This window comes from Vulpes vulpes, chromosome 5, assembly GCF_048418805.1.
Source record: "Vulpes vulpes isolate BD-2025 chromosome 5, VulVul3, whole genome shotgun sequence".
Lineage (NCBI taxonomy): Eukaryota > Metazoa > Chordata > Mammalia > Carnivora > Canidae > Vulpes > Vulpes vulpes.
In genome coordinates this window covers 77,700,948-77,838,024 of record NC_132784.1, presented here as the reverse complement: position 1 = coordinate 77,838,024, position 137,077 = coordinate 77,700,948, and the positions used below count along the sequence as shown (strand labels likewise).

Here is a 137,077-nt window from a genome sequence, read left to right as displayed (position 1 = left end):
CTGGCTTCATCTTTGACAGATTCAAGACCACCGTGGCCCGTCTCCTAGCCATGTAAGTCTTCCAAAGGCTCCACCTGGGTAGAGATAGGCAAGAGGAATTCCCCTGGCAGTGGCGGTGCATTGAGGGAGGGGCAGCTGTCAGAAGCAGCCCAGATGTGGACTCTGTCTAGATCCACCCTCTTCTCTGCACTCTCGCTCCCCTTTCCTTTTCCTCTGTTCCATATGGATGCGTATTCAAACTGAGCTGGAGCCCACAGGCCTACTTCCCGTGAGGGCTGGCTGGATGCTTGGGTTGAAATAGTGGAAGTGAAAATTGTCACTCTGCTTTCATACCAGGGATCCTACCAGGCCTTACATCAGGCTTAATTGTCATGCCCTCCCTCCATGTCATTTCCCAGAGACAGACTAAGGTCTCCTGGGTATCCCTGATGGTGGGCTTTCCCCACCCCCTGACTAGAGCAGAGATGGTGGGGACTTCACCGAGGGTCAAGGAACTCATCTCATTCATAAAGGGTACCGCTGCAGCTGGCAGCTTCCGCAATAAGCAGAGACCTGCCAAGGCCTTAATAGGACCCAGAGCAGGTGCCTCCTGGCAGATGTATGGGAAATGAGTCCTCAGAGGGAGGGCTGGCTGATAAAGCAAGTTCCTGCTCTCGAAGCCATTGGGTGTTTATGAGTTTCAGTCTCTCTTGGTCTTTGAACTCCCTGTCCCCTCTTCTTCTCACCCCTTCTTTTGTCTCCTTCCTCCTCTCCAGCCTTAGTATGTTAAGAAAAACGTGGTCTTTACTGGGTTTCTCTTTAACTTTCACATAGAACACCTCACTTCTGACACATCTGGTTACCCAATATGTGGGTGTTTCCCCTGCACCAAGTAGTTCCATGACATCTGCTGGGTGTCTTACAATTTAACTCCATTCTGGCACCATCTCCCTGGAGAGAGTGAGTCAGATCCTGCAGGTTAAGGGCTGGGTCCTACAAGGCTGCCCCCCACTTCAGATGCAGATTGCGAGTTGGTAGGTCCCCAGGTGACCCACAACTTCTGTCTGACTTGGCTATAGATCAGAGGTTCCCATGAGCTCGTCCCTCTTGGACTGGGTTATTGGTAGAACAGCTCACGTAACTCAGGGAAACACTTGTGTTTACCGGTTTATTAGAGGATATGATGAAGGATAGAGATGAAAGCATATAGATTTGGAAGCTCTCTGAGCCCCATCCTATGGGGATTTTATGGAGGCTTCTTCATGTAAGCTCTATCAATTATTAACCATTTCCAGCCCTTCTCCCCTCTCTAGGGGAGTGGGAAAAGTCCCAAACTTCCAGTTATGACTTGGTCTTTCTGGTGACCAATCCCCATCAGGGAGCCACCTGGGAACCTACTAGAATCACCCCACTGGAACAAAAAATGCACCCAGTGCTCTTACCATGGAGTTTACAAGGGTTTTAGGAGCCCTGTATCAGGGACCCAGGATAAAGACCAAATATGTATTTTTTAGTATGAAGATTTTTAAAAAAATTATTTACAAGAGACAGACAGAGAGAGAGAGAGAGAGAGAGAGAGAGAGGCAGAGACATAGGCAGAGGGAGAAACAGGTTCCTTACAGGGGGCCGGATGTGGGACTCAATCCTGGACTCTGGGATCAGGACCTGAGCCCAAGCAGACGCCCAACCACTGGGCCACCCAGGCGTCCTGTATTTTTTAGTATAAACCACAATATCACATCGCAGCCTCTGGTCTTTGAACATGGATTCCTTCCCTAGAAGAAGCAGTTAAAGGTCAAATGTACCGGTGCCTTAACAGAAACACATTGAGTCATTAATAACTATCCAGTCCATCAACATACCATCTGAAAGTGTCTCCCAGGGCCATTTATGCTTAGAGGCTTCTGTTCAACCTTGTCAGGTTCCAAAAGCAGGAGTGATCTCAGCGATATATATCCCTGTACCCTTCAGACATCTGGTATAATCGAGCAAAGAGACAATATCTTCTCTTTTGCTGAGCCTTTCGAAGTGCTCATGTGATACTGAATTTCCCTCATTATAGAATGCGCTTATTCATTCACTTATTCTCGAATTTTCTTTCTCTCCGTCCATACTGTAACTCTTCCACCTTTGGAGGGGACTTTAGGTTCGGGCACTGTGCTGGTCTGGAATACACGTCCAGCAGGTTCCCCTTCAATCCACTCCCTTTCAGGTGGGACAAGCCCTAGCAGAGCTAGCAGCTGTCTTTCCCACCAGGCAAGATAGCTGCATTCCTTGCTTGTCCCAATTTTGGCAGATAGAGGGAAGGTGCATCCTGCCCCACCAGGCACTTAGGAACCTTAACATAATGGTTCAAAACATAGTTAGTTTCTTGCTTATGAATCACCCCTGCTTCCAGCCCTTATAGTGGCTGTTGTGGTCCTGTGACCCCTGCACAAAGTCCCCTAACCACAGTTCTAAGAGGGGAAACATTCCTCACTCAGACACAAGGTTAATCCCCCATAATACAGTCAGATAAAAGAGAGGCAACCACTTCACATAAAGCCTATTTGAATGTACTAGTTCTCCCATTTGAGTGGACCCCTCAAATGTCACAGTGATTTCCATAGGCTGTGCCTCGTATGGCCAGGTTTCTATCGCCCTCCTTTGTGATCCAATGGCCAGACCACTGTGGCCATTGGCCACTGTGTGGGGTCCGTGAGAACCCGAATGTAGGGGCCTTTTCCATGGTAGATTTCTTTCCGCTCTCCAAGGACGGCGGCATTCAGTCCATTCAGCCCACTGAGCTGATCTGTTTTTAACTTTTTGGATCAGCGTGGTGGCCTTCCAAACAGGGTGGTGGTGTGCTCGCTTCGGCAGCACATATACAAACAGGGTGGTGGTGTCCACTCGCCTTGGAGGATGGCCAAGGAGCTCTGTATTGGCCAATCGAGGATTCCTTATAGGGACGCTGTCCAACTGACAGTAGAATTCCAGAGTCAGTCCTAGGGGACGAAAGCCTCCCCATTCATGGTGTCTCCTCCTTGCAACCCTCACTCCTCCCTGCAACATGATCCTGTCTAACCATTGCTATTTTTAGCATGGAATTCTTCTGGGGATTGCCATCGCCGTTAGAGCATTTCTCCGATATCATCCTAGACATTGTGAGTCTTTCATGTTTGAAGATCATTTTATGTACTTCAGTTATCTGTGTGGATTCAATTAATGTCCAATAGCAAGATAGTAAATGCCCCGGAAATGGGAATGGTCTTGTCCAGGCTACCTGCAGTTGCTGGGAGGTGACTGCAGACTTTTGCCATAAGGCCCAGTTTGGGCTCCCCAGAGGGTTACTGTGCCGAGAGTTCGTCCCTTACCAGCATTCTGGCTTCTTTTCCACTCTGCCTGGGCTCACTGGTCTCCCTGGTCTCACTGGCTCCCATTTCACAAGTCCAGTTGACACGCAGGGCAGATTTACCCGCCTCCTGTCCCACAGTGCTAGCTGGGAGGTGTCCATCCCCATATAGAGTTGTGCAGCCAAGAGGCAGCCCCCTCCCACAGCCTCTTCAATTGTACCAGTTCTCCTATAAACGTTTCCCTTTCTTCCAGTAACCCTGACCTTCCTTTTTTTTTTTTTTTTTTTTTACGATTTTATTTATTAGAGAGAGAGAGTAAGGGGCAGGGGGATGGGCAGAGGGAGAGGGACGAGCAGACTCCCCACTGAGCAGGGAGCCAGAGGACATGGGGCTTGATCCTGGGACCCTGAGATCATGATCTGAGCTGAAGGCAGAGGCCTAACTGGCTGAGCCCCCTGGGCGCCCCCACCCTGACCCTCGTACCAGCAGCCTCTTCAGGAGTGGGCAGCAAGGGGTTTCTACCGTTAGGTAGGGGAAGTGTTCTGGACCAGACGGGGTGTCTAGTTTCGTGAAACATCAGGGGAAGGAGACAACTTCTTTCTGGGGAGCTTGTCTCAACCTTCCGGCTTCCAAAAACCAGGAAGATTCATACTTCCTGAAGCCAGCGTCTGGGCTATTCCAGGGAGTTTGGTCCCCTGGTCAAGGAGCCCTGGAAACTTCGCCACCCCCTGCCCGTTTTGCCCACTCTGGTGCAGAAAGCTCTGGGCCAAGGTGAGGGGTAGTGTCAAGGGAGCCCAGCCTCCTGGCAGCCTCAAAGCTGATGAATCTGCCCAACCGCTGGCCCCAGCCATTGCTGGTTGGGTTTCTCATTGTGATCTCTCTGTCTTCTGGCTTTTAATTTTCTTTTTCTTTTTTTTTTTTTTAATTTTATTTATTTATGATAGGCACACAGTGAGAGAGAGAAGCAGAGACACAGGCAGAGGGAGAAGCAGGCTCCATGCACCGGAAGCCCGACGTGGGATTCGATCCCGGGTCTCCAGGATCGCGCCCTGGGCCAAAGGCAGGCGCCAAACCGCTGCGCCACCCAGGGATCCCTCTTTTTTCTTTTTTTTGAAATGGGGACAAACAGACTGGGTTTGGTTGCTAGCACTTTAATGCTGTGGGCGGGCAGGCGTCCCCTTGGCCCACCCAGCCTTCGGCAGTGCTGTATTTATTAACACTTTTTTTTTATTTTTTTTAAATTTTTATTTATTTATGATAGTCACACAGAGAGAGAGAGAGGCAGAGACACAGGCAGAGGGAGAAGCAGGCTCCATGCGCTGGGAGCCCGATGTGGGATTCGATCCCGGGTCTCCAGGATCGCGCCCTGGGCCAAAGGCAGGCGCCAAACCGCTGCGCCACCCAGGGATCCCAACACTTTTTTTTTTTTTAAATAAACCCGATAGCTGTCCATTTCATTTATCCCACATCTCTATAACCTGGAGATTTCCACCCAGTGGAGGTGAACCCTCCACTCTCCTCTGTTTCCTCTCTCTTCCACTCCCATCAATAGTTACTTTATTCACCTTGTTCTTTAATAACCGTTGAAAAGTTTCTACCCTCCTGAGACCAGTCTCTTGCCTGTCCCCATTCTTTTGTTAATTAACATAATATAATTATTAGCATCTCTAAGACCCAGGAGGGGAAACTGAGCCGGCAAATTCAGTAAGCCTTCCCAAACTGTTTTTTTCCCTTTTGCGGCAGTGGGTTTTAATGGGGTGCCTGCATGTAAGGGCCCCCCTTCGCCACAGCATCTCCTGTGACCTGGGCGCAGGTCGCCGTCAAGCCATGCGCACAGGGCTGGCGTGGAAAGCGTCTAGGCTGCTCCATCTGGGATGTTCCCTTTGGAGGGGGACATGGACCTTACAGTGGCTGCAGTCCAGGCCAAGCGTAACCTCCTGTGTGTGTGTGGATCACGCGCGGCCATGTGTGACTGTTGCATAGTGAGCTCCAGGTCCTGCATCAACCCAGATGAGCTTGACACTCTGCAGCGTTCAGAACCCGAGACACAGCCCACAAAGTGGCCACTGTCCCCCTTTGTTGCAGGAAGGGTTCTCTGGGAAGCTGAGGATATCCATTCACAAAACCAAAATGTAGCAACACCTCACCATCCCCCCCCCCCGCCCACCCCGGGTTCAGTTTCGTCCTCCTCCCACACTGACTACCTCCTTGGGGACCAGAAGTCTTAGAGACACTCTCTGTTGCTCCTGCCTATTTTCCCCTTGGGGGTGACTTCGAGGGTAATGGCCAAAGCCCAGACTAACCCAGGTCTGACCTTGGTCTAGCATGCATGTCTGACCTGGCGCTCTCTTTTAATTTTGTTTTAGCTATTATGGATCGCGGTGACCTTGAGCTTGTATCTTTTGGCATTTGCTTATTAGTTTGCACTTCTGTGGATCCCCTGGACCTGCTTCCCGGGAGGTGGATCCATTTCTGATTTCCAAACTGGTGACTTTTCCCTCTAGTCGATGGTGGCCATGCACCTGCTGCCCCACCCGATGGGTCACCACATGGCCACCCAGGAGCCAGGGGCTCTTCATCCCCTTTCTTTTCTCGAAGCACATGCCTCTTTGAGCCTGAGCCATTCTAGCAAATCCCACTTTACTGACCCCAACAATATTGGGAAATCCTACATATCTCCTCTCGCAGTTCTCCTTGACTTTCTTTTAAAAATTTTTTTATTCCTTTTTTAAAAAAAGGTTTTTAATTTATTTATTCATGAGAGATAGAGAGAGACAGAGACAGAGACACAGGCAGAAGGAGAAGCAGGCTCCATGCAGGGAGCCCAACATGGGACTCGATCCCAGGTCTCCAGGATCAGGCCCTGGGTTGAAGGCGGCGCTAAACCGCTGAGCCACCTGGGCTGCCCTCTCCTTGACTTTCAACAGAAGACTCTACTTCTGATATATCCACTCACCACATGTGCGTGGAGTCTCCCCACCCCACACGGTTCTGTGACACCAGCTGGGTGTCCTACAGTGCAACTCAGTTCTGATGCCTTCTACCAGGAGAGAGCCTTAGATCCTACAGGTTGAGGGCTGGGTCCCATGAGACGGCCCCCACTTCAGATGCCAGTCACAGGTGGTAGGTCCTCAGGTTACCCACAACTTTGGTCTGGCTTGGCTACAAACCTGAAGTTCCCATGACTTCCTTTCCCTTGGATTGGATTATTTTCTAGAACAACTCACAGAACTCAAGGAAACATTTGCTTGTGTTTACCAGTCTGTTAAAGGATATGATAAAGGATACAGATAAATAGCCAGATGAGGAGATATGTAGAGTGAAGTCTGGGAAGGTTCAGTGCATAGGACTAAACCTTTTGTCCTGGTGGCGTCTGGGGTATATCATCCTCCTGGCATGTGGTTGTATACACCAGCCTGGAAGCTGTCCTCAGGTAGGCTTGTTATTAACCATTTCCAGCCTCTTTCCCTTTTGCAAAAGTGGGGGTGGGTGGGCTGGAAATTCCAAGTTTCTAATTGTGGCTAGGTCTTTCTGGTGATGGGCCTAATCAGGAGCCATCCAGGAGCCCAGAGTCACCTGATCAGAACAAAGATGCTCTTAGTGCTCTTATCACTGAAGACTTTACAGGGATTTCAGGAGCCTTCTGTCAGGCACTGGGGACAAGGGGCAAACAGATATTTCCTATTATAAATCAGAATATCACACTTGGGCACTGCTTCTATTACCCCATGCCTTGTGAGATTCCCAAACTGTTAAGAGGTCCCCATAACCTTGGGATTGCAGTCCTGACATCATAGCACCCTGGGATTTCTACATCTGTCCAATCATTTCCTTTTCTAGAAAAGGCTGCTGAGGCCCAGAGAAGGGCAGTGCCTTACCCGAGGCCACACAGCGAGGAGGAATTAGAACTCAAAGCTTTGCTTTGTAGACCAGGCACTAATCCTTTTCTCCAAGGAATTGGCTGTTGGGACCCCAAGTGGGAGCGCCTTGGCTCTATCTGCTCTGCCCTTTTGACAACATTTTCCATCTCTCGTTGTATGTTTCAGATTTCTGTACACCACCGCCACACTCACCATAGCCTTCACCTCTGCAGGTGAGTGCTGTCAGGTGGGTGGGAGGGACACAAGGCAGGGGCACCTGGTAGTGAGGCAGGTGCAGAGGTGATGGGCAGGACACCCTGACCCCCACCATTGTTCAGAGATCCCCCAGGCTTTGAGCTTGAGAGAATCTTTGGGGGAGTTGTTGCTAGTCGGTGAAACCAGTGTAGTTACTGAGAAATGCAAAAAATGACAGTGAAGGGGTTGCTTCAGAGAGAATTTATTCGAAAGCTTACATCCTTCCTTTTGTATGTGTTAATGTGTTCTCTTTTTAAAAAAAATTTTTTATGTGTTCTCTTTTTAAACTTTTTTTTTTTTAAATCTTTATTTATTTATGATAGTCACAGAGAGAGAGAGAGAGGCAGAGACACAGGCAGAGGGAGAAGCAGGCTCCATGCACCGGGAGCCCGATGTGGGATTCGATCCCGGGTCTCCAGGATCGCGCCCTGGGCCAAAGGCAGGCGCCAAACCGCTGCGCCACCCAGGGATCCCCTGTGTTCTCTTTTTAAAAGCAGAATGAGAGTATGAAGGATGGTTGTTTTTGAAAGTATCCTCAATTAGTGGGGCAAAAGTCGACAGTCCTATTGCAGTCAAAAGTTTTTGTTTCAAATATTACTGGTTCATGAACGTGGAAATCTCTCAAAGTCTGGGAATTTCAGCCCGGTTCATTCTCCTCCTTCCATTGTGTAGAGAAGACAGGCGGGAGAGAGATGCCTTGCCAAGACCCACAGTGGGGAGCGTTCTTTCCTGGTGTCTTGGTTCCGCTGGCCAAGCATGGTGCCTGGCACAGAGGAGGTGCTCTGAGTTTAATGGACCAGGGAAACACAATCCATGGCTGTTTCTTGCTCGGATCTCACAGCACCCCATGAGATAGGAAGAGCAAGGACTGTTATTCCCATTTAACAGACCAGGTGACCGAGTCACAGACTCAGAATCCAGCTCAAAGTCCTGCAGTGAATTAGAGGCTGCGCTTGGGGCCGGAGCCAGGCTTCCCTCCCAAACAGTGTCAAGCGTGAACGGAGGGGCTGCTTGTGGTTTAGTGAGGAGAGGCAGCAGTGGCTTCACTTTGAGTCTTGCCTCTCCCTGTGGACATGCAGGCCTGCTGCGGACCGAGGAGCGCCTATGGGGGGGAGGAAGGTGGTTCAGGAGACTTCTGTAGGGTCCCCCTGCAGGGACATTTGGCGTAGCCCTGACTACTCTCTTAAGGTCCTCAAAGGATGCTAGAAGGCTGGCGAGAACTGGGGCCAGATAGAAGTGCAGGATTGTTGGAATTTGGGAGCCGGTGGGAGCCAGAGTGTGGGGCTCCGTGTTTGGGTTCCACTAGGACTCCACCCCTCCTCTGTCTCTGATTGTCCCAGACTCGGCTCTGCTGCTCTTCCTGGCCATGCCCATGCTCACTGTCGGAGGCATCCTGTTTCTCATCACTAATCTGCAGGTAGGAGCCCACCCTGACCCCAGGCCCCAGGCCGGAGGTAGGGGCGGGTGGAGGGAGAGAGAAGCACTGCTCTGCATCGGCTACCTCCAGGGGGGGCTGGCTCGAGCCAGGGCCGCAGCTCCTCGGATGAGGTGGGTCTGAGTACAACGAGGGCCTGGCCCGTGCCCCGTGGACAGGAAGTACCGTCTCAGGAAGAAGTGAGTGACTCCTATGTTCTCCAGGTTGGGAACCTCTTTGGCAAACACCGCTCGACCATCATCACCCTCTACAACGGGGCGTTTGACTCCTCCTCGGCGGTCTTCCTTGTCATCAAGGTAAGAAACACCAGCGAGCAGCATTTATCACCCGCTTCTGTGTGGCAGGCACTTGTCTTGTGAACTTCGCCTGATTTCTTTCCTTTAGCCCTCCTGCAGCTTGTAAACATGACACTTGAACTTGAGCCCAGGCCTGTCTGGCTCTGGAGCCTCACCTGGTAGTGATGAAGCTCTTTACATCTACGTAGGATTTTTGGGGAGAGGTTGTGATGCCCTCAGGCCAGTGTTGGGCGGAGGCTGGGAGCCCTGTGGGGTGGAGTGTTTTTGCCTGTGAGCTTCTGGTCTGGACAGGAAGGTGAGAGGTGGCCAGTGGGAGCAACAGAAGCAGACACAGAGGCCTATCCAGCTCTCCTCAAGGCTGATGTGGGGGGTGAGGGGGAGAAGCTGTCCCAGTGCTATTAGTGGCCACCTGACAGCCATTCCACCTGGAGGTGGAATTGCTCATCATTCCATCTGGAGGTGCTCAGCCCAGAGGATGAATCTTGAATGATCTAAGCCAACTGGGGCAATCCCTGCCCCCTTTGTTAGTGATGGGTAAAGGTGGTCATATTATCCAGTCCTTGTTAATGAGATGAAAGGTGTGTATCCTAGAAGAGTGCAGGGAACATTTTCCCCTCCCTGATAGAAGGTGAGAAGAGCAGAAAGAAAGCCTTTCTCCTTGGTCCCCCTTCCCATTTTTTTCTTTTTGAATGTTGTGGTGGGAAGATGTGATAGTTGGAGTCATGGTAGCCATGCTGTGATTATGAGGCCACCAGCTGCAGGACACTAAGGATGACTGTGGAAGGAATGAAGAGAGTGTGGGTCCTTGACACCCGAAGGTGCCCAACTTGGGACTTCCCTCCAGGCTTTGTTAGGTCAGAGGAGGCTGGCACAGCCCATGAGCTATGGGGGTGGGGAGAAGAGGATCTCTGGGAGTCACTACCAGACCTGAGACTAGCTAGCTTAGTCCCATAAACACCTTGGCTTAAAGGGCCATCCCGAGACTGAGCCCCAGGGGTGCTTACTAAGCCTCTCTACCACTGATACCAGAGCCCCTTTCCTGGTTCCCTCTCCTTCCCCTGGATATGCCTCCCTTTCTCTCTTGTCTCCTTAGTGTTGGAAAGAGTGACAGTGTCAGAGCAGGATCTTAGTTCTTAGTTTATTCCGACCTTTCTGCTGCTGACCCTGACCTTGAGCAGTTGGTTGCATGTCTCTGGACCTCACTTTGATCCTCTGTAAAAAGGAGGAGGTAGGCTAGATCAATGGTTTTCAAACTGGGTGTCAAGGAACCTTGAAGGGTTCTCTGGGGGTATTATGTTGGTCCCCAAAGAGAATGAGAGGGAAGATGACTGGGTCGCTCCCTGCTGATGTGTTTCATAGGCTGAATTTCTGTGTGAAGTTTTGTTTGAGAAGAAGGCCTTGGCTGCTGTTAAAAAAATAATAAGATGAAAAAGCAGTGGGCTGGCAGGTCTTGGAGAAGCCACATGAGGAGAGTCTATAAGGCTGGGGGGATGGGTGACACAATGCTCCCCCCCCCCCGCACCCCCCTGCCCATTGCTGACTGAGCTGTGGGGTGAGGGTGAGCGTGTGTGTCAGGAATCCTTGATCAGCGTTCAGGATGGAGGGCGGGAGCCTGTTACAGGCTGGGGGTTCCAGTCCCTGCTTCTTTTTTTTTTTTTTTTAAATAATTTTTATTGGTGTTCAATTTACCAACATACAGAATAACACCCAGTGCTCCTCCCGTCAAGTGTCCCCCTCAGTGCCCATCACCCATTCACCCCCACCCCCCGCCCTCCTCCCCTTCCACCACCCCTAGTTCGTTTCCCAGAGTTAGGAGTCTTTATGTTCTGTCTCCCTTCCTGATATTTCCTACCCATTTCTTCTCCCTTCCTTTATATTCCCTTTCACTATTATTATATTCCCCAAATGAATGAGAACATATACTGTTTGTCCTTCTCTGACTGACTTACTTCACTCAGCATAATACCCTCCAGTTCCATCCACATTGAAGCAAATGGTGGGTATGTGTCGTTTCTAATGGCTGAGGAATATTCCATTGTATACATAAACCACATCTTCTTTATCCATTCATCTTTCGATGGACACCGAGGCTCCTTCCACAGTTTGGCTATTGTCCAGGCCCTGCTTCTTACACAGACTTTTCTGTTGGGTAAAATACAGAGAACATAAAATTTACCATCTGAACTACTTTTAAGGGTACAGTTTAGTGGATTAAGGTCCTTCACATTGTTGTGCAACCATGACCACTATCCATCTCCAGGAGTGTTTACAACCTCCAAAACAGAAACTCAGTGCCCATTAAACAGTGACTTCCTGTCCCCCCACCCCAGCCCCCCGCAAGCACGGTTCTGTTTTCTGTTTCTATGACTTGGACTGCTCGGCGGAAGCGTGCAGTGTTGATCCCTTCGTGCCTGGCTGATGTCCTCAAATTTATCCCTGTCATAACCTGTGCAGGACCCCCCTCCTCTCTCAGGAATGGCATCCCGTTGCCCCAGTTTGTTTCCCCATTTATCTGCAAATGGACCTTTGGTTTGCTTCTACCTTTTGGATGTTGGGAATCATGTTGCCACAAACAGGGCTGTTGTGCTGAGGTTTTTGTTTTTGTTTTTGTTTTTCCCTCCTCCTCCCACAGCTACTTTATGAACAGGGTGTCAGCCTCCGGGCTTCTTTCATCTTCATTTCGGTCTGCAGTGCCTGGCATGTTGGGCGCACTTTCCTCCTGATGCCCCGAGGCCACATCCCCTATCCGTTGCCCCCCAACTACAGTTATGGGTAAGGACTGGGATCTGGTGACCGTGAACCAGAGCCCTCCACCTGACCTGTGGTGGGAAGCCAGGGGTGGGACATATGCGGTGCTAGCAGAGCAGAGGAAACCCATCACAGGGCGGGAGGACCAGGCTGTGGGTGTATCGGCTAGCTGATGCTGCGTAACAAACAACTCCAAAAGTCAGTGGTCAGAAACATGAACCATTTATTGTTTTTCATGAGTCTGTGGGTAGCTGGCTGGTTCTGCTGATCAGAGATGGATTTGGAGGGTGTGGCCAGGGCTCTCCTGCCTCTGGTCGTCTGCTGAGCTGGTGTGGGCTGGCTACGGCAGGGGCTGGCTGGTGAGGATGGCATCCCTCACATGGGGTGTGTCTGGCAGTCACTCAGGGTGACAAAGATATCTGGGTCACAGGGCTCTTGTCCTCCAGTAGGCTAGCACCGGGGCTCTAAGAAACGGTGCAGATGTGCACAGAGTTTCTCAGAATTGGCCCAGTTCTGCTGCGTTGTCTTGGCGGAAACAGCTCACAAGCTAGCCCAGATGCAGGGGTGGGAGGACCGGTCAGAGCTGCAGGATCCCATTGCAGAGGTCGGAGAACAGGGGAGGTGAAGCAATGTGACTGGTTTTGCAGTCAGCACCATGGGGGGTGGGGAGGCATTGATGTGTTGCTCGCTTACTGTTTGGCCATGTGCCCTCTGATTTCATTGCGCAATTATCCTCTCAGATGAATATCCTTGTCTCTGTTTTCCAAATGAGAAAAAGAGGCTCAGCAGGGCTCAGTCTGAGCCATGTCTCCATAGCTAGGGGGAGGCAGAGCTAGGATGCGAACCTGGGCCTGGCCAACTCTTCCCACGCTTCTGGTGGTTCCCAAACTTTGCTGCATAAGAGAATCACTGGAGAGCTTTAAAGAATATGGAAGCTAGGTGGGGGGGGGGGGGGTGGAGGCACCTGGGTGTGTCAGATGGTTGGGCGTCTGACTCTTGATTTCGGCTCAGGTCATGAGATGAAGCTCTGTGTCGGGCTCCCTGCTCAGCGAGGAGTCTCCTTCTCCCTCTGCCCCTCCCCCTGCTCGTGTTCTCTCTCTAAAATAAATAAATCTTAATATATATATATATATATATAGAAGCCTGGCTCCTGTGCCCAGACATTCTGATTTCACTGGTCTGGGCTGTGGCCTGGGCATGAGGGCTGTTGAAAGGTGTCTCCAGGTGAACTCTGGGAGCCCCTGTGCTGTCCCCTGTGGACTGCATCTCCGCCTCAGCTCACAGTGCTCGGCTTGGGCTGGGGGCTTCTGTGTCCATAGCCTGTGCTCCGGGAAGGACACCATGGCGAGAGAGAACAGCACAGCCGAGTCCGAGAAGCTGGAGATGGGGTCCAAGGAGGTGCCACCAGCAAAGGAAGGTGAGCCCCGCTAGCTTCCCCATCCGCCCTTCAGCGTCTGACTTCTCCCCGAACCCCCCCCTAGAGTCCAGGTTCTCTGCCACCGCAGCAGCCCTGGAGATGCAGAGTCAGGCAAAGGCCATCGGAGGACCCACAGGGTCTTCTCGACCCCCTACCCGCCCTTTTCTGGAGGGTCCACAGAGGGTCGGGACTTCTGTATCTTCACTCTCCATCCCTCCTTTTTCTCTCCTTGGCCTGTCATACCCGCTCCCCATGCCCTGCCTCCTTTCCCTCCTCTGTCTGTTCTGGGTCTGTGGTTACACATGTCACAAACCCACTGCTGGCAAGGTCCAAGCAAGAACAGGGTTTTGGGAAGCTCACAAAAATCAAAGGAAACATGCACTTGCCGGGCTCCAGGGAAGAGAAGGACCTGGATGCCTCAGGGGGCCCCAGACTAGACATAACAGCCGGTCTGTGTCCCAGGGAATGTGATCAAACTGGTCAGCCCTGGATGAGGAACAGGACACGTCATTCACGTCCCACCTAGACTCTGAGCAAGGAGTTAGGCTGCGGTTTCTAGAACCGACTCAGGATCCTGGTGTGGACGGCAAGGGACGGGGCATGGAGTAGCTGAGACAGTGAGTGGGCTGCACTAACCCTCCCCTCACCTCCAACGTCCACACTCTCTTCTCCTTGTCCTTCTCTCCACTGTCCTGGTTGAGAAAGTGCTGCTACAAGCAGTGTCACTGAGTCCAAGCTGTGGAAGACAGATGGGGTGTCAGCAGACAGGAGGACCTGGGTCCTTCAGGCTGGTGAGGCCGCGTAACCAAGCTGTAGAGGTGGGACAAGCTGGGTACAGGCAGCTCTGAGAACACACCATATGCGGTCTGGGAGGCAAGAGGAGGTGAGCTCGCTCCATAGAGGACGGTCCTGTGAGCCTTCTACATTCCCCTACTTCTTGGAACTCACGCCCAGATCCTTCCTCCCCATCAGAGACCCCAGGACCAGAGCAGCAGCAGGAGCCCCGCTCTTTCTGGAGCTACGCGCTTTCACAGCGCTTTGCCTGGCATCTGGTGTGGCTGTCCGTGATACAGTTGTGGCACTACCTCTTCATCGGCACCCTCAACTCTCTGCTCACCAACCTGGCCGGGGGTGACAGAGCACTAGGTATGTGGTGGGGCAGCCTACCTTTGCATCCCAGCTGGGCACTCGGAACCATGAGGCCGGGGTTCTGAGCGCAGCAGGGCTTTGTGGTCCGGAGCAAGGTCTGAGCAGAGGTTCAGGGAGGAGAGACAGGCAGGGCAAGGGCGGGCTGGGAGAGTCCTCCCCTGGAAGGCAGTGCTGAAATTTCTTACCACCTAGCCCCCCTTTGCCCTCTGCAGTGAGCACCTACACAAATGCCTTCGCCATCACTCAGTTCTTTGGGGTGCTCTGTGCGCCCTGGAATGGCCTGCTCATGGACCGGCTCAAGCAGAAGTACCAGAAGGAAGCGAAAAGCACAGGTGAGGCCTGGGGCACAGAGGGTTGGGGGACCAGGAGGGGAGGAACCTTCATTCACAGCCAGAGCCACTTTCTCTTTTGTTCTTGATCCTTTCTATGTGCATCCATCCACCCATCCACCCACCCAACCATCCACCCACCTGTCTACCCGTTCATCCACCTGTCCACCCACCCGGTCACCCGTCCACCCATCTACCCATCCATCCATCCATCTATCCACCCATCCATCCACTCACCTGTCCACCGTCCACCCACCTGTCCATCCACCTGTCCACCCATTCACCCATCTACCCACCCACCTAGCCGTCCACCCATTCATCCTTCCACCTATCCACCAATCCATCCACCCATCTATCCACCCATTCATTCATCCATCCACCCACCTGTCCACCCATCCACCCACCCACTCATCGATCCACCTATCCACCCACCCACCCACCCGTCCACTCACCTGTCCATCTACCATCCACCTACCTGTCCACCCACCTGTCCCTGTCCACCTGTCCATCCATCCATCCACCATCCACCCACCCATCCCTTCATCCACCCATCCATCCATCCATCCGTTCATCCACCCACCTGTCTATCTGTCCATCCACTGTCCACCCACCCGTCCACCCGTCTGTCCACATGTCCATCCATCCATCTGTCCATCAATCTGTCCACCCATCCATCCATCCATCCATCCATCCACTAGTCACTGAGTGTCAGTTACGTGCCAGCCATAGTTCCAGACTCCACCATGGACCGGACGGCTAGGTCCTTGCTCTCACACCTTTCTCAGTCTAGAGAACAGAGAAGGGCAAGTCATCAGGCATCACCATCTGCGAAGTCAGCTCACAGGGGGTGATGGAGACACAAAAAAGGGGCATTTCACCTTTTTTGGGTGAGGATGGCCTTGATGTTCTGGAAGGCTTCCTGGAGGAAGTGGCTTCAAAGTGGAGGCCTGAAGGATGAGCAAGAAGTGGGGAGATGAAGAGGAGGGCCCAAGAATATAGTGGGGTCAGGGTGGTGAGGAGCGAGCTAGAGTGAGGAATCTGAGGAATCCCAGACAGGAATTTGGGCTGGGCTGGGGTGCAGAGGAGACAGTGCTGAAGTGGGGAGAGGAGGGAAGGGGCAGAGGCAGCCGTGCCTGTGCCTCGGAGAGTGGACGTGACCCTCGGACCTACCTGGTTGAACAGAGGGGCGCTGAGGTCGCCCCTTCCCCGGCGCTGCTGCTCCTACCCCTACTGGGGTATTTTAAGACAGATTGCAGGCATCAGACAATTTCATCTGTAAATACTTCAGTCTGTGTCTCTCACAAATAAGGCCCTTCTAATTTAAATATCACCATCATATCATTATCACCCCCAAAGCCAGTAATTTCTTTTTTTAAAGAGATTTTATTTATTTATTCATGAGAGACACACAGAGAGAGGCAGAGACACAGGCAGAAGGAGGAGCAGGCTCCCTGTGGGGAGCCCGGTGGGGGACTCCATCCCAGCACCCCAGGATCACGCTCTGAGCCAAAGGCAGAAGCTCAAACACTAAGCCACCTAGGTGTCCTCAAAACCAGTAATTTCCTAATACCATCTAACCTGCCGTTCAGATTTCCCCAGTTGTCTCAGAAACTCCTTTTCACGGTGAGTCTGTTCCCACGAGGATGCACACAGGGTCTACACTGTGGATTTGACTGCGGGCCTTCCTAGATCTTCAATCTCTGCGTCCCTTCGCCTCCCCCCTACCTTTTGTTTTTCTGGTGGTTTATTTGTTGAAGAAACTGGGTCATTTGTTCTGTCAGATTTCTCCCAGATTGGGTTTGACATCCTTTGGTGTCACTTAAAAATGTTTCTGATTGGGTATTTTCCGTAAACAGGCAGATTGGAGGCTTGAGGAGAGGCAGTTGAGTATTTTTTGGCGAGCGCGCCTTAGAGGTGGAGCGGCGGGCGTCCTCTGGCTCTGGGCGGCGGGGCCCCCGGCACCAGCTGTCCCTGTGCTTACGATGTTAGGATTGATTAGTGGGTCCAGACGCTGTCATTCTGATCCACTCGGTACAGAGTTTCCCATCAGCTGCACGGGTAATGATTTTAGTAGCTCTGGGTGATCACTGCTGGGATCCATTATTTCATTAGGGTTGCAAAATGGACATTTGTCTCTTTCTGTCTTTCCTTCTGCTTTTAATTGCTAGAGTTCCTCTAGAAAGAAAAGCTTTCCCTCATTGACTACCTTATGCCCTGAAATAAGTGCTTGGTTTTTTTCTTCCATGTGCCAGTTTCAGAATGACTTGGTGCCTTAGCAACCTCCAGGGGGGATGACTTGTCGTTTCTCTTTTACTTAATTTAATTGATTTACTTTTTCATGTCGTTTCTCTTTATTGTTATTCTTTTTGCTGTTTTAAGATTTATTTATTTTAGAGAGGGAGGCAGCATGGGAGTGTGGGGAGGGGAGGGTGGAGAGAGGGAGGGAGAGAGAGAGAATCTCAAGCAGACTCCATGCTGAGTGTGGAGTCCCTCGGCCTGGATCTCATGACCCCAAGATCATCATGATCTGAGCAGAAACCCAAGAGTTAGACGATTAACAGACTGAACCACCCCGGTGTCCCCTCATGTTGTTTCTCTTTTAAAGTCTCATTATATATATATTTTTGATGGCTTCCAATCCATTTCCATCTTGAATCTTCTATGTGCTCAAATCAATCCATCTTTGGTTATTGGGAACTTTACTGATGGAGAATCGGCGTGCTTTAACACAACACCATCAAGTTTAGAGAATGTCTTATTTGTCTCATTTTCCAGCACAGTGAGATGTTTGGGGCTGTTTCAAGGGGTATATTTCCTGCCCTGGAACAGCTGTTTCTCCAAGTAATCCTGGGTCCCTTTAAGTCAGAAATGGTATTTAAAGACTGCAATCTTGGGACGCCTGGGTGGCTCAGTGGTTGAACGTCTGCCTTTCACTCAAGGCATGATCCCGTGGTCCCAGGATCGAGTCCTGCATCAGGCTCCCTGCATGAAGCCTGCTTCTCCCTCTGCCTGTGTCTCTGTGTCTCTCATGAATAAATAAATAAAATCTTAAAAAAAAAATAAAGACTGCAATCTGGATGCCAGGGTGTCTAATTCTCTTGGGTCATCTCTGCTTTTAGGCCTTGGATATAGGTAAGATTACTGATATTTTATTTTATTAAGATTTTTATGTATTTGAGAGAGAGAGCACAAGCCAGGGGAGTAGCATAGGGAGAGGGAGAAGCAGACCCCAAGGAGCAGGGAGCCTGATGTGGGGCTTCATCCCAAGACCTGGGATCATGACCTGAGCTGAAGGCAGACCTAAGCAACTGAGCCCAAGATGGACTGATTTTTCTTTTTCTTTCTTTATTTTATTTTTTAAATATTTAATTTATTTATTCATGAGAGATACACACACACACACACACACACACACACACACAGAAAGAGAGAGAGAGAGAGAGAGGCAGAGACACAGGCAGAGTGAGAAGCAGGCTCCATGCCGGGAGCCCAACATGGGACTCGATCCCGGGTCTCCAGGATCACGCCCTCAGCTGAAGGCGATGCTAAGCCCGGGCTACCCTGTACTGGTATTTTATTTTATTTTATTTTATTTTTATTTTTTGAATGTACTGGTATTTTAAATCCGAGTTTATTTCCTTGGCTTTATATCTGTGTCTCCTTTCCTCTGAAGATAGTAGTCCCTAACAGTGCTGTATACAGACGCTGTGTGTAGGTATGCTATATGCCGCACAGGATGTACACATGTACACGTACATGTATCTAGTATTTTAAAAATGTGTTTACTGCACGATGTCTGGCTTCCAGTATTGATACTATTAGTAACAATGTTATTGCTGCAGGCGATAGTGAAGGCTGGCTGTCCTTCCCTCCCTTCCTCTTTGGTGTGGCTGCAGATGGATGTTGGTGCAGCCTGGCCTGAGTGGCGGCTGGTGGGGGGCTGTTTGTGGTCTCCTGCCCCCCCCCCCCACCTCCAGCGCTCTGCAGCATACCTGGCTGTGGGCTGGAGGGGCCGGAGCATGTGGCCGGTGGTAGGAGGCCATTGTCACACATTGTCACAACCCAGGCGTGCACTGGTGGAGGCCTGCAGCTGGCTGAGTGGGGAGGGTGGAGAGCGGTGGATGCATTTGAATGGCATTTAGGGGGTGGATGATCCACCGTTTGGCACGGATAGGAGATGAGCGTGTGGGAGGCTGGGATTTGGCTGGGGGGGGTCGGTGGACGGTGGCTCAGCCCCTTCTCTCTGCCCTCCACCGTGCTCGCCTCCACGCAGCCCCTTCCTCCCTTTGGACCAGGGTCCTCGGCCATGACGGTGGCCCTCCGCTCGGCGGTGCCTTCTCTGGCCCTGACGTCCCTGCTATGCCTGGGCTTCGCCCTCTGTGCCTCGGTGCCCGTGCTGCCCCTCCAGTATGTCACGTTCATCCTGCAAGTGATCAGCCGCTCCTTCCTGTATGGGGGCAATGCCGCCTTCCTCACCCTGGCGTAAGTGGGCCTGGGCTGCCTGACCCCACCGGGGACACGCAGGCGCAAAGGGACGTGCACGGGAGGTAAAGAAGTCAGGAGGTGAGGATGGGCCTGCGGTGCTCCAGTGAGGGAGGCAGGGTCCTGGAGCAGGTGTAGACAGTGAGGTAGAGGCAGAGGCTGGCGGGAGGGATAGAACATTCACCAACTTGAGGCTTTGTAGGGGCCCTCCTCTCGGCCTCTCCTATCTCCCTGGTGAACTCCTATTCAGCCTCCAAGGCCCACTTCTGGTTCAGCTGTCCCGGGGAGACCAGAAAGAGTCTTCCTTCTTTTCTTCTTTCCTTCCTTTCTCGGCACTCTGTTCTTGCTTCTGTTTGCTGTGTCCTCATGGTCCAGCACAGCACAGATTGGCTCATTGTCCGTCTTTTCTTTGAGACCTCTCCAGGCCCACCTGTGTCGGGGTCCCCGCACAGTGCCTTCTCTGTGCTTTGTGGCTCGAGCAAAGGTGGAGGGGGAAGGGCTGTGTGGGAGGGTGAAGCCAGGCCTAGGATGGGGGACCTGGGAGCAAGGGGCTGACACAGGCCCACCATGGCCGGGCCCCTCCTGGAGGGAGCTCACTGGAACCCGGTTTGCCTCTCTCCCCAGTTTCCCTTCGGAGCACTTTGGGAAGCTCTTTGGGCTGGTGATGGCCTTATCAGCTATTGTCTCTCTGCTCCAGTTCCCTATCTTCACCTTCATCAAGGGTCCCCTGCAGAATGACCCGCTCTACGTGAGTACTTGGGTGCTGGGGGTGTGGCCCTGGCCTTGGACCAGAGAGGACATCTGGATTGGGGTGGCCTAGTGGGGCCCCAGCAGGGGGCGCCCCAAATCTGGCTGAGATGGTTCCTGCAGGACTATTTCTGCATCTGGGTACATCCTTGGTCTGATTTCTCAAACTGGGGTAAGCAGAGTACCCTGCGTAATGGCCAGGGTACTCGAAACTGCAGGACTAGCATGGCATGGCTTCCAAGAGAGTCCACAGCATTAGAGGTTCAGGGAGAAAATATTTATATATAAATATATATATTTTTGTTGTTAAGGATTTTATTTATTCACGAGAGACAGAGAGAGAGATAGAGACATAGGCAGAGGGAGAAGCAGGTCCTCAATCCCAGGACCCCAGGGTCACACCCTGAGCCAAAGGCAGACACTCAACCACTGAGCCACCCAGGCGCCCCGGGGAGAAAATATTTGTTATGTGTGTGGAAACAAATGGACATATTATGGAGGAGGATGTAAAATTCTCAAAAATTCCAAAGGAGAATCTAAGACTTTAAAGATGTTTCCTGCCTGCAGTAAGTGCTCTCAAGACCTCTGTTTCTTCATCTAGGAAATGGGCACAGTATTCCTCTCCTGCCCTGCTCTGCAGGGCAGAGTGAACAATAACTGAGGTCTTGCCCCCGGGGCACTCTGAGTGTCTGAGGAGAAAGTAGAGGCCACTCCTGGTGGAATTCTGGCTGCCTTGTGGGTGGTGGCTGCGGTTCAGAGTTCTGGACCTCACCTCCCCCCTCCCACCCTCAGGTGAACGTGACGCTGGTGCTTGCCACCGTCTTGACCTTCGTCCATCCCTTTATGGTGTACTGGGAGTGCCGGCGGGAAAGGAGCCCTGGTGCAACTGCCTAGCTCAGAAGCTCTGCTTTCCAGCCGAGAGGACGCTGTCTTTGCTCATCTTTCCCCACCTGTGAGGACCCCACATCTAGGAGCACTTGGCCTGCCTGGGCTTCTTGTATTAATTAGCCATTACTTTTTCTTTTCTTTAAAAAAAAAAAAAAGAACTAGTTAACAGCTAGGTGATACTTGGGTTAGCAAGAAAAGATGCTCAGGTGCCATGCTGATTGCTGTCCTATAGACCCGGAGCAAAGGCCCATGGAGGGTCTTAGTTTCGGAGCAGGAAACACGTGACATTGGTAGACACTTGGTTCAGGGGAGGTGATGTGATGAGGGGGGAAGTATGTCACCTACTTCTTTGGACCTCTTTGGCTGTGATGCCTGTGTGTGCCGAGCCCCTCGTGCCAGGTGAGCTTCCAGGTGAAGAGTGGGGTTGTCATGACCTTGGCTATAACGCCCAGCATTTTGAGGTGGCTCCCTCTATTCAAAGTGGCTCCCTCTATTCTTTACTTTGGGCATCATAGAAAACGTGTCTCTGGGGGATTAATCTTAGAGAAAAATAAAGCCTTTCTGCTGAAGGTGTGGCTCTCTAGGCTTTGGGCTGTGTGTATGAGTGTGCCTGTGCGCGTGCCTGAGTGTGTGCGTGCACACGCCTGAGTGTGTATGTGCGCGTGTGTGCAAGTACGTGTGTGCCTGTGCACGCGCCTAAGTGTGTGTGTGCATGCACACGCACCTGAACATGTGTGTGCATGCTTTGAGTGTGTGTGTGTGTGCATGTGCCTGAGTGTGTACATGCACACGCCTGAGTGTGTCTGTGCACGTAGGTATGTGTGTGCCTGTACACGCATCTGAGTGTGTGTGTGTGTGTGTGTGTGTGCATGCTTGTACATCCCTGAGGGTGCTCCAGCCTGGGAGTGGATGTGGGAGCGGAGCGGAGAAATCTGGCTGCAGCACCCTGGGTGTGGCTGCTGGACCCAGAGAGGGAGCAGGAGCCCTCAGACCTGTATCTGCTCACCTGGTCCCAGGCCAGGGGCTCGAGACCACCCCCCTCCCTCCATTCCTGTGCCACCTCTTACTCCCTGCACCCCCCCACTGCAACCCCCATCTGAGAGCCCTGCACGGAATCAGAAGGCCCCTGTGAGTCTCAGGTCTGCCTCTCAGCAGCTGGGCAGGTCCTGTAACCCCCATGAATCACAATTTCCTCACCTGCAAAGTGCAGTTCATCATTTCTATCCCTGAGAGCGGTTGTGAGAATTTAAAGTAATTGCTGCTAAAAATAAAAAAATAAAGTAATTGCTGCTGCCTAGCACCTGGTGGGAATGCATGAGCATTTGTTCCGTTATTTACTCATGACCAGAAAGGAGAGGGGTAGCAAGGGTGGAGAAGGTGATGGGCTGGGAGGGAGGCAGGGTAGGTGGGTGAGACGGGAGAGTTTGGAACACACTAGCTGTATTGTTCCACTGAGCCAGGAGAGGCCAGGGAGGGGGACGGCTGGCCGGCAGATGGATTGCTTGGTTCATTCATTCATTCATTCATTCATTCAACAAATGTTTCTTGAACGGCTGCCGTGTATCAGGCTGTGTCCTAGGTGCTGGGGATACAAAGATCCATAAGAGTCTAAAGCCAACTCTGCTGTAAACAGCAGAAGGATAATTTCCAGGGGCCTGGGAACCTGGGTCTGAAGACAGACACCACAGTGCTACTGGATGGCTTTTACCTTGTTATCTTGCTCAGAACTTTCCATGGCTTCTGCTGCCCACAGGACACAGCTCAGACTCCAGCCCGGTGTGCAGGCTCTCGCTGTGTGATTCTACTGTCTCCCCCTGTTCTTTCCCTGCCACGTTTAGGAGGACAGGACTCATCTCCATGACCCAGGTGCCTGGTCTCTGGGTCTGTGAGCACACCAGTTCCTCTGCGTAGGCTTGCCTCGTCTCTGCCAGGGCCATCTGCCTGGTCCCCTGGGGTCCTGCTCAAAATATCGTCTCTTTTGAAGATCTTGTCTTGGGACACCTGGGTGACTCAGTAGCTGAGCGTCTGCCTTTGGGCCAGGGCATGATTCAGGGGACCCAGGATAGAGTCCCACATTGGGCTCCCTGCATGGAGCCTCTGCTTCTCTCTCTCTCTCTTTCTCTCTCTCTCTCTCTCTCTCTCTTTGTGTCTCTCATGAATAAATAAATGAAATCTTATAAAAATTAAAAAAATAAAAATCTTTCCTTGGGCTTTCCGGCAGCCCTGTGTTCCCAGCACTGGATTGTACCCTTCCTGGTGACCAGCACCTGTCTCCTTGCATGATGACCTCTCATCACCTGGGCAACGAGCCCCACACGGTGGCCACCCAGCTCGTTGACTAATGCGTGGCCCAAGCCAGCTATGGCTTGTTCAGTGAACCGTCACTGAAGGAGAGGATTCTTTCTTTTCCTGGCCTCAGAGCCAACTGGAAGGAGAGAGCAGAGCACATGGGTTTAGGGAGAAACTGTGGTGTGGTGGGAAGATCACGGATGGGTGGGTGGGGGGGCTAGGCCAACACATTTTTGATTCCTGCTCTGTCACCAGTGGGACTTTGGATGAGCCACTTCACCTCTACATCTTGGTGTGTTTATCAGTGTGATGGGAGAAACAGCTCTGCCTCCTTGCGCTGTCGTAAGGGTTAGAAATTAGGTCAAGTGCCTAGCATGTGGCAGGTGCTCAACGATCACTGCTATTGTTACTGGACTATATTAAATTCAGGAAGGATGCCTGGTGTCCATCACCGGTGAATGGAAAAATAAAATGTGGTATATGCATATAATGGAATATTGCTCATCATTAAAGAGGAATGAAACAGATACACACTTCAACCATGAAAACAAAAGAACCGGTCTCAAGAGACCCGCAGAGCATGACCCCCATTCGTATGTGAAATGTCCCAATAGGCGAGTCTATAGAGGCAGAAAGTGGATTGGTGAGTGCCTAGGGCTGGGCGAAGAGTAGTGACTGCCAGTGGCTGAGGGGGTTCTTCTAAGGGAGGTGACAGTTTTTTAAAATTGATAGTGGTGATGGTTGTACAGCTCTGAATATACTGAAAACAGTTGAGTTGTACACTTTAAATAGGTGATTTATGCGGTATGTGCGTTTTATCTCAAGCTGTTATTAAAAAAAAAAAGGTGTCTGGATTCCCAGGACATGCAGAGAACATTTCTATCCAGAGAGAGTCAGAGACGATTTCTGGGGAAAATGAGTAAGTGGGAGAAGCGGCCTAAGGGCACAGCCTCATAGTTCTGTCGCTGGTGCCCTCTTCCCGCAACTTCTTCCTCAAATGGGACCAACCGCTCTTTCAAAGGAAGAAGTGAGCAACCCAGGGGTTTCACAAGTTTTGATTTCACTCAGCCACAGGCTCTTGGGGCTACTCGGCTTCAGGGGAGGGGGCTGAGGCACACGTGCCCTCACCTCGGGCTGTGGCGCTGAGCCTGGGGCGGGGGGCACCTCCGTTAGGAGAGCACCTGCCGTGTACAGAACAGCCGACGGCGTGGGTTAGGAACCTTCTCCTTTCACTGGCCCCATTTGACAAACAAGGAACGTCAGGCTCTACCAAGCGGCCAGTCGTGTCCAAGGTCATTCAAACGAGCACATCGTGGAGCGGGTATTTAAATCCAGATCTGACCCCTAAGGTCACGTTCACTTTAGATGTTGCCTTTTCTTTACATCCCTTCTTACGTAGGAAACGTCCAGCGGGTGTAAGACAGATCAGAACAGGGGATCCCTGGGTGGCTCAGCGGTTTAGCGCCTGCCTTTGGCCCAGGGCGTGATCCTGGAGTCCCGGGACGGAGTCCCGCATCAGGCTCCCTGCAAGGAGCCTGCTTCTCCCCATGCCTGTGTCTCTGCCCCCCGCCCCCTCTCTGTATGTGTCTCTCACTGATAAATAAAATCTTAAAAAAAAAAAAAAGATTGGAATATAAAGCGCCTGAGAAAGGTATTGTGAACTGCACGACTCAAGAATGGCACGGCTAGCGTCCCCAGCATGGGACTATGTACGTGCGTGCCCCTTTTGTGGCTGTGTTGCATCTTAGTTATCGCCCGCCCACCCGGTCCTGGACGGTTGTGCCTCACTCTGTCCCCCTCTGCTGCCTGAGCCGGGGTCTCAATGGCAGTGAACCACGACAGCAGCCCAGGTCAGCAGACAGAGGTTGGAAGTAATAGTAGAGCTCAGGGCCAGATGTCACCTTGGGAGTTTCTATTTTTTTTTAAAAGATTTTTATTTGTTTATTCACGAGACACACACACACACACACACACACACACACACACACACACACAGAGAGAGAGAGAGAGAGAGAGAGAGAGAGGCAGAGACACAGGTAGAGGGAGAAGCAGGCTCCATGCAGGGAGCCTGACGTGGGACTTGATCCTGGGTCTCCAGGATCACGCCCTGGGCTGCAGGCGGCGCTAAACCGCTGAGCCACTGGGGCTGCCCCTTGGGAGTTTCTAAAGAGTGACACTGCCTCCGTTACTCGTTGTCCATCAACCTGGTGCCAACTGTTCTTTAGCTAAAGGCGTTGGCTGCCAGCTTCTCTGGATGTGAAGCTCGGAGCCATGACCCCTCTTCCTGCCAGCCCCCAGGGGGAGGATGCTTCCCAAACGCATTGGGCGAGACTCCAGGAGACAGTGTCTTTCCTCTAACGTCTCTGGGATGACACTTCCATCTGGGTTTCAAGGCACACAGTCCTTGTTTGACGACGACAAGGAGTCCGGAGGTGGGACGCGCCTGATGGCTCATGCACCCGCCACAGGCTGCGTCCTACTGGCCACCATTAGTCACCGCAGGGCCAGCTGCCGCCTGGCTAAACCCAGGACCACAGCTTTTGGTCATGCTGGCTGCTTTCCACAGCTTTTGATTTTTTTTTTTTTCTAACCCCAAGCATATGCTCATGGGTCCCTCATCATTCTGTTTCCTGGGCCCAGTGTTCCCTCCCAGGCCCCAGGTGGACTTGTGTGGTGGGCACATGGGAAAGGCTCTGGGCCTCCCAGGCACTGGCTAGCCGTGAGACCTTGAAGATCCTAAATCCTGCAGACCCTCAGTTCCTCACCTGCAGTGGAGACGGGAAGCACCGGGGCGCCTGTGGGAGGCCTGGAGGGAACGTGGGGGATAGTTGAAGGCATAGGCTTGGCCTCTGCTGTTTGGACTCTCCACAACCAGCTTCCAGCCCCTCCTCACACGAGCTCTGGGACTTAGATTCATGATGCCTCAATTTCTTCATCTGTAAAATGAGGTAACAATGGGACTATATCACCGAGTTGTAAGGATTATGTGGGTTCATGAATGCAAACCGTCTAGCATGCAGCAGGGCTGCCTGGCTGGCTGCAGGTGCCACTGGTAATGACCGTGAGTGCCGGTGGGGGACAGGGGGGTTGGGGAGGGCAGAGCAAGGAGGATCCGGGGTTCATTCCTGCTGGGGTCAGCCTGTCACCAGCCGTGGTTCAGGACAGGAAACGCCCTGCCAGGCCAGTGTCTGCCTTACAAAACAATACAGATTTCCTTGTATTGTGTAGAATGAGATTTCAGAGACAAAAAAAAAAAAAAAAGACTATCCCATTACCCAAAATCTTAAGCCAAAGTCAATGAAAAATATTAATCTTTATGTTCAATGTTTGCAATAGACGTTATTTCTCCAGCAGTGAGGGCAGAAATGCCAGCTGCCAGGGGCGGAGCTGTGTATTTCTTCCTGAGCCCGGGGACTCGGGGCCAGAGACGGTGGGGGCCAGGGGAGAGTGTGGACAGACAGCGTGCACCCTTCCCGCAGTGCCAGGCAGGGTGCCTGAGCCGGGCCCAGCCTCTCGTGCCTGTTTCCTCACTGCATCGGGGCTCTAGTGCCCACCCCAGGGAGTGGTGAGGACCCACGAGGTTCCATGAGAGAAGTCCTTGGCCCCGGCACACAGTAGGTCTTCATAAACAGCTGCTGTTAATTCCTATTGTAAGTGCAAAGTCATGTTAAAAGCTGAGGGTACTGTTTATTTAGTTATTTATTTATTTTTTAGAGAGGGAGAGAGCAGGGGAGGTGGGGGTAGAGGGAGAGGGAGAGACAGAATCTGAAGCAGGCTCCACGCCCAGGGCAGAGCCTGATGCAGGGCTCCATCCCACGGCCCTAAGATCATGACCTGAGCTGAAATCAAGACTGGGATGCTTAACCGATGGAGCCCCCAGGTGCCCCCCCGACATGCACTATTTTAAAACCGAAATGGTGGGGTGTCTGGGAGCTCCATCAGTTAAAGCATCTGCCCTCGGCTTAGGTCAGGATCCCAGAATCAAGCCCCACATTGGGCTCTCTGTTCAGCACCGAGTCTCTTTCTCCCTCTGCTGCTCCCCCTGCTTATGCTCTCTCTTTCTCTGTTGAATAAATAAATCAAGTCTTAAAAAACAAAACAAAACGATTTAATTCTCCTTGCTTGGAGTGAGCGCCACCCAACCACAGTTAGCTCCACAGTTTACTGCTCTGCTGGCTCAGCTCCACCTGCCTTCCTCTCCAGCCGGTGACCTCGACAGGGCTGCACGGTACCAGGCGCCTGGCCCGCCCAGAGCTCCCCACGGCTGCAATGCAACACGTGGACTAAAAAGAGAATTAACTGGGAACTCCGTGCGGGCAGAAAGTGTACCTTGTAACGTCCACTGTAACCCCGGGGCTTTGCACCCTACCCTGCTGTAGGATGGGAACTCAAGAAATACCAGATATATATGAAAGAGTGAGAGAGACACGCAGACAGGGGAGAGACACACCGACAGGGACAGAGAAAGACACACGTGCACATATGCACGCACAGACCGGGAGGGAGAGCAAGAAGGAAGGACGGAAGGAGCTGCCTCCACCTCCCAGACTCAGACTCTGTCCCCACTCACGGGGACTTGCTTGCAGAAGCTGTATGATAACTTGAACCAGGAGGCCTCGGAGAGGTGTGGGGTGATTTCTGGGGCTGTTGTATTGGGGGAGTGAAGGAGAGGCGGACAGGTGGAGTCAGAATGTGGTCCCCTTTCTGCTGGCCGGGAGAGGATGGCCTATCTTGGAGGAAAGCCTGAGGCCCGCTGCTCCCTTCCCCTTCTGTTGCCTCGTTTGTCTCCAGGAGTTGACGGCAGGAGCTGCTGCTGAGATACTGGGTGTGTGGCCAGCCTGGTGCAAGACCAGTAAACCTGAAAGCTGCGGGCAGCCGGCCTCTCCCATTCGTGGCCTCCAGCCAGGTGAGCACTCTGGACAGACCCGCCTCCCTCTTTGTGTCTGGGAAGGCACCCCGTCTTCCACCCCCAGGCCCTTCCCACCCAATGAACTTCAATCACAATCACCATCTCTATCTTAGGTCTGAGCTCCCAGCTGGAGAGAGCGAAGCTGCTGTTTGGGGTTCCAGGTGCTCTTGGCTTGGGTCCTCTTGGTGAGCTGTGTGTCTGTCCCACACAGTGAGGAGCACACGAAAGATGCTCCGAAAGCTCTCCTTGAGGATGGCGGGAGACTTAGACTTCCTTTTCAAGCTGCCATCATTTGCTACCACGTGAAATTTGGGCCATCCTTTCACCTTTCCAAGACTGTCTTTCTCGGTCCCTAAAATGAGGATACTGTTTAGGGTTGCTGTTCATTGAGGACCTAGCAGGTGCCAGGCACCTCCTGGACTCTTGCATGACCACCTTCCTGGCTAGGCTTCTCCAGACTCCGTAAGGTTGTCATCCCTAACTTAGCTCATGGATGAGCAAATGGAGACGGGGGAGATAAGGAGTCTGCTTGTCCAGGGAGCACACCCCCATCCTTCCCGTCTCCTCACCTGCCCCCCACACAACCTTACAGGGCCGCCTTGAGCACCGTGCACACTGGGGAATGAGTGGGCGTGCTTTGAGGTAGTTGCTCACTGCCACAGAGGCTGAGTATGGATGGGAGGAGTGCAGGCTCTCTGCTCAAATCCTGTTTTTTTTTTTTTTTAAGATTTTATTTATTTATTCATGAGAGACACACACAGAGAGAGAGAGGCAGAGACACAGGCAGAGGGAGAAGCAGGCTCCATGCAGGGAGCCCCATGAGGGACTGGATCCTGGGTCTCCAGGATCAGGCCCTGGGCCGAAGGCGGCACCAAATCGCTGAGCCACCCAGGCGTCCCTCAAACCCTGGTTTTGATGCTTACCTGACAAGTACCCACTCTGAGCCTCAGTCTTTTTGTCTGTGATTTACGGATGACAGTGGTGTCTGCCTCACAGGATCGTAGATGAGATTAAATGACAGCGAGCGCATAGCACCTGTAGCCCATGGGAAGTGCCTCCTGACTTAGCTGGTGCTGTTGTAATGGTTATTAGAATTCCTGCCTAGGGTCTCGTTTCAGATAGTCTGTGCCCTGCTCAGTCTGTGGAGATCTTTTTTTTTTTTTTTTTTTTTAGAAGAGAGTTTTATTTTATTTATTAATGATAGTCACACAGAGAGAGAGAGAGAGAGAGAGAGAGGCAGAGACACAGGCAGAGGGAGAAGCAGGCTCCATGTGCTGGGAGCCTGATGTGGGATTCGATCCGGGGTCTCCAGGATCGCGCCCTGGGCCAAAGGCAGGCGCCAAACCGCTGCGCCACCCAGGGATCCCAGTCTGTGGAGATCTTAAACAAGAATTGCTTTCCTTCACTCATTCACCTCACTGGCAAATACGAATTGAGCCCCCAGCGCGTGTCCATATAACTGCACGGTACCAGAGATATGCAGGTGAGTGTGCCTTGGTCTGCTGAGGAAACAAAGCAAGATGGGAGCTGCAGTGAGATGGGATGGGGCTGGGATAGAAAGAGATTGAGCCCCATTAGGCTCCCTTCTACCTCTTCCTGGGAGAATCAGGGCAGGCTTCATAGGGGAGGCAATCCTTGGTCGAAAGGTAGACAACAAGTAGGGGTGGCACAGTGGTTAGGGAGGAACGGGCATTCTTGGATGCAAAAGTCTGACGCCAGAGAGATCACATGTGACAGGGAAACACCAGGGAGCCTCCGGACAGTGTATCAGGGGCAGGGAGAGGTGGTAAGGCTGGGGGCAGGGAAAGTAATTTGGAGCCATTGAAACGATCCAGGTGAAAAATGGTTAGTAGGTGATTGGGAGAGTGGCAGATGGAGCAGACGGGTGGTGCTGGGGTTTGATGAGACGCTGAAGAAAGAGATGGCCCCAGGGTCCTAGCGTGGGGGTCTGGATGCAAGGGGGTGGTTTCTCCCGCGAAAGTGACCATGGGGGAGGGGCAGGGTTGTGTGTGTATGTGTGTGTGTGTGTGTGTGTGTGTGTGTGTGTGTGTGTAGGGGTGAATTCATTCTGACATGTGTGGAATTTGTGATGCTTATGAGACATTCCGGTCAGGAACTCGTTGGGTGGCCATATATGTGAATCTGTGGCAGTGGCCAGACCTGGTGAGGAGTAGGACTGGAGCTGGAGTGCTCGGTGCATATTCAATAGCTTGAGACAGGGGCATAGATGAGATAGCCCATGGAAAGTGTGTAGAGTTAGAAAAGAAGGCAAACATTGCCAATATTTAACTTTCTGGGAGAGGGAGAGGAGCCCACCAGCAGAAACTGGGAAGGAAAGTTGCTAGGACAGTTTTTGAGAAGGAGGAAGTGGAGCGGTGTCATGTACCATAGAGGCCAAGTGGGATAAGAACCTCTTCCAGGATGCCCTCTCTGCCCACCCTCCGGTAGCACTGAACATGTGTAACTCCCAGTTTGTGTAAATTCTGTGCTTCTAAGTGTCTTGTTTTATTGACTAATAGGCTCAACACAGTGTTTTGTTTTATTGACTAATAGGCTCATTCTGTTTGTCTTGCTGTCTTAGCTACATTAAGCCAGAGATGATCTCTGAGTATTTGGTGAATAAATGAGTGTGAGTGAACGAATGAATACATACACGAATGTCACAGAACACAGAGCCTGGCTCAGGGTTGTGCCCATGGCAGGTAGAGGTCAGAATGTTAGGTATACACGGAGCAGAACCCAACTGGACTTTCTCCATGTGTAAAGTTCAAGTTGATGGATTAATGGGACGTGTAATTAGAAAACTCCTTCCATGATCTGAGTAGAGTTCTTGGCAGTAAATGAGAGAGACAAAGTCCCTGTTCTTGTGGAACTTACCTCCTACTGGAGGAGACAGACCATAGACAAGAAACCAAGAGAGAAGCAAGATCGTGTGATTTTGGTAAATGCTTAGATGGCAATAATGGAACAATGTGGAACAAAATAACTTGAGGTGAAAGTAGGATGGGGGAGAGTGTTTCTTTAGAAAGCATTCTGGAGGAGGCTTCTCTGGGGAGGTGGCCCTTGAGCTGAGACCTGATAGACAGAAGGAGCCAGCATGAGGCCTCAAACTTGGCCGATGGAGCAGAAACCAGCATGACAAGGGTCTCTCACACCAGTGAGTTCGGGCAGGTAGACAAGAGCCAGACCACCACTTGCAGGCAGTGGGAATGAGTTTGGATTCATTGTTAGTGCAGAAGGAGGACACTGAACGGGGAACATGGGAATGCTGGGCTCTCGTGGATGTCATCCAACATGGTGGCATGGGCTAGGGTGGTGGCAGTAGACATGGAGGGATGTGGGTGGACTAGTGAGATCCTGAAGAGTGGCAAGTGGAGTGGAGGAGCCATGCAGCCTACCCTGCAGCAAGTGTCTAGAAGGGGAGGTGCCTGGAGGGGATGGAGGGGAGTCTCTTGAGGGAGCAGGAAGAGCAATGAATCTGGGAATGGGGACATCTGAGCCCAACCTGGGGCACTCCCCGTGGCTGAGACGTGGACACTGGACTGGGTCATTGCCAAGGGCCCTTTCGGCTCTAGCATTCTTGGTCCATGTCAATCACTGGGACATCCAAACAGGGAAGTGTCAGAGCAGCTACTGTTGAGGCTGATTTCACAGAGCAACGGCCTGGGTCCCTATCTCCCGGGTGCTTAGCCCTGGGATGATGTTATAGACCTTTCTCCATCTCTTATCTGCCCCACAGGGATGTTGGCCAAGCCCAGTTATCAGGCAGTTGGTTAGCCCAAGAGGTCTAGCTCCTGGAGGACATCACTCCTGTGGGGGCAGAGCTTCGAACTAACTAGAAGGGACTTCCCAGCCTGTTATGGTCTAAGGGGAGAAGTGGGGGGGACCTCTGGCCTGGACTGAACCTCTCTTTCTGTGTCCATATTTCCTGACCTGCTGACCCTGGATTCTTTTCTAGGAGGTCCTCAAGCCCATTCCTTTAGGACACCCCCCTTGTGCCAACCCCCGACCACCAATGGCAGTAACTGTAAATTTCATCTTGGGAAGGAATGGGTCTTGATGCTCCACAACATCTTCTTATTACTCTTCTATGCTGTATGACAAATTGACACAAATTTAGCAACATTTGTAGCTTGCGAGGCAGGGAGAGAATGCACCGGTCAGAAGGCCCTAAGTGGGCCTCATGTGGGTTCAGGTCAACCTAAATTATGTCATTGGCACCAAATATGGACATTGGTCTCTTGAGAGTTTGATTAATGTGGGTCAGTCCCAAAGACCTCCATCACTTCTAGACCTAGTAACGCGAGTAGTTGTCATTTATTGAGCAGTGACTAAATGCCAGTTCCTGTGCTAAATGCTGCATTAGTCAGGGCTCTTCATGGCAGGCAGACATACCTCTCCCTGGCTGATCTGAGCAGAAAAATGAGTTTATTAAAAGGGAACGAGTTAGCTCATACAATTAAAGGAAAGGCTAGAGAACCAGAGCCAAAACCAGGCCACAAGATGGGTGTGGAGAGGCCCCGGCTGCTGCTGCTGCTGCTGCTGCTGCTGCTGCTGCTGCTGCTGCTGTGATTCAGGCTCTGTGGCTGGCAGTGTAGTGCCTGGACCCTGGATCCCTCTTCCAGTGCTGCCACCCCAGGAACTGGGTCTCACCATTGCACCACCAGGGAGAGGCCTTCTTGGTCATGAGCTTCAGATTCGAAGTCGTGGCTGGGTGGTCCCATTTGATAGAGCCTAGTCATTTGCCTGAGCTGCAAAGGAGGCTGGGAATCTATCTGGCACTTTCTTTTCAAGAATGAGAGGCTTGCCCCCTCCCCCAAGATTCACAGGAAGTGGAATTCTAGAAACCAGGAGGCAGTGAGGGGGCTGGGTAGCTCGCAGCATGTCTGCGACACATACACACTATCTCATTTGTTCCTTCTGACTACCCTGTAAGGCAGACATAGTTACTCTCACTTTATAAACAATGATCATGAGGTATACAGAGAAGTTAAGGAACGTGTCCAGGGTCACACAGCTGTGGAACGGCAGACCCTAGATTCGTACTTGGACTGACTCCAGCACCCACAACCTCATCCACTGTTCTAACCCCTCACTGGATGTTGATGAAATGGAATTTCTAGGGTCACTAAGCTGTGGGTTTCAGGCCCCGGATTGTGTGACCCAAAGGAGAGACTTCCCTCGCAGTTGAGGTACCTGAGCAGCAACTGGCCTCCAAGAATCGGCTCGATCCTGTCATCGTCTCACTCTAATAGCCTTGTCCAACATGTGAAGTGGCCCTGCAGGGAGGGCCTGGGGCTGGGGGTGAGCAGAATGCAGCTCAAAGCTCCTTGATAGGCTGTTTTTGAGTTATTTCCTGACTCCTGCATTCTATTCCCTTAAGTCAGTGGACATGGTGGGAAGGATATCTCCATTCTTTGGCTCAAGGTGGGATGTACTCAGGGCACCTGGGTGGCCCAGTCGGTCAAATGACTTGATTTGGGCTCTAGTTGTGATCTTGGGGTCCTGGGATCGAGCCTCGTGTTGGGCTCCGTGCTCAGTGGGGAGTCTGCTTCTCTCCCTCTGCCCGTTCCTCTGCTCTTACGTACACACACATTCTCTCTAAAATAAATAAAATAATCTTAAAAAAAAAAAGATAGGTTGTGCTCCTCCATGTTTTCCTCACCCCTTTCCAATGTGTACTCTGTTAACTTTAGTTGTGCAAGAGAGGACACTGTCCCCAGCTTAGGCCAAGGTCATTCTATCGCCACACCTTTGCTCATGCCCAGAACACTCTGTGTCCTTCCCTTTTGTTCACCATCCATCTATCCGGAGGAGAGTCAGCTCCTTGTTTTCATGGAGATTTTTGTTTCTAAAAATGGCAAAGTGGGACGCCTGGGTGGCTTAGCGGTTGAACATCTGCCTTCGGCCCAGGGCATGATCCTGGAGACCCCGGAGTCGAGTCCCACGTCGGGCTCCCTGCATGGAGCCTGCTTCTTCCTCTGCCTGTGTCTCTGCCTGCCTCTCTCTGTGTCTCTCATGAATAAATAAATAAAATATTTAAAAAATGGCAAAGTGATACACAATCTTGTAAAAATATTCTTACTTATAGGTGCTTTTATTTCCAAAGGAGAGTCTCCAAAGAGTGAAATTGAGCAAGTGATATATGCACCTTTAATCTTAATAGATATTGACAGATTTATTTCCCAAATGTCTGCAGCAGTTCACATTCCCATGGGTGAAGCAGGAGAGCTGTGCATTTTGGAAAAGCTTCCTGGGAGATTCTGAAGTGCAGCCCAGGATAAGAACCCCCAGTTCAGAGCAGTCCCACAGTGGCCCCCAGGCTCCTGAAAGAGGTGTCAGAAGAGAATCTGGAAGTGAATGAGTGGGCTCTCTAGGGAAGTGAGGAAACACTTCTTATCAGCCCTCTCATATCCCTCAGGCTGGGGCAAACCCTCCTGTCTCTGGGGAACTTCCTCCAAGACTCTTCTATAAAACGTAACTATGATATGGAGCAAAGGAGAGTCTGAGCTTTGTGAATTTCTCAGGACCCAGGAGGACCTCTGAGCAGGTAAGTGCTTTCCCTGTTGCAGTGGAGCTGACTTTGGGTAAGTGTTCACTCTCTGGGGAGGCAACTGGTCCAGGCTGAGAAGTTAGGGAGGGCTAGCTGGGACTGTGTGTGGCTTCCAGGGGTCAGCAGGGATGAGACTTCCCATCCCTGCCTTTCATACTCCTTCTGAGGCATGTGAAAGCTCTCCCTGGCTGGGGAAGGCATGGCAGTGTGTGTGGCTTTCAGAGCTTTGAGCAAGGGACATGCTCCCTAAGCACTACGTGCTCCTGGAAAGGCCAACCAACACTGATTCTCGGTTCTCTCTTGTTTCACAGACTCTGAAGGGCCTGTTAAGTACAAACATATGAAGGTAGTACTCCCTTCTTCATGTGAGGCCCATAGGAAAGCCAGCCTTGGCTACGTGTCCATTCAGAAAGGGTCCCAGCATCCTGGGGCTTCAGGGGCTTCTTGTCATGCCTTCTCTTTCTCTACCTCACTCCCAAGGTGTGTGACTATGTGTGTGACACACTGTATTCTTCATTGCAGGACAAAGCCAAGATGAAAGTCCCCCTACTTCTGGCTCTTCTATTTGGGGCAGTTTCAACTCTTCATCTGAGTAAGTCTCTTTGGCCTTCAGTCTTTGTCTGCTTTGCTCTTTCCTAGGGTAGATGGGGCTAGAGACATAGGGCCACTTCCTTCTGTGGCCTTCCTCTACATCAAGATCTTTGCACACCTAGAGAAGAGAAGCAGAGGCTCTAGAGCCAGGAGCTGAAGGGACTCTTCAGGACATCTGTGTCTATGGTCTCGATTCCATCATGACATTCTCATTGTTGTCCTTTCTGTGTAACACCAATGATGAATATAATCATAGCTTCCTTCTACTTTGAGCTCACTGAGTGTATCATGCTGAGTATTTTCTATACATTATCGCCTTTAAACATCGTAGCATCCCCATGAGGTATATGGTATCATGTACCCATATCAGACACGAAAATATAAAGCTCGTAGGTGATGGGCCCAGTACCCAAACCCACAGCTGCCTGAATCCTTGCTCTTAACACCGTGACCTCTTGTGGGTGTTTTGGGTGGGGGGAGGTGTCTCCTGATGGATGGGTTCCAGGTTCCTCTCTTTCCAGGAGTGAATGCTCTGCCGCCTGGGGCCAGGCGGACGCTGTCCGTGGTGCTGGGGAGGAACAGGGGTAGATGTGAAGAGGGCACTTTAGGCCTTTCTCCCTGCTAGGGACTGTGAAATCTAACTCTGAGAGCTTCTTGGGAGATGAGATCACGCTTCAGGATGGGGAGATGCCAGAAAATGAGCCAAAGGAGGCCCCTACGGGGGAGCTGACACCGCTGGAGAAAGAAGAGGAGTGGTACTCTGGAATGGAAGATGACCCTGAGGAGGAGGGAGCTGTAGAGTGTGACTCAGCCCTGGATAAGGAGGAGGAGGACTTTCAGTGCCCTAAAGAAGAGGACATAGTGAGACTGGAGGGCAGTCCTGGGTGCAAAAACTGTCCACGTTTCCTCCTGGTGGGGCATTTCAGGACATTTAATCACGCTCAGGTGAGTGGTCTGAGGCTGAAGCTGGGGGTGGGGGTGGGGATGATGTCTCCAGCCTCTGCATCACTATTTGCCTCACTGAAGAGCCCCGGCAGTGGCGGGGGGGGGGGGGGGGGGGGGCGGGGAGGGGGCTGGGGCCCGCACAGGTGTCAAGGTAAGAGGGGAGAGGCATGTAGAAACAGAAGTGGCATTTTGACCTCCAGCCTTGAAATGGCCGTGGAGGCGGGCATGGGGGTGGAGAAGATGAATTTTGGAGGTTTAGAGACCCGAGACTAAGGTCACATGAATTCCTTTGAGGGGGCACTCCATTCTTTCTCTTTTATCCTGCCCTGCAGTATGTTTGCCAGAGGTGCTACAGAGGCAACCTCGCCTCCATCCACAGTGCCAGCTCAAATGGCCAGATTCAGAACACAGTCAGAGGTCTCAACCAGGGCCAAGTCTGGATTGGAGGCAGAGTCACAGGCTGGGTAAGAGGCGTTCTAGCTCTAAGTGGGGAGCACTCAACCCCAGCCAGTGCTCACCTTGCTGCAGATCTGTCTGTGCTTCCCTTCCGATCCTCCAAAGAACTGGGGACAGACAGACAGCTCGGGCAAGACACCCAGGAGGCTGCCTAGGCCCTGGAAGGAGCCAAGGATTTGGGGCCAAGTTCTGCTCAGCCTCTGACTCACACCCTATATGACTTGGGTGAGACCATGAGCCTGGCTCTGCATCTCTAGGCTGGGCCTGGAGGTCCTGCTTGCTTTTTGTTAAAGCCAGAAGGATGCACGTGTCCCTGCCATGCATAGAATGTGATGATGAAGATCACTGTGGATCAGCACTGCAGTTGACCAGGACAGTGTCCATCATGGCCCAATAGTCAAGGGCATATGCCTGGTGGGATAGTTTTAGCTCCACCTATCTACTTTCCCTTTGCCACCAGCACCCCTCTCCTGCCCCCACCACCTCTTCTGCTCCTGCTTCCTCTAGGGTCTCTGCAGACGATTCTTCTGGGTTGATGGCAGTCGCTGGAACTATGCAAACTGGGCTGCTGGCCAGCCTTCATTCTATGGTGGCAGATGTGTGTCCTTCTATACCCAAGGTGAGGTGGGAGTGGGGATGAGGGATGGGAAGGCTGGGTGGGAGGGGGCCCTAGGAGAGCTTCATGGAAGGGGTGCCAGGAGGGGCCTGCACCCTCATGGGAAGGGCCTGCTGAGTCTTGAGACTCCTCGCTGGAGGCAGGAGTGGGTTGGGGTGGGGTAGCGGTTGGGGGAGGCCTTTCTGTGGCTGAGTCAAGGGGAACCAGAGGCTTAAGTCCCCTTCTTGTTTTCTTCACAGGAGGCCGCTGGCTTCTAGATAGTTGTGAAAGGCAGCTCCGCTTCGTCTGTGCCTACTAAACTGGACCCAGCCAGGAGTCCAGAGCACCGGCTCCTGGGTAGCTGGCTCCTCTCCCCACGTGCTGTCCCTGCTTCTAGCCCCCAGCAATAAAACTGCTTTCCTGAAACTGACTTCTTTTTTCCTCTGGTCATCATTTTCTCTGCTTAGCCCCACCCATGAACTTTCTGCCCTACGATGACTGCCCCTCCCCACTCTACTGTCTCTCAGAACAAGGAGGCTGGAACATGGGGTGGGATCCATGGGGCCTTCCTGAGGATGGAAGAATGGGCTCACTTAGCTCTTTTTACACAACATCCAATTACTGGTGCCTGCATAGCAGGTGCTATCAGGACCCCACCAGTTCCTTCATTGCAGGTGGACTCTCTATGTCCCCCATGCTTGCACTGCCACACCTAAGGGCCTTTTTTCCTTCCCACAGACTGTGGCTGCCTGAATGAGCCAGAGAAGTAACATGTCCTTGGAACAGCCCACAACTCACAGGAGTGGGAGTAAGAGTGCCTCAGTCCCCTGCCCTCACAATGAACTAATCCTAAGGCATGTATTGGGCACTGTTTCCAAGGGTTTCCCAGTGGGATTAACTTCTAGTTGTCCGCTGAGGCAGCTGGCTTTGTAGCACCCATATTTTTGGCTGTTTTTCTTATCCATCTGAATTCTCCTCTTCCTTACAAATGTCCTTGCACCTCCCAAATAAGTTACTTGCACTCAAATCTTTGTCTCAGGGCCTATATCTGGGGAAACTCAGTATAAGACAACATGCTATTTGTCCAACTCTATATAAAGATGTGGACACATAAGACACAGGTTCCTGCCATTCAGGAACATATGGTTGTTTATTTTTTTTAATTTTTATTTATTTATGATAGTCACACACACACACACAGAGAGAGAGAGAGAGAGAGAGAGAGAGAGGCAGAGACACAGGCAGAAGGAGAAGCAGGCTCCATGCACTGGGAACCTGATGTGGGATTCGATCCTGGGTCTCCAGGATCGCGCCCTGGGCCAAAGGCAGGCGCCAAACCGCTGCGCCACCCAGGGATCCCTATGGTTGTTTATAATTGAAGCACAACAGCAGCTACTAATTTTTACTGCTTATTGCACACTCACCCTGCTGTGGCAGGCACTTTAGAAAGATGACCTGTGTGATCAAGAATTATTACCCCAGGGCAGCCCGGGTGGCTCAGTGGTTTAGTGCCGCCGTCAGTCCAGGGCCTGATCCTGGAGACCCATGTCGGGCTCCCTGTGTGTGTGTGTGTGTCTCTCTCTCTCTCTCTCTCTCTCTCTGTGTGTGTGTGTGTGTGTCTCTCTCTCTCTCTCTGTGTGTGTGTGTGTGTCTCTCTCATGAATAAATAAATAAAATCTTTAAAATCTTTAAAAAAAAAAAAAGAATTATTGCCCCACTTTACAAAACCAGGCTCAGAGAAATTATGGCTGATGCAAATATATGCCCAAACATCCAAATGTGGCTGATGTTGCGACTTGGCTATCTGTTCCAGAGCGTGCTCTTTCAATCATTAGGATCCTGTGGCTGGTAGCACTGGCTGCTTCCAGGACATGGTGGTCTAGGGATGGAGCATAGTGGAGAGGCAAGACACACTCCCTTACCCCTGGGTTCATCTTGAAGCATAGGACTCCAACCCAGCTGGACATGAGGGAGTCCCAATCAGAAGTGGGGAGGGAAAGCATTCCGAATCCTTGCTCCACCAAGGAGGTGGGCAGAAAGTAAGGCGTCAATGCCCTAAAGCCCCCATTCCTCCTGGATTCCTCATATACAGAGAATTACAGGTGGCTCTAGAGTCCTAGAGGAAAATCAAGAACCTTAAAATGTTTTGAGAGTGGCCCAGATTGGAGAAGCCATTTGCTCAAGGTTACACAGCTAATGGAGAAAGACAAATCCAGCTGAAGCCCACTGTAACTGCTGTTCTATGACAGTCTGCTGACTTCAAAGATGGTGGAATTCTGGAAACAGTCTTCCCGGTTTAGCCTTGGGCTGGGTGCTCCGGCTGATGCCACTGAAGTAGAACTTTCACTTCTTGTCCTCATCAACTATATTCTGCTGTGGGAAGGCATGGCTTCCCCTTATTCCAAAATGTGTAATAAAGAGTAACAGTCTTTCCCATTTATTAAGCATTTACTAAGAGTCAGGCTTTATGCTAAGTGGTAAGTGGACTTTGTCTTGTTCTTCGTCTCTTCTGTTGGGGCTGTGTGTTGTGACACAAGCGGGTCTTCTAGTCCATGGAGATCCTCTGTGGGGGGATTAATGTCAAGAAGGAGCCATGAAAGAAACTTTGGGTGCCTGGAAACATTCTGTGTCTTGACCTGGGCATGATCCCACAGGTATATTCACTCTGTAAAAGTCCCCTAAGCAGTCCACTCTCTAGTACACTTTATTGGATGCATGGTATATGTCCACAAGGAGAGTTTTTAAAAAGTAAAAATAAAATAAGAGGACTGGCCTTACATCCCCAAGTATGGGTTTGTGTGTCATTTTCCATCTTCAGCAAGATGCTAACTCAGCTCTGTAAAGCTAACTTTCATCATTTAAGAATCCCTGGAGTTCCTTACACTGTGCCAAGCACAGAGCAGGAGCTCAATCAACATTCAGTGCTTATTTGTTGGTTGGGGTCACATTTCCAGTCCCGGTTTCCTGATAAGCACCACCTCCCAACTCCATATGCCAGGCCCTGTTCTGGGAGTTTTATTCATTAGATACAGGTGCTGTCATGAGCCTTCGCTTTCAGATGAGAAAACAGAGCCACAGAAGGGCTGGCTTTGGGCTCATGATTCCATGACACACCACACTAAACTGCCCTTCAAGAGAGAGAGACCCACCCTCTGCACAATGTGGAACTGGGCTGAATCTTGAGATGAGACGCAGTGTCTGAAACCCCTGTGAATATAAATGTAAACAGTAAGGCAGAGGATTAGAGTCTCAAGGATGCTGAACACGTTGGCACCACTGGCTAGAATGTCTGAGGCTAATCCAGTTAGGCATATCAAAGAAAGCAAGGATGTGGGAGTCAGACAAGGGTCACACATGCCAATCCTTACCAGTTGCGTCTACTTGGGCAAGTCATTCAACCTCTCTGAGCTCATGCAGTAGATATATAGACTAGAGATGACAATACCTAATTTGCAGGATGATTTTAAGACTTAAGTAAGTAGAATCGCGGATATAAAAGCCTTGAGGAAACAGTGTTTTGTTCATGGTGGACTTTCAAAATATTATTTTTTAACAAGGCAAACCTCACTGTGGTCACTGAAGAGGTAATTGAAGTCAATGGACTGTCTGCCCAGGGTTTGTATGTAAAGAAAATGGGGGAGAACACAGAGAGGGGTGAGTTGTAGAGAAGGGAGGTCCAAGAGAGGAAGCAGAGGGAAGACAGCTATGGGACACAGCTAAGAAGCTGGAAGACCTTGGGTTTAGGCTTGTCTCTGACTTGCTATATCTCAAGCCCTCTGAGCTGTCATTCCTTCAGCTATGTTGGTTAAAGGTGCTAGCTGACTTTACTGGTCACCCCAAAGGGTGCAATGATATCTCTGGCTGGGCCCTGGGATGGGCAAGAAAAATGGGGACGTGGTCCAGCCCTCCCACTGAGGAGATTACCAGTTCAAAATCTGGAGATGGGGTTTTGGGAGCTTGGAACTGGCCCAGCCCCCAGGCCCTGAATTAGGAAGAGAAGCTAAGAGTCAAGTCTGTTGGGCCAGGGAGATAATGGGCAAGGCCGTTACTCTGCAATCGGGTGCAGAAATGAACCCTCAGGCACTTCTCCATTTGCAGGTACTCTTGAGACAGCAGAGGAGGGGAGGGCCCAGGCCTTTTCACCTTCTGGGCTACCTGTTCCTGGTGCTCTGTGTACTGGAGGGCTGGACTGGAATCTGAGAATCAAATATGCACACCCATGAGGATGTGGCTAGGATGGCACAGAGTTGAGACACCCACCCCGACAAGTCCTCTAGCCCTTGGTGGTGATATCCAGCAAAATCAGGGCTCAGCACTTGCTGGTCTCTCCTTGGATTGCAGTGAATTTGGCCAGAGCTTGATTGATTAAAATTTTATTATTTTGTTCATCATGAGGTTTGTGCATTTATTTTGATTTTTAAGAAAGATTACATTAAAATACTGTTTCTCTTGACTATTGTTTCTCTTGACTACTCTTGCCCTCTTAAATTTTACAACTGAGACAAATGCCTTGCTCATATCCCCCCAGTCCCGACCCTGGTGGTGGTAGAGAGCTGGTGGGAGATGGGGAGTAAGGATGGGTTGAAGGGTGGCCCAGAGTGTCTGAATGACTCTGCATGAAGTTTCCCATTCCAGCTGCTGCCTCCTGGCCAGAAGATATGCCTTGAGATTGGAAACAAATGGCATGTTCTAGATCAGTGATCCTCAGCTGGGGCAATTTAGCTCCCCAGAAGACATGTGGGAATGTGGGAAGACGTTTTTGATCATCATGACTGGGGGAGGTGCTACTGACATCTGGTGGGTAGAGGCCAGGGAGGCTGCTAAACTTATTACAATGCACAGGACAGCCTCCCCCACAGCAAAGATTATTTCACTCCAAATAGCAACAGCGCAAAAGTTGAGAACCTTGATCTAGATCCACAGCCTAAAAGAATGAGCATAATTTTTTACATATTATAGATGAGAAAGAGAGGGAGAGAAAGGAAGAAAGTGAAGGAGAGAGAGAGAGAGACAGAGATGGAGAGTCAGAGAGAGAGAAGAGTTTTGAGCCAAAAAGACTTAGAAATACCCGTTCTCCTAATTCCTGTGCAACTTTGGCAAGCTGTTTTCCCTCTCTAAATCTCATTTTTTCCCATCTGTGAAGTAAGGATAACCATACCTTCTCATGATATGAAGGTGAGGAATGGAATCAGGGATGTGATGCATGTAAGTACCTGGTCTAGATAAGCACTCAGGAGGGCTGAGGCTCCCCTGGCCTCCTATCTACTCCCCACATGGTCTCCCAACGACCTGGGATTCCCCCTCCCTCATTAGCTGGGGTATTGACCAGAAGGCTGCTCCTGGCATTAAGGAGTATTGTTCAGACTGGGGCACTTTAGAGACAGTAATAATGCCTGTACTGGGGTCTTTCTGAGCACACCAGCGTGTCTGGGTGCCCACATATGAAGTGGGCCCCAGGAGGCAAGTCTCTGCAATCCCAGCAGACAGCAGAGCTCAAGGGTGGGGGACTGAGCAAGACTTTTATTGGCTCCTCTGCTCCTCACCCCAGCCTGGGGCAATCATCCTGGTCACTTCCCACTTCCCCAGAAGCCCAGTATAAGAGCTGCCTCTGGGGCACAGTAGTCAGACACACTGACAGAGGAGGCCTCAGACTCCTGAAGGTGAGTTCTTGGCCCAGTATGGCACGGACCTTGGAAGCCTGTCCTCAGGACTATATTGACCACCATCCTTTCCCCTCATCCCCCACTGTGAATGAAAGTGCTCTGACCCTGAGCAGGCCTGTTCCTGCAGGGGCAAGGGTCTGAGCTAAGGGCTATCCCAGGGAACTGTGATGGGGCTTTCAGGAAAAAGGGACTTTTGTACCTAAGCTGCTATCCCATGTCCTTTTCCTAATTCTCTAGCTTGGGGTCTGTTCACTGGGGAGGAAGGAGTGCTCTAATCAATACTTTGCCCCTTAATTAAGCAGTTAAACAGCATTTCATACACTGTGTGCCAGGGGCTGCACAGACACACAGGACACCCACGAGGAGGGAAGGTGGAGCTGTGTCCCTGTCCGAAGCCTGAGTGGAAATGAAAGGTCCCTTCCTTCTGCCCCTTCTCCTGCTGGGGACAGTTGCTGCTTTCCATCCGGGTAAGCCTCCTCTTCCCATCTCCCCTACCTTCCTATTTTCTCCTCTTTCCTGCACTTTTTTTTTGCCTTATGGGGCCAGAGCCACAGTTGTCCCCCTACAGTTGACCCAGCTCATCTCTGATTAGATTTCTCAAGGACTTGGAACTGTGACCCAAACTTTCTGTCAGGGCTAGTCCACAGGAAAACCCACCCACCTGTGAAGATGAAACGCTTTTCTCACAGGTGCCTCCTCCTATCTCCACAGTACACACCCACGGGGTCAGCCAGAAGTCAGGATCTCATCCATTTGTGCCTATAATCCAAGTGCTATCACCTCACCCAATGCCAAGGAGATCCTTCCAGGATTGGCTCCAGATGGCAGCTCTAGGAAGGTCACGAGAGCTGTCCATGGTCCTGGAAGAAGGGAGGCCCCTGACCTGATGATAGCAGGTTATTTCTTCTTCCCAGGGAATGATGCCCCCAGTCTGGAAAGCCAAGAGACACAGGCAGAGCTGAGTCAGAATCTGGAATGTTCAGGGGAGCAGGAGGGAGACTTGGCCCTGACCCCGGAGGTGATTCAGTCAGAGGAAGAGGAGGCCAAGCCTTCCAGCTATTGGGACACATTTGAGGATGAGGAGGCCATGGATTCTGACCCAGCTGCTCTAGACAAGGACTTGCAGTGCCCCAAAGAAGAGGACACAGTTCAAATTCCAGGCAGTCCTGGGTGCAAGACTTGCCGCTTCCTATTGGTGCGGAACCCCGAGAGATTTAAGAACGCTCAGGTAAGTGGCAGGGGGCTACCGTGGAGGACTGGGGGTGGGGAGGAGAAGACACTGGATTCAACCTTCTCCTCCCTTTTAGATTAGTGGTTCTCAAAGCCTAGTGTGCATCGGGATTTCCTGTAGGTCTTGTTAAAATACATTTCTGGCTTTACAAACCTGGAGTGGGACCTGAGAGTTGGCATTTATAACGATTCCCAGCTAACATTGGTATTGTTGGTCGGGGGACTGCACTATGAGATGCTGGATGAAAGGCTTTGGTATTGGATATACCAGTGTTCAATCCTGGATCTGCCTTTCACTGGCTGTGTTATTGGGAAAGTCACTTCACTTTTGGGTGCTTCTGAGTCTTCATTTGTAAATGGAGATATACAGTACCAACCTGTTAGGGTTGTTAGGGTTGAGGATTAAATGAGATAATACACAGAAGTATTTGGAATAGCCCCTGGGTCACTAAAACTCTCAGCAAATGATTGCTATGATTATTCCAAGTATTATTGGCTTTTGCAGAAAGTTCCTGACCACAGAGAAGGGAGTGCAAGATGGGATTGAGAGGGTCTCTGATTTCTGAGCAAAGGGATAAGAGGCTCTCTCTTGGAGACTCAGAGACTTGAGAGAAACCAGCAAATTCTCTACCCTACTTTTTCTTCTTTCTGCAGAATGTCTGCAGAAGGTGCTACAGAGGCAGCCTCATCTCCATACACAACTACAATTTAGATTATCGCATCCTATGCACAGCCAGAGGAGTCAACCAAGGGCAGGTCTGGATCGGAGGCAGACTCTCGGGCTGGGTAAGTAAGGCAGCAACCACCCTGGGGACAGGAAGCTCTCTTTGACTGCCTCCAGGGAGCCCCTGCTGGCAGCTCAGCAGCCCAGGCCAGCTTCAAGCAGCGAGCAGTGCTGTACTGGAGCTGGCTTGACCTGGTTGGGAGGACTGTCGATTGCGGGCATCTCATCCTAACCTCATGTTCAGTGACTTAATGCCTGTGACTTGAAATCTGCCCCAGTGGATGTATGCACACCAAGGAAATGGGCGACTGTTGTAAACCAGCGTTCCTCCCTCCCTCTGTATTCTCATCTTCTCCCAGAGCTGGCTGTCGAACATTTCCCAGCACATCACTGGAGTCAGGAGATAGGCTCCATGCCCAGCTTAGTTACCTACTAGCTGAATGATTTCTTTGGGGTCTCAGTTTCTTCATCTCTAAAATGGAGCCCTTCCCTCAAGGTAGCCCTGGGATTATGATGAATAAGTGCCATTACATTTGCTGCTCGAGGGTGGTCCATGGGCCAGTAGTATCAGCACACCGGCACACCGGGTGGCTTGTTAGAAAGGCCCAATCTTGGGCCCCACCCCAGAGCTCCTGAATTAGAATCTGCATTTTTAAAAAGTCCCCAGGAGATCCATGTGCACAGTAACGTTTGGGAAGCCCGCTATGTGTGATGGCTGGGAGTGTTGGCTGCTCTCGCATTGTCATTGTGTACAAACTTTCAGGGATGGGTCTTGGGCATATGTGGCTCCTAGCTGGGTGGGCAGTGAGAATTTTTTAACATTATTTTGTTAAAAAATCACATATTCAGTAAGCATTTTCTGGGGCCCCTGGAGCTGTCTCCCTGGACCTCTGCCCTCTGACCCAGCCTGTCACTTCTTCAGTTCCTGCACCGGAGATTTCGGTGGGTTGATGGGAGCAAATGGAATTTTGGATTCTGGGCCCCAGGGCAGCGTGTGAATGGGCGAGGCAACTGTGTGGCCCTGCGCACCAGAGGTGAGAGAGACTGGGACCGGGGCAGGGGGCAGGGGTGGCAGGGAGACTCTTACATACTGTCCCCTTGAGTTACTTGAACACACCTCTCCAAACTGACACCTTCCCCCTACGGGAGAAGCCATGTCCTCTGTGAGGAGGGCTGAAATGTAGAGATTCCTCCAAGAAATCCAGGTGCTGGGGTGCCTGTATAGGAGCTAGGCCGGGGGCCTGAGGGCCTGGGGGCCTGGGGGCTGCTTTCCTTCCTATGATATGAGGGCCATAGAGTGACTGATGTGATAGGTGAGAGTAGCAGATATGAATGTACGGTATGGGTGAGGGATGAAGGAAAGACGTGGGAATTAAGCGGGCTGATAGGTAATTCACCAGCTTTGAACAGCATGGATGCCAGATGTGAGGGAGCTAGCACCATGGCTAAGACCATCTGTGCTGGAGTAAGACTGCTGCCAACCACACCCAGCTCTGCCTCTTGCAGGCTGAGACCCAGGCAAGTTATTACCCCCACTATGCCTCAGTTTCCCCATCTGTGAAATGGGGATGATGATAACACCTACTTGTTGGGGTCATTGTGAAGATCAAGTGCAATAGCCCATGTGAAACTTAGCAAGCACACTGCCTCCTTGGGGAAGAGCCGGGGAACACATGGGAAGCACGGCTGGCAGTCCCGACCACTGCCAGCCCGAGGAAGACAGGAGGGCCACACGCCACACAGGCTGCAGCTGACAACACTGTGCTCTCCACTACTAGGGGGACACTGGAAGCGGACCCCATGCAAAAGGCGTCTGCCCTTCGTCTGCTCCTTCTAAGCCCATGGCGCAGAGTCCCTGCCTCGGAGCCCCCTCCCTTTGCACACCCCTTGGCTGCCCCCAGACTCCAGGTTTGGTCCCCCTGCTTCATCTGGCCATAAACCCAGACTTCCCATAGCATTTCCTGACTTGGTCTCCTTATTGCGCCCTTCACAGTCTTGGGAGGACTGCCAGTGGGGGGTGGGGAGCTGCAGGGCAGGCCCAGGAACTGCAGCTGGAGCAGCGGGGTGCCAGATGGGCTCCCCCTCGCCCTCCTCTGCCCCGGGCAGAGGCACCTGGGGAACGCCTCATTGGTGGGTGGTGCCCTCCTGCTTTGGCTCCTGTATAGGGGGCAGGGTGGGGTGGGAGTGGGGCAGCTTTCCAACGTGGAGGCGACATTGCCCGTGGAGGCGACATTGCCTGTTCAAGACTTGCAGTGTGTATGGGGGTGTAGTGAGATCCCGTGTGGGCGGGGCAAGTCTAGGGCACATGCGCCTCCAGCCCTGGGTTTTCCTGGCCTCTCAGATACTGGTCCCCGTTTTCTATTCTCCCAGCCACCAGTGGGTGAGTTCAAAGTCCCCAGCTTCTGAACTGTGTTCCCCACTCCATTCTGAGGTGTGGTCCCCACCCCAATTCCTTCTCTCCCCGCCCCCATCCCCAGGTTATCTCCCCAGAGGGATCACATTCCCAGGATGGAGCTACCTCTCACCAGGATGGCCTTGGGGCAAAAGTTACCGCATTTGGTAGCAGTGTGGCTCCAGTCCTGATCCTACAGCCCCAGGCCCCAGGCCCCTGCTGTGTTCCCTCACCCCACTTTGCCAGGCCCTGGGGCCACTGACAGAGAACGCTACTGTGGCCCTCTGTTCCAGGCAGGATGCTGGGCTCCAGGAAGGATCTGGGGTTGATGAATAGGAAGCTTGGACCTAAGACTGGATATTAAGAGGGCAGAGAGCCCTGGGTTGTTGGGAGTGGGGTGGGGATGCAGAGAGAGAGAGAGAGAGAGAGAGAGAGAGATGGAGGCACAGAAGTAGATAGATGATATATACTTCTTGAGAGTGGGTCTTACATGGGGTACAGGGAGAAGGTACAAGTATTTTTGCGAGTGCACACGTACACGTGTGTATATGGATCTTGGTGTGTGTGCCGGAGTGAATCTTTGTATACCTGTGCATATCTGTGTATCTGTGAATCCATATTAGTAAATATGCATAAATCTGTATGAGTCAGTATGTATCTGTGTGTTGCGTGTGTGCACATCTTAAACATCTTTGTGTATTTACGGATATGCCTGGATGTCGGTGTATGTCTGTATAGCGCTGCCCCCTCACGTGCCTGAATCTGTGGGCACGTGAATATGTGTGTACCTGTGTGTCTTTGGCCAGCACGTTTGTGAGTTGCATATACGTGTGTGTCTGGCATACATGTGTACAGATCTACGTCTAGTGTATGTACATGCGTGTATCTGTTCAGGCATGTGGTGAGATGCAGGGTTTCAGGAACAAAAAGAACAGTATTCTCAGAGGGGCCTTGCTGCTAAAGATGCCGGAGTTAATGAAACAGGATGGGAATGGAGACCCTGGGGTGGGGCAAGTAGGTGGTAAAAAAGCAGGAGACAAATCCCTTGACCGTGAGCAGACCCCTGGCAACAGGATGAGGGGCCTCGGCGTAGCAATGAACATGACCAATGCTGGGCCCAGGGACTGCCTCTAGGCATCTCTCCATCTGTCTTGGATGGACACTGGGCTGGGAAGCTAATCACAGCATGTTGGTCTTCCCAGGAGCAAAAAAAAGGGACTGTCTGGGGGGTCAGACCCCCCAACACCCCTCCCCCACTGCCTGTTCCTTCCCTGCAGACTTTAATGAGCTAATTCTTAATGCTCTGCTTCTAAAAGAACAGTGGAATCCGGCTGTGGTGGTGGGAGGATGGTCCGTGAGGGAAGATCTGCATAGGGAACTCTGGGGCTGGAATTTGGGCTGAATGGCAAGCTCCTTTTTATCAGCCTCCACTTATCTCCTGGATGGGGAATGAGCTGTGGCCAACACCAGTGGCCCGCTATCTGGCCAGCCAATGCAAGAGATAGAGGGAGGGGAATGGAGCGGGGCTCAGACCCCTCCAGGCTGCCGCTTGCTTGAGGCAGAACAGGGTAGATAAGATATCCCTTAAGTGTTCAGCACTGTCAGTTATTGGGCCTCCACTTCAGCCATTATACTTTCACATCTTTGGCTGTTTAATTAAGGCCTTTCAGTCTTGAATAGCCCTTGATTAGAAAGCTAATACTCTTGGGAGAAGGAACTCCTGAGGATGTTATCTATTAAAACCCCTGGGAGGTTGATGGGTAACTTGTCAAGAACAAGGTTTTTTGAGAAAGAACACAGATGGGAAGGGTGTGTGTACCTGTGCGTGGCCGTGGGCTGGGGGGATTGTGGAGAAGAGGGGACTAACCCGGCAGAGAGTGTTGTGTGCACCTCTTCCCAAGGACCCAGGATGACTGTCCCCTTCACTGTTGCCATGAAGTTGGGCTCTGCTGTGCGCTGTGGTTGCAAGTGCTGTAAGCCTCTTGGGGGTGGGGGGGCGCGCTCCACCCATTGCTCAGCAGGGCTAAGTCATCACTAAACGTTAGCTTTTATGCTGAGTGATTAAAGACAACAGCCCACTTAGCGAGTATGGGCTCCAGCTCAAACTGCCCCGGATTCCAGATCTCTTTTTCCATCCAATAGGATTAGTGACAAGCCTCGGCAACCGTACCAGGGTTGGCGCCTGGTGGCGTTGGTGACTGTGCCGATCCGCCACCAGGCAGCAGGGCCCGGCCAGCTGCTGTTACTACTGCAGACGACACCTGTCAATCTAGCACACAGAAGCTGCGGCTGGGTTCCTGGTGGCTCGCATGGCGGGCTCACTGTCTCCAGTTTGCACACTTGCTGGCAGGCCCAAGAGGAGAGGCTGCTGCACCTGCGGGAGGACCACCCCAGTCTGCAGGAATGGGGGGGCGGGGAGGAGGGGCGGGCGGCGGTGTCCTGTGCAGGGGGCATCCCTGTGATTCCTGCCGGGGATGCCTGTGGGTCTCCCCCGGTACAGAACGTGGCCTCCAGTCATGTCTCTGCTGCTCAGATCTTTGGACACTGCCCGATGCCCGAGGCCACCCCTGGGGAGCGGTGATCCCACCAGCCTGAGGATGGGGGTGGGTGGAAGCCGAGTGGGGGAAGGGGTGACGGGCCACATGTGAGGGAATCCGACGCCTTCTCCCTGGGCGTCAGACCTTTGCAAGTGCCCACTGTTCCCAAACAAGTCCCTTCCAAGTGGGTCCCAAAGCTGCCCTCGCCCCCTGCCATCTCCCTGCCCCTTTATGGGCCCCTCCTAATACCTAATTTTGTATTATTTTAAAAAGAAGCCCCAAATTGTGTAACCTTCAGGCTTCCAGGGAACTGGATCCACTCCTGAGCTCTGCCCTGGGGAGGTTCTGGGGCCTCTCACCAGAGGAGAGCCCAGAAAGGGGAGGGGACGCCAGGCTGACAGAGGTGCAGAGGGACTTGATGCTCCCCTGCCTCCTCCTCTCAGTGTCAGGACACCAGGGTCCTCTTGGCCACTAACTGTGGGACACCAGACATTTCCCTTCCCTCGCCTCAGACTGCTCATCTGTAAACAGGAGAGTGCGATGAGAGGGTTTCTAGCATTGGAAGACACCCATGAGGACCCCGTGGGGGTGGCCTGGCTGGCCAGCTGCTCAAGAGGCAATGGGCCTCATTAGAGCCTGTTCACCAGTGTCGCAAGGGGTCACTGCCCACTGAGAAAAGGGCCCTGAGCCTGGGAATCACACTGCATCCTAGGGGGGCCTAATTCCACTCCTGGGGTAGGGGTGCCCAGACATGTGTGAGTATGTGGGGGTCCCAGAGGGAGAACAGAATGGCCCTCCCCTGGTTGAGGACTGAACTAAGTCATGTCTCCTGGGTCCTTCTGAACTGGGGATCCACCCAAGTTAAAGAAAGGGACCCTGCACCACTGTCTAGCTGGTTTCCCCCAGACTGGGGCCTGGGTTCCTGTGGAAAGCATGGGGCTTACTCTTTATTAGCTGCACCTAATCCTGGTCACTGTGGGGAAGGCTGAAGCAGCAGGGGCAGATGCCCCCTGGGAGTTCACTCTTCTTTTGTGGGGTGTGGGTGACATCGTCAGATCTGAGTTCAAATCCCAGCTCTCTTGCGGCCTGGCTGTGTGGCCTTGGGCAAATGACTCAACCTCTCTGGAACTCAGTTTATCTTCAAAACAGGGAAACTAATATCTACCTCATTATTCTAAGGTTTAAATGAGCTAAGGTGTGTGACACTGCCTGGCACGGGGTAGTACCTGGCAGCCACTCGTCATGACTATTATGCTCTCTACTCTTTAGCAGGGGGACAGTACATGTGCTGCTGCTCTGGGGGTTCCAGGAAGCAGACAGGGGCAAGGCAAAGGGCGAGGGAGAGATGGGGGTCTTAGCAGGTACCCCTGTCTGCTAGACACTGGGAGGCCCAGACACCTGGGTCCAGGGTGGCTTCATGGGGTGAGCAGCAGAAATGAAAGCCCCTTCCCTTGCCCAGGTGGGGTGCCCTACGGGGAGGCCCGGAGCCCAAGGGTGAGAATGGGGCCCCGGAAGAGGCCTTAGTGGCCGATGGAGTAGGCCCCCGAGTCCGTGGACTGCTTCTCCTCAGTGGTCTGGTCACTGGGGTACACGGGGTTGGCCGAGGCAGTGACCTTCAGTGTTGTCTCGTCCACCTGCAGGTGGAAGGGGTGGCATGATCATGCTCTAACTGCAGGCATGACCCCCACCCCCATCCCAACAGGGGTCTCTGCTTGGGCTCAGGGCCTCCTTGTCAGGGAGACACAGCCAGTCTGTGAGATCCCAGCAGTCTTTCCATGCACCTCAAGGGCAAACAGAAATTTGAGCTAACCCAATAGCAGGACTTGTCCCACCTCAGAAATGGAGAGGGGACATGAGTGGGTGGGGTGTGGACAGTGATGACCCACAGAGTCCCCACAGAGCCCATTCTTGGCCAACTACCTCTCTCTGGGCTCCCACTTTGCATGGAGGCCCTATGAACTCCCCTTATGAAGCCCCCAAAGGGGAAGCCTCTGGGAGTCCCCAGGGTCTAGCGCCCCTCTCTGCCCTGTCGGCTACCTCTCATGCCCCTCTGCCTGTAGCTCCCTCCCCTCCAGCTTACCTCCTCAAACTTCTTGGCTTTGTACTGGTCAGCCCCCTTGAGGAAGTTGAGGAGGATGATGTCGCAGAGGACAGTCCCCTGGAGGAGGAGAGGCAGGGCGGGCTCAGTGTGGCAGGAAGTGAGGGGCTCAGGTGGCTGCTGAGCCACCTGGGCAGTGGGCAGGACTGTCCTCAGGCAGACAGCAGGCCAGGGCTTGGGGTGAGTCCTCCAAAGACACCTGATGTTTCCACTTGGAAAAATGTCCAAGGACTTTGGAGAATGTCTTCGTCACCCACCTCTCTGGCTCTTGGCAGTGACCGCAGACCAAAGTACAGAGAGAGGACTTGGTGGGAGAAGAGGTGGGTGAGAGGGTAGATGTCCCTGGGAGCAGGGCTCTGGTCTTTAGGTCGTTGGAACCCTGGAGTCTCCTCCCTCCCCTTCATGCTGGGGAGCAGGAATTTGTACAAACTCAGGTGGAGCCTCCTGCAAATGGGGAGTCTGCTTTGGGAGGTAATGAGCTCTCCGCGACTGGAGATGCTCACTCAAGGACCGACCTGGCAGGCAGGGAGCTGGTGAGAGAGACTGAGGCACCTGGCAAGAAGTCAGGCTTTACATTCTAGGCAGAAACAGGACTTCCCTGGGCCACTTCCCAGCCACCCACCCCCAGCTGGGGCCCCACCTTGACTGGCCTCCTGTCTGAGCCTGGGGAGGGGGGCTGAACTCACCACTCCCACGGAGGTGAAGGCTGCCACGGAGCTGATGATGGTGGGGATGATGTTGAACTTGCCAGCCTGCAAGCACAAAGACCGAGGCTGAACGTGGACTCCCAGCCAGAGGTGGTGGAGCAGGAGGCCCCAGCCCTTCACTGTACCAGTGAAGAGATGAGGCATGTGACCAGCTGAGGCCCTCAGAGCTGCTCAGTGGCAGGACCCCACCCCCTGACTGGAGGCTCTTGAGGACCCAAAACTGGCCTGGGTTCCGCACTCACCCCCCGCCGCCCCATCTCCCCATCCACCCCACCCAAGGACTCACGTTCCCATACACCAGCACATCAAAGCGGATGCCAAAAGCCTTCAGGAGGGTGCGGTACTCACTGCCATTCTCCATCTTGTAGTACTTGGCAAACCTGGAAGCCAGAAGCAGAACGTGGGTCCCACTGAGGGCTCCTACCTGAAGTTTCAGGGTCCTTCAGAGCCCATAACCCCCACTTATTAAGCAACTCTGACCGATGGTTTGCTGGACACCTGCCACAGGCCTCCCCATGTGGTTAGCTGATGCTCTGCGCAGACATCACCTTGAGGGCTCGTTACACAGGCAGATCCCCAGGCCCAGCCTGAACCTGTACAGTCCACATCTCTATGGGTGGGGCTCTGAACTCTGCCTTTTAAATAATTTCCCTAGATGATTCTGATGCATGCAAAAGTCTGAGTCCCGCTGGACTCCAAGTCTCTTCGGTTTTATTTGTTTGGGTATCCCAGGCCCCAGCTCGCTGCAGATGTGTCCCTCCCCAAAGGCTTCTCAGCCTACTTGGGTTCAAAGCCTGGATCGCCACTTACCAGTGGTGCAGACTTGGGCCAGTTACTCAGCCTCCCTGAGATAAATAACATTTTTTCTTTTATTACTGAGAATGATATGGAAGTCCTGCTTCACAGGGCTGCTGAGAATTGAGGGAAAGCTCACACACCAGGGATCTAGAACAGTGCCTGGAACACGGTAAGCACCCAGGGAGTGCTCGCTGGTGTTGGCCGTTATTATTGCTGAAGAAAGACATTTGCATTTGTAGAGCAGTTTCAAAAAGCCCTTCCAGACACCTCATGTCATTTCACCCTCATCACAGACCTGCGGGATAGGGATGTGACGGGCCTATTTTTCAAGTGAGGGTCTGGGGGGTTAAGTGACTTGTCCAGGGTCACCCAGCTGGCTGAGACTGAATGCTAGATTTCCCTAAAACTATATTCTCTCCCCCTTCTCCGCTGGGGCTGCTGGGGGCAGATTAGAACAATCACCTTCAAAATGGGGTCACGAGTGCCTCACTGTGGAGATACCCAGGGAGGGGAAGGGACCGCCAGTGGCTTTGTGGTCATTAAGCATGCAAATTGCATGTGTCTACAGCCAGTACGTGCCCTCTCCAGCTCGGCCAAGTGTAGGCAAAACCCTAGTATCAGCAAAGTGTAATTTCTCAGGGCTACCATGGACCCACGGCGGTAAAACGGGCTCCTGGGTCCCAGAAGCACGGGGAAGGTTAAGTGAGATGATGGGGTGATGGGGCTCAGAAAACCCCCTAACAGTGTAGGGTTGATGTGGGTCTTATTTGGTGCCGGCCGGCTCCCCACCAGTGTTTCTGACCCCCAGATTCCCAGGCCTCTCCCAGAGAGAGGAGTCTGAGAAACTCCTTCCCCCGTTCCATGGCTGCGTGACATCGCTCCCAGGGAAAGTGCATATGGGAAAAGGGGCCCAGAGACAGAAATGCTCAACCCAAGTACACAGATAGCAGAGGGAGCACAGGCATGGGAGCAAGATCATTTTGGGGAAGAGTCATCTAAGTGCATAAAATGTCAGCCAGTGTCCGCTCTGGTTGTGTGGAGCTCTGGAGTTGGGCAGAAACGAGTCCAGATTCTTGCTCCAACCCTTGCTGGTAGTGCGGCCTTTCTTTGTGACTCAGCCCTCAGGGTTTCTCTGTCCATGTCTATGAAACGGGGGTGCTCATGCCTCTCCCCATCCCCGCCATGCACAGATCTGTTAGCGAGACAGGTAAGCATCGAGACCCATCCTTCAAGACGGGCACTGTCACCAGCCCCATACTGGACATTTTGCCTGTTGCTCCACACCTGTTCTCTGCCCACGCTCCTCTGCAGGGCCTGGGAGCCAGGTCTGCAGGCACTGCCTCCGCCAAGCTCCCTGCCTCTGGCTCCCGGGGGGTTATGCAGTGGGAGGCATCCACGGGCGATCAGAGGGCAGCGTCAGGAAGGTGTCCAGGCTGCATGTTTTTGGGTGCGCCTCTGCCTGGGCAGGGCTGAGCATGTGTGCCCCGGTGGTGCACCTGTTGCCTCAGGCCTGAAAGTAAGGCTGAAAACTGCTCAGTGAGGGAGAGCTTCCCTGGGGATCCCGACCTGGGAAGGTGTGTCCCGTGGACTTGGCAGCTGAGGGCTGAGGCAGGGGGTGCAGAGGAGACAGGATGATCTTCTCAAGACTGAGACCCACAGGAAGAATAGGAGTGGCCCCAGGAAGGAGGCTGAGAGAAGCCCAGCTACCTAAGTCTGAGAAGCAGAGACTTGGAGGACCCACTGCAACGAGGTGGCGAGTTATGGTCTGGGCAGTGGTGGCAGAGGGCTTCCCAGACCAAGGCACAACGGAGTGGGTCGGGCTGTACCAGCAGGAGATTGAAAAGCTCGACACCAGAAAGGAAGTCACTCATATGATGACGAGGACACCCAAGAACACGGCTCTCCAAGGAGGCCTCTCAGGGGACTGTAAAGAAGTTTCGAAAAGGAGCATCCAGACTGGACAGAAGGAAGTCCTCAGGGTGGCGTGTTCAGGTTGGCCTGAGGCTACATACAGACTGCCACGGTTTCCACACCCACGATTACAGAGCACCGGGAAAAGAAGCAAATCTCTCAATATGAGCATCTCGCGCCGTTAATCTCACAAAGGTGGCACGCGGACCCATTTTATAGATGGGGAGATGGAGGAGAAGGTGACTTGCCTGAGCTGGGATCCTAGTCTCTGCCCTTAACCCTGAACGTGCTGCTGCCTCTGGGCTCCGGGTGGCCCGTAAGGACACTGGCAGCCCTGGAGCCAGACCTCAGAGCCCTTCCTTGTTCTGTTCACATCACTGAGAACTCAGCTTCCCTGTCTGCGAGATGTGGCACCTGATGTCTACGGGGGCAGGGGTGGGAGGGTGGGTCACAGATGCTTGGGGCCAGGCAGAGGCTGGGACCATGCTCCCGAAGTCTGCGTTCCGGCCTGAGGCTGCAGCCAAGAAAAATGCTCTCGCCTCGACTTGGAGAACAAAAAGTCAGCATCCTGGGCACTGTGTTCAAAGCGAAGCCTGGCTAAATTTATCTTGGGAAGGAATGTGAAGGAACAGGGAGAAAAACCAAAGCGGACTTGGTTTTTCTCCAGCACCTGCCTTCCAAGAGGCAATAAGTATGATAAAATCATTATCTCACCAACCACCCACCCTCGGAGGAGGGTTGGCAGGGACTGGTTCTCTTCCTGGGTGGGAGGGAGGAGGAGGAGGAGGGCTCAGGGAGGGGGGGCCTGGAGTCCTGACTGCTGCACTCGTGTGCGGCTGGTGAGGGCCACAGAATCTGGCCCAACCCCATGGCGACGGGGCCTGGGTTGTCTCTTCTGTGGGCCCATACAGACTGTCACTAGACTATACTGCTTACCCCCTTGCAGTGAGCGAAGTGGGCCCTTGACTAGTTCTGGCCAGTGCGATGTGAAGGGAAGTGAGGTCCGCCTGTCGCCTGTGGGCCGAGGTGTCAGAGCTGGGTGTCTTGTACAACCTCCCTGTCCTCATGGCCACTTCCTCAGGAGTCTGGATGAACTCGGGCCCTAGAGGAGACTGATTCAATAGGCAACGGGAACCCAGCACCTCAGTGCCCCACCTCCAGCAACTACACGAACATTTGTGTGAAGCCTCTGAGCTGAAGGGGTTGTTTGTTACAGCAGCTAGCAATGCTTACCCTGACTGTTACAAACAGTCCTAATTGTCTAGCCAAGAAGCCTGAGATTCAGGGAGGAGACATTCTCGATCAAAGGACAAAGAATGAGCTAAAATTGGGGAGTTTTTCAAGATGAGCCAGAGAGAGGGCAAGTTCCCATGAGTCCACAATTTTAGGATGATTCTCTAGAAGAGTCGTGGAGGCCTGGGTGTGGTTCTGTTATCTTCAATTAGTTTTTCCACCCTGGACAAGCAACGCCTCTCTGAGTTTTCTACCTCAACTGGGTGGTGAGATTAGAAAGAGCCGCAGGGAGGATGGATGAGATAATGTTGATATATAGAAAGTCCCTAAAACTTGTCTCTTTCTTTTCCCAGGATCGCAATAAATTAAATTCTGCCTACAGTCCCCTCAGCCGCTGCAGTGTCCTGCCTCCTGGAGAGAATCACATCCACCATGAGAACAGCCAGTGGATACTGAGCACTTACTACATGGTGGCCCTGTGCCAAGGGCTTTATTTATACCTACTACCTCTTTGCAAACCCAGCCCCATGGAATCTTTTGTTGCTCTTCCCATTTTACAGATGAGGAACCAGGATCATACAAATTAAGCAATTTGTCTGAGGTCCCCAAACCAACAGTCAGTGACCAAACCTGGGATTTGAACTCAGGCAGTCCAGGGCCAGAGCTTACCCTCTGAGCCAGCATTCTAGATTGTTCTTTTTGATGCCCGATTTCTGGGAGGTCCTGGCTAATTTCTTTCAGTTCTCCAGCCGGGGGCCCTTTTGCCTTGGCCAGATGAGTCCTGACACCCAGCGTCGCTGGCTGGGAGTAGAATGGGAAGGGCCGTGGAGTGTGGGAAGAAGGATCCCCAGCCTCCTCATCTGAAAAGGGGATGATGAGCTGAGCTACACCATGGCCAGCCCTGGTTTCTCCCAAGTCCTCCAATTCCTACCTTTCCAGATTTGGTTTCCTTGGCTGGGAATGCGGTCGATGAGAACAATGCCACCAGCACCCAGCCCGGCCCAGTCCACCTTCCTCACCTCAAGTGCCAGCCACGCCCCATGGCCCACTTTCTTGTGTTTCCTGAATACATGTCACAGACACCGACCTCTTGCTTGTCTGTGCTTGTCCCCCCTCCTCCCTTGCCCCCCTTGCAGGCTCCTATGCACCTACCTGGCCCAGCAGATGTCTAGAGCACAACAGCCTTAGCTATGCCAGGCACTGTGCTTGGCACTGCTGACTCCTTGGCAAGCTCTGCTCTCATCAGAGGGGGAGAAATATTAATAACCACCCCTCTCATCAATAGCTAAGATCTGACCTAAGGACTAAAGAGGAGAGAGCAGCATTCGACGAGCACACTTAGTGAAGACAATCTGACCTGGGCTGGCGGGTCAAGGAAGGCCTCATGTAAAGTGTGGTTACAGTCTCGGCCCAAGGATGGAGAGTTGAAAGGTGAGATGGCTAGAGGTGGGGGCGGCCGTCCAGGCTGAGGGAGCTGCAAGCCCTCTCACAGGCAAGGAGCTGGGTGGGCTGCAGGACAGGGGCGGGTGGAAATGGATCCATGGCATCCCGGCTGACAGAGCCAGTGCCCGCATCTCTTTCCATGTCCACTTCGGGGCATATCATGCCTGTAGCTTGACCAGGGAGGTGTGTTTCCACCACAGAAATTGGCAAACACCATGACCCGGGTGTCTCCTTTGTCTGTCTGATTCCTTTTTTTCCAGAGCTGGTTTCTCAGTGTGGGGCAGAGGCCACCTGTCCTGCCTCCACTTGGCCCAAGCCTCCACCTCAGCACCTGTGCACCAGACAGCACTTAACAGTTTGGACTGTGCGCTGGTTCTCGATGTTGGCCTTTGCCTGCCTCCCTAGGGAAGGAATGAGGCCTGCTTGCTGAAAGCATCAATGAGATCCTGAGATTCCTGACATCTCCCAGGTTGAGTTTAGCACTGTTGGCCTCTGGGTTTCCTCCTCCTGACTTGGCTTCTCTAAATCCTCGCATTCTTTGGATGGAGCCAGTATAAGGCAGTCACATCAGGCTGTTTCTCTCCCAAACAGAAAGCATTTAGATCTGGCAGGTGGGAGAATAGGTGCTATTGGTGGGAACTGGCCCCTGTGGAGGGGAAACAGGGTACGGGGGGCGTGGGGACAGTCGAGACATGATATGTGTGCAGCACTTAATCCTGCTGAGCACTGGGCTGGAGGCTTGCACCTGTTACCTCATTCAGGCCTCACAGTGACGGCCAGGTGGTACAGCTGTTGGCCGAAGGGCTTTGAAATGAGACAGTCCTGGGTTTGAATGGTGGCTCCAAATTAGCTGACATCAGCCGAGGTAAAGCCCTGAGCCTCAGTCTCTCCAGATGTGAAATGGGGGTACTAGTGATGTCCACGGGCTGTGACAGAGGATTCTGTGAGCTGCAGAGCTTTCAGTGCACAGCACCTAGTGCTGCCCTGGCAGGTGGCTGTTGAAGCTCCTGGGCCTGCCAGGGGCACAGCTAGGAACTGTACTCTCATGCCAACCCCTGCTGCTCCCCTGACAGACGAGCCAGAAAGGACACTTCACGGCAGCCACAGTGGGCAGGGACGTGTGGCGCTGGGACCACGGGTACGCACAGTGGGTGAGAGAACCGCGCCTGCCACCTGCAGCCACTGGGCCCCAGGAGGGGTGGGCACAGGGCAGGGCTGCAGCTTCTCCGGTGGGCCCAGCTGCGAAGAGCATTGGAAAGGGGTGGATAGGTCCTGGTGTGCTCACCATCCTCCACTTTGACCCCCACAGGCCCCTTCCAGCCTTTCTTTCTTCTTGACGCAGGGCTTTGGTAAATGGGGGCACTAGGGGGTGCAGAGAGGGTGAGAAGGTGGCAGGTATTTGCCCACTACTTCCCTGTGTGGCTGTGCTTCTGTCCGTGGCTGTGCTGCTCCCATCAGGGACCCCAGCTCTCAGCCGGGCTCCTGCTCCTCCCACTGGGGCTGTGGGGCTTGGGGTGGGAATGGCTTCCCACTCTGTTAGGCCCTAAGCGTCTCAGGGCAGGTCTCAGCTCCCTTGTTGTATGTGTTTCTTCACAGTCCCCCACCGGGGATGCATTCCCACCCGGACCCTCCTGGAGACACCCGTCCTGTGACCAGACAGGACGACCTCAGCAGAGCACCGAATCCAACAAGCTGAGGCCTGACGGGGCTGAGACACGTGTGTGTGTGTGTGTACACGTGATCCCTCATGCCACGAGCAGCGATAGATAAAGGATGCGTAAGTACAAACACCAATTACCATAATAAATCATTTGTCAGATGCGTGTCTGCCGGGCAGTGTGGAAGCTACGCTCCAATGTGACAGGCCTATAAATAATAGTGCACGCATCAGCGGCCCGTTTCCCAAGCCTTCCCCCAGACACCCACATGCACTCATTCAGACTGTTAGAGCTTGAAGGGACCTCATCACCTTGAAGCAGCCCGTTTCACCGAAGAGGAAACTGAGGCCCACGGAGGGGCCGGGACTTGCTGAAAACCACACTGAGCATTTATCCACAGCGAGGCCTGAACCACAGCCTCCTGACCTGAAGCCAGGGCCCTGTCTGCTTCAGCTTTGCTTCATCTTCATTCTGGTTGGCTTGCTCCAGCACAAATTATTTTCCGCATAAATATTTTGTTGCTTGGGTTCAGGGCTATCCATCCCACGTGATCACAGGAACTGGCCTCGCTCACGTTTGTATCAGCCACAAAGCCTGATGTAATCTGGAACTGGAAGAGATCTCCGGGGCCCTCCCTTCGTTAGCCCTGAGAGGTTTGCTGCCGGGGCCTGGATCTCCCCAGAGAGGGGCAAGGCGCCGCCCCTGCCTGGGGGAGCAACTGGATGTGAGCCTCGGGAGGGAGGCCCGGGGCCTCAGGAGCATCCCCCGAGCAGGGCTGACGTTTGCAGGCAGTCCACACGCATCTGCTGAATGGAGAAGGCTTTTCTCACAAAGTACGAATCCCTTGGAAGCTCTCAGACATCTGTTTAGAAACGATCCCGTAGAGTGACGGAAATCCCTTCGTACAGCAGGGACACTAACTGTTAGAGCCGCAGGGAAAACAGCAACAAAGTTTGCCGGGATCCCGGTTGGACTCGCTGAGGGAAAACTTGGGCTGGGGATCTGAGTGTCTGAGTGAAGGAACTGGTGTTCTCGGCGAAGCTTTTGCCTGGCGAGAAGTGATTTTGCCAGCTGAGAAATACTTTTACAGTTGACTTTCTACTGATAGGAAAATATCTGCTGGCAGGCTCATTGCGTGGGGGTGGGGCGACATCCTTGGAGCAGGCTGGGGCGTCTTCCCTTAGAGGGGACCCCAAGCCATAGCGACTTACTCAGATCCCAGGACCTAGTCAGCCTCAGGGGCGGATGTTTTAAATGGTGGTTGGTTATTGACCTTTTTAAACATATTACTTTTAATACATCTTGAAAGAGGCGGGGAAAGATCAATGGACGTGGAGCTGGAAGGTGTAGCTGACAGCCAGGTGGCTATCGCTGCTTGTTCCTGGGAGTGACGTTTTTGGCCTCAGTTTCCTTGGCTGTGATGGGGTGTCACCGGGCTTACAGGGGCCTTGCGGTTACCAGCATAGGCTGTTGGAATTTGAAATCCCAGCCAGCACCGTTTGCTGTGTGCCTTCAGCAGGTCACCAAACCTCTGAGTGTCAGTTGCCGCAGCAGCAGCTGGAAGATTCTTTCCCTTCCTTTCCCTTCCGAGGTGATGAGATAATCTGCAAAGAGCACATGCGGAGTCCCTGGCTCCCCGGTAAGCGCTCGACGAGGGTTAGCTGCTGTTTTCCACCAAAAACACTGGTTTGTCGTGAGGACAGGCTAGACATGAAAATTATAAAAGGCTGAATAAATTCAGGATCGCTCTGATGGCCTCTCCTCCCACCTCAACCTCAAGAAAGAGGAAGACGGATCTTAGCGACTGCAAAGCAACATACACCCCTGTCGGAGGGGCCTTCAAGCCTCTCTGTGGAGATGAGGGAGGATGGCTGCTTTTTAACACATATTCTATGGCTTTTGGAAGGAGAGAGATCCAGATTGCAGAAAGAATGATCAAAGCCAAGGGCGCGCTTTCGATTCCGTCTCTGTCAATTGGCCTAAGATCTTGCTGAACTGCACGTTTCTGCGTGGAAGCGGAGCAGGCGCCAAATTTCAGAGCTCCAGGAAAGCTGCTGTGGGTACATTTCCAACATGAAACCATCACTAGAAACACCTACAGCACGAGGAACATCTAGCAGCTGAACAAGTGTTTTTCGTCCCAGACACCAAGATAGGAAATCCAAAACTGCCTGGCCTTTTAGTAGCAAAGCTGCCTTAGCAGGGCTCAGGGTGGGAAATAAGAATCAGTCATCGCTGGACCCACTGTTCTGCTCCTGTGCCATCACCCCAGCCATCACTGCTGGGTCTGTCTCTTCCCCTTGCTCCTTTGTTGCAAACGATGTGGCGGTGGAAGGTGTGCTAGAAGCAGGGCTATGCAGCGGGTCCCTGGGTTTGAGTCCTGATGTCCCTCTGAATTAAGCCGCATAATCTTGGGCAAGGCTCCATCTTTAGGAGCCTACTATGGGGATGTGGGCGTGGGAGCTGTGAACCTGTCCAAATAGGCGTGAAAAGGCTTTGCAAACTGACCTCTCCATCTGAGGTCTGGGGATGGGCTTTTAGAGATCTTCAAAGTCTTCTGCTTCCTAAATGCAGAGAAAAAACACTGGAGGGAAAGCCCACTAAACGGTCCAAGATGTTAACTTCCATGGAGGGGAGGAAGACTGGAGCAGGGAAAGGGAGTCTCCACATCATTACTCGTATGCATCCGTATTGCTGGGATTTATTACTCTGACGATGTATTTATATCTTATTTGTAGAAATAAGTTTTTTTTTTGAATGAAGATGTCTGCCAAAGTGCTCATGTCTATGATTATGTGCATCTTACTGGGCATTTATTTGGTCCATGAGTTCATCGGGGGCATAGAAAGGGTTAGAGACCTCCAAGTGCTCACGAAGGACACCCTCCTCCCCGCCGGTCCATGCTCCTGCCTTCCCCACCCTGCCCAGGGCTGCCTCCATTGGCGGTCTGTCCAGGTCACAGTGCCTGTCACCACAGCGGTGTCTCCAGGTTCCAGTAACTGCATCCTGCCCTCACCCCTTCAGACCTGGTCCGTCACCAATGTCCTGTTACTGGTCCCAGGCCCTGCGCTACCCTTCGCGGTTTCCCTGCCCACACCTTTGAAACAGTCCCTTTATTAAACTCTCCTCAAATTACCCAGTCTGTGTGTGCCATCTGTTTCCTGCTGGGACCCTGACTGCTACAGTATTTTTAATCTGTCTTTGTACCATCTCTGCCCGTACACTCACACGTCCTCGCATACATTCCCTGACACCCTCACGCACGCTCCACACGCAGGCACACACCACACTTACACACTCACCCACAGACTTGCACTCATCCCCTCACAAACACACTCACTCGCTCAAAGACTTGCACAACATTCACATTCACAGGCACCACCGGCCGCTCCCAGCACCCCAGGGAGATGTAGCCCTCTGGTTAAAATCCTGCTCCCGTGAATGGAAGGTCCACCTGTGATGGGAGAACTGGCCCTTGTCTGCACACCACCCCCTGCCTCCCGGGTGCCCATCACCGATGTGCCACTGAATTGTGACTCTTGCCAGTTCTTCTTTTTTTTCTTTAGAAATGCTGTACTTGGCCTACTACTAATCCGGATGGACCCACCAATGCCAGACTCTCAATGTACTTGGAAAGAGGCTTCGTAAAAGTACCAACTGAAAGTGGCTTCTGGAGAGGTTAGCCATACAGAATAGATACAGGATTAATAACAAAATCTCTCCACCAAGTTTCAGGTAGGGACAGAGGGCAACTTGAGGAGATCATACCCAAAAAAGATTAATTTCGATGGACAGCACCAGGTAATATGGGTGGAAGTTGAAGGGAGACACATCCTGGCTCAATACAAGGTCATCTTTCCAATAATGGGAGCTGTCAAGGAGAGACGAGCCATCTTGTGTAGAAGGGCCATGTCACAGCGAGACTGATGCAGAAAGAGCTGGCACGAAGGACCTCAAAGTCTCCCTAGATGCCCCTGTAACCTTGGGCAAGTCACTTCCCCTCTGAAATTTCCACTTCCTCACTTGTAAAATGGCCACCTCAGTCTAGGGGTACCCAAGGAGTCCTCGACCACTACGAATCCTCTACATCTCTGATCCTACAGGCAAAGAGCTGCAAGAAGTGGGAAGGGGGGCGCATTTGGAAAGGAGCTGCAGAAGTAATTAGTGATGGAAATGCGAATCTCTAGCTGCCTCCCGTCTGAGTGTGCAGATTAAAAAACAAGGCTGACTCTTGGCTGAATGACTGCGTTCCCTCCAGAGCAAATGGCAGCAGTAGGATGTTGAAAAAAATCTGGCCTCTGTTAGAGAGGGAGCAGCAGACCAATTTGGGAGACAAAGGGCCAGACCCTGAATTGTGCCTCGGGCAGCCAGCTTGTCCTTTAAGGGTCTATGGGCCTCAGCTTGTTGATTTTTTAAGTAAGGATGAAAGTTATCAGCCACATGGGCATGTGGGCATGCCTTTTTTTTTTTTTTTTTTCCGGATTAAGACATACGAAAGTCCCTAGCCTTCCTGGCTGCATGGAAATCATCCAAGAAAATGTGTTTGGGTCCCAGTTCCCATGTCTACTGGCCATGTGACCTTGGGAAGCTGGTTTCAAGCCTTTTGTTTTCTCATCTGCGGAGGGGATTGCGGCATGTACTCCACAGAATGGGAGTAAGGGACAAGGCGCCGAAGCACACGAAACACCTGGCACACAGAGTGGCGAGGATTGTGCCCACAAATAAGGAGATTTGTGGGATATTAAGTCTGACTATCATCAGAAACTGCAGTGTGGCCTGTGCTGAACCTGGCTGTGACCTTTATTCTCTGCAGCCTCTGCAACATGAGGGTGGTGGGTGGGCACCCAAGGGAGGGATCTGAGGGAGCTTGGGCAGAGTCCTCAACTTTATCAGGACTCCCAGATATTCCCCCATCCCAGGGCTATTCTTTGGGCCCTCTGGAAATTCTTTTAAACTACGGGGTGATGGGGGGCAGTGTCAAAATAAGCCACTTTGCCCATTCTTACTCTGGCCTAGTGGTCTTGGTGAGGGGGTTAGTTATCTGGGGTCCACACCTCTCAGCTCCCCATAGGCCCCTGGGGGTTAGGCTCACAGGGTTCTTAGACATCCTTGGAACTATCTGCCCAAATACAATCTAAGCTGATTTAGGACCGGGTTCCCCTCAGATCCTGCTGTGTAGGGGTGGCGGTGGGGGGGCCCAGTAAGGCGAATTGGGGTGGAGAGGCAGCCAAAGCACAGGACCCCAAACCATTCCTTCTCTAAATGAAAGAGCTTGTTCTAGGGGCACCTGGGTGGCTCAGTGGTTGGAGTCTTCATAACAGTTACATCCTTCATAAGCTCTCCTGCCAAGTAAGTTATTTGGGAAACTCAAGAATTCCCACTGGCCACAGGGAAGTTATGAAGATGAAAACTTTGCATTTTAGATCCTGAGAATTTTATTAATATGTTGCTATTTTAAGCCACCATACAAATATCCTTTGTATTGATTTCTGTGCGATGTACCCACTGAATAAATATGCCAATTTCTGCCAGGGAGCCGAACAGTATTTTTAACCTACTTTAAAATATGTGTTGTTTCCTATGGTTTTTTAAAGTTTGGAGTTGATTATGAAAGCACTTTCAATTTTAAAAAATTCTTCTTTCCAGAGAATATACATATATATTTTAAACTATTAAATATAAAGTGTAATGGGATGTAGTTTCAGATGCAGTTTTGAAACCACAATAAAGGTAAAGAAAAAAAAAAGAAAGGTAAAATGAATTTTTTTTGCTGTTGTGTGCCATTATATTGGAAAACACTACCACCACCACCACAAAGAAAGTTCAAGTAATAATTCTTTGAATATATAACTGAAATATATTCTTACATGTACTTTCCCCCCTCATCACTGCCTATTTAGCCAGTGTAGACTGTTTAGTGTATGACACTATTAATGTAATCAGGGCCCTACTAGAAGTTTCAGTGTCTTCACAAATCAAGGGAAAAAACCAAGCAGAGGACTGAAGCTTTTCACACCTTGGCTATGGATCCTCATGATAATGACACGGTAGACTGGGGTAGATCAAGGGCTCGTTCAGGGGCTTTTGTTTGGTTCCAAATAGTTAGCCCTGGGTTATTCTCTTTCCCTTTTTTCAAAACAGGTGATTGGTGGGGGCTTCGGGGAGAGATTCCTTATGTCTCAGGGCCATTGGGAATATAAACTGGATGATATTTAAAGACTGGTTGGAAGTTTGGGTTGGAAGCACTGAAGGCCATGGTGGTTATTATTTGTGACTCAGAAGAAACTTCCTGGTGATGAACAGAAATACAAAGTTTCCATCTTGTAAACTGATACCACTGTTGCCTTTGCTTTGTGGATGGAGAAGCCTTAGAAAATCCAGGCACAGGAGAAGGGCTGCCCTGGGAGCTCCTGGGGCACCTTACAGCTTCAGAGTCAGAGCTAAGAAGGGCTCAGCATCATAGGACGCACGTTCTGGGACACCTTGGTCACGAGGTCTGACTGATGATTAGAAAGTCCTCAATTTTGAGCCTAAACCGGCCAGGGGGATGCATGAGGTCTTTTCTTCCTGGTAGGCTTTGCGGCTGCTGGAGGTATGACTCTTTGGAGCAGCCTGTGCTCCTCCTCCCCACATCCAGGAAACCCATCCCAGGAAACCTGGGATTACCTGAAGTTGTAGCCTGGGGACACGCTGCTCTTCTCTGAAACGCCATCCAGCCGGGTGAAGGAGTACTTGGGGATGCACTGGTCCCAGGCCCTGTCCAGGTCACACACCCAGCCGATCTTAATACCGAGGACTCCACCCTGTGGAAAGGCGCCAGCTGTGAGGAGGATGCGCTGTCTCCACGGCCCGCCAGGGTGGGGACTGGGGGTGGTGACACACAGACACCAAATTCTTCCCATCCTCTAGGTGGAGGGAAAGTGATTTGCTCCCCCCCCCCCCCCCCCCCCCCCCGGGGGTTGCTTAGGAAACAAAGTGCTGCAGTCTGGGGTGTGGACCTTTGAGTCTCTAAGTCCTGCTTTTGTCTCGAGTCCCTTAGCAGCGATCCAGGATCCCTTAGCCATTGGGGGGGGGGCGGAATGCTTTTTCAGGGCGCTAAGGTGAAGCGTGAAGGCCTGGAGGGGAGACGGAGGCTCGGCGCCCCGCAGCCCCGGGGCGGGAGACCGCGCTGAGGCTGCAAGCCCGGTGCAGGCCCGCGCGTGGCTCAGCTCCGAGGTGGCGCTGCCTGGCTGCGGTGCCCTCCCCGGCCCTTCCACCCTCCGCCGGCTAAGCGGCCCCTAGCGCTTCCTTAGGTCCTCACCGTCCTGGCCAGTTTGGCGAAATCCTGCCCCGCAAACTTGACCACATCCCCCACCCGCAAGATGGGGCAGAAGGGGGCCTTGTCAGGGTGGAAGCGGCATGTCTTCATGTCAGCGGCGGTCAGGTTGGGAAGGAGGTTGCCCCTGCGGAGGAGGAGAGGACAGAAGCAGGGTAAGGGGTTGGAGGAGCGAAGACAGGTGCGCATGAGTGTCCCTAGGCTTCCCGGTCCAGGTGGGAGGACCCGGGAGCTGTGTCTTGGACACTCCAGGTGGGAGGACCCGGAGCTGGTGTCTTGGACACTCCAGGTGGGAGGACCCGGAGCTGGTGTCTTGGACACTCCAGGTGGGGGGACCCGGAGCTGATGTCTCAGACACTCGCGGGCTCCGGCACCTTGTCCCTGCATCTCTTTGCAACCCCGTCCCCTTCCCTCCGTATTAGGGTTGAGTGCTAGCCCCTGGCTCCCCAGTGTGGGTGAGGGGGGCGCCCAGGGGGCAGGAGTCACGCCTGATTCCTCTGGCACCTCTGTGGTGCCTGGTGTCACCCTCTCTCTGCATATGCTCGATGTCCACCAAAGACTTGCCAGATGAAAGAGTCACAGAAGTCCTGACTGGCCAGTGGAGAAGGGACACCGCCCTTGGGCTTGAGGTGGGAAGGAAGAAGTGGGATGGGTGCCTTGGGCCCCAACCTTCAGAGGCATCGGGGCTCCAGGCCCAGGCTGAGCCTGTCCCTCACCCGCCTTAAGCAGAACTCCCATCTGGGTCCTGAGCCCCAAGGCGGGAGGCTGGTAGAGAGGTGGACCTCAGAGCCCACCTAACACTCGGTGCTCAAGACCAGCTTGGAGATTGGGAACAGGAACCCCAGGGAGATGGGGAGAGGGCAGGAAAGCACAGAGAATTGTGTGGATGCGCTTCTCCACCCCTCTGAAAACAGGCTGGCAGGGTGGGGTGGGTGCCCTGCTTTATGCTTTAGGGAGGGAGCTGGGACTCACTTCTCAAAGTTGAAGAGGGGGAACCGGATGCTGTTCTTGATGAAAATGGTGAAGTTCTCGGCTTCCATCATGACAGGCCTGTGGGTGAGAGCAAGGCGGCCTTCGCTTCTTGGGAAGAGGAAGGGGAAGCAAGGGGTTTTCCCCCAAGGGACCACCTCTCCCCGTGGATGTTTCCCACCAGACCCCTGGTCACAGCCTCTCGGGAGCCCAGGGCTGGAGGGTGGGGGGAGGTAGGAGAGGCGGGGGCAAGGTGCCATCCTGAGGCCACTTCCCCAGGGGCCTAGGAGCGGACACTGCTGGGGGTGCCCACGAGACCCTGTGCAGGCTCAGAGATGCAGAGCTGCGCCTATGGGCAAAGCAGAGCTGGGGTGGGGGCCTCACATTTCCACCGTGTCCACCTCGGTGGGGCACCAGCCCTGGATCTCACAGGTCCGGAGCGTAGAGCTGTAGTTCACGCAGCGGCCCGTGAGGATCCCTGTGAGGGGGAGCCACCAGGCTGGGTGCCTGCCTGGCCCTTTGCTACCCTCTTAGCCCACCCCACCTCTCATTGGAGACCACCTCCATTCCGGGACCCCACAGGTGGAGGGGAAATACAGGGAGGTCAAGGGAGGTGGACCTGTGGTACAGGAGCCCTGCCCAACTCTCTCCCTCCTCTCCTCCTGAGCTCTAGACCAGGCCAAGGGGAGGAGACAGCCTTCCTCTGACACGTCCCAGGCCCAGCCACCCCAGCCACCCCGAGGGCCCTGTTTCCTTGCTCCCCAGGCAAAGGGTGCCCTTCCTTACCTCTGAGTCTTTGCAGCAACTGTTCCTTCTGCCTAGAATGTTCTTTTTAAAGCCCTCCTAGTTGGCAGCTGCCAACTCTTTCCCATCCTTCAGGGCCCATCTAAAATGTCACTGCCTCTAGGAAGCCATTTGGAGCCACCTACCTGGAAGCACTGTCTCTCCCTTCCCCAGCTAGCTCCCTGCTGTTCCTCCCTGATAGTACTTGCTCCCTCCCAGGGCACCTGTCTGTCATCCCCGGGCTGTGGGCTCCCCTGGGGGCAGCCCCCATTGGGTCTGGCACATAGTGAGCACCAGTACACGCCAGTTCCCACTCTTTCTCCCCCATGGGGGATGTGCTGTCCTCCAGGGTCCCACGAACACTCTGGGGGTGCGAGGGGGTGGGAAGGGCTGCACTCACCCCCACCCGGGAAGCGCTGAGGCCCACACTGGCTGTCCGACACACAGCGATACTTCTCCTCGCTCTGTGGGGAGACAGGTCTGCAGGTGGGTGTAGGGCTCTGAGCTGGCCCCGGATGAGCCCCTTGGCTCCCAGCGCTCCCCCATAACCAGGGGCCTTTGGGAGGTGGCAGGGGCTGGACCACGGACCTCTGCCTACACTCAGTGCCCCTCCCTGCCACCCCTCTGCACCCCCACCGTTTCCTTCCTTGACCTGCTTCATCCACCCTCCCTCCTCCCCTCACCTCTGGGCAGAATCCTTGCATCTGGTTTTCGGTGACTATCATCTTGGTGATGATGACAAAGACAGAGGTGCCCTTGGTGGGAGAAGGGAGAGGAAAAAATGCACCAGTGGCAGCCCATGAGGCGAATAGTACTGTTATCCCCACTCTACGGATGGGGACACTGAGACATAGGGTAAGAGATGAGGCCAAGGTCACAGGGCTAACCAAGGGCAGAGGGGGGTTCAAGTCAGGTCCTACCACCCACCTTGCCTCTCTTACTCCCTCTGTGTGTGTCCTGCTGATCTGCAGACGGAGTGTGGCAGGGCCAGAGGGGACCCTGCTGTCCTGCTGCCTAGTGATGCACTCTGGAGGGCAGCCGCCCTTCCCCCCACCCTGCACCTCCCAGCCGCTGGGGAAGGGGTTTGCTGGTCCCTGATGCCATACAACCTGGCTCAGGGATCTCACTGGCACTCTCCTTGCCTTGGCCCAGCATCTGGGCAACCACGTAGCGCCCTGGGGTAGGGGGGCCGTACCTGGGGTGGGGTCACATAATCAGACACGTCCATGACTCTGTTGGCATAGCGTCCAAAGCCTTTCACTTTGGTGACGACCGAGGACTCAATGGCTGTGTCCCGCACCTGGTAAGCCTTCTCGTGCAAGAAAACCCACCTGGGCAGGAGAGCAGGGATGGAGAACGAGAGAGAGAGAGAGAGAGAGAGAGAGAGAAGGGTCTAGGCCTGTGGTGCAGAGGCCGGAGGGCTTTCCTGCCCCCACGGTAGACCGGTAGACCGGCCACACTCGGTGTCTGGCCAGGGGAAGGCCTTTGCTGGAGGGGAGGGACCTCCCTTGGGTTAGCTTACACTGGTGTTTGTCCATCTTTCCCATTTCCTGCTTTCTGAACATGTTTAGACTTTTTCCCCCTAACCCCCCCAACATGAAATTTTAATACTACAGATATCAGCTTATGTGCTGTATGTACATTTGTGTTTTACATATGAGAAGAGTGAGATTTTTTTGTAATCCCTCAAGAACAGATTTTCACCCCCTTGAGGGCGATCGCCCCTCCACCAACGCACTGTCCTTCCCACGGACCCCCAGGCCACCTCTTTGGCAAGCGACGGGAAAGAGGACCCCCAGAGGGTCCTAGGCCTCTGGCCCTGAGCATCCCAGGCTTTGCTCGGGGCGGGGGTGGGGGGGGTGTCCCAAGTGCAGGCACATTATAGTAGTTCAGTAAGCAAATCAGTGAAGGCGTCCGGGAGCTGAGCCGGGTGCTTGGCAGGGGCTGCATCTGTGCCGGCGCCAGGTGAGAGGCGGGAGGAGGCAGGAGCGGCGGCTGCCCAACCCTCCCGGCAGGTGAACGGGACGGGAGTCGGGGCGCTGGCCCGGGCATCAGGGCTATTCCTTGGGCTGTGCTGCCACCCCGTGGACGTTTACCTCTGCCTCCCTCCTGCCGCACGCCCGCCCTCCCTCGGGACCAGGAGGGAGGGCCTCCTTGCTTCCTTCCACTCCACCCCCTCCTGGCTTGGCAGCCCTTCCCCAGCAGCGAGAAGAGCCTCTCCGGGCCTGCGAGGGGCCGCCTTTCCCATCACAGCCCTCCAGGCTACAGCCACCCGCCGCCTCAATAGCACATTTCCACCCTGCGGCCCGTCCCGTTAGCTCCAGGCAGCAGATGCTGCTGCAGTCCCCGGTCCCCACAGTGCGGCTGAGAGGAGGCCATCAGGTGGGGTTGGGAGATGCCGCGCCCTCTTGATTTTGGAGAGACACCGGTGACGTTTTGTGGAATCCAGGAGCGCACTTTGGGGAATGCTGGGCCAGGGTCATTTTCTGCTTGCCAACCAGGGAGGCACAAGGTTGAGGACGAGCCGCAGGAAGGTGCTGGAGACCAAGTAGTGGAGAGAACACAAAGCTGGGGGAGCGCGGGTCTGGGAAGCTGACCTAAGGACTTCTAAGGAGGGAGTTAGGACTTCAAGCCCCGGAGCTTTCCAACCCCAGAAAGTTGCCCAAGAGCGGGCTGCCTGCAGGAGGTGGTGAGCTCCACGTGCCCGGGAAGACTCAAGGACACGCGTTCTGGTGGGGAGCAGTTGGACTGGATGACCTCTGGAGTCCCAATAGAGGGGAACAGCTCCCAGGTCATGCGGGGGGGGGGGGGGGGGGGGCGGTCACAGCCACTTGTGGGACGGGCACCCCTCTGTCATGTTCATGTGCACACAGGCTGACACTTGCAGGAGGTTCTGTTGAGTGTTCCTCAAGAGGGCTGGGAGTGTCCCATCGTGAGGCTCTTGAATTCCCAATGTTCTCTCCAGTGGGACAGGAGGGGAGGAGTCACAGCCGGTGGCAAGTGGCTCCTAACCTGTCCCCCATTTTATTGAGAGCAGGCCGTGTCCTGAGGCACGCACCATTAGGAACAGTTCACAGGCTTCTGTGAGGCTCTTATGAACACCTCGCTGGTGTGGACGCGCCTGTGGTGCCGAGTGCTTTATTTTCCTAGCACTTTTCTCCTTTTTTTTTTTTTTTGGAAGGGGAGGGGTTTTGTCAAGGTCTCCTAAGGATGCATGGCTCACATAGAAATCTCATCCACCTTCCTACATCCAAATGAGTATTACCAGCTCCTGGGGGGGGGGGGGTCACCCTGTGCAGTGGAGGGCATGAGGCCAAGGGCCCAAACTCCCTGCTCCCAGCTGAGTGCCCCTCTGTCCCCAGGACAAGCCACAGTTGCAATCTGCCCTCTGGAGCCTCAGTGTGCCTGGCCACAGAACGCACACATCTCTTAAGGGGGGGATGGAATGCCATGGTTTCCTAAGGTCCCTTACGCAGGAACTCTTGCAGATGAGAAGCAGGGTGCAGATTATTATCACCAGACCAACATAGCCCGCTTAGTGCTCTCTGTGGTAAGGGTTCCTAGAGTCCTTAGCAGAACCCCGTGAGACACCTCTGTTGTCATCCTTATGTTGCAGATAAGGAAACAGAGTGCTGTGCTGACTTGCCAAGCTGGTACGTGGGTTCCAACTGTGGACATCCTGCTCAGAACCACCTCGCGCCTTGACCTGGATCCTGGTCCCAGTGGTGCTGGTCCTGCCTGTCACTAGGGAGCACATCTCCAGCCCTGGGAAAGTCTCAGGAGGAAGGGCCATAGGGTTCGGGAAGACCAAGGAACCTCTCCTTCCTCCTCCTTCAACGCTCCTCCTTGTGCCCAGTGGGTAGGAGAGGCCACATCAGAATCTATCTCTGAGTTAAATAATAAGTGGAAGAATTTCAGTGGCCCCTTGGGGCCCAAGGACGTCACTGGGGCAGCTCAAAATAAGGGAATGCTTCATTTCCAGAATAGAGGGGCTGAGTCTGTCTCCAGAGGCCAGGGCTGAGGAGATGGGGCAGGACCAAGTCTTCAATTCTTGGCATTTACTCTGCTGCTCTGACTTATTTTTTTCTCGTGTTCCTGGTTTATTATTTATAGAGCGGAAGGCGGGTGGCAGCTCCTTGGCAGGTGGGATATGCAGGAAGGAGGCCAGCACCCTTCTGTCCACCCCCAAGGAGTCAGGGAGGAGGCTGGGGAGGGGGCGTGCGGAGTGTGTGCTGTGTGTGCCAGGAGGAGAGGGGCCTCTGAGGAAGGTGTGAGCCCGATGGCGGGGAAGCAGGAGGTGTGTTGGGGAATCTGGGGAAATGATGAGAGTTGCCGCCTGTTAGTTGGTCTCCCGTTGCAGGCAAGGCACTCGGCATGTTAGTCCTCCTTGCTGCACTCCGAAACCCACTTTCCAGATACAAGGACTGAGACTTAGAGACATGAGGTGACCCGTCAATGCCCTGCTCCTAGCCGATGTCACAGTGAGGCTTCCAAGTAGGGGGTCCTCCTCCTTCCGTGGTCTCTCCATCATGGGGCTGCAGATGGGGGCAGGTAGGGGAGATAAGAGTGAATGCCGCTCCTCTCTGCATCTGTAATATGGGGGGGTTCCAATAGGTCTTCCCACCACCCTTGTTGCCGAGTGTCCCATGGGGTGCCTCAGGGTGCTATCCTGGGCTGAGGTGATGGGGCGGTGGGCCAAGAAGGTGGGATTCCAGGCCCCTCCCTTGAAACCAGAGCAGCTCCCCTGTGTAACTGCCTTATGTATTGAGCTTCTTTATAGGATTCAAAACGAGGCTTGGGGCCCCCGGGTGGCTCAGTAGGTTGGGCGTCTGACTCTTGATTTCGGCTCAGGTTCTGATCTCAGGGCTGTGGGATCGAGCCCCACATCTGGCTCATGCTCAGCATGGAGATTGCTTGTTCCTCTCCCTCTGCTCCTCCCCTTGCTCTTCCAACCAACCAACCAAATAAATAAATAAATAAATAAATAAATAAATATTTTAAAAAGATTCAAAATGAGGCTGAGTATTATGAACTAAATGGGACAACTGTGCAAATAGTGAGTCTGTGGATTGGGCCTTGCAGGGGGAGGATGGGACAGGGAGGGCAGGGCTGTGAGGAGGCCGAGGCACCATCAGGCACTGCAGGTTCTTCTGATGACAGAGCATCAGACGGCCAGTAATGTCCCTCTGTCAGGAGGTGGCTTCCTTCAAGGACTCTGCAAACCAGCTCAGGCCATCAAACAGCCAGCAGTTCAGGAAACTCGGTAAACTCAGTTCCCAGGGGTCTCCTATTTTGTCCTCAGCTCCCATAGGATCCCCAGAAGAGACTGGCTCTTCGGGAGTCCCACCGCACTGAGGAGACTGGGGTCACCACCTAGATCCAGGGAAAGCCATGAGAGAAACACCACTGGCCTCTCTGTGTACCTGGACGGGTAAAGGACACCAGGGATGAAGTGGGGTCAACTCCAGAAGGCAGCTGAGGCTGGAGCAGGGGTGAGAGCACGTGTGGACACGACTAGCTGGTGTGCTGCTGTAAATGCATGAGAGAAACAGTTGGCTCATGGGACATGTGTCCTAGGAGGGCTGTGCATCGGGTCTATCTCACAGGGATCATACAGAAGACATTCAAGTGCTACTTAATATCACAGCGTCACAAATCTTTCTCAATTCTACTGAGTCAGGCCCTCATCATCTCTCTCAACAAGCCTGCACCACCCTTCACAGGGTATCCTGCCTCCACTCCTACCCACTCCCATCCCTTGGTGAGTTAGCCAGAGCAATCTTTCCAACTCAGATCTCATCATCTGTCTTTCTCTGGCTCTTCCTCTCTCCTTACCTGGCTCCCCCCTCACACACACACACACACACACACACACACACACACACACACGGTTCCCATCCCATCCTTTGCTCCTGGTAAAAGTGAAAGCTCTGAGGGCTTCTGAGGTCTGGCTGGGTCTGTGATCCTACCCTCATCTTACACCACCCTTGGCTTTACTCCCTCTGCTCTGCTGTGGCCATACAGACCTTCTTTTCCTCTCCCCATTGGCCTGGCTCTTTCCCTTCGCAGAGCTGGTGTCTCTGCCTCTGAAGAGGAACCCTCTTCCTTCCCTTTCTTTTCCTGGGTTGCTCATACTCATCCTTCAAATCTCGGCTTGGGCAGCATGTCTCCAGGAAACCTTCTCTTAGGTCCCCGACTGGGTCAAACACTTCCATACCAGCAGCTCTCCTGGCACTCCCTGTGCACGTCTCCTTCAAATCTTGAGCCACTGTTAAACTGTATATTTGTTTGTGGACATGGTTTGATTTATGCCCATCGGTTGCATTGCAAGCTCCACGAGGGTGAGGGTGCTGTCTGCTTTTGCCCGTGTTCTATGCTTGGTGCACAGTGCCTGGAATGAAGAAATGCTCAAGGAATTTCTGCTAAATCAAAGACAATGGATTTGTGAAGTCCTAATGGTGCGCGGGCTCATGTGCAGAGAGATGGGGCTCAGGCCAGGGGGCCGGGCTACACGCTGCGAGGATGTAACTGGAAGGAGCCTCTCCGTGGGGAGCTGTCAGGCTGGGAGATGGATGGGGTTGGATATGGAGACGCCAAAGAGCCTCTCATGCTTGTTCCTGCAGGCCGGGCTCCAGCCCCAAGGATCAGGGCATCAGATCATATCACGGCGAGGGAGGGACAGGGGCAGTGGGAGAGCAGAGCAGGCGGGTCCAGGAGCCACTTTCTACCCTCCATCAACCTTCTGCCCGAAGCCAACAGAGCCAGAAATGTGCTGAGGCAGACTTTGGACTCACCCGGACCACCACACCGTCTCGCGGCTCTAAACAGTTATAGCCTCGCATATATGCGTGAACGCAGAACATTTAGGAGTCAGCTCCTAGCCTGGCTCTGGAGATGAGGACACGGCACGTTTGCAAACATTCCAGCTCACACAACCTCGAAGCTGGAAGTAAACTTCAAGGCCAAAGCTCGAATCTCTTCTCTCACATCCCTGAGAGGAGCACCGGCTGCGTGGCCTTGCCTCCAGCAGCCACATAAACGAGTCCTACCGGCTCCCGCAAATCACGCAGGGAAAAAAAAAATCCCTTAATCCATATGTGCCCACTTTTCCACGCACACACCACTCTGACCCTTCAGGCAAGGGGGCCCATGCACACGCAGCTCCGGCCCACACGCACGCACACCGGATGTCTTCTTGGACTGGTTTGAATTAACTCATGACAGCCGTCAGTGGTTTGCTCTCTCACACACAGAGCCATTGTCTCAAGGGATGGCTTGAGACTAGAGGCAGGCGCACTGGGAAAGAAAGATCTAGAGGCTTCTGCCTGTCGTTTCTGGTGTCCAGCAGTGTGTGCAAATGACCACAAGAAGGAAAGAACCTGTGTCCCCCCCCCCCCCGCGGCCATTGTCTCCTCCATGGCCCTTGGCACACACACGCGTGTGTGTATGCATGGGGGTGGACGCCTCTGAAGGTGGGTGCCGAGAGGGGGTGTTCAGACCACCGGCTCTCAAGCAACTCCCGGGATGGGTTATATGGCGCAAAGTTGGGCAGCGGCAGAGAATTCACGCTTTCTGACAAAGAGGAGTGTTTCTGGATCCGTGAGGAGGGACCCGGTATCGTGTTCAGAAAAGCCCCCCCCCCCCCCCCCCCCCCCCCCCCCCGCCGCCGAGCAGCTCTTCCCTTGAGCGTTATCTGTGCCCTCGACTCTCCCCCTGCCCAGGGCGCAGACATCCTGCTTTGTCCTCCCCTCCAAGAGCAAGGGCTTCTCCCCTTGCCCCTTTCTTTCACCAACTCCTCACGCCAGGAGGGGAATCCCTCATTCCAAAGTGGTCTAGTTCTGTCCTTCCCACCTCACCATTGACCTGGTCACCCCATCCCCATCTCCCTTGTGTCGGTATCTTCTCTTCCCCTTTTCTGTGCTCCCTCTTCGTTTTTGAGACCCCAAAGCATTGGTTAGGGAGAATGGGAAGGCGTGAGGGCAGTCTGTTCTCTGGTGGGAGTAGGAAAGGAAGGAGAGAGGGTCACCTGGGACGTCTCCTGGCTGAGGGCGGCACTGGGGCAAGAACTCCACTTCTTGGGGTGTGTGCCTGGAAACCACTCTCTGACTCCAGAGGATTTACTGGGGAAGAGGACTAATCTGGGGACCAGATCCCTGACTCTGTAGAAGAGACTGTTTCTTCCAAGAGAGGAAAGGCTCAGGCAGCTGGACAGCAACAGTGAGTGGACACCAGGCAGCAGCACCCCCCCACCCCGCTAGGACCCAAAGGGCCACGGGACTCACCCCACAAAGTAGGAGATGATCAAAAGCTGGACTGCCCGGTTGATGACCCCAATGGTCCAGCTCTTCACAACCACCGACTTGGTGGTCTCGTAGGTGAAGAAATCTGACACGCAGTTCATGCTGAGAGAGCGCTCGGGGGCCACTCAGGAGGGACCCAGTGGTGGCCTCAGGAGGGACAGGTCCTCGGGACAGGGAGACAGAACTCAAAGCCTGGAGGGAACCGCTTGGAGGGGAGCCTGGTTCTTTAAGTCAGGAGACCCTAGCGCAACACCCAGGCTCTCTCTGCTCTTGACACCCTGGGCTGCCAAGAGTCCAAGGCCAGGGCGGGGGGGACCCCCTTTTTGTTCGTCTCCACCCCACTCCCCTGTGATGTCACGGCAGGGGTGGGGTCTCCAATCCCCGCTCCTGATTGCCTGGGATGCAGCTGGCTAGGGCCCTCTGGGAGTCATGGTTTATCTGCACTCTGTCTACCCTTTCTGTTCCGTGCTGCATCTTCCTCCCTGCTCACCAGCCGCCTCACGCTCTCCTTAAAGCCCCCTGCAGTGTCCCAGCCCCAGCCACCAAACCGCCTTCCCCAGGCTGAGTGCCTGCCTCATTCGTGACTCTTCCCAAAGCCATGCAATTCAGTGGCCATCCGCTCCCTTTCTGAGTCGCCTCCAATACCGTGGGTCAGGGGGAAGGGTCTCTTGAATATTTCTCTGGATCTCCTGGGAGGGGTGAGTAAGGAGTCGTAGAGTTCACGTCCCTAACTCAGGTTGGCAGTGGCTGAAGCTTGACCCGCAGCATAGTGTTAACCACATTGGAGTGTTTGCTTTTATTTTGCTTTGTTTTCCTGTGAGTTTCCTTAACTGAATCGTTTGTCAGATAACATGCTCCTGGGAGGCTGGGGCTGTTTCTGTCTTGTTCACTAGTTTTCTAAAATCCTAGAACCGGGTGGGGGTTCGGGCCATATTGAACGTATGCTGCTGGACAGGGCTGCGTGGCCGTCTCCCGGAGGTTAGGGTCACGAGTTCAGGGAGCAGCAGTGCATGCGCTGCCTCTCAGGCCAGCGTGGGGTTCACAAGCTGGCGGAACCAAGTCAGATTGTCAGGAAGTCTTGAACTTAAATATTCTGTCCTAATGTCTTCAGGTAGGACAGGTGCCACCAGTCGTTCTGGATATAGACTCATTGTGATTAGGGCAGAGGAGACTGGACCGGGTGGGGGCCCTGGGCAAATCCTCTTTGGGCCTCAGTATTCTGATCTGCAAAGGAGGTAGGAGTGGACATACTCAACATTTCTCCCAGGCCTGGCCTCCTCTGATTTTATAAGATGTGCCATCACGCTGATGCCGAGGTCCTCCCTCTGCCATCCGCGCTGGTGCGGGGACCACCCCGCCCCCCGCCCCGCCATCCACTTCGGTGCGGGGACCCCCCCCCCCCGCCATCCACTTCGGTGCAGGCACCGGGTCCCCCCCCCCCCCCGCCATCCACTTCGGTGCAGGCACCGGGTCCCCCCCCCCGCCATCCACGCCGGTGCGGGGACCCCCCTGCCATCCACTTCGGTGCAGGCACCGGGTCCCCCCCCCCGCCATCCACGCCGGTGCGGGGACCCCCCCTGCCATCCACTTCGGTGCGGGCACCGGGTCCCCCCCTGCCATCCACTTCGGTGCGGGCACCGGGTCCCCCCCCACTGCCATCCACTTCGGTGCGGGCACCGGGTCCCCCCCTGCCATCCACTTCGGTGCGGGGACCCCCCCCCCCGCCATCCACTTCGGTGCGGGGACCCCCCCCCGCCATCCACTTCGGTGCAGGCACCGGGTCCCCCCCCCCCCGCCATCCACGCCGGTGCGGGGACACCCTGCCATCCACGCCGGTGCGGGGACCCCCCTGCCATCCACTTCGGTGCGGGCACCGGGTCCCCCCCCCCCCCCCCGCCATCCGGCCGGTGTTTGGAATCAGGGCTCTGCGGTGCCTGTGACCCCCCGCCCCCGCCCCGCCCCCCGCGGACCCGCAGGCCACCCCTACATGGACTGCGGGCTTCGGGAGGGAAGTTTTGGGTGCGGACAGAGAAGCCCTTTCAAAGAGCATCCGGTGCCGTGTGGCGGGAGGACGGGACAGTCACTGCGACACCGACACCCCGGCCCCCTGCTCCCCAGGACCGTCCCGGGCGGGACGCGGGAAAGGCGCAGGCACGCGTCCGCGGGAGGTCAGACAGGAGACAAGCGCACGGCTTCTCCCCAGGACCCCGTCCTCCCCTCAACAGGTGTGACTTTTAAAGAAGGAGCCCTACGCGCCGGCTTCTCCGCCTCGGGGTCCCCGCAGGGTCCTGAACCGCTCGCGGCCCTCCCCTCAGGTCCTCCAGGCCGGCTGGCGCTCTAGGCGGCCGCCTCGCAGGCCGGCCGGGCTCGCGTCTCTCTAGCTCGCTCGCTCTCTCTATGGTCCGTGCACCGCTTCCGGTGGCGGGCCGCGGGGCCGCGCACGCGGGAAAACCTTCCCCGGCGTCCCCCCCGTCCCCCTGTCCCCGCCCCCCCTCCCGCGTCCCCCAGCGCGCCCACCGCCCGCACCTGGGCCGTCGCGAGGCTGCAGCTCGAGGAGGTGGGTGGTCGCCGCCGCGTGCCCCGGGAGGCTGCGGGCCTCGCTCCCCCCCGCGGGCCGCCCGTGATGGGCCGTTCCGCGTTCGAATCCACGGGCGGCGGGCGAATCCATTTTAGGGGGCGGGGGGGGGGGCTTGGGCCCGTGGCCGCGGCGCGGCGGGAGCGCCAGGAGGAAGCCTTGCCCTCGGAGCCGGGTCTCGAGCCGCAGAGGTGCAGCCCCCGGGGTTCCGCTGCTCGTTGCCATGGCGCCCGCTGGAGCGCCCCGAGCGGGCGTCTGGTCCCGCTGTAAGCGCGACTCCAGGCCGGGTTCCCCAGCCGCGGCCGGGCCTGGCTCCTGGAGGTTTGCAGGGCCTGCCGTGGGGTCCCTGGCAGATGAGATCCTGACACATCCCAGGTGCAGCCGGGGCTTGCCACCTGGCTCCATCCACGGGCCCAGGGAGGTGCTGCCTTTGATGTTTGTCCCCCCCCCCCCTTCTTGAATTCAGATTCCCAACCTGCTGAGTATCTGCACACCCACCCAGGAGTTGGGGCCCAGCTCCCAGTTGAGGCCAACAGGGGCTGATCAGAATGGCGGAAACACTGGAGTTCAACGATGTCTATCAGGAGGTGAAAGGCTCCATGGTAAGAAGGGCTTGGGCTTTTCGATAGGCTGAGAGATGGAAGGAGAGTAGGCTTTTTATCCATTATCCATGATGTTGCTATTTTGGAAAAAGAGTCCAAGTCGAATGTGTAGTTGGGTGTTTCCCCAACAAAAGGCAATGCCTGCAAATCTCCCTACCGGGTCCAGTGGGGTCACGTTGCCAAAAACCCGTTGTAAGTCGAAAATACCGTTTGAGTAAAAAAAAAAAAAAAAGAAAAAAAGAAAAGCACAGTAATGTTTCTAACCTGATGAACAGGGCAGGTTAATCTTACCCACTTTAAACAGGCCCAGAGTGTTTTCGTTGGCGTAGGCTTCGGCGCAACCATCACAAGGTTTATTTTATGATCGAGTTTGGACACCTTATGTGGTTTATGAAATACCGTCCTGAGAGTGAAACAGAATGAGTAGGGAATGGTTGGGTATCGGTTGTGGCCTGGTGGTGATCAACCCGGGTGACTGTGTGGCTGGCTGGGAGCTATGGTTCACTGCCACTGCCCCAGCGTCCTGAGGGGATTATATACCACCTGCTGCTAGCTCAGGAAAAGATACAGATTCAAATTATGGTTTCTGTTCCTTGCATATCGTTTTCACACCGTCATAAAGTTGAAAGATTGTAAGTTGAGCCACCGTTATTCAAAAAACATCTGTGTAGGAGTTAGAGGATTGCAGACTTTGAAAGGGACCGTTGTCGTGTGCTCCATTCCCCACTGCAGACTAAGGACCTGGTTACCAGGGTTTGGTTTTAGGATCCAGATTTCCAGGTTACTTTTTTTCTTCTTTCTGACCCTCACCCTTGCCAGCTGTTGGTCCTGTATCTGTATCTGGCCAGCCCGGTGTAGGTAGGTGTTGGGTGGGACTGTCTGTGCCCCGGACACAGTGTGTATTGTACCCTTGCATTTGGGCCTGTTTTTCCAACAGAACGATGGTCGGCTAAGGTTGAGCCGCCAGGGTATCATCTTCAAGAACAGTAAGACAGGCAAAGTGGATAACATCCAGGCTGGGGAGCTGACGGAAGGCATCTGGCGCCGAGTTGCCCTGGGCCATGGACTTAAACTGCTTACAAAGAATGGCCACGTCTACAAGTATGACGGCTTCCGAGAATCGGTGAGGTGTCCTGTGGCCATAAACCCCCGTTTACTGTGCCACGTTGTTTATTTTTAATCTAGAAAGAGTTGGGGCTCCTTTGATGGCCGTGTAATTGCTAATTTTGGCTCCTTAGAGCAGGGCCATTGCGGCCATGAAGCACGGTTCAGCTTTGGATGCCTTGTGCTTTGACTCAAGAAGATTTTCTGTTATTGTGATATTTTGGTGGTTTCTGCTTATTGCCTTTATCCAGATTCAGAGTCTTGGTACTTTAGTTTGAGTTTTTTTGTTTTAATGTTTCGACATGTTTGAGTTAAAGACTGTACTGCATTTGAATTTCACTTTCATCAAAGCACTGCCCACACAAAGTCAGAGAGCACGGTGAGGCACATAACCAGGAATGTCAATTCCATACTTTCCTCCTCCCCTGCTCTGACATCCAGTCCCCAGCAACAGCTTCTTTCAACAGTGGGTTTGCTGATAGAAGGTATATCGGGGCAGTTTGTCAGAGAGAATCCCAGAATGTGTTAAGGCCACTGGGGCTTACAGGGATTGCTCTCTCCCCCTCTGCCCACAGGAGTTTGAGAAACTCTCTGATTTCTTCAAAACTCACTATCGCCTTGAGCTGATGGAGAAGGACCTCTGTGTGAAAGGCTGGAACTGGGGAACTGTGAAGTTTGGTGGTGAGTCCTGGGTAGACTGAAGTTTGCAGGAGAAGGTTGGATGAAGAGTTTCAGCTTTTACCTTGTTATGCTCTTTTTGTGCTACTGTTTCTGATTTCCTGTCAGTTTGTAACTCATCACCTAGTTACTGAGGACTGGTAGCAGATGGGGCCTGGTCTTGAGGGTGCAGTGTGACCAAATAGCCCAGTGTCTGGCGGGAGCATTGTTTTTGCAGACTTGAGGGAAGAAACTTGTGGTCGCTAAGCCCTTTCCCCGCAGGGCAGCTGCTCTCCTTTGACATCGGTGACCAGCCGGTCTTCGAGATACCACTCAGCAATGTGTCCCAGTGCACCACTGGCAAGAATGAGGTGACGCTGGAATTCCACCAGAATGATGACGCTGAGGTGTCTCTCATGGAAGTGCGCTTCTATGTGCCTCCCACCCAGGAGGATGGCGTGGACCCAGTTGAGGTGAGGCCTTCCCTGCTCGCCTTGAGAGCAGATGGTGCTGAGCAGGCCCCGGCTGGCCCAGGGGTGCAGCAGGATCCCCACTGCCTGACTACCAGTGTGTACACTTTTGCAGGCCTTTGCCCAGAATGTGCTGTCTAAGGCGGATGTGATCCAGGCCACTGGAGACGCCATTTGCATCTTCCGGGAGCTTCAGTGTCTGACTCCCCGAGGCCGTTACGACATTCGGATCTACCCCACCTTTCTGCACTTGCATGGCAAGACCTTTGACTACAAGATCCCCTATACCACGGTGCTGCGTCTCTTTTTGCTGCCCCACAAAGACCAGCGCCAGATGTTCTTTGTGGTAAGCAGAAAGCCCCAGGGGTGGATCGTCCTGGTTTTTGCATAGTAGATAGGTCTTGCTGGTGTTTGGTTAATCAGCAGTTCTTGTGGAACACTGACTCGTGTGAAACCTGATGTCGCCTCTTCCTTACCAGATCAGCCTAGATCCTCCCATCAAGCAGGGCCAAACCCGTTACCACTTCTTGATTCTTCTCTTCTCCAAGGATGAGGACATTTCCTTGACTCTCAACATGAACGAGTGAGTGTATCCCTGAACTCATGTCCTTCCACTGTCCAGGCAGGAGAGCAGTGTGCCCTTAGAAGGCAGCGGCGCTGGTGAACTCGTCCTCCTCTCTTTGTAGGGAAGAAGTGGAGAAACGCTTTGAGGGGCGGCTCACTAAGAACATGTCGGGATCGCTGTACGAGATGGTCAGCCGGGTCATGAAGGCGCTGGTCAACCGCAAGATCACAGTGCCAGGCAACTTCCAAGGGTGAGAGTGCCGGCCTGGGGTCCTGGCCTGCCTGGGGGGGCGCTTTGCTGTGTCTCCCTGGTAAACCCCTCCTGGGCTGGGAACGCAATCTCCTAGAGGTCTAGTTGGGCCAGAGCATGATTGGTGTCAGCTGTCTCCATTAGAGCAACTTAGTGAAGTTTACTCACATGAGGACCCGAGCACACATGTGTTGCCGCTGAGGGCGGGGCCTTTGGCTCTATGCCACCTGCTCCTGAGGTGGGCGCTGACTAGGCTCCCCGCATCTTCCATAGGCACTCGGGGGCCCAGTGTATCACCTGCTCCTACAAGGCGAGCTCGGGACTGCTCTACCCCCTGGAGCGGGGCTTCATCTACGTTCACAAGCCACCTGTGCACATCCGCTTCGATGAGATCTCCTTTGTCAACTTTGCCCGTGGTACCACCACCACTCGTTCCTTTGACTTTGAAATCGAGACCAAGCAGGGCACCCAGTACACCTTCAGTAGCATTGAGAGGTGAGAACTGCCAGTTACTTTCTGGGCATCCTGGGTCTGTCTCCATCTCTCCCGGGATGCTGGCATGGCCTGGGGTAATCTCTGTGCTGTGACTTTTCCCTAACATTTCAAGCCTTGAGCAGAATTTTTCTTCTGCTTCCTTGGGATCTGGTTCTTCTTGGAGTGCTCAGCCTTTGAAAGCCTCTCCCTTTTTTTCTGTACTTAAATTGTTTCCCATAGTATGTGCTCAGTACCAGCCCTTCTCCTCCACTCCTCCCATGATGGAAATGCTATCTCTCCTTTTCCTGGAATGAGCTCTGTGCCCGAGAAAACAGCAGCTAATGTTTATTGAGTGCTCACTATGGGCTAAATGTCTTCCAAACATCTTCCCACCTCGTCCTTCTGACAGCTCTTGTGAAGTACGAAATTCAGAGTAGCACAAAGGTGAAAATGTCCCTTTCCCTGATATTCTCCCCCTACTTTGGGCATATCCAGTGAACAGAAACACACCCCACCTTCTCTTTCTCAGACCCTTGAGACTGCAGTTCCCTTTCAAGACCGGTGTCTGACTCTTCCTTACCGCCGTCCTCTGGGGCTCTCTGAGCTGTTAGCTTGGATAATGTGGTCAGCAGCTGCAGGCCCCACAGTCTTTCCCTGCCTGTGGGTGTCAGAATAGCGTGCGGCCCACCCTGGCATGGGCCCTGCATGTCTAGTAATGTGGTGCTTCTCACCTCACAGGGAGGAGTATGGGAAGCTGTTTGATTTTGTCAACGCCAAAAAACTCAACATCAAAAACCGAGGACTAAAAGAGGTACCCGTGCGAGTGGGAAGAATGAGCCTCTTCTGTTCTTTCAGGGGTGGAGGGAGCAGGGATTCTTCTGCCTTCTTTTTCACTCTCTGTTTTCTTCTTACCCTTATAGAAAAAAGAGGTGCGTGTGACCCTCCCCCCTTCCCGGTGCAGGTTTCCTCAGCATGACCTTAGCTCAGTCTCGGCAGCCCCTCAGGAGCCCCCAGTGGGGCTGGGAGAGGGAGGGGCTTGGACTAACTCGGCTGGCAGGACGTCCTTGGGCACAGGCCCTGCACGCCGCTGTGTGTGGACAATCCAGCCCCAGGGTCTTCTGGGAGCTGATCTTACTCACAGGCATGGGGGAGTGCTTTTGAGTGTGCAGGGCTTCTGGCACCAGGGTGAATTGGCCCTAACTCACATCTTTTTCCTGGCTAGGGCATGAACCCAAGCTACGATGAATACGCTGACTCTGATGAGGACCAGCACGATGCCTACTTGGAGCGGATGAAGGAGGAGGGCAAGATCCGGGAAGAGAATGCCAACGACAGCAGTGATGACTCAGGAGAAGAAACCGGTAGGTTAGCCTTGGCAGTGCTGGGGCACAAGGGCGGTCAGGCTGTTGCCTGAGGCCAGAGCTGGGCATCTGGGTAAAGGGGCAGGATCTCTCTCTTGGGGGCAAAACTGATGCATCCTATGTTCTTTTTCAGATGAGTCATTCAATCCAGGTGAAGAGGAGGAAGACGTGGCAGAGGAGTGAGTTTTGGTTCTACTCAGGGGTGAGGTAGAGGCCTGTGATCTTAAGGGACCGGAAGATCTCTAGACATTTCTCATGTCCCAACATTAGCTACTGACCCACAGTGGAAAAGTGACCTCCACTGAGGTGATACATGGACATGCTTTGGAAATTGTCAAGGGTTTTGCAGGTACAAGGCACATGGTAAGCCAAAAAAGCAGTGGGGAGAAAATGGGAATAAGAACCAGTGCCTGCACATTTACTAGCTAGGAGTTTCGGAGTGAGTCATTGAATCTCTGTGTCCTCACGTAGAACCTCATGTGGTCCCCTGTGCTGTACTGATCAAGACTCTTGATTGCCAACCTCAGAAATGTGGCTCAAACGGACTTTAGCTTAAAAGGGAGTTTTAGAAGTTCATGGAACTGGAGAGTCCAGGGATATAAGTGGCTTCAGGTACCTAGATCCAGATACTCAGAAGTTGTGGGGAATCTTTTATTTCTTCTGTTTTTTATTTTTTTTTTATTTTTTATTTTTAGATAGGTTTGGCCTCCGCAGTGTCACATGACCCTCAGAAAGCTCTGGGCAGGCTTAATCCTATTGGTTTAACACCCAGAACGGCCTCTTCTCTCAGGGCAGTGAACAGCATGGTTCCTGCCACCTTCTGAGTTATTAGGGGGTGAGCTGTGTTAAAACTAGGCATGTACCTATGCTTAAAGCCTGTTGGAGTGAGCCCCTCCTGAATGGGGGCAAGGTGGTTCGCACAGAAAATTGGGATTTTCTTTACCCAGAAAAATTGGGAATGAATGTTGGGCAGCCAAAAACCCAATAGATTTATAGTATGTATATGTATTTAATTTTTTTTTAAATATATATTTTTTAAATCTTTATTTATTTATGATAGTCACAGAGAGAGAGAGAGAGAGAGAGAGGCAGAGACATAGGCAGAGGGAGAAGCAGGCTCCATGCACTGGGAGCCCGACGTGGGATTCGATCCCGGGTCTCCAGGATCGCGCCCTGGGCCAAAGGCAGGCGCTAAACCGCTGCGCCACCCAGGGATCCCTGTATATGTATTTATATACATAGTATACATATATAGGAGTAGGTGGTTCTGCTTGCCACATACTTATAAAGGTCAGTGAGCAGACACTTGCAAAAATCCCTTGAAAATTGGCACCATACAGGTATAAGGTGGTAGGTCTGTCTGTCTTCTGAGGAGTTCCATGCGTATTGGATAGAACTTAATTATATGTGTATGGATGGACTTGGGTTGAGGTCAGTTTTCCCTTTTCCTTTTCCTTTTTTTTTTTTTTTTAAGTATTCTCTACACCCATTGTGGGGCTTGAACCACAACCCTGAGGTCAAGAGCTGCATGGTCTTCCGAATGAGCTAGCCAGGTTCCCCTAAATTTTATTTAAGTTATCTTTAAAAAAAAACTTTCCTTTTTCTGTAGTAATTATCTTTTTTTTAAATTTTTTTTATTTTTTTAGTAATTATCTCTTTATCAGAAAAAGACTCTAGAACGGATTAAAACAACTAACTCAGAGGAAGTGGTGAAGAGTGCTTAGGGCGTGTTCTGGGCAAGATAAGACTGGGTGCCTGTCTCCCAAGAGTATGGCGATGGAGTGAGACATTGGGTCAGGCCATGAGCAAAGAACGCAGCTGAAGCTTGTTCGTTATTTTATGTCCCCTTGGTTGACTGATGCCAGGGATTGGTGTGCAGAAGAGGTCAGGTGTGGGGAGGGGACAGCTGGAACCACTCCAGCTGAGAGGAGGAAGCAGGGTGGGGACCATTGGGGGGCAGGCTGTCCTGCAGCCCTGCCTTCCCCTTTCTGCATGGGTAGCTTCAGACTCCTTTCCCTCCTGTCCTGAGGCCTTGGGGTGCTGTCCTTCCTCCCAGGTCTTAGCGTCCCTCTCCTTGGCAGGTTTGACAGCAACGCCTCAGCCAGCTCCTCTAGTAATGAGGGTGACAGTGACCGGGACGAGAAGAAACGGAAGCAGCTTAAAAAGGCCAAGATGGCCAAGGACCGCAAGAGCCGCAAGAAGCCTGTGGAGGTGCACACTCAGAATGGGAGGCTGTAGGGGAAGCCATTCCCTTTACCTTCTTTTGTCCACCACCTGTAGGGTGTGTCACAGTGGTCCTGGGGCTGCTTGTTGTAGCCAATAAAGATGGCCTGGGGAAGTATGTCCCTGGAAAGTTTGCTCTCTGGCCTTTGGGCTGATTAGCTTCTGAGAGATCAGAATTAGGAGCCTGGCTTCTGTCCTAGGAGCCCAAGACAGGGGGCCCCTAGGGAGCGAGGCAGTGGGTGTAGGGCGAGTCTAGCGTTATGCTTACTTATTAGTTCTCTCATTTTTCTCCTCAAGCAGGTGATCTAAATAATTTGTTTTGGGGGCCTGTGAGAAATAGATGGCTGAAGGCATTTGGGTTTTCATGTAGGTGAAGAAGGGCAAAGACCCCAATGCCCCCAAGAGGCCGATGTCTGCCTACATGCTATGGCTCAATGCCAGCCGAGAGAAGATCAAGGCCGACCATCCCGGCATCAGCATCACCGATCTTTCCAAGAAGGCAGGCGAGATCTGGAAGGGAATGTCCAAAGAGAAGAAGGAGGTGAATGGCTGCAGAGATGAGGGGTGGCATCCTTGTAACTGATACAGGGGGCAGGGACAAGCTGTCAGTGGACCTTTTCTATATAGATTTTGCCACCATCAGGGAAGAGGGCTCATTCTTCTCTTTCCTGTGTGTGTGTGTGTGTGTGTGTGTGTGTGTGTGTGTGAGACAGGAGTGGGATCGCAAAGCTGAGGACGCCAGGAGGGAATATGAAAAAGCCATGAAAGAATATGAAGGGGGCCGGGGTGAGTCTTCCAAGAGGTAAGTGTTGGGAACAAAATGGCCCAGTAAGTGCTTTTTTTGGCATCTATTTTTGTGGGTCCATGTTGAGAATTGGGGTGTTAAAGATAATAGATAGGCTCTGATTGCAGTAGGCAGTGCTTCTCAGGTCTGGGTAGGCAACTGCCCAATATGGTAATGTGCTGGGGAATTCCAGAGCTCACTGGATAAATGGGGCCCTTTTCCTAGAGGGTTAGTTTTACTTGAAGGTGTGGGGGAATAAATAAATATGATGGAGCAGAATTCACACGAAGTTTTAGAGATAAGCGGGATATGTACAAGGTCTGCAATGTGCTCTAGGCTGTGGCCCGTGATTCTTGTGGTTATTTACTTACGGGGCTCTTCCTTGGGCACTTGGGGCTCACCTGGCTGGCTGTTTGCACTTATAGTGAGATGGGTGGTGTGGCTGGGAGTGAGAAAAGCCCTATTAAAGTTAAGGGTGGATTGGCTTTGATGGGTGAACCTGAAGGCCCAGGCCCTTTTCCCTCTTGCTGCTATAGGGACAAGTCAAAGAAGAAGAAGAAAGTAAAGGTGAAGATGGAAAAGAAATCAACGCCCTCGAGGGGCTCATCATCCAAGTCCTCATCAAGGCAGCTAAGTGAGAGCTTCAAGAGCAAAGAGTTTGTGTCCAGTGATGAGAGTTCTTCCGGAGAGAACAAGAGCAAAAAGAAGAGAAGGCGGAGTGAGGTGTGGCAAGAGTTTAGGGGTGAGGGGCCTTGAGGCAGAGGGGTGGATGTCTGAGGGCTGGGGGCTGTGGTAGGTCTGTAAGAGTAGTGAGTTGGAGTGGAAAGGTGCAGTTCTCAGGTTCTGAAGGCGAGTGCTGCAGTGGGGGGTTGGGGGTGGGTAGGGAATTAGGGATCCTTCACCTGCTGAAAAGTGGCTCCCTGGGAGGGCAACCAGGACTCTAAACCTTTCCCTTAAGAGACCTTTGATTTTCAGGACTCTGAAGAAGAGGAGCTGGCCAGCACCCCCCCCAGCTCAGAAGACTCGGCATCAGGATCTGATGAGTAGAGAGGAAGAAAATTCTCTCTCCTTGGGCTTGCCCTGTCACAACCTGCAGTCTCTCCACCCATGTTTTGGTACCAGTTTCTCATGAAATGCAGTCCTTGGATTTTGTGCCATCTTGACAAGCTCTCCTGGTGACATGCACTTCACCTGGGCAGCAGGGGAGGTGTCCTCTCTACTGCTTCTCAAGGATGGCTCTTGATAACTTGGGGAGAGATTGGGTGGGGCAGTGCAGTGCAGGGTGGAATCCTGAGCCTGCTCCTGCGACCTTAGGGATATGGCTGCTGCTTCTCCTGTTCAGGTTGCTGCAGCAGGGGTCAGGTGAGGGCAGGCCATAGCTCCTAACGGGGGCCTATTTCTACTTTTATTTTGTATTTCTGGTCTGAAAAATCAACATTTAATAAAGGGAACTGACTTTGGAAACCATGTCCTAATGCCTTCTCTGTAGCCCTGCTGCTGAATACAGGCGCCGTGTTCCGGGGGTGGTGGTTACCGTACTGTTGTGATTGGGCCGGGCCGGCTGGCCAGCCGGGAAGCAAGCCTCCAGGTACATCCTGTTCTGTTCCCGGTCGGACAGGCATTGGTTTTCACTCTCTCCTGCGGGGATGGGCCACCTGAGAGTCTAGAAACCAGAGCTGATCTGATTAGGAAGTCACTCTCACAGTTTCACTCCATTAGCCCCGCTGAGGGGAGGCAGCTTCTGGCTCAGTCCTTCATCACCGAGTCAAGGGTCTTGCATGGCTTTAGATAATGGAATAAGGATTGACCGGGCTGCGCGCAGCGGGGGCGACGGAAACCCGAGCCCGGAGAGCTGTGGAGAGCGGTGGACGGGGAGTGGGGTGGGGGTGGGGGTGGGGGTGGGGGTGAGGGTGCAGCCGAGGTGTGCAGCGCGGGTGAAGCTTTTGTTCTGGTGGGGCGGTCGGGGAGCTTCCGTCTGGGAAGGGGGGATAAGAGCACCTAAGCGAGGGCCTGCTGGAGAGCCGGGGCCCGCGGCCGCCCTCACGGCGGCTCCACGCCTCGACCGACACACGTGGAGCGGCCACGTTGCGCGCGTTCTCAGGTGTTCGCCGCAGGAAGCCTCTCCGGTCCGCCAGCGGTGACCTTCTGTCTCGCCGGGACTCTATGGTGCTGCAATCAGTGCCCGCCGCCCGCCGAGCCCGCGCCCGCGCCGGAGCCGGCCGCCCTCAGGCCGCCTCTCTAGGCCGCCGTCTCGGTGGCCATCTCGCCCAAGCGCTCCCAGCCGCCGAGTTGCGTCAGTTTCGCCGGGGTCCGAGCCCGGGGCAGGCCCCTTATTTGCGAGACTCATAAATAATTGAGCACCGGGGCTGCCGCTCATTTGCATACGGCTCGGCGTGCCCGGCCTGGGCTTCCCGCTCCCGGGTCCCACCGGCTCATGAATATTCATGAAGCGCGCAGGGGGCGGGGCCCTGGGCGGAGCCAGGGGCGGGGCCCCGCCGGGGCTCGCTCAGGCTTGGTCCCGCGGTGACGGCGGCGGCGGCGGCGGCGGCGGCGGCGGTGGCGGCGGCGAGGACTGGCGTCGGGGCGCCGAGCCCGAGCCGCGCGGAGCCGGATCCCCGGGGAGCGCGTGAGTGCGCGGGGGCGGGCAGGAGGGCGAGGGAGGGGGCGGGGTCCGGGATGGGGGCGGGGGAGAGGCATGGAAGGAGTGGGCGCTTTCCTGCCGGGACCTCGGGGCGTGGAGGTGGTGGCGGGGGGCGGGGGTCAGCGGGAAAGTTTGCAGGGGCCGGGGGCGCGGGGGGCGCGGGGGAGCGGGCGCGTGCGCCCGGGGGCTGTGCTGTGGGTGCAGGGTCTGGAGCTCGTGCGGGCCGAGCTAGAAGAAAGGGGGGAGGGGGCGAGGGCTTGAGGCGGGGCCGGGGGCGGGCGGAGCTGTGGAGGGACCCCCGCCCCCTCCCCGGCTCCCTCGGCACGCCCCCAGCCACCCCGGTCCGCCCCCACCCGGCCCGCGTCCCCAGTCCCTCGTCTGTTCGCCGGCTGCTTCTCAGCCAGCGCACCGGTCCTCGGCTGGTGCCGCCGCCCCCTCCTCCTCCCCTCCCCTCCTCCTCTCCCCTCCTCCTCCTCCTCCTCCTCGGCGGCCGGCGTCCCCTCTGTGTCCAGGGCTCCCCACCGGGCCCCTCCAGACGGCCCCTCGCCCCGGGCTGTTCCGTCTTCCCGTTGCCCTCCCTCCTCCCGTGGTTTCCGTGCGGTCCCTGCCGACCTCTCTGGCCCCGGATCCGGCCGGAGATCCCAGGGTCCGTAGGGGCGACCCCGCTGGCGCTGATGGCGCGCTGGGCCGCTGCCTCCCCGGGCCGGAGCTGCCCAGCCTCTCCCCAGCCCCTCTGGTGGCCTTTGCGCCGGGGGTCGGCTGGTCCCCCCCTGACTGTTGGGGCTCGGGAGTGCTCAGTGCTGCTGCCGTTCTACAGCTTTCGGCTACGGCCTTGGTCACCTGGGTTTCCTGGCTGGGCCCTCTGAGCTTCTGTGGCCCTCTCAGGTGGGGAAGCCGAGCCCCCCGCTTCATTGCTGCAGCCCCTCCTACTGCAGAGGTGCCCATCAGGCCCCCCAAGTGAAAGGGTTTTATGGTTCTGGGCCAATCTGTCCCCATTTCTAACCACCCACACCATGTCCCTTGTAATAATGTTCAAGGACAAGGAAACAATCTTGTGTTTTTTTAATTTTTTTTTTCCTCCTGTCGTGCGCCCCTCCCCCATGCACACTCGGACTGGCTCTGCACAGTTATCACCCACCCACCGCGTGCGGTCGGTCCTCCCTTGTAGTTGGCTGACCAAGGGATTGACGGTCCTGGGTTTGTCTTTACCCTTGTGTTTTCTCCCATCTTAGGAGCCAGCTGGGGCAGGGGCAAAAGTGAGGGGTGGTTGGGTTCTGCCAAGGCTGGGCCCCAGGGGTCTCCTCTCAGGATTTGGCGCTGTCTCCCCCAGGCCAGCTGGAGTGGGTGGTGAGGAAAGCAGTGCCCCTTGCAGGCGGGAGAGGGTTGGGCTGTCCTCAGGGCTGCGTGCATGCCCGGTGATGGGAAGCCTCCTCCTGCCTTAGGAATGAGAGGAGTAGGGCTCTGGAGCCTGGGGGGTCTTGTGGGTGGGATGGAGCTAGAATGGGAACTGAGGAGGTGGTGGGGTGTCTGAGGAGCAGGTGACAAGATGGGCCCGCGGGAGTGGAGGAGTGGTTTGGAGTGCTGGCAGCCTGTGGCCTGGGGAGAGGAAGAGGCAGTTAGTTACCAAGGATCTTAGCTCATTGGTGACCCTGCATGGAATCCTACTAATGCTGGCCAACATTTGCTGGATACTTTTTATGGGTTAGGCGTGCACTCTCACATAGGCCTCCCGCCAGTCTCAGGTAAAGCTGTGTTTCACATAGGGAAACTGAGCCATAGAGAAGTAAGCTGTGTGCCTAAGGTCACACAGCTAAAGGAGTGGTAGAGCCACTCAGCATTTGAATCCCCATGTGTCAGACCCCAAAGCTCCTGCTTGAGGCTTAGAGGAGGGGCCTCATTCGGTCTCTGCCTTAGGGCTCTGCCATAGGGCTGTGTTGCTTGGTTTAAAATTTCTTCGGCTCCCCCTCCTCAAAATCCCTCAGGCCGACCCTGGGCTGCTGAATGATGCTCAATATCCCCATTTCATAGGCTCTCCCACCCTGACTGCCTAGAAGGGGGAACCCCGGGGAGTTATTTCCCCCAAGCCACCCCACCCCCCGGATGTTCTCAAGTCCTGTCCCATTCTCCCAGCCCAGGCCTGGGCCGGCTCCTCCTTCCTCTTGGCGAGGCTCTGGAAATCCAGTGGGAGGCCATTGCTATGGCAACAGGACTAGGCCCTGGCTTTACCTCATCAAATTCCAAGCTGAAGCCAAAGCGATTGAGAAATTAAAGAAAAAAAAATGTATTCCAGATGTTTACTTTTTATTCCTTATTTTTCCGTGTTTGGATGAGACGGCTCGGAGGGAGGCGGGAGTGGGGCTGGGATGTGGAAGGAGAAAGGGGGGGGGCTGAGCGGGGAGAGGGAACCACTCCCAGCTGCAGGGGGAGGGGGGAAGGAGGGAGAGCGGGAAGGGGGAGGCAGGCGGCGGGGCGGAGCCCCAGGTTGGGGAGGAGCGGGTTTTTCCCGTCTCCCATGAGGTGATTCACAGAGGGACCTCAGAGCTCGCGGCCCTCTTGCTCTGCCCCTGGGTAGACGTCTCAGGCTGGGCCGCCGGCCCCAAGGGGTGCCCTGGGAACGGTAAGTAGGGTGTCTTGGAGAGCTTGCCCCGGGGAGCAGCGGGTCCCTGCCGCTCCGGGACTTTAGGGTGAGGAGCCCGGAGTTTAGAGAGTGGTCTGGGAAGAGCGGAGGTTACAGCTGTAGGGGACTGCTCTTGACCTCCCCCAACCCCCCTCCGAAGTTCCTGCTTCCTGTCCCACACTCTGCCTCTGCTGGAAGTAGGAGACTTGTGTCAGCTACGCCTACTGCCAGTGCCCAGCCCCTCTGCCTTCTCAGTCTCCCTCCCTCTTATCCTGGGTCTCCAGCCCCCTGCCCCCGGCTCACAGCCCTCTGCTCTCCAACTCTTCAGGCAGGGTCTGCCGCCTGTGATGAAAGTGTCCGCTCTCAGGGAAGGCACTGCCATGGCTTCCCCACCGCCCCGGGAGACGGAGGAGGAGCTGGGATCTGCTGGCTCCGAGCCAGGTACCTATGGGTGCAGGGTGGAGCAGGGTGGCTGGGAGGAGAGTGGGAGGGGCAGCAGCCGAACCCCCTGCTCTGTCTTGGAGGGGGTGGGGGAGTGAGGGCAGGAGTTACGCCGCTGCCAGGGATGTGCAGGATGAGTTCTGAAGGTTTTCTGCTCCCGTGGAGAGCATTCCGAAGTGTTCGAGAACCTCCATCCCCAGCACATGAGGGTGGATTGACCTTCCAAGTGAAGCGGGTTAACCTTAACCCTGGAGTTAACCGTGTGGCGTGCAGGGGAGGACGCTGAGGTCTAGGGGAGAAATGGCATACACCTGGTGGGGGGAGTTTGAACCCAGGCCTCCTGGCTCTGTCTAGACCCCTTTCTTGGGCTGAGCCCAACGAGTGGGTGATACAAGATTCAGTGAGAAGGGCCATGGCCATGAGTAATTCTAAGTCTTTTATCTGGCATTAGAATGCCTTACGTACAAGGTAGGTTTCTGGTCTTGTTTTCTTCCTGTTGCAGATTTACTTCTCTTTGGTTTAGGTCAATAGTACATTTGCATTCCTGATCACACACCTGATCACACACCAGATGACAGCGGGAGGGGCCTGGGTGTGCGTGGGCTGGGGGAAGGCAGTGGGGAGGCCGAGCGGGGAAGCTGAGCTGTGTTCACTCTGGGTGGTGGTGTAGCAGAGTGTCATGTCAGAGGAAAGGACAGTGGGAACATGGTGGCCTGGCTGCTTGATGTGGGCAGGCAAGCAACTGTTTATTGGTTCTTGTTCATTCATTTGTTTGTTCATTTGAGAAGAACATGTGCTGGTGTGCAAAGTGGGGTACAAGGAGAAATAAGGTGCCAGCCGGGCCCTGAAGTAGCTTTGGCTTGTAAGGGGAATTGACTAACGTTTTTGAAACTTGGAGATGGGGGAAGATGCTCCTGAGATGTGTCTGGAAAATCAGGACAGGCTTCCTGGAAGAGCTGACGTTTGACTTGCACCTAGACAGATGTGAACATTCTGAGTTTTTAGGGTGGGAGATGAAGTTCTACTTCCTGGTTCTTCTGACAGCTCCCCAACCAACCTTTTCCTTTTGGTAGGTGACCCTCGGGCCAAACCCCCCGTGAAGCCCAAACCCCGGGCCCTGCCTGCCAAGCCAGCCCTGCCTGCCAAGCCCAGCCTGCTGGTGCCTGTCGGGCCTCGGCCCCCCCGGGGTCCCCTGGCTGAGCTGCCTTCTGCCCGGAAGATGAACATGCTGGCCGGACCCCAACCCTATGGTGGCAGCAAGCGTCCTCTTCCCTTTGCACCAAGGCCTGTGGCTGAGGCCTCTACTGGAGGAGAAGCCACTCGAGAGATTGGGAAAGAGGAGGCTGGGAAAGAAGAGATGCCCCCTTTGACACCCCCAGCTCGATGTGCTGCCCCAGGAGGTGTGCGGAAGGCCCCCGCCCCCTTCCGTCCAGCATCAGAGCGCTTTGCAGCCGCCACGGTGGAAGAGATCCTGGCCAAGATGGAACAGCCTCGGAAGGAGGTCCCTGCCAGCCCTGATCGCCTCTGGGGCTCCCGCCTCACCTTCAACCACGATGGCAGCTCAAGATATGGCCCCAGGACCTATGGTGTGGCCACTACTGGTCCCAGGGATGAGGACAGTGGGACCCTCTGCAGGGGATGGTCCCAGGAGGGGCCAGCCAAGTCTCCCAGCGAGTGCCAGGAAGAGCCCAGCAAGACCCCTGAGGAGAGGTGAGGCGGGGAGGCAGTCAGGAGGGCCTGTGGGTGGCTTTGCCTGGGACTGCGACCTTCACGTTTAGCTTAGTGTGCCGTGAGTGCAGGCGGACCCTGGACTAAGTCACAGAACGTTCCTTATCATCATTGGTACTCCGTTCTTTGTATGATTGTAGCGCTGTTTGCAGAGTGGACGGACGTTCACGGCAGAGTTCAAATGTTCCATAGGGAGGTTTATTTTTAGGTCTTTTTATACCGAGGGTTGAATTTTGCCTCATTTAAGTGACAGCCATGCTGAGAGTATTAGACCTGTTTTAGAGATGTGGAAACTGAGTTTCTGAAGCGACTTCTCATGGTTGCTCAGCCAGTAAGAGACGGACCCGGGATTTGAATTCAGGTCTGTTTGATTCCAGAGCATGTTCTCTTCTGTGTGGCTCCCACTGTGGGTGGAGCAGTGTGCAGGTCTGGGGGGGTGGGCAGGATGAGTAGGGTGCAGTCTGCCCACAAGGAGGAGTCTGATAGAACAGATAAGACAGGGCACACCTTGATGCCCAGCCAGCAAGCGTCCATGCACAGAGGTCATGGCCAGGTTGGAGACTGTGCGCATGCTTCGTCTCTCCAGAGCTGGTGCCCTTGTAAAGGCGGGCTGGCCAGGAGGTGCCCCTGGGGGTGGTGGGCCCTGGACACTGGGGGAAGAGGCTGCCCTCCTGCTCCTGCTGCCCTGAAGGGCAGGGCTGCGGTGGTGCGGGCTGAGCCCAAGGCTGAGGGCCCCTGCCCTACCCTGCCTTCCAGCCTTGCCCTTCTCTCCCCTGCAGGTGCCTGGAGGGTAGGGGCCCCAGTTCACCCTGCTTTGTCCCAGGCCTCTGGGAGGTCACACCCTGCCCAGGCTGGTCCGCTTTCTGGCTTCCACCCTTTTCTTGATCTAAGCAGAGCTTAAGAGGAACAACTTCAACTTTGGAAAATCACTCTTCCCCCTCATCCTCCCCCTGCAATCCTTCAAGAAGCATTGGCAGGGCAGTCGGGACCAGCTGCACTCTCCCTGGCTGGAGGAGAAGATTAACTCCTTAGGGGCTGGGGAAAGGGGGTGTTAACCTTTTGGGGACCACTGAGGGTCTGTGCAGGCAGGGTGCTTCGCCTAGAGGAGCAGGGCATTTAACCCTTGATGTGCAGGAAGGGAATGGGCGCTTTATCTCTGGGAGCTCCGGCATGTCCATCCTCAGTGGTTCCAGGTGCGGCTCCTTGGTACATGGCCTGGGGGAGCCGGGTAACTTTGGGTGCCAGTAAAGTCACTCAGCAGACTCTCGAGCCACTCTCCCCGTGTCCATCGGTGACGGGCTGCTCCATTCTGTGCCTCCATTTCCTGTCTTGTTCCCTCCCAGGAGTGCCCCTTTGGACCTGGCCTTCAACGGGGACCTGGCTCAGCCGGCCGGCTCGGACCCACCTGCTGATGTGAGTTGGCCTTCCATTAAGAATCAGAATCATAGTTGTTTAGAGCTGGAAGGGTCACCCGAGATCCTTTGTGTTACCTCCTTGTCGTTCAGATGGGGCACTGAGGCCTGGAGAGGTCTTGCCCCAGGTCTGGCCTCAGGACTCAGATTTCTGGACTCCTAGGCCAGCTTTCTTGATCACTGAGGTGCTTAGGCGTGGTTGGGGCCGTGAGACTGGTCGTTCTGAGGAATAATGACAGTGTTTCTAACAACTGCTGTAGCCGATCAGGCACCTGCCGTGTGTGGGGCACGTCCCAGGAACATTGACCTAGTCGTTGTATTAGCTCTGGCTAGTGGTCCCTCCTGGCCCCAAGTGAGGTGTATGCATGCCGCAGCTCACAAAGGTTAGGTACCCGGGGCTGAAGCAGGATCCCAGGAGCCTGATTCCAGTGTTCTCCCTGGCTGGGCTGCCTTTCTGGGGCTCCAAAGGGGGGGAATTTCCTGTTTAATCCCCACAGCTCCCCCACAGGGTGCTCAGAGGATGGTCACCTTGACCTGCTTTCCTAAGGAATGACCTCTCTTCTTGCTCACAGAGCCCTTGCTAGCCAAAGGCTGTCCTGTCCCCCCCACAATGGAGACCTGACGACATCTCCTTGTCCATCCAGCAAATACTTACTGAGCAACTATTACGAGCTGGGTGCCAGGGACACAGCAGGGAACCAAGGGCCTACTGTCCTGCCCTCAGGGAGCTCACCTTCTGGTGCAGGGAGACAGACACAAGCACAGCTGTCCCTGCAAAGCCGCAGACCGAAGTGGGTCAGACGAGTGCGGGAGACCTATAGAGGCAGAGAGCTCTGGGCTGAGGGTAATCAGGGAGGCCTTGCCACAAGGGTAGGGGAGTGAGCTGCGTGGGTGTTTGGGGAACAGCATTTTGGGCAGAGGGAGCTGCAAGTACAAGGGACTTGGTACCTTCCCAGCTAGGAAGCCAGGACGCTTGGACTGCAGGGATAGAGGAGGGGTTGCAGCTAGTGAGGTCTGATGGGATGGGTCAGAGTGCTTGAAGCGAGCCACAGAGGACACTAGAAGGACTTGGGCTTCAGTGAGGGGATGAGGCCACAGGGAGGTTGGAGGAGAGCAGTGATGTGTCGCTGGCTTCGTTATAAAGAGGCATCTTGGTTGCAGGGAGCTAATAGCAGCAGGGACCAGGTGGGAGATGATGGCGCCTGGACCCTGGGGGTCAACTCTGGGTCGGGTTTAAAGTGAAGTTGGCTGGGTTTACAGGTAGGTTGATAGAAGAGTGAGCCAGTCCAGAGTCATAGATGACAGCAGGGCTTTTGGCCTATGTAGTGGAGGGTGAGGACGTGGGGACTTAGAAGGGCAAAGTGGGGGCGGGCGCCTGGGTGGCTCAGTGATTGAGCTTCTGCCTTCGGCTCAGGTACTGATCCTGGAGTCCCGGGATTGAGTCCGACATCGGGATTGAGTCCGACATCGGGCTCCTTCCAGGGAGTCTGCTTCTCCCTCTGCCTGTGTCTCTGCCTCTCTCTCTCTCTGTGTCTCTCATGAATAAATAAATAAAATTAAAAAAAAAAAAAAAAAAGAGCGAAGCAGGATCAGAGGGATATGAGGAGTTTGCTTCTGGGTTTGTTGAGTTTGAGATGCCTCTTAGACATCCAAATGGAAATATTGTGTGTGTGTGTGTGAGGAGGGCAGCTGGGTAGTTGTCAGTGTACAGGTGGTGGTTAAGGTTGAGGTCCCCAGAAGAGCTGGGGAGGTACAGCAGGGCAGAGGGCCTAGGCCCCAGGCATAGCAGGGGTGACGGGGGGGGGGGGGGGGGGGGGGGGGGGGGGGGGGGGCGGCAGTCGGCAGTCGGGGATGGTGCAGTCGTAGAGGCCACACGGAGCCAGCAGCCAGCTTCAGGGCTGGAGGAGGGCATGATCCATGGTCAGATGTTGCTGCCAGGTCAAGGCAGGTGAGCCCTGGGAATGGGAGCTGGCTACAGAGAGGTCATTGGTGACCTTGACAAGAGCGCTAGCTGGCATCCTGCAGGGACAAGGCTGTTTGGAATGGGTTCACAAGAGAATGGGACGAGAGGAACACTCTGGATAGAGAGTGAACGTGGGCAACGTGTCCAGGAAACTGGGTGATAGCTTTAGAGAAAGGTGAGGTCAAGAGGTTTTTTTTCTTAAAACAGAAGAAATGAGAGCAGTTTGTGAGCTGATGGAAATGAGCCCGTAGTAAAGGAAAGATCAGCGTACAGGAGGGAGAGCGCCAAGCGAGGACAGCTCACAGGCACAGAAGGGGAGCATGGTGCCTGGGCTCACATGCGGGGTGTGTGTGTGTGTGTGTGTGATGTGAGGGCTGGCAGCTGGGGGTGCTGGCAGCTGAGGGGGGTCGGCAGGTGGTATTGGGGCTTGAGAAAACAAGATGCAAAAACATGGCCTTCGGGTGTGGGCAGGGGAGGGGAAGTTTTGGGGGACTGCTGGGCACTTGAGGCCCATCTGGGGGGATTCCCTGGGTGGCGCAGCGGTTTGGCGCCTGCCTTTGGCCCAGGGTGTGATCCTGGAGATCCGGGATCAAATCCCACGTCGGGCTCCCGGTGCACAGAGCCTGCTTCTCCCTCTGCCTGTGTCTCTGCCTCTCTCTCTCTCTCTCTGTGACTATCATAAATAAATTTAAAAAAAAAATTAAAAAAAAAAAAAGATTTGAGGCCCATCTGGGGTCCTGGAGATTCGAATATCCATCGGGCAGAGGTGAGACCAGGCATCCTGCTTGCTTGCTCCTCTCCAGCCACGTCCAGCCCCAGGTGTGGCTGTAGGGAGGTGGAGACCTGGGACTGATGGGTTACAAAGTCAAGAGGTCCAGGAACAGAGAGCCGGGACTACACGTGTTACCCGTGTGGCCGTTGGAATCACTACAGATTATAAGGGGTGGCTAGCGCTCCGGAGGGTCGGGCAGGAGGGTTGTGGGTGCTGTGGTTTAGGGGCATGTTGTTTAAGACTGGACGATTTTGTTCTTTTTTTCCTTTAAGATTTATTTATTTATTTGGGGCACCTGGGTGGCTCAGTTGGCTAAGTGTCAGCCCGTGGGCCTGGGTCATGATCCCAGGCTCCCTGCTCAGCGGGGAGTCTGTTCCTCCCTCTTCCCGCCCCCTCCCCTTATGCCTTGCTCTTGCTCTCTCAAATAAATAAAATCTTAAAAAAAGATGTGTATATTTTAGACATTGAGAGAAAGGGGAGAAAGAATGTGGCAGGGAGGGGCAGAGGGAGAGAGAGAGGGAACCCCAAACAGACTCCCCACTGAGTGCAGAGCCCACTGTGGGGCTGAGTCCCAGGACCCTTAGATCATGACCGGAGCCAAAATCAAGAGTCGGACGCTCAACCTATTGAGCTGCTCAGATGCCCCCAACACTGGAGTTTTGTAGACAGGAGGGAGGTTGGAGGGATGGAGGGGGCTTTGAGCAGCGAGGAAGACCTTCCCTTCCCTGCCCAGACTGTCCCATTGGAGAGGGTGGCCGGGGAAGTGTGACCCCTGGGGAGGGCAGAGGTCAGAAAGAGCCAGGTTTCCTTCGTTGTTTAGGGACAGGCCCAGTGGAGGGGCGGATGTCAGGTGCCTGGAGTCCCCTGTGCCCCTTCCTCCCACCCCAAGCCCCCATCCCAGAGCATCCCTTATTCTGTAAGTCCTAGCCCAAGAGGCCACGAGCGCAGATCTTACTGAGTTCTGACCTGGTTCTGTGAGATGGGTGTGCAGCCCCAGCGTACAGAGGGGAGAGCCGAGGCCCTGGGAGCTCTAGCAACCACTCTGCAGGACGGCATATGGGCGAGGAGGGGCAGGGTCCGTGACTCCAGGCCATGTGCTTTCATGTCCCTTGGTGCCCTTTGCCTGAATCTTGAGTCAAGGCCTGCCTGCTGCCTCGGGTGGTGGGTAGTGCAGGGACCTGTGGATCCACAGAACGGGTTGGCGGGGCCCCCTCCCTGTATCTGCTCCACCAGCCCGTGTTCTGGCACCGCATTGGGCTTGGAGATCTCTGAGGCAGCATCCCCCCAGCAGCCCAGATGGCACATCTCCCAGTTTCCTTTTCACTTTGTGAAGTCACTGTTCTTGACCCGTGTACCACGAGCTCTTTGGGCCTTAGATGAGCTCTGGGATGGGTGGGCAGGAATGGTATGGGTGAGGCTGTGTGCATTTTCTGGGAGAGGGCCTGTGGTGAGTCTGCAAACCCTAAGAAGCATGAGGTACCCTAAATCACTTTTGGGGCCTCTCCTAGCTGTCCTGAGAGACCTGCCTTCTGAGCCCCTGTCTCCTCTTCTGGTTTGTGGAGTGAGAGCATGAGGAAGCAGCTGACCTGGGGTCTCTGGGGTTGGCAGGGGTCTCCTTGCCACCCGGGAGGTGAGTAATGGCTCTTGACCTTTCTCTTACAGATCTCCAAGCCCTGGGACCCCTCGAGTCCAGGCCCTGCCTCCGAGAATGCAGGCTCTGCTAGCCCAGGTCTCCCCATGGAAGTCTCAGGCCTGGGCCCCGGGTCTCCCCGACTTCGCTCACCCGATGAGGGGTCTCCCCGACTTCGCTCACCTGATGAGAGCTCTCCCCACCACTCTCAGCTTCCGGAAACCCAGAGTCCCACAGTTTCTGGGCCCTCTCCCTGCCTCCCTGTGACCCTGGCATCCCCAACTGTAGCCCTGCCCGATGAGAGTCAGAGCTCCTGCTGTTCCCCGAGCTTAGGGCTTCCTGCTGTGGCAGCCCCAGAGGCCCCTGCAAATGGCAGCCTGGCCCTTGAGAGCGTGTCAGGGCACCATGGCCTGGAAAAGCCCCCAGCTACCTCTGCCCAGCCCCTGCCTGAGGGGGGTGACTTGCTGGATCTTCCTCGGACGTTTCCATCTGGGGATGTGGTAGCCAGGGGTGACCTAGACCGTCCTCCCAACAGCCTGGCTCAGCGCCGATTTTCTGAAGGTGTGCTCCGGCCGCCTGGCCAAGACCAGGAGAAGCTGGGGGGCTCCCTGGCTGCTCTGCCCCAAACCCAGGGGAGCCAGTCTGCCCTGGATCGTCCCTTTGGGAGTGGGACAGAGTCCAACTGGAGCTTGTCCCAGTCCTTTGAATGGACCTTCCCTACTCGGCCTTCGGGTCTGGGGGTGTGGCGGCTGGACTCTCCACCTCCCTCCCCCATCACTGAAGCCACTGAGGCTGCTGAGGCCGCTGAGGCTAGTGACTGGGCTGCATCCAGCAGAGAGGAAGGAGCGTCCCAGCAGGGGCGAGGGGCCCACTCAGCTCCAGAGGGGCCAGGAAGTCCTAGTTCCCAGGTGCAGGTGGATGATCCAGGCATCTCCCCAACCCAGAAGGGTGATGGGGAGAGTCAACCTCAGTCGCCAGTTGATCCCCTCAAGCCCTTATCACCACCTGGGGGTCCACCTGGAGTGGCCTTGCTGCAGGCAGAGGAGAGATATGAGGAGCGGGAGCCCCTGGCAGGACAGGAGTCTCTGCTCCCTCTGGCCACCAGGGAGGCTGCTCTGCCCATTCTGGAGCCAGTCCTGGGGCAGCAACAGCCAGCACCCCCTGACCAGCTCTGTGTCCTCTTTGCGGATACCCTTGACCCCCAGCAGGCATTGCCTGCTGAGGAGGAGGCCATGACCTTGGCCCAGGCTGAGGCCACCCAATCCAGGACAGAAGGTCGAGACCCTTGTAGTGTGTACCCCGAGCCTGCAGGCCCCGACAGCAGCTCCCGCTGGCTGGACGACCTCCTGGCCTCGCCACCACCTAGTGCTGGCAGCACAAGGCGGGGAGCTGGATCTGAACTGAAAGACACACAGACCCCAGGTGCCTGCTCTGAGGTGAGGACCGATGGTACGGGGAGGCCTCGGGATGGAAGCAGAGCTTCGGTGGGCTTTCTTTCAATGTGGATTTTATGTGTCTCGAGCTCAGGATACAGCCGTGAGCAAGGCACCTGTAGCTGTGTCCCTCAGGGCTGTACAGTGTGGCAGAGCTGATGGAGGAGGGGGTGCGGGACTGGTGTGCGTTCATAACCCAGCTCCAGCTCCCACTCGCTGAGCGGCCTTGCTAATGTACCCTAACTCCTGAGCTTCACAGACCTTTCACAGTAAGAGCTTTGGCCTCTTTGGGTCTTACTGTGGTAGAACGAGAGGCGGAAGGGGCGCAGTCCAGTGCTCGACTTGTGCTGAGCCTTAAGGCCGTCTTTGCAGACGGGATTGTGGACGCAGCATAGCACAGCCACTTAGCGCATGGGCTCTGGAGCCAGACTGCCTGGCTACTCTGCTGTTTGCCCACATGTGACTTGGAGCAGGTTACTTTCCTGGGCCTCGCCTTTCTGTCTGTAAAATGGGAGTGACAGCGATGAAGTCTCCCTCCCATGGCAAAGACTAAGGAAGCCGTGTTACCTGTAACGCACCAAGAATAGCGCCACCAAGAATAGCGCGTGGCTCATCCTGAGTTTGCTGGGGGCTGGCTTTATGGACGCTGTTACCCTTGAGCTCGAGACCTGCCTTGTAGACAGGCAGCTGAGGCCCAGAGGAGGCCGAACCTCGGGCAGGGTTACCCAGCAAGTTGGCGGCTGGGCCTGGGTCAGGGTGCCAGGCCTCTGGCCGGTGCCCTTTCTACTACCAGGCTGCTCTGAATTTAAGGGCTGGGGTCCAGGTGGCTTTTGAAATGTCTTTCAAGGCCAGCCTGGGCTGGTAGGGGCGGGCTGGAAGGAAGGAGGAGCCAGGCGGCCCCTAGGGGCAGAGGGGTGGAGGAGGAGAAGGGGGAACAGGAAGGAGTTAAGATCGCCTGGCTCCTGGTAGGTGTGTCTGTCCCGGGCTCCGGGTGACTCAACGGGCTTCTGGGCGGGGTTGCCAGAGCTGCAGCTGCCGCGGAGGGAGCGTGAGGGAGCCGGGCCAGGGCGAGCGGGAGCCAGAGTGGTTGGACAGGTCCGGGCGAGGGGAGCGGCCCAGCCCTGTCCCTGCGCCCAGCCGCACCCAGCAGCACCCAGCAGCCCAGGGCGGGCCGGGGGCAGGGGCCATGGCCCGGCTTGGGGACCGGGAACCCAGCATGTCTGTCTTGGAGAGGCTGTTAGCCAACGCGGCGCTGAGGGATGAGGCGGGCCGGCTCCGTGAGCCCCAGGCTTCCCCGCCTGAAGGGGTGAGTCAGGGGGTGTGGGGTGTGGGTGGGGTGCACGGAGTCCTGGGGCTGGCTCCTTTGCCTGTGTCAGAGGCTGTCCCTCCTGTGTCCTCCAGGAATAAGGCAAGGGCTACAGGGTCTTCCTGGGAAGGGCCAGACAGAGGGTACTTTCCACAGGGAAGACGGGCTGGGAGCTTCAGAAGGAGTGAGTGGGGCCAGGGGCAGGGTCGGACTGTTCCTTGTGCAGGGCCTTGGAGTCTTGAGCACCCCTAACAGAAGCGTACCCCTTTCACACCACTCCACCAGGCAGCCTTTCTCTTGGCGGGTAGCCAAGTGTTGCCCAAGGGCTGTAAACATGACCGTGGGTTCATTGATTGAGTGCCCCTTGCAGGCTGGGTGCTATGCTGAGGTTGGGTTTAAATGGTCTTGCTTAATTCTCCCAAACCGCCCAGGCAGGAGGAATTCTTCCCATTTAAGGGTGAGGACCCTGAGGCCCAGAGTGGTTAAGTGATTTGCTCCAGGTCACACAGCTAGGATCGAAGCCCAGCCTTTCTGTAGCCAAAGTGGGCTCTCGGGTTGTGGGCTGTGCTGAGTCTCATCCTGGGCTCCCACCCTGATTGACTAAGCATTGTTTCTTCGTGTGTCTCTTTTTTTCCTGATTCCTAGGGACTCCTTGGCTGGGCCCAGAAAGATCTGCAGAGTGAATTTGGGATTACCGCAGACCCACCTCCCGGCAGTTTTAGTCCTTCCAGCTGGTCGCAAGACACTTCTCACAACTATGGCCTTGGGGGTGCAAGCCCTAGGGGGGACCCAGGCATCGGAGGAGAGGGGGACTGGACTGACAAGCGTGGGCAGGGAGCAGGGGAAGGGAGCACCAGGGAGTGGGCCAGCAGGTGTGGCATGGGCCAGGACAGTGTGGAGGTCACCGGCCGGAATGGCAATGGAGTGTCGGCCCCGGGGGCCCTTGCAGCCCAGGACTGGGTGATTGGAAAGCCAGCCCAGCTGGGTGCTCAGCAAAGCCAGGAGGCAGATGTTCAGGACTGGGAGTTCAGAAGGAGGGACTCCCAGGGCACCTACTCCAGCCGGGATGCACAACTCCAAGACCAGGAATTTGGGAAGAGAGACTCGTTGGGTACTTACAGCAGTCGGGATGTAAGCCTTCAGGACTGGGAATTTGGGAAGAGAGATTCTCTGGGAGCTTATGGCAACCAGGATACAGATGAGCAGAGCCAGAACTTGGGGAAGAAGGACCTCCTTGGCAGGTATGGCAGCCAGGATGCAGACGGGCAGGACCAGGAGTTTGGGAAGAGAGAGTCTTCACGTGGCACCTATGGCAGCCGGGGCGCAGAGCAGCCGGATCAGGATTTCGGGAAGAGCGCCTGGCTGAGGGACTACAGCAGTGGCAGCTCCACAGCCCCCGGCCCCCAGGACAGAGGCTTCGGGATGAGAGCCCTGAGCGCTGGCTTCAGCCCTGAGGAAGCCCAACAGCAGGATGAGGAGTTTGAGAAGAAGGTCCCGAGTGGTGGAGACAGCCCAGGCGACACCAGCAGGGACTCAGGCCAGCCCGAAGAGAGAGAGTCGGGGGGCCTGTTCAGCCCCAGCACCCCCCCGTCCCAGGACGGGCCACTGGCACAGAGAGACCAGAGCAGCTGGCATGGTGGTGGGGCTGGCCAGGAGGCTGGCGGGCAGCAGGGGAGGCAGCAGGCGGGGGGCCAGAGCCCCAGTGATGCTGGCCAGGAAGACAGGGAGGTGGGCCACCGAGGCTGGGGGGGTGACTTCGTCCTTGGCGTCGTCTCCCAGCCCGAGGCCACCTTCAGCCCGGGCCAGCGAGATTGGAGCGGTGACTTCTGCACGGAGGCTTCCGAGAGAGGCCACCAGTTTGGCATCATCGGTGACGACCGGGCGAGCGGTGCTGCCCTGAGCCCTCCTGGCCAGATGGCCGGTGGCCGCTTTGTGCTTCCGGAGAAGACCTCAGCTGGGCCCGTGGACTGGAGCGACCAGCTGGGCCTCAGGAACTTGGAGGTGTCCAGCTGTGAGGGTTCTGGGGGCTCGAGTGAAGCCAGGGAGGAAGCTGTGGGACACCTGGGCTGGTCAGACAAGCTGGGCCTGAGAGATGTGGACCTGGCCGGCCGTTTGGAAGCTGGAGGGTCTGAGGAGCCCAGAGGGTTTGGAGTCGGGGAGAAGGAGGACTGGACCTCTGATGTTGGGGTGAGGAGCAGAGATCTGGCTGGTGTCGGAGAGGTAGGGGGCCCCAGCCAGGCCAGAGAGAGTGGCGTGGGGCAGACTGACTGGTCTGGTGTGGAAGCCGGAGAGTTCCTTAAATCAAGGGAGCGTGGGGTGGGGCAGGCCGACTGGACGCCAGATCTCGGGCTGAGAAGCATGGGCCCGGGGGCAGGCTGCAGCCCCAGACAGCTTGGGGCCGGCCAGGTGGACTGGGGCAGCAGTCTGGGCCTGAGGAATTTGGAGGTGCCATGTGACCCAGAGTCTGGAGGTTCTCAGGACCCACGGGGATGTGGAGTGGGCCAGATGGACTGGACCCAAGACTTGGGACTCCGGGACGTGGAGCTCTCAGGGGCCTCGAGTGAAGTCAGGGAGCGTGGGGTGGGAGAAGTCAGCCAGTGCCCAGACCTAGGGCTCAGGGACAGCAGCTCCTTGTCCCCGGGCCTGGAGGCCAGAGAGCAGGGGCCTGGTGAGACAAGCGGGCCAGAGACCCAGGGTGAAGACCCCCCTGCACCTTCCCCAGAGACCTGCCCTGAGGACCCCAGGATGGAGGCTGGAGAATCCCCCAGCTTTGGAAACAGGTAAGGGAGCCCCATCCTCATGTGGGAGGGAAGGGCTGGCAGCTTTCTAAAACATTGAGCCTTTTGGGGAAGGGAGAGGAGGGTTTGGACTGTGAATCACTGATTTTACTTTTTTAAAAAAATTATTAATTTATTTTAAAGATTTTATTTATTCATGAGAGATACAGAGAGAGGCAGAGGCATAGACAGAGGGAGAAGCAGGCTCCCTGTGGGGAGCCGCATGGGGGACTCGATCCCAGGACCCTGGGATCATGACCTGAGCCAAAGGCAGACGCTCAACCAATGAGCCACCCAGGCGTCTCTACATTTTTTTAAATTGAAATGTGACACACATGCGGGTGAATTTTTTTTTTTTTTTTTTTTTTGGTGATGATTGCGGTTCTTAAGGTTCTGTTCGTCTGCTGCCCGTGCTTTAGGCGTCTTGGTGACGTCATATCGCGACTGTCCTGGAAGAACGGGTGTGGGGCCCATCTCTGAGTTCCGTTGTTGTGCACAGCACCTGTTCCCAGGTGTCTTGGCCCAAAGCCTCGGGTCTTCCCGGGCTAGGGAACGTGGATGCTTTCACGGCATTGGCAGGAGGACTGGACCCTGTGTCCCATTGGCCTGGGCCGCTGCAGGTTAGGAGTGGAGCCGACAGAGGCGCTCATTCCTTGCAGAGATGGGGAACCTAGTGCTTCCTGCCTGCCCTGTCGTGAGGCCTGGAAGAGCAAACAGTTTAAGATCCTGAAGGTCATGGAGACCTGGCTCCCGACCCCGTGATCTTGTCCTCCATGCACACGGTGATGGAGAGGGAACTTTCCAGAGGAATAGACCAGTAGTTTTATGAGCCAACCACAGCTTGTCCCAGGGATTTTTATGTTCTGAAAGTAGCTGACATGATTTCACACCTGCAAGGGGTACTAAAAAGACATTGCGTCTGTTTTGTTAACATGTCCTGTTCATTGAGATGGGGTTTTATTCTCTTGACTGCATAGAAGGTTATTTTTCTTTATTTCTTTTTTTTTTTTTAAGATTTTATTTATTTATTCATGAGAGAGAGAGAGGCAGAAGGAGAGGCAGGGTCCCCACAGGGAGCCCGATGTGGGACTCTGGGGTGTGGGACTCTGGGGTTACGACCTGAGACCTGAGCCAAAGGCAGATGCTCAACCACTGAGTCCCCCAGGCGCCGCCGAAGGTTACCTTTCTGAAGAAGCTGGAGCTTCTCAACGGCCAGTCGGGGAAGAAGGGAAGGGAGGGAGGTGTTGGATGGGGGCCGTGTTGTGAGTGGAAGGGGCTGCTAGTAGTGGCAGGGGGGGGGGGGGGAACCTGGAAGGGTCTAGAAGGAACGGTGGGGGTGGGGGTGTTGATTGATGGGTTGGGGAGGCACCAGGGTTCAGGAGAAGGAGGGAGAGAGAGAGGAAGGTGGGGAAGCGCTGGGGTGGGGGCTGCAGGGCAGGGGTGGGTTCACAGGATGGGGAGTTGGGGGCTCCTGGAATCTTGGATGCTGTCTCTGAGCCTCACCTTCTCGCGTTCGCCCCAGGAGGCTTTACGGTTCCTAGTGCCCCGGGGTTGCTCTTGGTTTCTGTCACCCACACAGCCACTCTGCGGGGCCCAGCGCTCGGCTACCCATCTTACCTCAACCTTCACAGCTGCCCCGTTCTGTGGAAAGGGATCTGTACCATGTCCAGTTTGCACGTAGACGAGGGGTGTGACCTGCTTACGGTCTCACAGTCAGCAGTGCTGCTCTCTGGCTTCAGCGTCTGCATCATAAATGCTGTCAGGTGTGGTCACAGTGCTCGGAGTCTCAGGCTGCCTACGAGCTGGGCCCATGGCCCTCCACCCTTCCCCTCTGCCTGGGTGGCTCTTGAGAAGGGGAAGGAGGAGAGTATCTTTCCCTTGGTTCAGGAGAGGGGTGGGGGCTACTGGGGGGCCGCAGGGCCTGGATTGGGAAGAGGAAAGTAGGAGCAGAGAAGCAGGCGTCCTCAGTGCCCAGCCGGCTGAGCTTTGGGCTCTAACCTGCCTTTAAGCCGCTCTGGTGTTCTGTCTGTGTTGTCCATTTGGGAGACGTGGAGTGTTTGTGCACGAGCACGTGCTAGCCCGTGAAAGCACAGGCATGAGGAAACCTGTTCAACGCTCTGTAGCACAGGGTTTCGCAGACTTGACTCCTATCCAGGAAGTTCTGGGCATCTGACTTAGGGAAATCCTATACCCTGGAAAATTGCTCTTTGAAGGAAGTTTTGGAGGTTCCCCTGGGACGTCCTTGAGGCCAGTTCAGAGTAGTCTGGGTTTGGGTCCATCTGCCAGGTTTGAGTCCTGATTCAGCCACCACCTCTGTGACCTTGGGCAAGTTCCCTTCTCTCTGTCTCTCAGAGCCTCCTATTTCTTATCTGTACACTGGGAGTAATTTATGCCCCACACTCACAGGGTTAAGAGTCTCAGACACACCTCAAGTGATAGAAAACTGCTTGGCACGTGGTAATCACTGAAAAAAATTCTTGCTACTCATAATTGTATCCGTTTTGCAAATTTGGATGGATCTGAGCTGTCTTGAGTGAGGCCCTTGGGGATGTTTGTCATTGACTCTGTGTGGGACAAAGGTACCCTTGATGGACTGCTGTCCAGCACAGTTTGACAGGACCAGAATGGGATGGCTGGGTCATAGGGGCAGCTCAGGCCCCTTCTCTGTGTCTAGGGCCACCTTTTCCTGGTGGGAGTGGCTCTCTCGGGTTCCCGGAGAGCTCATGCACTGCCCCCTCTTCTCTGTGACCTCCTGGTCATCTCCTGCCCTTCCCCTGGGCCCCAGTGATATGGGGACCTCAGTCATTTTGGGCTGTTCGTAGAATCTCCTCAGATCATTGAGGCCAGCTCCCTCATTTCAGTGGGTGGGGAAACTGAGGCCTAGGGAGGCAGTGTGACTTGCACAAGGTCCACGGCTGGTGATTACGGGCTCCCTCATGTTCCCTCAGGCCCCAGCCTTGTCATCCTCTCTCTGGGTGTGTTTCCTGTCTCTCTGGGGTCCAGGCCATCTGCTGCCCCTTTAGGCACATCATTCCAGCTGCAGGCCTGAGCCTCCTTTATTTTGGGTCTTGGAGCCTTGAATATGGGGAAGCTGGCTTTGTGCACATTGACTACATGCCCTTCCCTAGGCTCTGCCCCACAATGGTGGTGGGGGGTGGGGTGCAGTTGGACAGAGTCTCCTGAGGGTCAGGAGATGAGAGTCCTGACCCTCAGGAGACTCTTAAGTCCAGATGACTCAAGGATGAGGGGTATAGCTGGTATAAGATGTGACAAGTCCTCAGGCCAGGAACCTGTGTTGAGGATGCTGATTATCCTGAAAGAATTAAAATTAAAAAATATATATTTATTTAGAGACAGGGAGGGAGCAGGCATGAGCAGGGGAGGGCAGAGGGTGCAGGGAGAGAGAGAATCCTCAAGCAGACTCCCTGCTGAGCTGGAACCTGAGCCAAAATCAAGGGTTGGTCGGTCAACTCGCTGAGCTACCCAGGTGCCCCGATTATCCTAAAAATGTATCAAAACTTAGCACACAGTGGTGTGTGCTGGGCACACATTTCCAATGTGTTGCCAACAGACCCAGCAAAGTATAGGTCTTTTATTATCCCCGATTTGCAGATGAAGAAACTGAGGCTCAGAGTGGGTAAGTAGGCAGGTGGTGTAGGGGTGGAGCCTCTAGCTGTGCCCACGGCAGCCCTTGGCACAGGCCTTGACCATTCTTCTGCTTCCCTGCCAGGGCGGGGTCAGGTTGCAGGTGTTCTGGTACACAGAGGCAGGAAGGCTTCTCTGGAGCTGGAGTTTAGGCAGGCCGGCAAGGAGGATGCACACCATGTTCCCCAGTGCACTTCCTGCCCTCCCTTCCTCGTGGCCCCCCCAAAGCCCACTAGTTCTTCCTCTGCCCTCTGCCCACGCGGCTGGGGTCCACGTGTTGGATGTGGATGTGGATCTTTCCATCCACCCATTGCTGTTCAACATCCCCTTGACTCTGCTGGCCTGCCCTCAGCCTGGTCTCTGCCCCACCCCAGGGAGAGGCGTTAGGCGGGGCCTCCTCAGGCTGGGTGGGGTGCCGCCACCCCCCCTCCCTCCCGGCCTCCGTGATTTTAAGCTGCAGGGTGAGCTGGCTCTGGCCCCCATCCAGGGCTGCGCCATTCCCGGCCTTGCTGCACTTCTGCTGCCACCTCCGCCACCCCCCCACCCCCTGACCGTTTTTATTTCCATCTGTCAGCAGCTTGTGGAAGGACAGACTGACACACGTTCTCTCCTGCCCTCCCCGCTTCCGGCCTGCTCCTGACTCACCTGCCCTATACTCCTCCCCTTCCAGTCCCTTTGGGAACTCGCTGAGGCCTGGCTTCCGGGCACTGCCCCTGCCTGCCTTTCCCACGCCTGCCTGCCCGGCTGCTGCCCGTGTGCGTGTGTGTGTGTGTGTGTGTGTGTGTGTGTGTGTTGGGGTGTGGCTCTGCTGTGCTTCTGGGGGTGGGTCCTACATGTGCCTTGAGGGAAGTGTGTTGTGAGTGTGCGTAGGGTGTGTCCGTATTTCAGGGGGTGGCAGCTGGCCCACACACCAGCTCCTTGTGTGAGGTATGTGAGTAAGCGTGTGTGCTGAGCCGGGTGTGTCTGTCGTGTTTTGAGGGAGCGGCGGGCCGAAGATGCACAGGCTGTATTGAGGTGCAAGGTGATCTAGCCTGTCAGTGGATGGCGAACATTTGCTCAGTCCTCCTCCTGGCTGGGCCGAGCCCAGGTACCGGGGTCACAAAGGCCAAAGGGGCCGTCTTTGCCTTTGAGTGGTTCCCAGATGGGCTCTGAGGCAGGGGCTGGTGCAGGTGGGGGCCCCAGGCTCGCAGGGCTCAGGAAGGGGGGCTGTGGCTGGGGGTGGAGAGGGGCCAGCCTCAGAAGAGGAATGGACCCGTGAGGGGGAGAGGAGCGCAGGGCAGTGGGGGAGCCTTCCAGGCCAGGAAACAGCTTGTGCACATACACTGCAGTCTGCGAGGTGGTGGTGTGTTTGGGGGAATCCCTGGACATTCTGTGAGGCTGGGGTGCAGGGAGGGATGCTGCAGGGGCCAGTGCCTGGCTTGTCCCAGGGAGAGTGACCACCCAAGCAGCTGCCCCTATGAGGAGCACATGGACAGCAGTAATGATTGTGGTCAGTGCTGGGGACACGCTGGGTGCCAGGCACTGTGCTTTGTGCTGTGGTTCCCATCTCAGTCCCCAGCAACTCTTGGGAGTTAGAGGGTCCTGAGGCCTTGGTGGGTGGAGGGACCTGTCCACAGCCTCAGTAAGTGGCGGACCTGGGATTTGAACCAGGCTGCCCACCTTGCCCGCTCTGTGCTGTACTGTTCGAGGCCCCGACCGTGTCCTTTCAGAAGGAAGGTGTCTGGGAAAGCATGGAGAGGCAGGAGAGGGAGAGCCTGTTGGAGGGGGGCACAATATTGGGAAGTGGGCTTTGGGGGAGGAAGATGGGGCCTCATGGGTGACCTTGTCCTCTGGTCTGTCTCCTTTGCAGTCCTGCCGGCTGCCCGGCCCGCTCCCCGCCCTCTGGCTCCCAGGGCCTGCTGGAGGACATGCTGGCCACCAGCAACTCCAGGGCGGCAGCCCGTAGGGGGTCAGCAGCCTCGGGCCCCAGGGGCCTGTTGGAGGAGGACGGAGCCACAGTGGGTGCCGACACAGGGGAGCCCCTCGAGCCTAGCGGGGTCCCTCTGCTTTCCTGGAGGCCGCAGCCTGATGGTGAGGCCAGCCAGACGGATGAGGTAGACGGCACCTGGAGCCCTTCAGGGGTCGGGCAGGGCACCCAGGGCCCGACACGGCCCCCTCGGCGGCCCCCTCAGGGCCCTCCGCCCCGCTCTCCCAGTCAGGACTTCTCCTTCATTGAGGTCAGTGCAGGGTGAGCCCAGGGCAGTGGTTGGGCTGTCGGGGGCACATGGGCGATGTGGCCCGAGGCTGGTCCCTGGGGCTTCCCTGAGTGGCGTCAGTCCCCCCCGGGGGGGGGGCAGGAGGCGGGCAGTGGGTGACCCTCTGAACAGGGTGCTGTAGGCTGCTGGAGGGATGCGCTGTTGAGGGTTCCCGTGGGACCACAATGGCAGTGGTGTTGCTCTTGTCCCGACCAGGACACTGAGATCCTCGACAGCGCCATGTACCGGAGCCGAGCCAACCTGGGGCGCAAGCGTGGGCACCGGGCCCCGGCCATTCGGCCCGGGGGCACCCTGGGCCTCTCAGAGGCAGCCGACTCGGACGCACGCCTGTTCCAGGACTCTACGGGTAGGCCCCTGTCTGGTGGGGTGACATCTGGGTCTGCGTGGGGGCGGTGCTCTGGGCTCGCTGTCGCGCTGAGCCCCTGCTCCCGGCCCTTGCAGAGCCACGGGCTTCTCGGGTGCCATCTTCAGACGAGGAGCTGGTGGAGGAGCCTCAGAACCGCCGGACACGGATGTCCCTGGGCACCAAGGGGCTGAAAGTCAACCTGTTTCCTGGCCTGAGCCCGTCAGCCCTGAAGGTAGCGTCTTAATCAGCCAGCGCATCCAGCCCCTCCGGCCCCTAGCCCCCAAGCGCCTGCCTGGGGTTTCTTCTGTGCGTCCATCCATCCGTCCTTCCCTCCCTCCCATTCTCCTGTCATCTGCTCCCCCTGAGGGCCCTGTTGGGTCCCGAGTGGGATGGGAGGAAGAACAAGGCATTCCTTCCTGTCCCAGAGTCCCAGAACCTCACGAGGTGAGGAGGACACACGCCCTGTATCCGGTTAGCTCTGGTGAAGGGCCCAGCTGCAGGTGTGGGGTTGGGGACGTACAGATAAGGGCTGGGCCTCTTCTGGGGGTGGGGGCGGAGGGTCGGGGTGAGGTGTGACTTCTTCTGACCCACTGACCTGCCTGCTGGATGGGAGGGTGTATGGGGAAGGGCTCGTGGAAGTGCCACATCTTAGCTTGAGGCTGTGTAGAGCTGGCTGTGGAGGGCTGGGTGATGGGGAGGAATTCGAGGCAGAGGGAACCGGATGAACGGAGACATAGGGCTGGGAAGGGACTGCTGGCTTCGTCCAGCCCAATTGTCTGGATTCAGTGGAGCAGAACCGTCACGAGGACCTACTCCGTGCAGGGTGTGGCTCAGGTGACTTCCCGTCCCTCTGGGTTGAAGGACTGCAGAGGGGTCTGTGCCTGATTTTGGGGACGGCTCCTAAGAGAAAGCCTTGCCCTCTGAATCACCCTGCTCCTTCCTCTGACATCTGTCTGCACTTGGGCTCGTCTCACAGGCCAAGCTGCGCCCCCGGAACCGCTCAGCTGAGGAGGGGGAGTCTGCGGAGAACAAGCCAAGCCAGAAGGAGTCCGCGGTGCAGCGTTCCAAGTCTTGCAAGGTCCCTGGGCTGGGGAAGCCCCTTGCGTTACCTCCCAAGCCAGAGAAATCCTCAGGGTAGGTGACCTCGACTGGCCTCGCTGGGTGGGCCAGAATTAACCGTGTTTATGTCAAAGGTTTGCCTAATGACCTTTGCCCTGTGCCATCTAGGTCAGAAGGATCATCACCCAACTGGTTACAAGCCCTGAAGCTGAAGAAGAAGAAGGTCTGAGAAGTCCTCGAGGTAAGAGTGGGTTCCTGGGCTTGGGTTGGCAAGACCTACACGGGAGGGTTCAGGAGGCCCCCTGCCTTCTTCTAGGCCTTTCTGTTCCCCTTCTCTGTGAGCCTGGCAGCATCCCAGGGGAGCCAAGCTCTAGGACCTGGTGGGTCCCTTGGTTCCCCTTAGATTTTGCCCACAGAATCCAGTGTTGTCCGGCCTGGGATGATGGGGAGGAGGACTGCATCCTGGCTTCCTCTCTGGGCTCAAGGATGGTCCCCACGGGCCCCCAACCCCGTGCCCCCAACCCTTCCTCCCTGGGCTTACGGATGGTCCCCACGGGCCCGCAACCCCGTGGCTGGCCCAAGTGGGGTCAGCCTGCCCTTCTGGTATTTATTAGGCTCAAGGGCCCCAGGTGGGACCCTCCTCACCACGAGGCTCAGCGAGGGGAGCCAGGATGGTCAGGGGACAGGAAGCCAGAGCTGAAGTGGCTCCTCTGCCCACCATGGTGTACCCCCTGACACCTTCTTCCCCTCCTCCCCTTGCAGGTCCTTCCATCTGGCAGTCTCAGGCAATGCCCATTCCTGTGGGGTCCCCGGCGAGGAGATGGCTGGAGCCCCACCAGGCCCCAGGCTGCAGCCTCTGTCCCCTCCACGTCTGAGGAGCGTCTGGGGAGGCACATTTATGCACTTTGTATCCCCCTGCCCTTCCTGACTCTCCCCCACTCCCTCCTGACCAGATTCAGGCATTAGTGGTTGAAGGTTTGGTCCCTCCTCCCTCGCTCTCGACACCCCCGTCTCTGCTTCCTCCTCCAGCCTCCCCTGGGTTTTCTTTTGATATCAATTTATAGCATTTTTTATAAAAGTCTTTGATTTTTGTAACGGGCGGAGCCCTGCCCCCGCCCAGGCCTCCCTCCGTCCTGCCAGGTGCCCCACAGAGACCAATAACATTTTGCCACTTGAAACAATAAAGTTTTTTGGGAATTGGTGCTGCCCAGGCTGTGGTGTGTGGTTGCGGCACCCCGACCCCCATGCCAGACCAGCGTTGGAAAGTGCTGGGCCTGGCCCCTGCCCACGGGAGTTCACCGTGCCACTGCCTACTCCCTTTCCTGGTGCTCGGGGGCTCAGTGTCCCTGAGGAGGGGGTGTACTGCTGACGGGAAGCTGACTGCCGAGTCACACAACCCCCACATCTCAGGAGCTTGACACACAGGATTATTTGCCGCTCATGGCAGTCTGGGGGGTGGGTTGGTGGTGGGGACGCTCTGCACCTCATAGTCACTCGGGAGCCAGTTCTTCCCTGCGGTGGCTTGGCTCTCTGCAGGGGCTCCGGAGTCCCCCAAGACACCCAGGGGAGAGTGGACGGAAGGTCTTTGGGGAGACCTTTCCCCAGGACCACAGGATGGGAGATTTCCATTGGCCAGAACTGAACTCAGGGCCCTTGCCAGCAGAGGGGGGGCGTGGGTGGGTGGGTGGGGAGCGCCTGTGGTGGGAAGTGTGGTTTAGCTGTGTGGCCAGGGAAGACTGGGTGCAGGTGAAGAGTCAGCCTTCCTGCTGGTGTCTGACTTCTGTTGCTCCCTAAGGGAGCCCATACATTCTGGAATGTGCACAGGGCCCTGATATCCTACTTGGCCTTCTTCTGTGTCATCCTGTGTTCCCCAGAGTCACCAACCACTTTCTCTGAGGCTGGTTGAAGGGAGAGGCTCCTGTGGGCCTCGCCTTGATGGGGACTGAACTGAGCCACTGAGGTCAGATACACCTGAGTTTGGAAATCATTGCATTCGCCAGAGCATCTTAGCTTTTTATTTTATTTTAGGGGAATCTAGAGGCTGTTGACCTAATTTGAGATTTTGACCAAAGCTGTGGATGCTCTAGAAAAATGCACGTATACTACCATACCCACAGCAGCCTGGAATTCCCAATGCGGACCTCCTAGAGCAGTGGTTCTTCACTTTCACTGTGAGCACAGCCCCTGGGGTGCTATTTAAAAATGCACATTCCTGGGCCCCCACTAGCTTCCAATCCAGTAGCTCTGCCCAGGAATCTGCATTTCGAGAAGCCCCCCTGAAGTAGAGGGGAAAGACAGGTGAAGGGGCCTTAGGCTGGTGCCTGGGTCTGTGCCAGGTAGCCCCCATGCCAACCCTCCCAGGGCCCAGCAGAGCCTAGCCGGCGAGCTTTGTCCTCTTCCCTCCCATTCTCTTTTCCTTGTAGGAGTAGGACTGGCAGGAGCCCAAGCCAAACACTTAAGACTCATTAGTGGGACAAATGGAGCCTGGGCTGTCCCAGTGCCCGGGCTCTGCTGGGAGGGAGAAGAGATGGGCCGGCTCCCAGGGAAGGCAGAGCCAGATCTGGTGTGTGGGTGGGGGGTGTCCTCTGCTCACCCTCTGTCTGGAGAGTGGCTCAGGGCCTTTGCTGGGAGCCAGGAGAGAGGGCAACCCACTCAGGCTTTGACCACAAAGGCAGGTGTGTGACAAATGCCACAACTGGGATGGTAACATTCTTGTGCTGCCATTTCTCAGACCGAGTCTGGGGTTCTTGAGAGTCGCCTCAGACAGCTGGGTGGTGGTGGTCTTTTGCCTGGTTTTGGATTTTGGAGACCACTGAAAGTCACTTGGAGGCTTGCGTTGTGGGGATACTCTGGGCAATCCAGGAAGTTGATCGATTTTAGTCAAAGGTGGCTCTGAAGGCATTTTCTGAAGAGGTGAATGAGCTCTGGAAGAGTCGAGCGTACAGCCTCTCAGGCTAAAGGCAACAGCTCAATGTGTGTATGCAGGAATCCACCCCTTTCCAGTCCTTTCCCTGCGTGTTAGGCAGCGGAGCTGTCCCTTCCCGAGAACCTTGTCCCGATTTCATCAAAGTTAGAAATGTCTCAACACTGCCTCTCCCCTCTCCCTTGCTTCTGAGGCCCTCACCAAGAGCCCGGCCACATACAGATCGGATACCTGATGATGGGGGAAGCCTTTGGGAACTGGACAGGAGTGGAGCCCAGGGGGTTGTCTCGCGTGGCCTCCCCTCCAGGAGCTGGAGTTGGTGTTCGGGGTCGGGCTGATCCTGAGAACCAGCTGGCCTTCGCCGATGGTGCCCTTGGGATCTGACTGGTGATGCTGGGTGTTGGGCGGAGTCTTCTGAAGGGTTGCTGCCCACTTAGCTCTTCCTCCTTCCAGTGTCCTGTCCCCAAATGGGGTCCAGCCACGGGCCGTGGTCATTGCCTGTCCCGAGAGGGTTGGAGACAGAACCCTGGATGTCCCCTTGGATGGAGCAGTAATTCCTCGTCTGACGGCCCAGAGAGGCTGAAGCTGGTGGACGGGATGTCCTTGGGGCCGATTTGCCTCTAGAGTCTCAGCCAGAAGCGGAGGCTCACCTGGGACGAGCCCTTTGGCCTCTGCTGCTGCTGCCCTGGCTCCCTTTTCCTCCCAGCAAGTGCTGATTGATCACAGGCAGCAAAAGCGCTGGCCGGTTTCAGAGGCACACCCCCTGCCCTGGGGGAGAGCCAGGCCCTCAGGGCTAGAGCCTCCTGAGCCCAGTGATAAAGTGGGTTTTAATCCCTGCCAGAGAAACTGCTCCAATTATACTTTTATTTACATAGCGTTCTGTCTCCAAAGGGCCAAACACCCATTCATTCTTTTTTTTTTTTTTAAAAAAAAACAAAGTTTATTGAATTTTCTTCTGATGGCAAAAGCAGAACATTCATGGTTGACTACCTAGAAAACACGGAGAAGTAAGATTCAGAAAATTAGCCTGTAACATCGCCACCCAGATATACTTAGACTGCTAACATTTATCAAACAAATACTTTTTATTTTAGGATAGATTTGGATTTACGGACACGCTGCAAAAATAGTACAGAGAATTCCACTAAACCCACACCCAGTTTGCCCTAATTGTAATAGTTGATGTGCGGATGGTATGTTTGTTCCAACCGATGAAGAAATAGCGATGGGATTGTTAATTTATTAAAGTTCACAATTTACTCACATTTCTTAGTTTTTACCTAGCATCGCTTTTTCTGTTCCAGGATCCCACCCAGGACACCCCATTACATTTAGTGGTCACGTCTCGTTACACTTCCCTAGACTGGGACAGTTTCTCCTTGATTTTGGTGACCTGGATGGTGTAGAGGAGTCCTGGTCTGGTGTTTTGTAGCATGTCCTTCAATTTGAGAATGTCTGATGTTTCCTGTGATTAGAGAGGGATTATAGATTTTCGGGAGGTAGAAGTAAAGTGCCATTCTCATTCTATTGAAGGTACGGGCTCTCAGTATGACCTATCAAATGTTCATTTCTTTTTATTTTATTAACAAGATTGTTTTCATTTCTTTGTAAAAATTTATTCATTTATATTGAGAGAGAGAGAGAGAGAGAGAGAGAGCAGGGGCAGGGGCAGAGAGAGAGAGAGAAGCAGACTCCCCATTGAGCGTGGAGCCTGATGTGGGGCCCAATCCCACAACCCAAGCAGAAATCAAGAGTCGTATACCCAACCGACTGAGCCACCCAGGCGCCTCTATCATTTGTTCATTTTAAGTGTGCCCCACTGGCCGAGGCTATGTCTATCAGGATTCCTCTCTGGAAAGTTATTCTGTCCCCTTGCCATGTGATACTCTTTGGAAGGAAGACCTCAGTTCTGGCATTTTCACAGATGTGCTTCCAGACTCAACCTTTGCCCTCATCCCTAGAACACAGCAAAGTTCTAATGGGCACCTGTTAACTCCTGACCCCTAAGGATCTCACCAGGAGCTGGGGTGAGGGTTCTAGCCTTGACACTTTCATTTTCATCATTTCTGGAGCTCTTTGGGCACCAGTTACCATTTTAAATGCATCTGTGCCTCAGTCTATGAAAACCAAAATGCTGAGTACTTACTGTGTGCCAGTCCCTGTGCTAAGTGCATTCCATCCCTTATTAATGCACAGATGACCCAGCGATGGAGATGATGCTACTGCCTTCGTGTTATGGATGAGAAAGCTTTGATTTGCGGAAATGAAGTAAGTTGTCCAGAGTCACGCAGCTTTGCAAGTGGCAGAGCTGGGATGCAGACCGTGGTCTGTTACTCCAGAGCCCAGGACCAAACTGTGCTTACCTGGGCTGCTTAGGGGCAGGGAGGTTCAGAATGTGGGCTCAGGGGTTTCAGTCGTGGCTCTCCCATTTACCAGCTGTGTGGCCTTGGGTGAGTCACTTCCCATCTTCATGCCTCAGTTTTCTTATCTGTGCAGTGGGGATGGTAACATCTCCCAAATGGGGCTGTCGTGAGGCGTAAATATTTTTGTAAATTTTTTTACAATTTTTTTTAAAGATTTATTTATTCATTTTTGAGAGAGAGAATGTGTGTGTGTGTGTGTGTGTGTGTGTGTGTGTGTGTGTGTGAGCGAGTGCATGAGCAGTGGGGAGGGGCAGCAGCAGAGGGAGAGAGAAAATTTTAAGCAAGTCCATGCCTGGTGCAGAGCCTGATATGTGGCTTGATCTCATGACCCCTGAGATCATGACCTGAGCTGAAATTAAGAATCAGATTCCCAACCAACTGAGCCACCCAGGCGCCCCAAGACTTAGATTTTTTAAAAACATGCTTGACTTAGGGTAGGCAGTCAATGAGAGTGATTATTGTTATTACTATGGTATTTTTTTCATTTGTCCATCCATCCATCCATCCATCCATCCATCCATCCATCCATCCAGGAAAAGCACCGCCTGCTCTGGGCCTCACATTCAGATCTATAGTGGTGTCAAACCAAAGCAGGAGTTCTCAGCCCTTTTTGAGACATGGACCCTTCTTGGCAGGCCAGTAAAATATAATACATAGGATCACTAAGGAAACTAATTATACTGAAATAAAGCTATCAAAATATCAAAAAACAATTTGTGGTGTGTTTATTTCGTAACATAAGATCTAGCGGTAGGTCCAAGCACTACTACAATTTCGAGGTGGTATTATTAACAATGTTTGAGAATACCGCAATGACTAATGAGCTATGAAGAAACCTGTCATTATTGTGAGTGACAAAGCCGTAGGTACTCCAGATTCTGCTGTGGGTTGATGTTTGTGTTCACAATAGGAAAAAAAAAAAAAAAAAAGCTAAGTTTCAGTTAGAGGCGTGTGAGCATTTTCTCCCCTCAGTCCAAGTTCACAGATGGCTGAATTGTTAACCACGGACCCCAGATTAAGAACTGAGGTAGGGACGCCCGGGTGGCTCAGTGGTTTGGCGCCTGCCTTTGGCCTAGGGTGTGATCCTGGAGTCCCAGGATCCAGTCCCACGTCAGGCTCCCTGCATGGAGCCTGCTTCTCCCTCTGCCTGTGTCTCTGCCTCTCTCTCTCTCTCTCTGTCTCTCATGAATAAATGGATAAAATCTTAAAAAAAAAAAAAATTGAGGTGGAGGATGCCTGGGGTTCCTTCCAGCTCTTCCAAGTGTGAGCCTGATCTCCAGGGGTCCTGTGGGAGAGGAGAGGGGGCCCTGTGCTCTGAGGATGTTGGCCCCAGGACAGACATCTCACAGGGCCTTTCAAGCCTCAGCCTGGCTTTCCTGAATTGCTCTGTTCTAGAGGTTTCAGAGACACCGGCTGGCAGCGCCTGCCCGTGGAGACTTTGCTCTCATCGATCAATGGCTGCAACTGTAGATCTATTGACCCAGCCCTTTATTTTCGAGAAGCAACCTGCCTTTCTTTGTTAACCCCTGCCAGTCTGGCCCCAAATGGGATTCCTTCTGTGTTCTGGGCTCAGCACTAGGTCCGGTCAGGCATCAGGAGAAGAGGAGCATCATATGGATAAAGGGCATCCACCCAAGGCCAGTGGCTATGCTGGGTTCTCTCATCAAAATGTTTGACTCCCTGAATCAGCAAAGACTTCAAGCCCCAGGCCTGCCTGAGCTTCTGATGCTGTTCTCTCCAGAATTCCAGAAGCCTCTATCCCTCCTTCACCAGGCATGTGAGTTTGGGGTCTTTTCCACCCAGGATCCACACATAACATCCACACCCTCCATTTCTCTCTCTCACAGACAGACAGACAGACAGACACACACTTCTGCAGATTCACATAAGGTCTGGTCTAGTCTCAGCATGACAAGGGAACATAGACTCAAGTTTTGGGGTGTTGGGTAGGTGGGAAAGGATCTCCTTCACTTAAAGTCTGCAGTTTGCAGCCCCAGCAGCCTATGTCTTCATCACTCACAACTCATATCTGGGGGTTAAGGTTTGTCCCCCCCCCCCCAAACCGTGGGTTTAGTTTAGAACAGTCTCTAAGGCAGTGCTAATTTCTTCTGACCTTAAAACCTTTCTTAGAGTTTGTGCAGGGAGCAGGGCAGAGGCATGAAGGGGAAGCCGTGGGGTCTGAGGGCCAGAGACCCTGCCAGAGCCGTGCTAAGGCCCTCAGCAAACTCCTTGATTCAGTTCAATCCCACAGACGTGTTACTGGACCATCTATTATTCTTGCTGGGCATGTGGAGATAAAGCAGGTACAGCCCTTGTCTTGGGGTAAAAGTCTGGCAATAACCCCAAATATGGTGTCATGGAGATTATAGTGACGACACCTGGGCAGAGCTAGACAGTGCGGAGCACTTTGCTGATGCGGGGCCTCTTGAAGGGAAATGGACTGATCAGTTAGCAGGGCCTGGAAGGTGGAGTTTGTCAGAGTACAGGAGTACAGGAGGAGGAGGGAAAGAATTGCACCCCGGGGGGGAGGGGGGAAGAGGGGTCAGCCTGGGCAGAGCAGGGTGTGAACACCTGACACTCTCCACCAGGAGCCCTGTCTTGGCCTGCTCCGCCCACCATTACAAAACATGACAGAGTGGCTTTAACTATGACTTTTCCCTCTTCTGGGGCTGGAAGTCCAAGGTCAAGGCACTGGCAGGTCTGTTTCCCCTGAGGCCTCTGTCCTTGGCCTGCGGATGGCTCCACCATCTCCCTGTGTCTTCACGTGGTCTTGTCTCTGAGCCTGTGTCCTAAATTCTTCTTTATAAAGACACCATTCTTATTGGATTAGGGCCCACCCCTAGGACCTCATTTAACTTAATTACTTCCTTAAAGACTATCTCAGAATATAGGTATTTGTATTTGAGGCATAGGGGTTAGAGCATCATTATATGAACTTTGGCGGGGACACAGTTCAGCCGGTGATGGGAGTTGACTGCGGGACATGGAGAAATGGGCGGGCTGGGGGGGTGCAGAGTCAGGTCAGGAAAGGCCTTGAATCTCGGGGTTGAGCTTCGCATTTCAGCACTTAAAGATGATAGCACCTGCTCCAGCTTCCGGAGGGGCCAGTTCGAAAGCGAAAGCATCCCCATGTTCCTGTTTCCAAAGCACTGGAAATTCTGGGAGTGGTGAGATTGCTCAGGCCTACTGCCCTCAGGGCTGGTCATGGGGGCTGTGCCCCAAGGAGGGGCCGGCAGTGGCCGTCTGCCCCGCTCCATGGGAGCCCTGCCCAGCTGGGTGGGTCCCAGCATCATATCTAGTAGTAAGCCTCCCTGCTTTCCAGAAACTCCCATCTGGGTGGGCAGGGATTTTCAAAGACCTCACTAATCTGAGTCTGATGGGTCACAGAGAGCTCAGTTTCCCAGGGAGGGGAGGGGATGGGAAGGGAGGGGAGGGAATGGGAAGGGAGGGGAGGGATAGGGAGGGGAGGGAAGGGGTGGGGTGGGGAGGGGAGGGCGCAGAGTTGTGCTGTCTGGGCTTTCCCCCTCAGTGGTGAGGCCTCCCTGGGTTGGGAGGCTAGGAGGTCTGTGGTCCTCCCCTGCCTCTTCCCCTGAGTGCACACGCAAGCCCCAAGCCCCACCACCCTTCTTTCCGCCTCCATGAAACAAAGGGAAATAAACTCCCGAGGGGCCTGGCCCTTCCAGCCCTGACTTTAGGATCCTGGAACTGAGAAGGAAATAGGGGAGAAGGACCAGAGCAGGGGGTGGGACTGTCGGGCCCCTGGGGAGAGCCTCGGGCTCCACCAGCCAGCCAGGACAGCCTGGGAATGTACTTTCCTAGGACACATGAAGCTGGCTGGGGCAGGGATGCAGGGCGAGTGCTCCTGCTGGGTAATTCTTCTCAAAATCCTTTATTGACCTGGTGTGTCCGTACATGAATTCCACGCATAGAGCTTGATTTTTTTTTTCTCAGGCAGGAATACATCTGTGTAACTGCCACTCAGAACCAGATACAGAACATAGCAGAGCTCAGAAGGCTCCCTTCCTCGTAGCCCCTTGCACCCCATCCTCAGACCACCACTATTCTGACCATCCATTAATTTTGTCCTTGAACGTTGCATACATAGAATCACACAGTGTGCGCTCTTTTTAAAAAACTGTTGAATTGAGGTTCGACATTTCAGCTTCAGCTTACAACACAGCGATTCGACAGTCCTGTACATTGTGAAATGCTCGCCATGATGACTGCAGTCACCATCTGTCACCACACAAAGCGATCATATTATTGACTATATTTCTCACGCTGTATTTTTCATCCCTGCGACTTATTTATTTTATAATTGGAAGTTTGTACCTCTGAACTCTCTCCCCTTTCACTTATTTCACCCTCTCTCCCTCCCCTCTGATAAACACCAATTTGTTTTCTGTTTCTATTCTGTTGTTGTTTTGTTCATTTTTTTTCAGACTCCATGTAGAGGCAAAATCATTTGATATTTATCCTCTGTCTGATTTATTTCACTTAGCATAATACCCTCTAGATCCATCTATGTTGTTGTAAATGGCAAGGTTTCATTTTTTTCGTGACTGGGTCATATTCTGGAGTATACATATATACATCATATCCTTTTTATTTTTATTTAATTTTTTAAAGATTTTATTTATTCATTCATGAGAGACACAGAAAGAGAGAGAGAGAGGCAGAGACACAGGCAGAGGGAGAAGCAGGCTCCATGCAGGGAGACCGACGTGGGACTGGATCCCGGGTCCCCAGGATCATGCCCCGGGCTGAAGGCAGTGCTGAACCACTGAGCCACCCGGGCTGCCCTATTTATTTTTAAAGTAAGCTTTATCTTCAAAGAGTTAAAAATAGACCTGCCCTATGACCCAGTAATTGCACTGTTGGGGATTTACCCCAAGATACAGATCAACGAAACGCCGGGACACCTGCACCCCGATGTTTATAGCAGCAATGTCCACAATAGCCAAACTGTGGAAGGAGCCTCGGTGCCCATCGAAAGATGAATGGATAAAGAAGATGTGGTTTATGTATACAATGGAATATTCCTCAGCCATTAGAAATGATGAATACCCACCATTTGCTTCGATGTGGATGGAACTGGAGGGTATTATACTGAGTGAAATAAGTCAATCGAAGGACAAACATTATATGTTCTCACTCATTTGGGGAATATAAATAATAGGGAAAGGGAATAGAAGGGAAGGGAGAAGAAATGGGTAGGAAATATCAGAAAGGGAGACAGAACATAAAGGCTCCTAACTCTGGGAAACGAACTAGGGGTGGTGGAAGGGGAGGAGGGTGGGGGGTGGGGGTGAATGGGTGACGGGCACTGAGTGGGGCACTTGGCGGGATGAGCACTGGGTGTTATTCTGTATGTTTGGCAAATTGAACACCAATAAAAAATAAATTTATTATTAAAAAAAAAGTAAGCTTTATGCCCAACGTGGCACTTGAACTCATGACCCTGAGCTCAATCTTCACCTGCTCTACTGACTGAGCCAATCAGGCACTCTTAGACCACATCTTATTTATCTCTTCATGTATGGATGGACCCTTGGCAGCTTCCGTATCTTGGCTATGGTGAATAAAGCAGCTATAAACACAGGAGTGCATATATCTTTTCAGATTACTGTTTTTGTTTTCTTCAAGTAAAAACCCAAAAGTGGAATTACTGGATCATATGGTAATTCTGTTTTTTTAATGAAGATTTAATTTATTTTTTTAGGGAGAGTGTGTGTAAGCAGGGGGGCGGGCAGAGAGAGAGAGAGAGAGAAAGAGAGAGAGAGAGAGATAATATCAAGTAGACTCCACCACCAAGTCTGGGGCTCAACTCCGGGCTTGATCTCTGAGATCATGACCTGAGCCAAACCAAGAGCCAGATGTTTGACCCAGGCATGCTGATAATTCTGATTTTGATTTTTTGAGGAACCTCCACACTGTTTTCCAGAGTGGCTGCTCCAGTTCACGTTCCCACCAACAGTGCAAGAGGGTTCCCCTTTCTCCACATCCTCTCCAACACTTGTTTCTTGCTTTGTTCCTAATAGCTATTCTGAATTGTGGGAGGTGCTATCTCATTGTGGTTTTGATTTGCATTTCTCTGATGATGAGTGATGTTGAGCATCTTTTCATGTGTCTGTTGGCCGTCTGGATGTCTTCTTTGGAGAAATGTCTATTCAGGTCCTGGTATGCACTCTTTTGTGTCTGGCTTCTTTTGTTCTCTATTACACTGAAAAGTTCTCTATTACACTGAGAAGTTCTCCCACTGGATTCTGTTGGAAACGGGGAAGATCCTCTTCAAACAGTCTGTTCCATGAATGCTCCTGAGCTTGCCTCTTCCCTGAAACATGACATCCAAATTTCTTGACATTTCTCTTGTCAGGACAACTGTGCCCTTTAAGCTGGTTGGGCTTGTGACTGTCTTGATCAACAGAGCATGTGGGGAGGACACTTTGGACTTCCTAGGCTGAAGCATAAATGGTGATGCAGCTTCTGCCTGATGTGCTAGAACACTGGTGCGTGAAGCACTGGACCACCTCGGAAGACTGCTTCCTACCCTGAGGCTGCCATGTTCCGAGGAAACCAAGCTTCACAGGGAGCCTCATGTAGGCATGCTGTATTTAGCCCATCTTGAGTCTAGCCAGGGAAGGCATCTGACATATGAGGGAATGGGGGCCAGAAAATTCCAGCCTCCAGCTGTCAAATCATGCCCTGCCTCCAAATCTACCCAACTGAGGCCTCAGAGATCATGGAATAGAAACAGATCATCCCTCTGGTCACCCAGCCACACTGTGCTCTGTCCAAATCCCTGACCCATGGAATTCAGGTGCCTATTAAAATGGCTGTTGCAAGCTGTTAAGTTTTGGGATAATTTGTTACCCCAATAATAACTAGAACATGGAGTGAGAAGTGACTGGACCTGGGAAGGCAGAGTTAAGCCTCCTCACTGGCTGGGAATTGGCAAGAGAATCTGCTTTCCTGAGCCCTGCCATGACCTCATCCTTGCTCCTTTCTTCAGACCTCCTCTGATCTGTTTTAGGCCAGTTGTCCACTAATTCTTTGCCTCTGCCATCCCCCAAAAGCAAAAGGCATCTTCTGTAAGGGTAGGATTCCTCCTACACATCTTCAGCTCCCTATCAGAGCCTCCTGAAGAGGGGAGCATGTAGAATGACTGCGAGTGTAGATAGTCTATGGTTTGTACAAGGAAAGTGTGTAATCCAGCTCCCAGCACATTCAAGAGATGTTCGTAGCAAAAATGCTGCCATTCTCAGTGTCTTCAACAAATGGTGTTGGGAAAGTTGGACAGCTACATGCAAAAGAACGAAACTGGACCACCTTGCTACACCATATACAAAAATGATTAAAGACCTGAATGTGAGACCTGAAGCCATAAAAATCCTGGAAGAGAGCACGGGCAGTAATTTCTCTGACATCAGCCACAGCAACATTTTTCTAGATATGTCTCCTGAGGCAAGGGAAACAAAAGCAAAGATAAACTATTAGGACATCAAAATGAAGAGCTTCTGCACAGTGAAAGAAACAACAAAACTAAAAGGCAACCTACTGAATGGGAGATGATACTTGCAAGAAGATACTTGACATATCCAAGAAAAGGTTAGTATCCAAAATATATAAAGAAGTGATACAACTCAACATCCAAAAAACAAATAATACAATTAAAAAATGGGCAGAAGACCTGAAACAGACATTTCTCCAAAGAAGGCATCCAGATGGCCAACAGACATAAGGAAAGATGCTCAACACCACTCATCATCAGGGAAATGCAAATCAAAGCTACAACAAGATAGCACCTCACACCAGTCAGAATGGCTGGTGGGAAAAAGACAAGTGTGGATGAGGATGTGGAGAAAAGGGAACCCTCTTGCACTGCTGGTGGAAATGCAGACTGGTGCAGACACTCTGGAAAATGGTACAGAGGTTCTTCAAGAAGTTAAAAATAGAATTACCCTATGATCCAGTAATTACACTACTGAGTATTTACCAAAAGGATACAAAAACAGGAATTCAAAGGGTTACATGCACCGTTATGTTTATTGCAGCATTTTTTATGATAGCCAAACTATGTAGACAGCCCTAGTGTCCATGGAAAGATGAATGGATAAAGACACCATAGATGGTGGTGGCATAGATGTAGTATCGATGTGATACACACACACACACACACACACACACACACACACACATGCACACACGAATATTGTTCAGCCATATGAAAGAAGGAAATCTTGCCATTTGCAACAACGTGGATGGAGCTAGAGAGTATTGTGCTAAGTGAAATATGTCAGGCAGGGAAAGATAAATACCGTATGATTTCACTCGCATGTAGAATTTAAGAAACAAAACAAAGGAGCAAAGGAAGAAAAAAAGAGAGAGAGAGAAACCAAGGAACTGGCTTCTTTCACTTAGCTTAGTTTTCAAGGTTCATCCGTGTTATAGCATATGTCAGCTCTCCATTCTTTGTTCTTGTCAAGTAATATCCTTTATACGGCTCTACGACATTGTATTTGAGAGACACTTGGACTACCTTCACTTTTTGGTTGTTATCAGTAATGCTCATGAACACACGTATGTATGCTTTTGTGTGGACATAGGGTTCATTTCTGCTGGTTTAAACAAATATTTTATTTATTTATTCATGAGAGACACACAGAGAGAGGCAGAGACACAGGCAGAGGGAGAAGCAGGCTCCCTGTAAGGAGCCCGATGTGGGACTCGATCCCGGACCTCTGGGATCACACCCTGAGCTGAAGGCAGACGCTCAACCTCTGAGCCACCCAGGCATCCCCGTTTCTGCTGGGTTTATGTCAAGGAGTAGAATTGCTGGGTCATATGTGAATTTGATATTTAGCCTTTTGGGAAACTTCCAGATTGTTTCCCGGGCAATTACACCATTTTCCAGTGTTGTGAGGGTTTTGGGTTCTCTGCATCCTTGCCAACACCTGTCTTCTTGCTTCTAGCCGTCCTAGTGGGTTTAAAGTGGTATGTGTTTGTGGTTTTGCTCGGCATTTCTCTCATGGCTTATGATATTGAGCATCCTTTTATTTGCACATTGGTCTTTTGTAATCTTCTTTGGAGAAATGTCTATTTCAAACCTTTTCTGATTTGTCTTTTATTATTGAATTACCAGAGTTCTTTATGTATTCTTGATACAAGTCCCTTCTTGGGGTTTGCTTTACTAATTTTTAGGAAAGGCAATTTTTTAGCTTCCCTGTTCCTGGGTTTACTGGCTGGAGAATTGTGTCAGGAACAAAACGTTGGCTCATCCACAAGGCAGAACAGAAACTCCTTGGAAGCAACAGCTCACATGCATTCTTGGTGCTGGTGCAAACAGACAGGATTGTCCTGGTTCCCCTTTCCCCTCATTTCTTGTTTCTGGATCTTTGCCTCAGTCCATGGGTCCCTAACAGCATGGGGTCGAGGCACATGTAAGAATCACCTGTGGGACTTTTGCAACTCTTACAGTCTCATAGCTCCCTGAGCTATCCTCAGATGCACTTTCCTCTTCCCTGCACCCTTACTTTCTTTTCAAGAACCACTGTCCTAAAAGGGATGCTTGGAGACAAACCCTAGCATGGCTTGAAATGGCCCCTGGGTAGCAGTAAAACTGAAATGAAGGCCCAGGGCTTGGCGTCAATGGCCAGTGCTGATCCCCAGACAAAGAAAATGGTAGGGAGGTTCCTCAAAAGTTAAACAGAGAACAATATATGATTTAGCAATCCCACTTCTGGGTATGGAGCCAAAGGAACTGAAATCAGGATCTCAAAGAGCTATCTGAAGCCCTATGTTCATTTGCAGCCTTATTCACAAGAGCCAAAATACAGACGCAACTGAAGTGTCCATCGATGGGCGAATGGATAAAGAAAATGTGGTATATGGGGCACCTGAGTGGGTTAGTCTGTTAAGCGCCTGACCCTTGCTTTTGGCTCAGGACATGGTCTCAGGGTTGTGAGATCGAGCCCTGCATTGGGCTCTGCACTCAGCATGGAGTCTGCTTGAGATTCTCTCCCTCTCCCTCTGCCCCTCCCCTTGTGTGTACTCTCTCTGTCTTTCTCAAGTAAATAAATAAATCTTAAAAAAAAAAAGAAAATATTATATATGTGTACATTGGATTTTTTTTTAAAAAGATTTTATTTATTCATGAGACACACACAGAGAGGCAGAGACACAGGCAGAGGGAGAAGCAGGCTCCATGCAGAGAGCCAGATGTGGGACTTGATCAATCCCGGGACTCCAGGATCATGCCCTGGGCCGAAGGCAGGTGCTAAACCGCTGAGCCACCCAGGGACCCCCTGTACAATGGATATTATTCAGCCTTAAAAAAGAAGGAGACTTTTCCTCTGCCACCACAGGGATGAACCTGGAGGATGGTTTGCTAAATGAGTAAGTTAGACACTGAAGGACAATACTACACGGTATCCCTTACATGAGGAATCTAAAAGAGTCAAACTCACAGAAGCAGAGAGTAGAATAGTGTGTGATGGGGTGGCTGTGGGGTGGGGAGAAAGGGGGAAGTGTTCATCAAGGAGTACAAAGTTTAGATTATATGAGGTCAGTAAACCCTAGAGATCTACTGTGTGGCGCAGTACCTATAGCTGGCGATACTCTGTTGCATGCTTAAGCACTTGCCGAGAGGGTGGATCTTGTATTAAGTGTTCTCATCACACACACACGCACCAAATGAGGAGGGAGAAAGCTTCTGGAGGAGATGGATGTGTTTATGGCTTATGTAGGTTGTAGTGTTGAGCTCATGGGTGTACACTTATTTCCAAACTCATCAAGTTGTATTGTTTAAATGCGTATGTCATTTTGTATGTCAATCACACCTAAAGTGTTTTTTTTTTTAAGATTTATTTATTTTAGAGAGAGAGAGGAGAGGGAGGTGGGGGGAAGGGACAGACAGAGAGGGAGAGAATCTCTGGCAGACTCCCTACTGCGCATGGAGCCCCACATGGGGCTTGATCCCACCTCCCTGAGATCATGCCCTGAGCTGAAATCAAGAGTCAGATGCTTAACTGACTGAGGCCCTGTTTTTTTTTTTTTTTTTTTTTTTGTGTGTGTGTGTGTGTGTGTGTGTTTAAAAAGAATGTTCTCTTCTTGTAGGAAGTGGCATGTGCAGCTGGGTTAGGGGGTCAGATTGTTCTGTGGCCGAAGCCCAGGGTGGAATGTAGTGACATGTGATCGTGCCCCGGGGGAGGAGGGATGGGATACTGATGTTGTGTTTATTCAGTGTCTACGAAGCTCTAATGTTGAGTGAGGCGTTGTGCTAAGCATTCAATATTCCTTATTTCATTAAACTTCCACCACAGCCTTATGGGTTAGGTGCTGTTCATCCTCGTTTTCCAGGTGAGGACAGGGAGCCCGGAGGGATTAACTTGCCATTTCTCCCCAGTTAGCAGGTGGTAGAGGTGGGATCCACACACAGGCTCTCTGCCTCCAGCACCTGCATTTCTCTGGTGGCTGGAGCACCCATGCTCTTGAGTCCGAGTCCTGCCAATGTCCATTTTCGCATGGTCAGTTCGCAAAGAGATTTACACGGGAGGCCGCTGAGCTGGAGAAGAGCCCTGCGTGTGGACCCAGAAAGCTGGTGCTGAGAAGTACCCTGGCACGCACAGGCTTTGTGTGACCTGGGTCGGTTACCTCATCCTTCTCTGCATTTCCTTACCAGACAATGGACATAACAGACTCACGTCACAAGGTCATTGTGAAGGTCAAATGAGATTTTGGCCATGAGTAGGATTTGTAAATGCTAAAGTTTGGAAAGTCAGGGTTTGTTATTCTTATTACATTGTTTCCTTGATTCAGGTCAAATCCTGTCATTAGCAGCCCCAAACCTAGATAGGAGTCCTGGCCAAGTTTAAGGGGTGGCTGACTTCTGAGCAATACCCAAGACGGTAGAAATATGGCCCTGCCCCGAGCTGGGGTTCGGAATTGGAGGTACTTTGGTCCCTAAATCCTACTTGCCCATCCCCACTTTCCCCACTTCTCCACTACCTTTTGCTTTCTCCCCTGCTCCCATCTGTGCTGGCTGTCTATCTTTACCATTTCCTTGCCCCTTGACAGAAGCTGTATTTGTCAAGACAGGCAAAGACAGGGCGTGGCATTTGTGGCAAAGACAGGGCGTGTTCATCAAATGTCCACACACTCTTGGTTGGTGGTGGTGGGGGTCAATGAAATGTAGGCAGAAATGGCATGTGTCTCTTCTAGGCAGAGGCCGTGAAGAGCTAGTGTTCCCCTGTCCCCTGTTGGATGCCATCTCTAAGGTAGAGGAAGGCTACTTGACTCACAGCAGTCTTTGTGACACGAACAGAAGTGAATCTTAATTGTAATAAGCCCCTGAGATTTGGGGGTTAATGGGTGAAGCGATGTAGCCTAGCACTGCCCCCTCCGTTTCCATTGGTCCACACAGAGGAGAGGAGGGAGGACCCTATTCCCGGCAGAGTAAGCAGCACGAGTAAAGATGTGCCATGTTACAGGAGAAGGAGAGCATTGGTGTGGATGGACCCGAGGGTCCTTGCTCACAGAGGCCTAGAACATAGGGGTCAGGGTCACTCCCTTGAGTTCTGGCTCTGCCACGGACTGGCTGTGTGCTTTGGGCAAATTACTTCCAAGCCTTGGTTTTCTTAACTATAAATTGCAGGTGATCACAGCGCGCCCCCAGACCGGATCGGCCAGGGGGGCTGCTGTGAAGGTTGGGTGAGTGCTTGCTCAGTGCCTAAATTAGGTTTAGTGCCTGATAAAAATCAGCTGTGCTAAATCTCAGTCATTGTTATGCTAAGGGAGGACTGGGAGGCAGATTTCAGGGCAAACTGAAGAGCTTTCCATTCCTACCCATAATCTGGAGCCTAAGATAGTAAAATGTAGGAGACAAGGACCTAGAGAGTCTTGAGGGTACCTAGAGAATGGATTCATCCACCGTCCAACAAACTAAAAAAAAAAAAAAAAAATTCATTCTCTGAACATGAGGGGGTTTCTAACCAACAGGGCGATAGGGCCTGAACTGCTGGACTTATTGGAGAACCCTTTCCAGTCCTGCTGCCTCCTTCACAGGAGCTAGGAAAAATAGCAAAGCCAGGAAGGGAGCCAAGGCCAGTGACGTCTTGGTAGGAAGCAACAGGAAGCACACATCGAGGCTAAGTGCCTCTCCTTGGGGCCCTGTGTGAGGAGCTCGGTGGGGACAGGTGGTGCCAACTTTGTCGCCGGGCACTGTGGTCTGGGGGTCTCCGGCTTGCAGTCCGCCGGGCCTGGGAAGCTGGGTGGCGCTTCACTGAAGTTACATCTCAGAGGCCTGGGAGTGGGAAGTACTGCCCTATATCTGCAGCCACATGCCCGACAGCCTCCTGGGAGCATGTGGGGTGTCTTGTCTACCCAGAATCCATTTTCCTGTCTCCTGGTTTCTGAGCCAGCCCTAAATCTGTAGGTTCAGCAGGGCTGACTCTGTGTCCAGCTCCAGGGACTGACCCTGTGTCCAGCTCCAGGGCCTGACCATTCACAGTATCAATACTTCCAGGCTACTGTGACGGCTTCACAGCTTGTGAACTTTCATTTGAACCCTTGGGGGATAGAATCTCTCTTTTCACAGGACTCACAGGGAAGAGGCTATGGGCTCTGACCTTCTGGAAGCTCATAGGTCCAGGGAGAAAAATCTGCCTACGGCTAATATAGCAAAGCACAGTATGGATAGAACAGAGGCTGCATCCTAATGCTACTGTGTGTAAGCCCCTGGACCCAACTGGGCCTGAAGGCCACCTCAATGTTTTAGTTATGTGAGAGCCCTGATTGTTACTCTTGGTTCTCCAAAAAAGTATTTTTGGCTATCTGAATCCTATTGGGGGCAGGGAGAGGGGGAATCTCACCACCAGGATGCATGTCCACTCTCCACTCTTGTTCTGGGCTCACAATGGGTTGCTCACTCTGTACCAGCTTGTGGGCTGGGCTCCTGGGGTAGAAACATGAATAGGACTTGAGCCTTAGCTCCAAAGGCTCAGAGTCGAGAGACGATGACAGATATAACTAGAACGGCTCAGCGTAAAATGTGCTGAGATAAAATAAAAACTGTCATGGGAACAAAGAGAAGAAAGGGAGCCTGGATCTCAGCGGGAGAGACATGTTAAGTGAGGCTGTTGAGAGGAGGTGATATTCATCGTTTTCAACAGGTATTTATGGGGCAACTGCTCTGTGCCATATACTCTGCTAGGCACTGGGGGTGTAAGGGACATGGTATCTGGCCTCAAGGCGCTGACAGTCTGGTGGGAGCGGGGGTCCCCCAACTTCTCTGAATATTCCATGGGTACCAGACAGGATGGTGGTGCTGTTAGAGCAAATAACCAAGGAACAGGACTTGGCTTTGGGATGTAGGGGAGGTTTCTCTGAAGAGGAAGGAGGAGCAAGGACTGAGCAGGACAAATGGGGACAGGGAGGCATCCTCGGCAAAAGGAAACAGCATCTGTGAAGGTTCCATGGTGGGAAGGGGCAAGACAGCCAAACAGACACGACAGATTAGTGGACTGTTTAACTGTGAAGGGAGGCCCCGTGATCCGTAACGCCAACGGCTGTCAGGCTCCATATAGAGCGAGACAGGGTGTGTCACACGGGCTGAATCATGTCCCCCCTTGCTCCCAAATCCACATGTTGGAGCCCTAACGCCCCAGGCCTCAGAATGTGAGGAGACGGGGTCTTGGGAGAGGTAAGTACGTTACAATGGGGTCACTGAGGGTGGGCTCTAACCCAGTATGCCCGTCCTCACAAGCAGGAGATATTTGGACACAGACACCTGTGGAGGGAAGACACAGGAGGACAGCCACCCCCGCCCCTAGCCAAAAATAGAGGTCTCAGAAAGAGCCGAGCCCGCTGACACCCCGACTTCCTCCAGCTTCTGGCTTTCAAAGCAGAAAAAATACATTTCTGTCATTTGAATCCCCCAGTCCGTGGAATCTGCCCCAGCAGCCTGAGCAGATCGGGCAGGAGCCGCGTGGGAGGCATGGAGAGGCACCAACACCCTTGTCACAGCCCCCCACCGTGTGGCAGGCCCCTCTCTGCGCCCCCTCCCATGGCCCCCACACTCCCTGCTCCCTGAGCCCCCTGAGAGGGCAGCCTGCAGCCTTCTCCCCCTGGAAGCAGGTGACAGAGCGGGAGAGAGAGACAGGCTTTGGGAAAAAAGGGGCTTTGTCCTCTTCCCGCTTCCTTCACCTGTGTTGGGATGTGGGTGAGTGAAGGGGGACATCTCTCCAAGTAGGCTGGGGTCAGACTTTCTGGGTTCTCCTGACCCCACCGCCCCCTGGCTGCATGACTTTGGAAAAGTTACCGACCCTCTCTGTGCTTCACCTTTCTCATCACGGAGACGGGAAAAATGGGTTGTTGTGGAGATTCAGTGAATGTGTAGAACAGTGTCTGGCACAGAGTGAGGGCATTAGGGTTGCTCCCCTCGTGGAATCTCATTCTTTTTTTTTTTTTTTTAAAGGATATGCAGTTATTTTATTTATTTATTTATTTATTTATTTATTTATTTATTTATTTATTTATTCATAGAGACACAGAGAGAGAGAGAGAGGCAGAGACACAGGCAGAGGGAGAAGTAGGCTCCAGGCAGGGAGCCCGACGTGGGACTCGATCCAGGGTCTCCAGGATCACGCTCTAGGCTGCAGGCAGCGCTAAACCGCTGCGCCACTCGGGCTACCCAGAATCTCATTCTTAACAGGAGAGAAATGTTCCCTTACCATTATCTGACATTCTCCTTGTCTCACATGTACTTCTCATTTGGTCTGTATAACAACTCTGGGGGCTTGGCCCCATATTTCCCCATTTTATAGATGGGAAAACTGAGGATAAGGAGATGGAATAATTTGCCCAAGACTGTCAGTAGCTGTGGTGCTGGGATTCGCCTCTGTGAGTCGAACATGGGTGCTCACACTCCTAATCACGGGGCAGTGCTGTCCAGTAGAACTTTCCATGGGGACGGAGATGTTCTGTAGCTGTCTATCCCATATAAGTAGCCCTAGAGACCTCCTTGCATGTGGCCAGGGTGACAGAGGAACTGAATGTGTAATCAAATTAATTTATAAGTAATTACAATTAAAATCTCGATTGTTCCCTGTGGCCTTGGCTCCCGTGTTAGGCGGGCAGGGCCCTGGGCCGCAGAGCCTCCGGATTATAGCGCAGGCTCCGTTTCAGACGGCTTGCAGGTGAGTGAAGGGGGGATTGTCCAGACCCCCGCAGCTACCAAGCCAGGTTGCAACGCCCTGCTCCTGACCTGAAACCCAGGCTTCCAGCCAGTTCCAGGCTCTTCCCTGCTGGGCCTGCAGAGAACAGACTGCCCACTCCCGAGAAAAGGTCAGAGGATTTTTTTTTTCTGTGGCGGACACTGGACCCCCGGTTTCCCTAATGGGTGGTGGGAGGGGAGGCCGAGCACCCTTCCTTGAGCTCCCCTTACTCCTCACCCTTTCAGGCCCTGAGCTCCACTGCTCCAGCAAGAGAGAGAGAAACCGGAGGGGAAGCCGAGCTCGAGCTCCTGCACTTCCTCTCTGAGCTGGAAGCTGCGCTGGCCAGCGTTCAAGACTTAATTAGCTGCAATAACTGAATAATCATCTTTAAGATGATAGTGGTAAAGCTCACGAGCATCCCGTTGCTAGCTTGACTGTGCCAAGCTGGCTGGACTGAGCAGGATGACTCAGTGCCCCATGGAGGCTCCCCTGCCTGTGATTCTCTGCGTGATGGGAGAGGTGAGGTTCAACGTCTTTGGGGGGGGCCTGCTTCCGCGTCTGTGGGATGGAGACTATACCCACTGAGCAAGGCGGTTGTCAGGAGTCAGCGAGAGGCTTGGATGTCCCAGACAAAGGGACCCTGGTACTTGTTGCTGAGTGACCTTGGGCATGCCACTTCATGTCTGCAAGCCTGCTTCCTTCTCTGGAAAATGAGCACCCACCTCTGAAGACTGTCTGGGAGGCTTGAGTGGGCAGGTGTGCAAGCAGTGCTCGGCCCCAGGGCCCGGCACACAGCAGATGCTCTGCAAATATCACTTTTCCCTCTTTTTGGTTTTCTCTTGTCTTTCTGCTGGATCTTTGGAGACATTCCTCGTTTGGGATGAGAGGGAAAGACTTGGTAGGAAGTTTGGAAGGAGCTGATGTTCCAGAAACAGTTCTCTTTCCTGATACCTGTCAACACTCCTCTGGTGGTGTAGAGTTTTGGGGTGCTGGGGCCTTTGAGGTTTAGGACGAGAGCAGAAGACACAGTGTGCAAGCTCCTTTCCAGGACCCATCGTGCATGTTCTTCCCTGGAACCCAAAGGAGGGAAAGGCCTCCAGAGCCAACAAGTTCCTTCCCATAGAACTATTAGGTTGGACGATGGGAAGTGCCATTTTTCTAGGTCAAAAATTGGCTGAATATAATAAGCAAGCCTTGCGAAATAAATAAGACCACTTCACTTGACTTTAATTAAGTCTGCATTAAGCCATGTGCTGCTTTATGCATCTATTTAAGGACGTGAGAAAAAAAAGTATAAATGTTTTAATAATGAGATTTAAATAGCCCTTCAAAGCACAAGAGGAGAGAGGCCGTCAGGCAGGATCTAACTGATTGCCAAGTAATTTATAAGAAAATGATTAGCTCAGAATTTGAAA

The 137,077-nt window shown here is 53.8% G+C and overlaps 6 protein-coding genes across 12 annotated transcripts in view; 5 read left to right on the top strand and 1 right to left on the bottom strand.

Moving 5' to 3' along the window:
- The window catches only part of SLC43A3 (solute carrier family 43 member 3), a 23,264-nt gene extending 1,778 nt beyond the window's left edge, over positions 1–21,486 (top strand). For all 3 annotated transcript variants that reach the window (XM_072758975.1, XM_072758973.1, XM_072758974.1), the window contains exons 3-13: positions 1–52; positions 7,358–7,404; positions 8,767–8,843; positions 9,065–9,157; positions 11,790–11,929; positions 13,225–13,322; positions 14,295–14,468; positions 14,684–14,803; positions 19,096–19,282; positions 19,907–20,030; positions 20,822–21,486. The exon at positions 1–52 is cut by the window's left edge and continues 78 nt beyond it. In XM_072758975.1, the coding sequence (XP_072615076.1) occupies positions 1–52; positions 7,358–7,404; positions 8,767–8,843; positions 9,065–9,157; positions 11,790–11,929; positions 13,225–13,322; positions 14,295–14,468; positions 14,684–14,803; positions 19,096–19,282; positions 19,907–20,030; positions 20,822–20,923 (1,214 nt within the window). In that variant the 3' untranslated portion in view covers positions 20,924–21,486. The remainder of the gene's footprint in view (positions 53–7,357; positions 7,405–8,766; positions 8,844–9,064; positions 9,158–11,789; positions 11,930–13,224; positions 13,323–14,294; positions 14,469–14,683; positions 14,804–19,095; positions 19,283–19,906; positions 20,031–20,821) is intronic.
- Positions 21,487–34,533: 13,047 nt separating this feature from the next.
- PRG2 (proteoglycan 2, pro eosinophil major basic protein) lies at positions 34,534–37,685 on the top strand. 2 transcript variants are annotated; one of them, XM_072758976.1, is made up of 7 exons: positions 34,534–34,665; positions 34,980–35,014; positions 35,191–35,260; positions 35,885–36,204; positions 36,537–36,668; positions 37,168–37,279; positions 37,516–37,685. In XM_072758976.1, the coding sequence occupies exons 2-7, from the start codon at positions 35,009–35,011 to the stop codon at positions 37,572–37,574; spliced, it is 699 nt and encodes a 232-aa protein (XP_072615077.1). In that variant the 5' UTR covers positions 34,534–34,665; positions 34,980–35,008; the 3' UTR covers positions 37,575–37,685. The 2 variants fall into 2 exon arrangements, with proteins under 2 accessions (XP_072615077.1, XP_072615078.1); XM_072758977.1 differs by lacking the exon at positions 34,980–35,014 and having other exon boundaries at positions 34,538–34,665.
- A 5,639-nt stretch (positions 37,686–43,324) lies between these two features.
- On the top strand, positions 43,325–46,786 carry LOC112930617 (proteoglycan 3). Its single transcript, XM_026012959.2, has 5 exons — positions 43,325–43,385; positions 43,833–44,146; positions 44,803–44,934; positions 45,795–45,906; positions 46,651–46,786. Exons 1-5 carry the CDS (start codon positions 43,325–43,327, stop codon positions 46,707–46,709), a joined length of 678 nt encoding a protein of 225 aa, XP_025868744.2. The 3' UTR covers positions 46,710–46,786.
- A 2,106-nt stretch (positions 46,787–48,892) lies between these two features.
- On the bottom strand, positions 48,893–78,240 carry P2RX3 (purinergic receptor P2X 3). Its single transcript, XM_026012932.2, has 12 exons — positions 76,999–78,240; positions 69,912–70,047; positions 69,400–69,471; positions 69,117–69,180; positions 68,318–68,411; positions 67,937–68,014; positions 66,950–67,091; positions 66,316–66,452; positions 52,893–52,986; positions 52,586–52,651; positions 51,882–51,959; positions 48,893–51,435 (listed from the first exon to the last, which is right to left on the bottom strand). Exons 1-12 carry the CDS (start codon positions 77,115–77,117, stop codon positions 51,322–51,324), a joined length of 1,194 nt encoding a protein of 397 aa, XP_025868717.1. The 5' UTR covers positions 77,118–78,240; the 3' UTR covers positions 48,893–51,321.
- Positions 78,241–78,962: 722 nt separating this feature from the next.
- SSRP1 (structure specific recognition protein 1) lies at positions 78,963–89,544 on the top strand. 3 transcript variants are annotated; one of them, XM_072758971.1, is made up of 17 exons: positions 78,963–79,241; positions 80,058–80,193; positions 81,131–81,316; positions 81,873–81,978; positions 82,237–82,427; positions 82,540–82,770; positions 82,904–83,007; positions 83,111–83,239; positions 83,512–83,733; positions 84,451–84,523; positions 84,935–85,073; positions 85,207–85,252; positions 87,155–87,284; positions 87,667–87,837; positions 88,010–88,098; positions 88,617–88,803; positions 89,056–89,544. In XM_072758971.1, the coding sequence occupies exons 2-17, from the start codon at positions 80,140–80,142 to the stop codon at positions 89,125–89,127; spliced, it is 2,130 nt and encodes a 709-aa protein (XP_072615072.1). In that variant the 5' UTR covers positions 78,963–79,241; positions 80,058–80,139; the 3' UTR covers positions 89,128–89,544. The 3 variants fall into 3 exon arrangements, with proteins under 3 accessions (XP_072615072.1, XP_072615070.1, XP_072615071.1); XM_072758969.1 differs by lacking the exon at positions 78,963–79,241 and adding an exon at positions 79,396–79,573; XM_072758970.1 differs by lacking the exon at positions 78,963–79,241 and adding an exon at positions 79,689–79,857.
- A 1,007-nt stretch (positions 89,545–90,551) lies between these two features.
- Positions 90,552–115,307, top strand: TNKS1BP1 (tankyrase 1 binding protein 1). 2 transcript variants are annotated; one of them, XM_072758968.1, is made up of 12 exons: positions 90,552–90,706; positions 93,667–93,779; positions 94,853–95,489; positions 96,851–96,920; positions 101,317–102,720; positions 104,669–106,803; positions 112,295–112,661; positions 112,896–113,046; positions 113,142–113,278; positions 114,023–114,180; positions 114,274–114,346; positions 114,868–115,307. In XM_072758968.1, the coding sequence occupies exons 2-11, from the start codon at positions 93,686–93,688 to the stop codon at positions 114,332–114,334; spliced, it is 5,214 nt and encodes a 1,737-aa protein (XP_072615069.1). In that variant the 5' UTR covers positions 90,552–90,706; positions 93,667–93,685; the 3' UTR covers positions 114,335–114,346; positions 114,868–115,307. The 2 variants fall into 2 exon arrangements, with proteins under 2 accessions (XP_072615069.1, XP_025868621.2); XM_026012836.2 differs by lacking the exon at positions 90,552–90,706 and adding an exon at positions 93,185–93,338.
- The last annotated feature ends 21,770 nt before the right edge of the window (positions 115,308–137,077 follow it).

Excerpts from the sequence above, each read along its gene's own strand:
- PRG2 (XM_072758976.1), top strand. Across the intron at positions 36,669-37,167 it reads GAGGCAGAGTCACAGGCTGG|GGTCTCTGCAGACGATTCTT; the intron begins GTAAGAGGCGTT and ends TGCTTCCTCTAG. Across the intron at positions 37,280-37,515 it reads TGTGTCCTTCTATACCCAAG|GAGGCCGCTGGCTTCTAGAT; the intron begins GTGAGGTGGGAG and ends TTTTCTTCACAG.
- LOC112930617 (XM_026012959.2), top strand. The coding sequence starts at position 43,325 with ATGAAAGGTCCCTTCCTTCTGCCCCTTCTCCTGCTGGGGACAGTTGCT. Across the intron at positions 43,386-43,832 it reads AGTTGCTGCTTTCCATCCGG|GGAATGATGCCCCCAGTCTG; the intron begins GTAAGCCTCCTC and ends TCTTCTTCCCAG. Across the intron at positions 45,907-46,650 it reads TGTGGCCCTGCGCACCAGAG|GGGGACACTGGAAGCGGACC; the intron begins GTGAGAGAGACT and ends CTCCACTACTAG.
- P2RX3 (XM_026012932.2), bottom strand. The coding sequence starts at position 77,117 with ATGAACTGCGTGTCAGATTTCTTCACCTACGAGACCACCAAGTCGGTG. Across the intron at positions 69,472-69,911 it reads ATTATGTGACCCCACCCCAG|GGCACCTCTGTCTTTGTCAT; the intron begins GTACGGCCCCCC and ends TCTCCCACCAAG. Across the intron at positions 68,412-69,116 it reads TCAGCGCTTCCCGGGTGGGG|GGATCCTCACGGGCCGCTGC; the intron begins GTGAGTGCAGCC and ends TCCCCCTCACAG.
- TNKS1BP1 (XM_072758968.1), top strand. The coding sequence starts at position 93,686 with ATGAAAGTGTCCGCTCTCAGGGAAGGCACTGCCATGGCTTCCCCACCG. Across the intron at positions 102,721-104,668 it reads CCCCAGGTGCCTGCTCTGAG|GGACTCCTTGGCTGGGCCCA; the intron begins GTGAGGACCGAT and ends CCTGATTCCTAG. Across the intron at positions 106,804-112,294 it reads TCCCCCAGCTTTGGAAACAG|TCCTGCCGGCTGCCCGGCCC; the intron begins GTAAGGGAGCCC and ends TCTCCTTTGCAG.
- SSRP1 (XM_072758971.1), top strand. The coding sequence starts at position 80,140 with ATGGCGGAAACACTGGAGTTCAACGATGTCTATCAGGAGGTGAAAGGC. Across the intron at positions 82,771-82,903 it reads AGCGCCAGATGTTCTTTGTG|ATCAGCCTAGATCCTCCCAT; the intron begins GTAAGCAGAAAG and ends CTTCCTTACCAG. Across the intron at positions 87,838-88,009 it reads TGTCCAAAGAGAAGAAGGAG|GAGTGGGATCGCAAAGCTGA; the intron begins GTGAATGGCTGC and ends TGTGTGAGACAG.